Source organism: Medicago sativa, chromosome 3 (genome assembly GCF_051527215.1).
Source record: "Medicago sativa cultivar Bolivia chromosome 3, Bolivia_mono, whole genome shotgun sequence".
Classification (NCBI taxonomy): domain Eukaryota; kingdom Viridiplantae; phylum Streptophyta; class Magnoliopsida; order Fabales; family Fabaceae; genus Medicago; species Medicago sativa.
Genome location: NC_140751.1, coordinates 15,239,244 through 15,383,422, shown reverse-complemented (window position 1 = coordinate 15,383,422; position 144,179 = coordinate 15,239,244). Strand labels below are relative to the sequence as shown.

At 32.5% G+C, this 144,179-nt stretch overlaps 5 protein-coding genes, 7 long non-coding RNA genes, 1 other non-coding gene and 7 pseudogenes across 35 annotated transcripts in view; 13 read left to right on the top strand and 7 right to left on the bottom strand.

The window, feature by feature from the left end:
• The window catches only part of LOC146936048 (uncharacterized), an 11,649-nt gene extending 1,473 nt beyond the window's left edge, over positions 1-10,176 (top strand). For 5 of the 15 annotated variants that reach the window (XM_085751060.1, XM_085751059.1, XM_085751063.1 and 2 more), the window contains 2 exons: positions 434-539; positions 6,879-8,311. In XM_085751060.1, coding sequence (XP_085607186.1) covers positions 6,879-7,769 — 891 coding nt within the window. In that variant the 5' untranslated portion in view covers positions 434-539 and the 3' untranslated portion in view covers positions 7,770-8,311. Of the gene's footprint in view, positions 1-135; positions 173-433; positions 777-928; positions 1,443-6,878; positions 8,312-9,922 lie in introns of those variants that run through there. The other 10 variants (XM_085751064.1, XM_085751065.1, XM_085751068.1 and 7 more) reach the window with 6 other exon arrangements.
• A 12,046-nt stretch (positions 10,177-22,222) lies between these two features.
• On the bottom strand, positions 22,223-23,907 carry LOC146936047 (molybdate transporter 1 pseudogene; annotated as a pseudogene).
• Positions 23,908-41,874: 17,967 nt separating this feature from the next.
• LOC146936046 (molybdate transporter 1 pseudogene) lies at positions 41,875-43,691 on the bottom strand (annotated as a pseudogene).
• A 1,785-nt stretch (positions 43,692-45,476) lies between these two features.
• LOC146936045 (uncharacterized) lies at positions 45,477-50,197 on the top strand. 3 transcript variants are annotated; one of them, XR_015030435.1, is made up of 4 exons: positions 45,477-46,439; positions 46,703-48,010; positions 48,129-49,772; positions 49,860-50,197. It is a non-coding gene; the product is annotated as an uncharacterized LOC146936045 (long non-coding RNA). The 3 variants fall into 3 exon arrangements; XR_015030436.1 differs by lacking the exon at positions 45,477-46,439 and having other exon boundaries at positions 46,513-48,010; positions 48,129-49,522; positions 49,697-49,772; XR_015030434.1 differs by lacking the exon at positions 45,477-46,439 and having other exon boundaries at positions 46,513-48,010.
• Positions 50,198-51,337: 1,140 nt separating this feature from the next.
• On the bottom strand, positions 51,338-53,098 carry LOC146936044 (cation/H(+) antiporter 20-like). The gene is made up of 2 exons (XM_085749130.1): positions 52,919-53,098; positions 51,338-52,453 (listed from the first exon to the last, which is right to left on the bottom strand). The coding sequence occupies exons 1-2, from the start codon at positions 53,096-53,098 to the stop codon at positions 51,338-51,340; spliced, it is 1,296 nt and encodes a 431-aa protein (XP_085605256.1).
• Positions 53,099-55,708: 2,610 nt separating this feature from the next.
• On the top strand, positions 55,709-56,825 carry LOC146936043 (putative F-box protein At1g32420; annotated as a pseudogene).
• Positions 56,826-57,852: 1,027 nt separating this feature from the next.
• LOC146936042 (putative 12-oxophytodienoate reductase 11) lies at positions 57,853-59,857 on the bottom strand. The gene is made up of 4 exons (XM_085751057.1): positions 59,709-59,857; positions 59,368-59,639; positions 58,828-58,986; positions 57,853-58,670 (listed from the first exon to the last, which is right to left on the bottom strand). Exons 1-4 carry the CDS (start codon positions 59,783-59,785, stop codon positions 58,087-58,089), a joined length of 1,092 nt encoding a protein of 363 aa, XP_085607183.1. The 5' UTR covers positions 59,786-59,857; the 3' UTR covers positions 57,853-58,086.
• A 12,223-nt stretch (positions 59,858-72,080) lies between these two features.
• LOC146936040 (uncharacterized) lies at positions 72,081-74,997 on the bottom strand. 3 transcript variants are annotated; one of them, XR_015030433.1, is made up of 3 exons: positions 74,576-74,997; positions 74,469-74,484; positions 72,081-74,238 (listed from the first exon to the last, which is right to left on the bottom strand). It is a non-coding gene; the product is annotated as an uncharacterized LOC146936040 (long non-coding RNA). The 3 variants fall into 3 exon arrangements; XR_015030431.1 differs by having other exon boundaries at positions 74,469-74,997; XR_015030432.1 differs by having other exon boundaries at positions 72,081-74,214; positions 74,469-74,997.
• LOC146936041 (uncharacterized) lies at positions 72,289-74,329 on the top strand. Its single transcript, XR_015030430.1, has 3 exons — positions 72,289-72,632; positions 73,504-73,633; positions 74,162-74,329. It is a non-coding gene; the product is annotated as an uncharacterized LOC146936041 (long non-coding RNA).
• A 1,331-nt stretch (positions 74,998-76,328) lies between the features above and the next one.
• On the bottom strand, positions 76,329-78,512 carry LOC146936039 (uncharacterized). Of its 2 annotated transcripts, none has more exons than XR_015030429.1 (5): positions 78,361-78,512; positions 77,834-78,249; positions 77,564-77,748; positions 77,355-77,443; positions 76,329-76,820 (listed from the first exon to the last, which is right to left on the bottom strand). It is a non-coding gene; the product is annotated as an uncharacterized LOC146936039 (long non-coding RNA). The 2 variants fall into 2 exon arrangements; XR_015030428.1 differs by having other exon boundaries at positions 77,355-77,438.
• A 2,535-nt stretch (positions 78,513-81,047) lies between these two features.
• Positions 81,048-86,790, top strand: LOC146936037 (uncharacterized). 2 transcript variants are annotated; one of them, XR_015030438.1, is made up of 5 exons: positions 81,048-81,145; positions 82,278-82,383; positions 84,552-84,749; positions 86,085-86,156; positions 86,771-86,790. It is a non-coding gene; the product is annotated as an uncharacterized LOC146936037 (long non-coding RNA). The 2 variants fall into 2 exon arrangements; XR_015030439.1 differs by lacking the exon at positions 81,048-81,145 and adding an exon at positions 81,974-82,016.
• On the top strand, positions 85,723-85,796 carry TRNAD-GUC (transfer RNA aspartic acid (anticodon GUC)). Its single transcript has one exon. It is a non-coding gene; the product is annotated as a tRNA-Asp (tRNA).
• Positions 86,791-87,301: 511 nt separating the features above from the next.
• On the top strand, positions 87,302-90,796 carry LOC146936036 (uncharacterized). Its single transcript, XM_085749129.1, has 2 exons — positions 87,302-88,252; positions 90,791-90,796. Exons 1-2 carry the CDS (start codon positions 87,302-87,304, stop codon positions 90,794-90,796), a joined length of 957 nt encoding a protein of 318 aa, XP_085605255.1.
• Positions 90,797-91,132: 336 nt separating this feature from the next.
• On the top strand, positions 91,133-92,210 carry LOC146936035 (uncharacterized; annotated as a pseudogene). Its single transcript, XR_015030437.1, has 2 exons — positions 91,133-91,979; positions 92,087-92,210. The product of XR_015030437.1 is annotated as an uncharacterized LOC146936035 (transcript).
• Positions 92,211-102,698: 10,488 nt separating this feature from the next.
• On the top strand, positions 102,699-103,481 carry LOC146936034 (kunitz-type trypsin inhibitor-like 2 protein; annotated as a pseudogene).
• Positions 103,482-113,792: 10,311 nt separating this feature from the next.
• LOC146936033 (uncharacterized) lies at positions 113,793-114,859 on the top strand. Its single transcript, XR_015030427.1, has 2 exons — positions 113,793-114,056; positions 114,175-114,859. It is a non-coding gene; the product is annotated as an uncharacterized LOC146936033 (long non-coding RNA).
• Positions 114,860-115,309: 450 nt separating this feature from the next.
• LOC146936032 (glucan endo-1,3-beta-glucosidase 6 pseudogene) lies at positions 115,310-116,691 on the top strand (annotated as a pseudogene).
• Positions 116,692-119,359: 2,668 nt separating this feature from the next.
• On the bottom strand, positions 119,360-121,051 carry LOC146936031 (uncharacterized). Of its 2 annotated transcripts, none has more exons than XM_085751055.1 (5): positions 120,931-121,051; positions 120,517-120,821; positions 120,031-120,400; positions 119,882-119,953; positions 119,360-119,811 (listed from the first exon to the last, which is right to left on the bottom strand). In XM_085751055.1, the coding sequence occupies exons 3-5, from the start codon at positions 120,151-120,153 to the stop codon at positions 119,587-119,589; spliced, it is 420 nt and encodes a 139-aa protein (XP_085607181.1). In that variant the 5' UTR covers positions 120,154-120,400; positions 120,517-120,821; positions 120,931-121,051; the 3' UTR covers positions 119,360-119,586. The 2 variants fall into 2 exon arrangements, with proteins under 2 accessions (XP_085607181.1, XP_085607182.1); XM_085751056.1 differs by having other exon boundaries at positions 119,360-119,781.
• Positions 121,052-125,678: 4,627 nt separating this feature from the next.
• LOC146936030 (uncharacterized) lies at positions 125,679-128,301 on the top strand. The gene is made up of 3 exons (XR_015033125.1): positions 125,679-126,096; positions 126,470-127,851; positions 127,931-128,301. It is a non-coding gene; the product is annotated as an uncharacterized LOC146936030 (long non-coding RNA).
• A 12,158-nt stretch (positions 128,302-140,459) lies between these two features.
• LOC146936029 (F-box protein At4g22280-like) lies at positions 140,460-143,180 on the top strand (annotated as a pseudogene).
• The last annotated feature ends 999 nt before the right edge of the window (positions 143,181-144,179 follow it).

Here is a 144,179-nt window from a genome sequence, read left to right as displayed (position 1 = left end):
TCAGTTTCATAGACCTGTTATTCTGAGGTAGTGAACAAACCTCTCCTTGTATGTGCAACTGAAACTCAATGCAACTTATGATATTGGTGGATGATGCTGGTGATGGACTTATATTTTTCCTTGATTATTTTTCAGGAAAGATGTTATTTTTTGGTCTAAGTTTATCATTTTGGTATGTTTTTTGTTGTGGTTATGTTTTAGCCTTTGGAATCCTTTTTTTATGAGTTAAACAAATGCATGCATGTGGGTTCTGATATAGGTTATCATCATTGAATCTTTTGTGATAATTGATGAGACAGAAAATTGATAATTGATTGCTCAACACTAATTTCAATAACTTTCTCTGAATTTGGTTGCTTTAGTGGTTTTTGCAGTTTTTGTTTTGTTTCTATTTTCTTATGATATAAAGTGATTTTGCTATTTGTGGATTTAGTTTCTGTTAAATTGGGGAGACTATCAGTTGGAGGAGCAAAACAGGCTCGAAATGGAATTGAGGATGTGTTGTCATCTGTAGAAGGAGGAAAGCATGATTATGATTGGTATGAATGATTTATCTATACTTAATTCATCATTATCTATTATTAGTAGATTGAATTTGGCCAAAATAAGGAAGAGGGAAAGAAATAGATGTTTGTTTTTATGTGCATTATTAGCAGTTTCCCTTAGAAAAGGTATATCATTTTAGATCATTCCTAGATCTGGAATTAATTGCAGATAACTACTTATGATGTTACACATAACCAATTGAACAATTCAATTATATTTGAGTTACAATATTTTAGTTGATGGGTTACTATTTGAAATGAGGAAATGCAACTCTAAATAGTTCGAGTTATTCATTATTGTGCGCGTGCACACTCACAAATGAAAATAAAACTACTATTGGTAGATTAGTTTGTAATTATAATCACTGATTCTATGTTGCTAGGCTCCTTACTCCCCCGGGGACCCCGGTTCTTCCATCATCATAAAATGAACCACAATCAACCTTGGCGCCTAGAAGAAGAAGTTTGATTTCATCAACTTCTACTGCTAAGGCCTCAAGGGCATGTGCGGTCCTCTCATAGTTTATAAATCCATATCTTTTCTTTAAAAAAATTCATATATGTTACTGGTATCCATGCTTACATATTGGTTCTGATGAGTGATGAGAAAGAAACATGACAATTATTGAGAAAGAAAATCTAAAGTAACTTCGAGTAGAATGGAGAATTGCCAAAGCAGGGAAGGAGCGTGCGATGATAAAAGAAAAATAGAGAGCGATCGTTGGCAAAAGTTAATAATTAACGAGTGTTTAGGGTTGGGTCATGGGCCAGAACAACAGTTTAATCGATCTGGAATTTTGGAGAGAAAGGGAGGAAGAAAATGATGGGGAAGATGGAATTGGTAGTATCCAAAAAAAAAATTTAGATTAAAAATAAAATAATAATAAAAATGTTTAATTTTGACGTGGCATGCATTAAATACACAAATGCTCAATGATTGGTCATTCTAATGACTTCACCAAAAAAGTTATTCTAATGACTTCACCTTAGAATTTTCCTAAAACTAATGAAGGAAAATGCTATCTAATGTCTCTCGTAGCATTTTCCATAAATTAAATGGGTGCATTAGAGTTGACTTGCATCAATTAAAGTAGAGAGAGGAGGTTATTAAAGTTAGAGAATACTCTCTCCATCTTAAATTATAAGCAAAAATAATAATTTCACATCACAGATAAAGTAGTTTGTATCATGTTTCTTGTGTTATCCTTGAAATAAGTTTTATAGGAAGATATATAAACAATTTTGATTGGTTATTGATTATAGAGAAAATGACAAGGAGAGCAAATTAAATGTAGTTTGCATTTAATTTCTCTTTGGAAAAGATGAATTTTTGAAAAAACATAATTAAATATGATAAAATTTGGTCTTTTTTCTTATTATTTGGGACAAAGAAAATGAGTTTTATTTGCTTAAAATTTGGGTCGGAGGGAGTAGTAATTAAGGAAGGTAAAACTAAAAAGTGAACAATCATAAGACGTATCTTAGATGTGTTGGAAGCGTGTCGACGACGTATCAGAATTTTTAATTTAATTTTTTAATTAAAAAATTCTGATACTCATTCGATACGTATCGACGACGTATTAGTGCGTATCAAGTACGACTCACTGGCCATTTAGACGCATCGGTGCTTCATAGGTTTTGTTTTACAAAAATAAACAAAATCCAATAATTAAATATTGATAGAGTACATCGATACAATACAAATTCAAAGTCACAAAAAAAAAGATGAATTTGTGAGCAAATTAAAGTCTCTAGAATAACTATGTCTTCATATCTGCATGTCGACGATGCCAATGTCATTGATTGAATCAGCACTTGCTCAAAGCTAATTCCTTTCAATCGGAATCAAATAAACATCACACTAAGACGGGAAATCAACAAACACACTGCACAAAGACGGTAAATCAAAACAAACAGAGTTGTGCAAAGACAACAAAATCAAAAAACAAACGAAAGAAGACTGAAAATATATAAAATTAACTTATTTGACTAAAAAAGATGGAAAAACAATTCGGAGAGATGATTTTGGGTCAAAAATGACCGTAAATCACCCATTTTCAGTAGCTAAGAAGAAGAAAAGTAGTGATGGTTTGGGTTTGAAAAAGAGAGAAGAAAGAAGGTGCTTCATAGGTGTTAAGTAAACATAATAATAACCATGGAATATACTTCATTAAATTGAAAGAGTATAACCCCAAGAGTTATAAGTTTTAGGAAAAAATTTAGTTACAATTTCTTAGGTGTTTTTGTATGGTTTATAATTAAATTTACCATGATTTTATCAAATCCATAATTTTCTTAAAATTTACTATATCTAAAACAATGTGTATTTTTAGGTAAGAACTATACGAAAAGCATATAAACAATTGTATCTAAGTTTTGTATTAGGTAAGTTTTAACAAATCCCCAAATGTCCATTGCATATACGTCGACTAACTTACTAACAGTTTTTTTTTGACATATGTACGCATGTCATTTTTTTTTGTTGACAAAACTGTGGTATTTTATTTTCAATTATTATAATTTTTTAATCATATTATTTATGTGATTCACTTGCTTAGAAGATGATTAATATACCAAAATAGAAATGACAATGAATAGGGTCTGAGAAGGGTGTTATGGTGCATGCTTGTCATGGTGCATTACTCACATTTTAAACATAGGAAAAAATTCCTTAGCAATCCTTTATCTTATATATTATAACAATTTAGTCATTTATCTTACGCCTCATTTATGTCATTTATCTTTTACAACTCACACAAGATTTTCCTTATTTAACTTTTTGTTCAAAAGACCTTGAAGTGTCTTTTAGACCCTGATATGTCTTCTTGTGTTTTGTGTTTCAATGTGGAGGAGGAAGTAAATCATATTTTCCTGTCTTGCTCATTTTCTTATATGGCCTGGTGTGAAATTTATAAATTGTTGGGTGTTGCAATGGAGTCTTACAATGTCATCACCACTTCTTACACTTTAACTCTCTACTTATTGGAAAAAATTTCAAAGATGATGATTTATATTATTTGGCATGTTGTTATTTGGTGCTTATGGAACATGAGGAACAAAATAATCTTTAAAGGTGAAGTAGCCAACTTAATCATAACTATGTATGGGGATGGTTCATAAATAGAATGGAAGAGGTACTTAGGACTATATTATTCTGACTGATGGGGTAACCTTTTATGCTTCTTACAATTAATTTAAAATGTAATATCTTTTATGAGTTAGAGTACCCCTTATAAGAGTTGTGTGCATCTCATGTTATATAAATTGTGAGTCAGTATCGTGTTTACACGGTTGATTTTGATTTAATCTCTTCTAGTTACTATGTGTGTAATTCATGGATATGATCAAAGTTAAGAAACAGATGGCTTGATCATAAAAGTTTAGGCTTAATAGTAAAAGTGGAAAAGAAAAGAAAAAAATGTCAAGTGAAACAAAAAAAAAATCACCAAGAAGGTTGAGTGCGAGAAAAAGGAATGATTCTTAACATTAGACTTTTGCGTACCTAGAAAAACAATGATTCTTCGAAGTCTATACTACATTACATATTTTGTGACATGCACAGATGACTATCAAAATTGATTTGTTGTGAATTCATTGCACGAATTGAGTGAAACATTGTTTCTAAGGAATGTAATCATGAGTTTTTAACTTTTGATTGGAATTTTTGATCATCATACTTTGATTTAGCAATTGTTTCTGAACCGTCATTATATTTCCGAAGACCTAAAAGACCTTCAAAAGGGCATCTAGACCCTTCCAGAGGCCTCAGCGCCCTCCAAAAGGGTCATAAGACCTAAAAGCGCTTCCTCTCTAGGACGCCGCCTCTAACCGCTTCTAGAAGACTCTAGAAAGCGCCCAAATACCCAAAACATCCCCATTACTTGCTGCTTAAGTAACCACAAATCAGACCCATAGAATGCTATAAATACAACCCTTCAGAGCTTCCTCAAGACATCCAATAATCAGCATAAACCCTAGAATACGATTCTAAACCCTAGTATTCCTTATTGTGCTTTTTGCAAGTACAGTTTCAGTAGAATATTTTGATTCATTGATATCCCAAGAATGTTTTGAATTTAATTTAATTTAATTTCATGAACTATGCAGGCTTTAAAAGGATTGAAAAATTATCGTGTTGGTTTGCTTACAAATCTTGAATGTCTATTGTGTATTAATGATGTTTGAACCATGTTTTAAATTATTTTTATAAGAATTTTTTCAGGAAAAACTAAGTTTTAAGTTTAGGAGAGTTGATAAATTCCCATTATATACTTTTCTAGGCACTTATTAACTTGAACTAATAGTTAACCCTTATTAGATAATTCATTGGTCAACAAATATTTGATCTTTCTTCTAATGTGATGAAAACTTAATTTAAAGTTTTGTTTAATCAAGTTAACTTTGTTTAGGTCGATAATCATCTTAATTTAATCATTACTCTAATCAAAAGACCTATAGTAAGACTTTTCTTAATAATCATAGTTAACTATGGTTAGATAGTTCAACGGTCAACAAAATTTGACATTTTATCCAATTGGATGAAAACTCAATTCAAAGTTTTCTTTTAATCAATTTAACTTTGTTTAGGCCTATAATCATCTTAATTAATTTGACCATTACTCGCATCAATTGACTTATAGTAAGAAATTTCTTAATAACCATAGGTAACTTTGGTTAGATAATTCATTGACCAACAAAAGTTTGACCTTTCTTTTAATTGGATGAAAGCTCAATTTACACCTTTCTTTTAATCAATTTAACTTTGTTTAAGTCGATAATCATCTTAATTTGACGATTACTCTAATGAAATGACCTACAATAAGATATATTTTTTTTATGTATGTGAGTATGTACCTTTACATATTTTCTTGTTTTGATAGGTTTTGAAGAAAAAACACTAAGGGTGTGGTTGGATAGAGGGTTTATGAGGGGAAGTGAGGGAGAATTTACTTTTCATTTTTAATTTACGGACACTATAAAATGTTTTTTAAAAAGTTAACATATTAATATGATAAATAATCGTATAATATATACTTCAATCACACTTAATTTATTTTAGAAAAACATGTTATATAGTCCGTAAATTAAAAAAGAAAAGTAAATTCTCCCATCTCAATTCCTCCTAAACCCTCAATAGAAACACACCCTAAAGGATGAAAGTGTTAGATAGGAACATTGAACGCAATATTGAAGATTTAGAACTTATGCAAATTCTCTAACAAGCTACAGATGGCTTAGTGAATTGAAGGCAATGAATTAGGAAGTAAAGCGGGGAAAATTAGCTTCGAAAGTTGATAAATTCACTTAGTGTGTTATGACAATTTAGTGACCCTGAAAAAAACAATTGGATTTACTTTATGGTGAAGAAAGACCATTTCTATAAGCGACCACCGATTAGCTTAGCAAAATTTCACTTACCTTCATATATAAATAAAGCTCTGAATTCGTTTTTGAGAGAATTTTGGAGAAAGACAATTGAGATATAGCAAAGGGAGACTTAATCAACTAGGAGTTGAGGAATCATTCTTCGATGCAATTTTCATTTCAATTTCTTCTCATTTTGTGAAGGTACGTACAATGACCATGAGTAGATAAATTCTCAAACCCACTCCTTTTCTCCCTTTTTACGGTTTCATTCTTTCTTTTCTCACAAACACACACAAAAACTTCTCCTCTCACACTAACCCTAAAAATCAAACCCACTTGAAGTTAAGTCAAGCATATTCTTCATTGCATCAATCTGCATCTTGCATTTTCATTGCTTCTTACTGACTAACAGGTTTGATTCTCCATCCCTTTCTTTGTTCTTGAATTGAAAAATCCATGTTTTGGCATGTTTAGCAATGGTTAGGTTAGGGTTAGAGTTTTGCTGTGTGATTAGAGATTGTTCTTCATTGATTATAGTTTGGAAAGGAACAAGAATCACAACCCACATGCAACAAACATTCTGTTTTGAATCTAGACCCATTGGTAAATTTTTGAATAAAACAGGGGTTTGAATGATTTGTGTGTAAATGTTGTGATTTAGGTTCATTTCATGATTCTATTGTTTTTGTAGAAACATAGGGTGAAACTAGGGTTGAAATATGCTGGATTGTGCTGTGAAAATTGCAGGAACAAAGATTTTGAAAATCTGAAAAAAGCAAGAACGAAGAAATTCTCTAATAGCGAAATTTTCTAGAAAATTTCGCTAATAGCGTATGTTTCGCTAATAGCGTGTTTCTTCTGAACTTGCCCAGATTTTCAAAATTTTTTATTATTTTTAAATGACCAATTCCATTTTGCGCTAATTCTTTCTATACAATATGTTGGCATTTCCTGGTTGTTTTGCAGATGGCACCTAAGAACCCACCAAAAACTACCGGTACCAAGTGTCCTAGAGACAAATCTGCCTCAACATCAGCTGCACCTCAACCAGATAACTGTTTCCCCACACCAGCCCATTCTGACAGGTTTATTAAGATGAGACAATACAAGACCTGGCATGAAAAGATTTTTGACATACACCTAGATGGCCAACACGTAGAGATGCTCCATTTTTTTTTTGATCGCAAATGGAATAAACTCATCTATCCTGCGACCGAAATTAACACAGACATGGTGAGGGAGTTTTATTGCAATGTTGTGCCTGACAGCTCACCTACCACCTTAGCTGATGCTTTTGCCTGGACCTCCCTTGTGAGAGGGAAAGAAATCCCTTTTGATAGAGACTCAATTAATGCCTTCCTCAACAATGCCTTAGAGCTAGAACCTTCTCCTGATCCAACCGTACCTACCCTGTGTACGTATGGTAAAAGAATTGCTCAAGGAAACTGGAAGTATAAGCAGATCGAGAGGGATATTATGCTGAAGGGTAGGTACTTTGTTAGGAATGACAAGGGAGAGATCAGACATGCACTCACCAAAGAGATGAACACAAAGGTGTGTTTAGTGTTCCAGTTTCTAGTGCATAATGCTGTACCCAGAGCCCACACTTCTGATGCCCCAAAGACTGTTCTCCCACTCATTTGGTGTATCATGAAAGGAGTTCAGGTCGATATTGCTAGGATCATCGCCAATGAGATGAAGCAGGTCGCTTTAAAGTGTGCCACAGGTTCGAAGAAAGTTGCTCTGATCTTTCCGGGACTTATCATGGGCTTGCTTAAAGCCAATGGAGTAATCATTTCTGGACCTTTTGATGAAGACATTGAGAGCTCCATTAATGACACTGCTATTCATACCTAGGTGAAGAGAGAGCAGAGGGCAGCCCAATACCACTTTTCTGATGACGAGGGTGGCCCATCTGAGGGCACTTTTGATTTTGCTGGTTTTCAGACTTTCATGCAGGAACAGCAGTTGCACAACCAGTATGTGCGGGACCAGAACACCTTCATAATGGATCAGAATGAGGCTATTTACAGGAGCAACATGGGCATCCATCAGGATCTGTACAATGCTCATATGCATCCGGGGAATGCTGAGTACCCGGTCATGACACCTGACATGTACCAGACCTATGTTCACTGGCCTGAGGGCAGGCCATGTCCTTATGTGGGGGTGGGTGATGTGGATGATGAGGCCACACCTGATGATGCTGGAGATGATAATGTGGATCTGGACATGGACGATGCAGAGGATGATGATCAGTGATCATTTTATGTGTTTTTAGTGATGTTTTCAATTATGCTTTTGAACTTAATGTTTTTTAATTTGTTGTTGGTACTTATTTTAATTTCGTTGTATTTTGTACTCTTCGAGCACTGTGGTTTTTAGTGCTCGACTTGATACTTTGGTACTTTATTTTATTTTAGTTTAATAACTTAGCTTGTTGGTTTTTAACTTATGCTTTGGATGAATAATTTTTGGTTTAAATCTTGCTTGTGTCTCTCAAAAGAAAATTGCTCATGAACAATAAAGTTTAAAGTGCTCCAAGGAGCCAAGTTTGAGCAAAAGCAGGTGAGTGATAATGATATTAATTGTGAGAAAGCGTAAAGCCAAGGTATTGGTTTCCCGTTATTCTAGGTTTTTACTAAGAATTTGAAACTTGTACTTTGCACAAAATGTATCTCATCTAATTCTTGTCATAAACATAAATATTTTTGAACCACTTAGTACTTAACATAAATGTGAGGTAGCTTCAATTTGTTTACTATATGCCGGAGACCGATAATCACCGTCTAACTTGTTTTTTTTATGTTAAATCTGATAATTATTTTGAATTGTTTGAAAGCATGGAAAGGATCAAGGCACTTTTTGAATTGAGTTAACCGAATTGACCATATAAAGCCTACCAGTGAGAAGAGCGAGTATCTGATACGCCAAATGAATCAAGTCCTCAAACATGAACTGTCAATATTCATAAGCACAATGCTCATTGAATTAGCCTGAAATTTTTCAAAAATCCAGTTCATGTTTGACTCTCTAAGGACTTTGATATTTTTACTTTGTTGAACCCTTAACCTTATTGTACTTTGTCCCTTGCCTTAGGATATGGGAACATTAAATTAGAGTTTTGTTGTATTCAAGTTGGGGAGAAAAGGAGGCATTGTATGTCAAGTATCTGGTGAAATTGTTAAAATAACCTGACAACATTGAAGAAAAGAAAAAGTTGTACATATGAAAAAGAAAAAGAAGAAAAAGAAAGAAAAAAAATCAAAAACAGAATAAGTTGTCAAAGTTATTGGTTAGATTGTTTATCACCAAAGGTTGTAATGATTGGTAGGGAAGATTATGGATTTCAATTTGTGATACAAAGAATGTTCCTCTTTGATAGGCTTTCTGATCAATTGCCCCACATATGACATTTCTTCTGTAGCCCGGCCAAGTTATAACCCTTGAAAGACCTTTTGATCCATGCTTTTGTGCTTTTTGAGATTATATTTGGATGGACACCTAACTTAATCAGGATGTTAGCATGATTGTTGGATGTGTGTTCATTACCCTCGCTTTTTGTTATTATTATATTTCATCTACTTTCAAAGAAGTGTGTTAGGTGTGGTTCATAGATAGTTATGTTTATGTTTTGAATTTTATGATGTATAGTTTGTGCTTAGGACTTGTTTCACATTCTTAGTTTGCATCTAGAGTAGCAGAGGACTTCATGCTTGCCCGCGCGATCATATTTGAAACACCATTTGAAATTTTTTGTTTTGAATTGTTTGACACCGTGTTGAAAACCTTGTCCAAAGCCTTGTAAGTTTCCTTTTCGATTGATTTGTTTGAGGACAAGCAAAAAGCCAAGTTGGGGAGAGTTTGATAAGTGTTCAAAAGTGATATATTTCATATGGTAGTTTAGGCATTTTAGTGACTTGTTTTGCAAGATTATCCATGGAAAACTCCAAATATTATGCAAATATGTCATTTATGCTTTTGAGCCTTATTCTACCTTTTTTGTGCAGGAAAATACAAGCAAGGAGCAAGAAATGTCAAAGTTCAAAGACATACGCTATTAGCGTGTTCTACGCTATTAGCGTGTTCAAAGAAATGACAAAGTCCAGAGAGATACGCTATTAGCGTATCTGGGGTGTGATTCTGGAGCACATTTGAAGAATTCGCTATTAGCGAATATTACGCTATTAGCGTAATCACTCCAGACAGCTACGCTAATAGCGTACCTGGAGCGAAGCAGAAGCTGGTTGTCAAGAAATTCGCTATTAGCATAAATGCTCCAGAGAACTACGCTATTAGCGTGATTTGGGCGAAGCAGAGCAAAAGGACCAACGTGGCACAATTCCATTGGCCACCATTTAAGCCGACCTACTACGCTATTAGCGTGAATTTCGCTATTAGCGTAGGTGCAAAAACACAGCCCATTTAAATAGCATTCTTACCTCTCTTTTGGACTATTCACTGTTTTATTAGATATTTTCATACATTCTAAGAGAGAGGTTAGAGCTATTTCAAAGAGAGAAACACAAAGCAAGTGGTTTAGGAGTAGATTCAACTCAAGATCGCTTTGGACACGAAGGATCTTGACATGGAATCTTCATCTTTCCTTCATCCTTTGCATAGTTTACATGTCTATGTGTAGCTATTATCTACTCTTGTAGTATTGAGGTAAACAAACAAGCTATTATGTAATCTTTTGATCTTTTAATGTATAAGGTTCTAACTTAATGATTCAATATTGTTGTTATTCTTGTGTTTAATGCTTTCAAAGAGATTCAAGATGATTTGGACACGAACTCTTGAATCTAGAACTAGAATAACAATCTATCTTAAGTTATATCACTCTTGACAAGTTTGTAAATCTTTGATAATCGCATTTAATCAAGAACTTAATGCTTTCGGATACTTAATCAGGCTGGACACGGTCGATTAAGTTATCCGATCGACTTTGTTATCTTTTAAGGGATTTGGACACGAATGTTTAAACGATAACTTAGAAATAACGATATCACTTTGGACACGAAGGATATTGTAGAAATGATTGTGATAATATTGGTTATAAAGCTAGAGTCTGTTAATCGATCAAGAGATTGCTGCTGTTATGCTTGCTTGTTATCTTATACCGCAAGCGAAATAGTTCGATCTTCTCTCGTTTTTACTTTTATGTCGTTTAGGAACATAGTTTTACAAACAAACAATTTATAAAGGATACCTTAATGTGAACTATTGTGAAAACGCTTATGATTAACGCAACTCCTTGTGGATACGATCCTATATTATACTCACGTGTATATAGTTATATGACATGTAGAAATCCTACATCATGGTCATAGTATCATATTGATAGTTTGGAGAACTTAAAGGTTAGAATGGTGGAAACACCATATTAGAGTGGTCTTAGCACCATAATAGAATGGTAATAATACCATATTAAAGTGGTTTCAGTATTAAAGAGTTGTCTTAGTACCATATTTGAAGGTGTAATTCTCGAACGGTTTTCTACGATGCAGTAGTTAACCGCACAGTTGTAGCTGGACTTGTTTTATCCTAGAGGCGGCGTGGTTGATAGTCTACCTTGCACAATTTTGGGTAGTGCCACGAAACGTCTTAAAGAGAACGACCTGGTCGTGACTCAACCTAGTAACAACTTCGGTAGATAATAGAATTTGGAAATCCAAATACAACAGTTTGGAAATCCAAAAACAACATTTAACCATGATGAAAATGTTTTATTTTAAAAATCATTTATCAAAAGTAATTTTTAAGTGGAGTTATTCAAAACATATTCTCATTTGAACAAGATTTTATATTTTTTAAATTTTAATTATTTGAAAAAAAATAATCGTAATAAATAGATGATAACTCCTAGATGTGACTAATTTTTTTTTACAAAAAAAAACTGTAACAAAGTGACCCAAAATTAAAAATGGAAAATTTTCTTCATTGCAACAAATAACTTCATGAAAAAATTTTCGTAAAAATAGAAAACTTCATGAAAAGAAACGAGTGTGTGATTGGTTAATTTGAATTAAGCTGTGTTGCATTCCCTACATTGATGACAAGCCCATCACTGCTTCATTTTTAATACCCATTGATTCTGAGTAACCAATACACTCCCAAATGGTTTGACTATTAGGATTTGAGAGCCTGTATGGATGAATATCTCTGCTCTAAATTCGTTCTTACTCTCCCATATCTTGATGCTAAAAAATGCACTTATTTCACAATCCCAAATGCAGGCTCCATTTTTGGGCAGCAAATGTATACTCTTTAAGAGTTTACTATCAGTCCACCAGAGTAAACTCGGTTTCATTTTCGAATTTACTAAAATTATAAACGAGTTCATTTAAGTAAATTCATTTCATTTAAACAATTTTGACAAAATTTGTAGATATCACAATTCAATGATGGTAATCTCAACTTAATAGGTGTGTCCAAAACCTCTATAAACATCCATCTTATCCTATTGATCAAATACCTTTTCAAAATCAATCTCTCCATGTGAATACTTATTTCCCTCTTCAATCTCATAACCTCTTAATTAACTACTATGCTGTAAAAGCTATTATATCATAATGCACAAAATATGATTGGTTAACACTCATCAATCATCACACCCTCCATTCCACAATGGATCATACTATTGGCAATGATCAATGCAATTGTTCTATAGGAAACATTGCAAAGATTGTAAAACTATACTCCAAAAATAATGCTCCAAAAAAATAAATATCTTACATACAAAGATTGTTACATGTCAAAACAAACAATCTATTGCAATTCTTTTTGGTACAACCTAATACAAAATTTAATCCACATAAAAAAGGAAAGAATAGTGTCTTTGTTAATTATTATGAATGAAGTAAAAATGATTCTTATTACTCAATGTTAGAGAGTACAAGCATATATATACATGAAATGCTAGTGTAGAATAGCTATGGTGAACTAGCTCATATGGAATACAAACTGAAACTAGGCTTAACTAGATAACTTGCTGCGCAAGTTATCTTCTATTCTAGTATCATCCAATATCCCCCCACAAGATGGAGGTTGGTAGAGATCTAACAATCCCATCTTGGACAATAAAACACCAAAAGGCTGAGGTAAAAGTTATTTGGTGAAGAAATCTGCAAGTTGCTCTTTGGAGGAAACTGGGAGAATTTTGAAAATGCCTGCATGAAGCTTCTCTCTTACAATATGGCAGTCAATGTCCAAATGCTTGGTTCTTTCATGGAACACAGGGTTGGAAGCTATGTGAATAGCACTCTGATTGTCACAGAAGAGAACAGGAAGCTTAGGGCATTGAATGTGAAGATCTCTAAGCAAGTAAAGAAGCCATTGAAGTTCACATGTAGCTGAAGCAAGAGCCCTGTACTCTGCCTCAGAGGATGATCTGGAAACAGTTAACTGTTTCTTAGTTCTCCAAGATATCAATGAGTTTCCTAGAAAGAAACATTGGCCACTGATAGATCTTCTAGTATCATAACACCCTGCCCAATCAGCATCAGAAAAACCTTGTAACTGTAAAGATGAGCTTCTGGGAAAGTGAAGACCCTTGCCAGGACATCCCTTGAGGTACTTGAGCACCCTTAAAGCAGCTTGATGATGAATTTGAGTTGGTTTAGATAGAAACTGACTCAGCTGCTGTGTAATGAAGGTAATATCAGGCCTTGTAGTGGTAAGATAAAGTAACCTGCCAATCAACCTTCTATAAGAGGAAATGTCTTCATAAAGAGGTGAAGTATCAGCATATAGCTTGATAGAAGGGTCTGAGGGTGTGGAAACAGGTTTGGAATCAATAAAACCTGAATCTGAAAGCAAATCTAGGCAGTATTTTCTCTGGCGTAGGGAGATGCCCTTGTGGGAATGAGCCACCTCAAGACCAAGAAAATATTTGAGTTGACCTAGATTTTTAATCTTGAAGGATGTATGCAGAATGGATTTGATGTGATCAAATTCAGATAAAGAGTCACCAGCCAATATAATATCATCTACATATACAAGAAGGAGAGTGAAAGAGGAATCAGTTTGTTTGATGAATAAAGAATGGTCAGAAGCTGCTTGAATGAAATGATGTTGCATTAAGATAGAAGTCAACTTCTCATACCATTTTCTGTTGGCCTGCTTAAGACCATATAAAGATTTCATCAGCTTACAAACTTGATTTGGCTTAGGGGATGAAACACTAGGTGGAAGAGTCATATAAACATCTTCCTGCAGATCTCCATGAAGAAAAGCATTGTTCACATCTAACTGATGTAAGTGCCAATGCTTAATAGATGCCAAGGCAAGAACTAATCTAACAGTTGTCATCTTGGCCACTGGAGAGTATGTTTCAAAGAAATCAAGACCTTCAATTTGGTTGTAGCCCTTGGCTACCAATCTGACCTTATATCTTTCAATAGTTCCATCTGCATTGTGTTTCACTTTATAGATCCATCTGCATCCAATAGGTTTTACAAGATCTGGCAAATCAACTATTTTCCATGTACCAGTTGACTCAAGAGCAGAAATTTCAGCTTGCATAACTTGCCTCCAACACTCAAACTTGGTTGCCTCAGTATATGATTTTGGTTCAGGGTTGGAGTGTAAAGAGAGGATATAAGAAGAATGATGGTTAGACAGTTTATTATGAGAAACATAATCAGAAATAGGATATGCAGAAGTATAAAAACTATTACAAACATAGTCTTGGAGATAAGAAGGAGTATTAATTTGTCTGGAAGAATGTCTAACAGGAATAGGTAAAGGAGGAGATGGAGAAGGGCTAGGGTTTAATGACTCAATAGGAGGGTCATCAATGATAAGAGGGGGATGAACAAGAGGTTCATCAGTGTTGGAAGGAGATGGTGATGATGAAACAGAAGAAAAATACTCCCAATTAGAAGTAATGGATTCTGAGGTGGTTGGATATGGTAAAATATGTTCATGAAAGATGACATGTCTGGATACAAATATGTCTCTAGTGTGCATGTCTAAAAGATTGAAGCCTTTGTATCCTGATTCATATCCTAGAAAGACAGATTTTCTAGATCTGGATTGGAGCTTGGTTCTATGAGCTTGCAAGGATGAAGCATAACACAAACAACCAAACACCTTAAAAGAAGTAACATCAGGGAGTTTATTATATAAGACCTGAAAGGGTGATTGATTTTTGAGGACAGGAGTGGTAATCCTATTGATAAGAAAGACAGCATGCAAAATAGCATATGACCAATAGGAGGAAGGTAATTTGGATTGAAAAAGAAGTGCCCTGCCAACATTAAGAATATGTTGATGTTTTCTTTCTACTCTAGCATTTTGTTGGGGAGTCTCAACACATGACTTTTGGTGTATTATACCATGAGATGCATAGAAAGTAGAAAGCATGAACTCAGGACCATTATAGAAACCTACTATGATCATCAACAATGGTTAAGAAAAATTTGTGACCATGTATGGAGGAAACATATAAGGGTCCCCATATATCAAGGTGAAGAAGTTCAAAATTGCAAGATGCATGAGATATGTTTTTGTTTAGCAAAGTGACAAATGTCACAAATAGCTTTATTATCATTGGTAATCATAGGATACAAAGATGACATTTTATTCAATCTTTGATGGGATAAATGTCCCAATCTAAAGTGCCATAAGGCTTGAACAGGAATGGAAATACTTGAATTACAAGTAACAGAAGAATTTGAAGTACAAGATACATTTATTTTGCTAGAAACTGAATCAAAAGAAGCTAAATTGGAAACATGAAACTTGTATAGTCCATCTTGTTGGCTAGCCAAACCAATCATCTTCAATGATTTCATGTCCTGTATAAGACATTGGTTATCAGAGAAATGAAAAACACAAGATAAACTTTGACACACTTTAGCAACAGACATGAGATTCAGTTTGAATGTGGGAGAATAAAGTACATTGGTCAAGTAAAACTGAGGGCTGAAAACAGTAGTACCAGCTTGATTAAGAACAACAGAAGAACCATTAGGTAAATTGACATAAACAGGTGGAATGGAATGTATAGAAGTAAACAAAGATAAAGTAGTGCATATATGTTCATTTGCACCAGAGTCAAGAATCCAAAAAGAATTGGAAACTGAAGAGCATGAGTTAACAATGGTTATACCTGCAGATGAAGAAGAAGCAGAATAACCAGAAGTGATATTGGGAGAGACACTTATGTGGTTAGTAGTGGGGCCAGGGGAAGGGTTAGGAACTGAGGAAACCAAATTTGCTTGTTGAAGAAGCAAAACAAGTTGATCAATCTTCTCCTGAGCCAAACCAATACTACCAGATACATTGCTTGCATCAGAAGATTCAGCTGAAGAAGCATTAGCTTGAGAATTCATAGAAGCTTGAGAATTCACATTGACTTGTGGATTAGGTTTGTTAGGAAAACCATGCTTCAGATAGCAATACTCAATAGTATGATTATATCTATTGCAGAAACTGCAATATCTGCCAGATGATTTGTTAGAAGATCCCCTTCCACGCCCTTGAGGTCTTCTAGCATCTGAAGCATTCACAAGAATAGAACCTTCTTCTAGAGAAGGAAGAGAAGGAGTATACACATTGTTACTCTCCTCCTGAACAACAAGAGAAAATACCTTTATTCAATGAAGGTAAAGGATCAAGTAAAAGCACTTGAGTTTCCACAACTGAAAACTGATCATTGAGACCAGTTAGAAACTGAATTATTTGATCTTCAATCCTATATTCCTTGTTAACTCTCATAGCAGGACATCTGCACTGAAGAGGACAAGTACAAGTTGGAATTGGACGGTGAGAATGAAGTTCTTCCCATAGTGCATTCAATTCAGTGAAATATTCCAACACAGATTTGGAACCTTGCTTAAGATTGTTAATGGAGGAACGTAGATTTGCAATGCGAATACGATCAACCTTGGAAAATCTCTCTTTGAGATCTTGCCAAACATCAAATGCAGTGTTGTGAAAGACAACTGTTTGTGCAATTGAATCAGAGAGTGAAGCAATGAGCCAAGATTGCACTAGGTGATTACACCTTTCCCAAGCATTTTTGTTAAGATCATCATCATCAGGAACAGGAAGAGATCCATTGATGAATGGAAGTTTGTTCTTCGCGCCAAGAGCGCGTTGCATTGATCTACTCCATGCAAGGTAATTGGAACCATTGAACTTTGGAGAAATCACCACAGAATGTGGACCTTCGCTAGGGTGAACATAGAAAGGAGATTCAGTATCTTGATTGGATTGTTGAGAACGAACCATAGTGTATCAATCAGAAATGAACCAAAAACAGAGGATTGAAGAACAACGAAGAAACCAGTTCACAAAAATGGTGAAGCAAGAAAGAAGAATCTCAACAAGAAATTGAGATCAAAGAACAAGAATAATCGGTGAAACAAAGAAGATTCACGCGAAAAAGGATGAAGAATCAGAGAAAAACGAAGCTTGAGCTTCAAGCTTCCATGGCAGAAACGGTTAGAAAAGAGAAAAGGATCGTAACTAACTTCTCTCTCTTGAGAGAGTCTCGTGATACCATATTATGAATGAAGTAAAAATGATTCTTATTACTCAATGTTAGAGAGTACAAGCATATATATACATGAAATGCTAGTGTAGAATAGCTATGGTGAACACGCTCATATGGAATACAAACTAAAACTAGGCTTAACTAGATAACTTGCTGCGCAAGTTATCTTCTATTCTATTATCATCCAATATTAATCATGTATGTTTGTAAGGGGCAGCACTTTGGTGCCATTAATGGCATCGTACCATTAAATTTGGGCCATTAATGACATAAAGATAGATGTGCTGTGTGGCCCAGATGCAATGACAATGTGTTTGTATGACCCAGATTTAATGGCACGGTGTCATTAAACCAAGCGTGTAATTACACGTCATCATTTCAGATTCCACGGTGGAAAATAACCTCTGTGCTATTTGTTTCGATTTCTGCCACGTGGCGAGTGTTGGTAGCAAGCTTTGTTCGCTATAGCTTCTGAATTGGTCTTTTTGGTATATTTTGTTGAGCTCATTTATCGGAGCTTTGCCACATGTATCGGTGTTGTGTTCCTCGTCATCACATAGTAATGCGATGACGTGGATTTGGGATTTTACAAGGAACTCGACACGTCGAGTCCACTCGCGTTTGTTGATGTATGGTCTTGGATCGGATAAGACGGTTGTGATGAGACAAAAAGTGATTTCGAGAGCAGTTAAAGCTGAAGGTGAGAAAAACACAAGAAGGGGGGGTTGAATTGTGTTTTGAAAAATTCTTCGTTTCTCCTAAAAACTGAACACACTGATCAGAAGCTAAGTGAGACAGCTTCTGAAGTGATAATCAGAATCTAAATGCAGCGGAATAAAACAGAGAGAGAGAAGAAGAACGACACAAAGCAATTATACTGGTTCCTTCCACAATCCGGAAGTAGTCCAGTCCCCCTTGCACTTCCAAGGAGATTTCACTATGAGTAATATCTGATTACAAATGCTCAAGCACACAAGCAAGAGACTTCCTTTGCTCAAGCACACAAGCTAGAGACTTCCTTTGCTCAAGAACACAATCAAGAAACTTCCTGCTCAAGCACAATTGCAAGAGACTTCCTAACTAAACAAAATTACACAGAAAATTGTTTAAGGTTGAACACTTGATATACAATCAGAGGTGCTCACAATACAAATCAGATACAGACTCAATGGACTTAAGAATTTCTAAGATATGACATTAAGACACAGAAATTCTAAGTGAATGCAGAACAATTTCAGCAGAGATTTGGCACTTGTAAAAATGTTATGAGTCTTTCGTTCAGCGTTCATGCATTACCAAATCTTTAGGTCTTCACTCCTTTATATAGAGGTGTGAAAGAGACGTTGTGAAATTGCCAGCACACCAAAGAGTCGTTGTTGAAGCTTGATCTTTCACCAATGATCTTTTGCCTGATTTGGTTGTTGTCCTATGAAGAACCAATTTGAAATCCATTCCTTATCCAAAGGAACATATATGCAGGCGAGACCGTATTCTGGAGCTGTTTTCTTGTCTTGTAGCGTGGACACAAAACAGAGTAGTGGAGAACGTGGTTGTACAATTCGTACAAAGTACAATGTCAACGCTTTCATCCAAATTGCAAGCACATGCCTTTTGAAATGACCGTTGCAATGTTCCACTAATTTTCTGCTGTGTTTTCGAAACCAATAGACAGCTTTTGCAATGCAGATTCTTCAATCTTTGAATGTTTTGCAAATTCAGTTGATCTTCAGCTTCTGGTGAAATGACTTCTGATGAGGCAGCTTCTGATGATGCAGCTTCTGATGAAGTAGCTTCTGCAGCTTCTGATGGTGCAGTTTCTTCAGCTTCTGATGATGTGGCTTCTGGACCTCTTGTCTTCAGAAGCACTATTCTTCAGGAGCAGCTTTACTTCAGGAGCGCTATTTCTTCAGGAGCAGCTTGACTTCAGGAGCACTTTGCCTTCAGAATCATCTAAGCTTCATTTTCTTTTGCTCTTTATTTGCTCATTCAGAACCAAACAATGGTGTAACTTTTTAACTGTGGTCCTGTACACTTGAACAAATATTAGCTAGTCCAATTTACAATTTTTAATACCTTGTTATCATCAAAACTCTTTAAGGATCATTGTTAAACACATTTTGTTCCAACAAAAGCGGGTTTTATGATGGGCTCGTTGGCCCAATTGGGGAAAGTTGATGAGTACCAAAAGGTTTGGAGGTGAGGGAGGTGGAGATAGTTGTCATATGTTGTGCAAAGTGTGGATGAAGCTGTTGTGATATCGTTTGGTGTAAGTGGAAGAGGAAGATGGAAAGTGGGGAAGGGTAAGGAGAGTTTAGGTGATTTGGGAGATATGTTTGAGTTTGGCATCTTTGATTTCCATTCTAAATCAACCATCTTGGAAAAGGTAGAGAAAAAATAGTGTATGTAAATATTGTATAGTTTGTGAATGAAATGAAAGAATGAATTGAATTGTTGAAGTTGTGCTGGTTTGAAGAAGGCAAGGAAGAGAAAAAGGGTATTTATATAATTCTATGTGGATATGGATGTGAAAGAGAAAAAATTTAGAATTCTTTTTTTGAAGAAAAAAGACGTGTGGACTGGGAAGGGATCAGACAAAAGCACAAAATGAAGAACGAGGAATTTGAAAATTACGGCGTGTCGGATGTTGTATCATTTTTAATTTGAATTTTAAACGTAAAATATGGGTGCACTATTTTTTTTCTTAAAAGAAAAATATTGGGATATGGATCAAAAAATTAAAATACGTACGGTCAATATTGTATGAAAAAAAGTAAAATGCATCACAAATTCAAAATACGTTCACCATCAATATCATGAGTTTTATTGGATGTTGGTGTAAAATTATTTTATATCGACTAAAATTGAATCGATTCGATATTAAACTCTAAATTTATCATATATTATCGCGTTTGAAAATAACTTCAGGATTGACTCGGATCCAATATCACTTGTTCAACAAGTCTCGAATCATTGTCTATGAATGTACGTTTCATTTTAATCTTTCATTAATCTCAATCATTATATCGACTTGATAGTGTTTATAGAGTCTCTTTAACCTTGTTTGAGGGACTATAGTTTGGTACACCAAAAAGATATATATTACTCCTTCCGTTTCAAAATGAGTGTCGTTTTAGGTGTTTACACACATATTAAGAAATGCAATGATTAAAAGAAAGAGAGTGATTATTTTACCAAATTATCCTTATTAACTATTGGTTAGTTTTAAAAGTAATACTTTGGAAGTAGTGTGCAGAGTATTAATTGGAGGGTACAATTGAAAAGAAAAAAGTTATTATTGCATTAGAAACTGAAAGTGACATTCATTTTGAAACAATTTTTTTTGGCTAAAGCGACACTCATTTTGAAACGGAGGGAGTATTTGAAAATCGAGATTAAAGATAGTTTATAAATAACACTTGTACTCATCTATCAACATTTTAAAAAAAAAGGGTTAAATATGTTTTTGGTTCCCATAAATATGTCAACTTTTCGTTATAGTCCCTCTAAAATTTTCCTTCAACTTTTAGTCCCTATAAAATTTTCAATCTTCATTTTTGGTCCCTCTTTTAAAGTAAACTCTTATGTAGAATTCATATTTTTTAATAAAATTTTCCAGAAAAATTCAAAAAATTATAAGAATCACTCCCAAAAAAATTTAGAATTTTTTTATAAAACATGAATTTAATATGAATTTTTATATTTTTTACGGTTAAAAATTCATATTTAATTTGTGTTTTGTTAAAAAATTCTAATTTTTTTTAGATTTTTTTTTTGAATATTTTACACATTTCTGCACAATTTTATTAAAAAATACAAAAATTAAATTAAAAATAGGGACCAAAAGTAGTGATTGAAAATTTTATAGGGACTAAAAGTTGAAGAAAATTTTTAGAGGGACTAAAACGAAAAATTGACATATTTATAGGGAGCAAAAACATATTTAACCCAAAAAAAACTATTCCAATAAACAAGAAGTAGCTTGAAGGGGCAACAAAAGGGCATTCTTGAATATGTGTATTTATTTATAATAAAAAAATTGAATCGAAATGAATTGAATATGTTGACTGTAAAATTGAATTCAATTAATAAATGAAATGGGAAAAGTAGAGAAGATGGTGGAAAGGAAGCAGCACATGAATCTTATCCGTAAAAATACCTAACGTAAAAGGACAAGAAAGGAAGTTGAAGAAGAAGTCCGTTTTTCTTTGTTTGGAATCCAAAAAATTAGTAGTGGAGTCGTTGAGTTGAACCTTCTTATTTAGGTACACCAACGTTTTGCAAGCCCCTTTGGTGTTTCGGTTCCTACCTATCCAAAACCTTGTGGCCGGTCACTTACCAATTACTGTTCCCCAATAGCCACGTTACACATTAGTATCATATGATTTTGTTGTTTAAGGTATCGCAAACGAAAGTTAGAGACTAATTATTCGAGCTACATAGACTCAACTCCATCATCCTAAAATAAATTACATAACTACTCATTTGGATAATTTTGTTGGGAAACACATATTTGTTAATATGCTTAAAAGTAAACTGATTCGAAATTGGAAGACATGAATGACTAATGACTGCAATCAGAGTAAACAGGGTTAGCTCTTTGTTGAGGAGTCAAATCACGACTATAAACTGAAGGGTGTGCATCTTCCTAAGTCCTGACCAAAAAAAAAAAAAGATATCTTCTTAAGTTTAAAAATATTTGTACATATTTTTTAGTTTATATCATGTGATTCGTGTCTAGTGAAATCAAGTTATTGGGCCAAAGTAACATTCATTCAACAACAAAAAGATTATCGTAAAAACTTCCTTCAACTGAATGAAATTCTTTGTACTATTATTGAGTATAAACATTAGGTATGCGATAGCATACATAAGTTACATGGAGCAAGTTACTACTGCTAAATATATGGTCTACATTTTTTACAGTTACAATATACAGGAGTCCTAGAAGTAGAACCTTAGCAAGTCCTCACATGACAAGGAAAAACCAAATTCAAGAAAAACAAAACTCAAACCTCACAGAAAATCAACATATTATGAAAGCCATACATACTAACTCATTTGCACTGACAATTTTTACACATAATAAATTCTCTTTCTTCAAATTTAGTTTGGACTTTTCTTGTTCCAAATGGTAGAAAATGGTTTATCACTACTCTAATTCCTTAGCTTAAGTAACACATAAACAATCATTCCAACCAAAAATCCAAGAGCAGCACTTGATCCAACCAATGAAACAGCAGTGCAAATAAGTGCCACAAAATAATTTTCTTTACTATTCATATCCCTAGCACACATAGCTAATTCAATACCAGCAAACAAAAGCAACACACCTAAAATCCCAACAGGAAATTGTTGTAAAATGTGTGCCTAAGATGTTCCTAAACCCTGCAATCCCAATACCAGTTTTGCAAAACCAAGAAGTGCCACACACCCTCCACTTCTTTCACCAAATTTATATTGTCCTGCTAGTCCACCAACACCATGACAAGTTGGCACAGCACCAAACCAAGAACCAACTAAATTCGTTAGTCCAACTGTCACTGAAATTGATGTAAATGAAAATTCCCTTTCAGGGAAAAGATCTGTTGACAATTTACAAACAGCTATCACTGAGTTCAACATTGACAATGGAAGTTGTGGAATTGCACCTTTAATAAAACCTTTTATCCAATTTTGTTTAGTGAATTTCATTACTTCTATTGAAGATGGTCCAACTTTAATTTCATGTACAACTCCACTTCTTATATACATTTCTCATCCCTATCCTTCGACTGAATAATGTCAGCTTTATAAAATTCCATTTTATACAATTCCATTGTGTCTAAATCCATCAAAATGATCGACATCTACTTGTGCCTTGTGAATTCAAAAACAATGTGTCCTAGAAGATTATGGAATTGAACAAATAAATAGTCCAATTTAGGAAGAAAAAAACAAACACAGTCTGCTAGCATGATCCAGTACCCAAGATATATGATAAAATGAAGCATAAACTATTGAAAATAAATAAGACTCACAAGAGGATTTGTAGCTTGAAGAAGTTGATCTGTAATCTCAACCTCCCACTCAAAAACAGAAGAGGACACACCGTGGTTCTTCTCAGAAGATTGATGAAGCGAGTCGAATTCAGTTAATTTCTCATTGTGGTTGGTAAGACATCCTTCCATAGGCACAACCTCATCGGTAAAATCAACTTGAACAACAACCATAGATTTGTCCTATTCGGCCAATTTGAATAAAAAACACACACTTCATAAAACATAATATACTTCGATATCTAAATATAACTAAACCAATACAATAAGACAACCACCTAAGTTACTGAAGTTTGACAGGCACTGATGACACTCACCCTATGTCACAATGACAACTAAGGGAATACAATATGGTAGTCACCTTAGATCATATTGACAACATTACACATGAGTTACATATTGAATGCTTTGACAGCTCCACATATATTCACATGAATTCAAAAAAAATTAACAACCTTAGATTGTTGGATTAATTATTTAATTAATCAATTATGGATTGACAATAATCAATTATTATAAGTTGATGTCATAATATAAATTATGGTCTATTGTGTTAAGCACTAATTATATGATGAATTTGAGTGATTGGGCTTTTGTTACTAAATGGACCGTGATGGGTTGGACCATTTAGATAAGCCCAATGAGAGGTCCCTGCCCTCAGCCGTTTAGCTATTTAAACGTCATCCCATTAGACGGTTAATTATTCTGAAGATTGGTGAGAAAACCTAGAGCTAGACGGAATGAGGGTAGTTATCCCTCTCATAGTTGTCGGAGTTGTCTACGTTTATCCTTCATCAACCTAATTCAAAGGTACACAATTTCTTGTTCCTTCTTTGTTATTGATGATATGCTATAATTTGTATCTAGTGATCTATGGCTAAACACTAAAACTTTCATCAATTGGTATCAGAGCCAAATAGATACATTTATGGCTATCACTCTGTTAATCGTAGGCATAGATTGTTAATTTGTATGATTCATGAAAGTGGCAAAATACGTGAACGTGTACCGTATGACTTTCAACATTATCTCTTGATGCCATATGTTTGTTTCAATACAATGAATATGTTTAGTGAATATGGTACTCTTAAATCGACGAACTCTATTCTTATTAGACCAATTTAATAGTGAATCAAAGGGTCTATTTCAAGTTTGATCTAGGGTTTTATTATATATGTTGAACAAAAGTTGATTGCTGATACAATCTTTTGCCGAAACCTACATCCCATGAACCGTATATAAGAACTCAGCCTTATTTGTCCAGATTCCGCAAAACCCCAATAATCTAATTTCTCTCGATTGGATTAATAATTCGTGAAATTGAAAGAGGGAAAATCTTATTCGATCAATTCCGAGCCTAACCCATACTTGATCGTTATTTTATGAATCCTGTAGTGCTAAATTGATTGGGGTTATTTGTGGGTCGTTACGACCCGTTTCCGAGCAAATCGGGCAAAGAAGAAAATCATTCTTAAAAAAAAAAAAAAAAAAAAAAACTACTGGAACCGCCAGACTTAAGATTCCAAACTTTATTTCCTTTACATGCCAAATAAATGTTATTTACTATTCTTGTGATTTTTGGTACATTATTTTGGAATTAAATAATTTATATGTTATTATTTGGGGATAATTAAATTATATTCTGACATTTTTTGCGTGTGAAAATTACATGAATATTCCTTACTCTTGATTGACATTTATGAGAATTTTTTACCCTCTCAAACTTGAGATTGATGTGTCAATGAGGAATTTTACATCCCTAATTAACTAGTAAATATTATATTATTTTGGGATAAAATATAATTTTTTCTTCCACCCAAAATATTCGTAAGAAGATTTGATTTATTTTGTACTCAGAAAAAAATTGGGATTTAAATTAGTTTATGAGATGTCTAAATATTTGATGTATACTAATATGAGAATCATATGTTCTTTTAAATCATGCATTCTTTAGATTTGAGTCTAAAATATAACACTTATGTAAATTATTCTTTTAAAGTGTTAGTATTGTGAAGAATCTTTAGACTCAGTCTTATATTCTTGTCTCAAATATCTTGTATAAACTAATATATTTTGAGAATTGTTGATATTGTATTTTTGATGCATGAATCTCAAAATTTTGTCAAATCTTGTAAGGATTAGATATCAATTAAATTGAGAATAATTTATTTCGAATCATGTATTCTCAATATTTGAGCTTAAACTATTGTGAATTTTTAGAAGGTTCAATTTTATTAATTCTAATGCCAAATATATTGAATTTAATATATTCTTTAATTCATATTGTCTTAGCATAAAAATGTCTTAGCATAAAAATCCAAAGTTCACTAATTGATCATTCTTTTGGCGACATATTTGAACTTAGACACTTGTGCCTGATTCTTGTCACAAATTGATTTAAAGGGTCTTAATAATATTTTGTTTTCAAAAGGAGTATAGTAAGTTGTATATTATATATGTCATTTATATTAATGGAATCTAAAATTGCATATTTATCTTTAATATACATTATGTTTTCTGCTATACTCTCTAATCTAGACCCTTAATTTATTACTCTAAATTTTGTGACAAACACCATTAACTATCTAATTATGTGTCTTGTCGCAATTAAATATTTGGATCATATTTATGTTGAACTATGAATGAGGCGTGGTTGCATTTTTTTTTATGCTAAAATTCTAATGATGAATTAAAATTTGTAAGCCTCTTTGTTGTTTATCTGTTAACTATTATCAGAACAACTTATTAAGAATTGAGGCAATTTTAAAAATATTTATCATCCTTACATCTGAATTCTTATATAAATCATATTGATTTATAATTAGAGTCTCACATATGTTTATTTACAATTGCTTACTCTCCATTGATGAATATTTTGAGATGACTATATTATAAGATATTCTCGTTAAGTCATCAACAGTCATTGGCTCTAAGTATAAGGATGAATGTCACACTCTCCGAGCTATGTTGTGATTTAATTATTTTATCCTCTTGTGACTTATTGCTTATTATTGCATATATGAAGAAATTTAGTCTTTCTTCTCTTTTGTTGAGCAATTATGATATCCTATATAGAAGTGAAATCCTTTTTCAGAATATTCTAAACAGAACTCTGTTGTTATATACTATTTTCTTACTATAATGCTCCATTTTTTATTTATGTTCTTTCTAACTTATAGTGGGAGTATTGAAAATTTTATTCTAAGAGTTCTATTCTGGATAAATTAGAAAACTATTTGACACACTTCTATTCCAAATAATAACTTTTGTTATTATACTACTTCATATAAAAGAAATTCTAAAGTCATATTTATGATGTGCTAATTTAAAATATTGTTAAGCACATTTTTCTATCATTTGAATATGACCGAAGATGAGTAAATTTAAGTATAATTGTTTATGCATCTCTTAAGCATAAACATTATTTATTTGTATAATTGTAATCTCACCCATCGTGGGTACAATTATGCGAATTTTGTTAAATAGATTAGCATTATATTGGTAACAGTCATACCCTATCAGTGTGTTGTTATTAATATAATTGTTATTATTCAATGTACCTATAATGTTTATACTTATGTCAATTATAATTAGAATACTCTATCAATGTTTAAATTTTGTAAGACATAAGAATGGTACATTGTGATGATATAGTTCTTACTTATTATCGTTAAGATCCTTGAATGAGATTAATATAAGTAAGTTACTTTGTTAAAAGACATGTAGAAAATTTTATAAATTTTGCAATCCAATATTATTACATTTTGAATTAAATTTCTACCTAAATGTGATTTTTATATATATATAAATATATCGGATTGATACTATCCCTTTGTTATGTGAGTGACGGACATACCCTATCGGTGTGACGTTACTTAACATATCATTTTGTGATAGAGAAATAGTTGAATATTTTATTTAAAATATCTTTCAAACCTTTTAATTCAACTATCATTGTCTATTCTCTATCAAGTGGGAGAATCGTTGCTATGTATTGTGTAACGTGATGGACATACCCTATCGGTATGACATTACTTAACATAATCATCCTTTTGTGGGTAAGAAAAATACCTTATTAGTATCATTCTCCACCAAGTGGAGAAAATATAATTCTTCAACAAGTGAAGAAAATTCTACATGTCAACTAACTATATCTCATAAACAAATATATTTATTTGTTTCATATTTTTAGATATGAAATTTTTGTAGAGACTTATATTGAGGATATTAGTTATGCTATTGCTATTCTTTAATACTTATGGAAGCTTATGACTATTTTCTCTTATATCCTCAATAATAATAAAATATAAGTCTTGTGTATTTCCGCTGCTTGTAACCTAATGTTTTTTCTCAAATTTGTGTAAGTATAATTATAACATTTGAGTTTTGAGTGAGTTATTAAAATTGTGAATAGAGTCTCATATCCTATTTTATAATAATAGAGACTTATCTCACTCATATGATGATAAATCTTTTATATAATCATCATATTTTGGCGTATAGAGGTTACTATATTTATAAAATTCTTTGGAATTTTAATTGTGAAAAAGGAGATTTTGTGTTATAAATTTCTTAAATTGAAAATTTACATTCTCCTTAATTTTAAATGCAGAATATGTGGTTAACTACGAAACCCAATTCTTGATAATATCTGCCATTGATAAAATATGTATTTATGGGGTTTCATATTATCTTTGAGTTACCACTTGTGTTAATAATTCTGCTATGCTCATGTGCAAAATATGTGGTTGAGTTCATGAAACTCTATTGGCTAAAATTATATAACCACTTATGTTGATAATCTTGCACTGGTAATTAAGTATCCCACTTTTGAATATTACATTATTATAATATTTTTTTTTTGTATCAGTGATCACTAATGAGAATCCCACTTATTCTTGTTTATATATATATGTGGGATCAGTGGGAGTGTGTACACAACATTATATATTATGAGCTCAAATGAGAAATCTCACTCTTGTTTATATATATGTGAGATCAAGAGAAATGTGTACAAAATATTATTCTCGTTATCGCCATATACTCTTGTGCACACTATAAAATATGGCATAGCTTAAGAGACTTTAAACTTTAGTCTCATTCTATTATATTGAGATATATGTTAAAATTCTATCGATCTCAATGAGCATCATAATTGGATGCTTAAGTCAATTTTGTTGGAATATGCACAATAACTTCTTGGCATGCAAATATACATTGTGCTTCTGTTTTACCAACATTCCACATTTTTTGAGGTCATAAATAGTAAGTACAATGTATAATATCAATACTCCTATCGAGTATGATATTGTGTTCTTGTGGTACTTATAATTTGAGATAATCATAAATGTTCTTTTGTTATTGACATTCTAGTGGCCACATTAATCCACATCTTTTTCTTTAAACTAAGTGTCTATGTTAATCCAATTTTGGGATTATTGAATTTCCTATTTTGCTTTTATGGATTTTCATAGTCACATTTTTTATAAAACTTGGATTAATTGAATGTCGTAGAACATTTATTGATTTTTTGACTAAATGTAATTACACTCTCTTAATAGGCTATCCCTATAAGTAATTACTACTCTTATACCTATGTGGATATATGACTTTTATGGAATTGAAAACTCATTGGCAGAACCACTAACCACGTACTTATATATGAGTATTGTAACTCATAATGATTTGATTAAGTCTATGTTATTTTGGGTTAGTGGGAGTTTGTTATAGCATTTTTTAAAATGCTTGGGCTATTCTTTAGTGACATATTCTTTTTAATTCAAACGTGTCACTATAGATTCATCATTTGTTCGAAAAGTGAGTTTTTGATCTGTATGATTTGTTTTCCCTATCGGATTCAATTTCTGCAGCATCAAAGCTTACTTCTCTTTTGAATGATTAGTGCTTTGACCATACATGTAATTTTAAATTTTTAAATTCTTTATGACAAGTGAATTTTTATTTTTTCAGTAATTGAGTATTGTCATCCAAGTGGGAGATTGTTGGATTAATTATTTAATTAATCAATTATGGATTGACAATAATCAATTATTATAAGTTGATGTCATAATATAAATTATGGTCTATTGTGTTAAGCACTAATTATATGATGAATTTGAGTGATTGGGCTTTTGTTACTAAATGGACCGTGATGGGTTGGACCATTTAGATAAGCCCAATGAGAGGTCCCTGCCCTCAGCCGTTTAGCTATTTAAACGTCATCCCATTAGACGGTTAATTATTCTGAAGATTGGTGAGAAAACCTAGAGCTAGACGGAATGAGGGTAGTTATCCCTCTCATAGTTGTCGGAGTTGTCTACGTTTATCCTTCATCAACCTAATTCAAAGGTACACAATTTCTTGTTCCTTCTTTGTTATTGATGATATGCTATAATTTGTATCTAGTGATCTATGGCTAAACACTAAAACTTTCATCAATTGGTATCAGAGCCAAATAGATACATTTATGGCTATCACTCTGTTAATCGTAGGCATAGATTGTTAATTTGTATGATTCATGAAAGTGGCAAAATACGTGAACGTGTACCGTATGACTTTCAACATTATCTCTTGATGCCATATGTTTGTTTCAATACAATGAATATGTTTAGTGAATATGGTACTCTTAAATCGACGAACTCTATTCTTATTAGACCAATTTAATAGTGAATCAAAGGGTCTATTTCAAGTTTGATCTAGGGTTTTATTATATATGTTGAACAAAAGTTGATTGCTGATACAATCTTTTGCCGAAACCTACATCCCATGAACCGTATATAAGAACTCAGCCTTATTTGTCCAGATTCCGCAAAACCCCAATAATCTAATTTCTCTCGATTGGATTAATAATTCGTGAAATTGAAAGAGGGAAAATCTTATTCGATCAATTCCGAGCCTAACCCATACTTGATCGTTATTTTATGAATCCTGTAGTGCTAAATTGATTGGGGTTATTTGTGGGTCGTTACGACCCGTTTCCGAGCAAATCGGGCAAAGAAGAAAATCATTCTTAAAAAAAAAAAAAAAAAAAAAACTACTGGAACCGCCTGACTTAAGATTCCAAACTTTATTTCCTTTACATGCCAAATAAATGTTATTTACTATTCTTGTGATTTTTGGCACATTATTTTGGAATTAAATAATTTATATGTTATTATTTGGGGATAATTAAATTATATTCTGACATTTTTTGCGTGTGAAAATTACATGAATATTCCTTACTCTTGATTGACATTTATGAGAATTTTTTACCCTCTCAAACTTGAGATTGATGTGTCAATGAGGAATTTTACATCCCTAATTAACTAGTAAATATTATATTATTTTGGGATAAAATATAATTTTTTCTTCCACCCAAAATATTCGTAAGAAGATTTGATTTATTTTGTACTCAGAAAAAAATTGGGATTTAAATTAGTTTATGAGATGTCTAAATATTTGATGTATACTAATATGAGAATCATATGTTCTTTTAAATCATGCATTCTTTAGATTTGAGTCTAAAATATAACACTTATGTAAATTATTCTTTTAAAGTGTTAGTATTGTGAAGAATCTTTAGACTCAGTCTTATATTCTTGTCTCAAATATCTTGTATAAACTAATATATTTTGAGAATTGTTGATATTGTATTTTTGATGCATGAATCTCAAAATTTTGTCAAATCTTGTAAGGATTAGATATCAATTAAATTGAGAATAATTTATTTCGAATCATGTATTCTCAATATTTGAGCTTAAACTATTGTGAATCTTTAGACTCAGTCTTATAATAGAATTTGGAAATCCAAATACAACAGTTTGGAAATCCAAAAACAACATTTAACCATGATGAAAATGTTTTATTTTAAAAATCATTTATCAAAAGTAATTTTTAAGTGGAGTTATTCAAAACATATTCTCATTTGAACAAGATTTTATATTTTTTAAATTTTAATTATTTGAAAAAAAATAATCGTAATAAATAGATGATAACTCCTAGATGTGACTAATTTTTTTTTACAAAAAAAAACTGTAACAAAGTGACCCAAAATTAAAAATGGAAAATTTTCTTCATTGCAACAAATAACTTCATGAAAAAATTTTCGTAAAAATAGAAAACTTCATGAAAAGAAACGAGTGTGTGATTGGTTAATTTGAATTAAGCTGTGTTGCATTCCCTACATTGATGACAAGCCCATCACTGCTTCATTTTTAATACCCATTGATTCTGAGTAACCAATACACTCCCAAATGGTTTGACTATTAGGATTTGAGAGCCTGTATGGATGAATATCTCTGCTCTAAATTCGTTCTTACTCTCCCATATCTTGATGCTAAAAAATGCACTTATTTCACAATCCCAAATGCAGGCTCCATTTTTGGGCAGCAAATGTATACTCTTTAAGAGTTTACTATCAGTCCACCAGAGTAAACTCGGTTTCATTTTCGAATTTACTAAAATTATAAACGAGTTCATTTAAGTAAATTCATTTCATTTAAACAATTTTGACAAAATTTGTAGATATCACAATTCAATGATGGTAATCTCAACTTAATAGGTGTGTCCAAAACCTCTATAAACATCCATCTTATCCTATTGATCAAATACCTTTTCAAAATCAATCTCTCCATGTGAATACTTATGTCCCTCTTCAATCTCATAACCTCTTAATTAACTACTATGCTGTAAAAGCTATTATATCATAATGCACAAAATATGATTGGTTAACACCCATCAATCATCACACCCTCCATTCCACAATGGATCATACTATTGGCAATGATCAATGCAATTGTTCTATAGGAAACATTGCAAAGATTGTAAAACTATACTCCAAAAATAATGCTCCAAAAAAATAAATATCTTACATACAAAGATTGTTACATGTCAAAACAAACAATCTATTGCAATTCTTTTTGGTACAACCTAATACAAAATTTAATCCACATAAAAAAGGAAAGAATAGTGTCTTTGTTAATTATTATGAATGAAGTAAAAATGATTCTTATTACTCAATGTTAGAGAGTACAAGCATATATATACATGAAATGCTAGTGTAGAATAGCTATGGTGAACTAGCTCATATGGAATACAAACTGAAACTAGGCTTAACTAGATAACTTGCTGCGCAAGTTATCTTCTATTCTAGTATCATCCAATATCCCCCCACAAGATGGAGGTTGGTAGAGATCTAACAATCCCATCTTGGACAATAAAACACCAAAAGGCTGAGGTAAAAGTTATTTGGTGAAGAAATCTGCAAGTTGCTCTTTGGAGGAAACTGGGAGAATTTTGAAAATGCCTGCATGAAGCTTCTCTCTTACAATATGGCAGTCAATGTCCAAATGCTTGGTTCTTTCATGGAACACAGGGTTGGAAGCTATGTGAATAGCACTCTGATTGTCACAGAAGAGAACAGGAAGCTTAGGGCATTGAATGTGAAGATCTCTAAGCAAGTAAAGAAGCCATTGAAGTTCACATGTAGCTGAAGCAAGAGCCCTGTACTCTGCCTCAGAGGATGATCTGGAAACAGTTAACTGTTTCTTAGTTCTCCAAGATATCAATGAGTTTCCTAGAAAGAAACATTGGCCACTGATAGATCTTCTAGTATCATAACACCCTGCCCAATCAGCATCAGAAAAACCTTGTAACTGTAAAGATGAGCTTCTGGGAAAGTGAAGACCCTTGCCAGGACATCCCTTGAGGTACTTGAGCACCCTTAAAGCAGCTTGATGATGAATTTGAGTTGGTTTAGATAGAAACTGACTCAGCTGCTGTGTAATGAAGGTAATATCAGGCCTTGTAGTGGTAAGATAAAGTAACCTGCCAATCAACCTTCTATAAGAGGAAATGTCTTCATAAAGAGGTGAAGTATCAGCATATAGCTTGATAGAAGGGTCTGAGGGTGTGGAAACAGGTTTGGAATCAATAAAACCTGAATCTGAAAGCAAATCTAGGCAGTATTTTCTCTGGCGTAGGGAGATGCCCTTGTGGGAATGAGCCACCTCAAGACCAAGAAAATATTTGAGTTGACCTAGATTTTTAATCTTGAAGGATGTATGCAGAATGGATTTGATGTGATCAAATTCAGATAAAGAGTCACCAGCCAATATAATATCATCTACATATACAAGAAGGAGAGTGAAAGAGGAATCAGTTTGTTTGATGAATAAAGAATGGTCAGAAGCTGCTTGAATGAAATGATGTTGCATTAAGATAGAAGTCAACTTCTCATACCATTTTCTGTTGGCCTGCTTAAGACCATATAAAGATTTCATCAGCTTACAAACTTGATTTGGCTTAGGGGATGAAACACTAGGTGGAAGAGTCATATAAACATCTTCCTGCAGATCTCCATGAAGAAAAGCATTGTTCACATCTAACTGATGTAAGTGCCAATGCTTAATAGATGCCAAGGCAAGAACTAATCTAACAGTTGTCATCTTGGCCACTGGAGAGTATGTTTCAAAGAAATCAAGACCTTCAATTTGGTTGTAGCCCTTGGCTACCAATCTGACCTTATATCTTTCAATAGTTCCATCTGCATTGTGTTTCACTTTATAGATCCATCTGCATCCAATAGGTTTTACAAGATCTGGCAAATCAACTATTTTCCATGTACCAGTTGACTCAAGAGCAGAAATTTCAGCTTGCATAACTTGCCTCCAACACTCAAACTTGGTTGCCTCAGTATATGATTTTGGTTCAGGGTTGGAGTGTAAAGAGAGGATATAAGAAGAATGATGGTTAGACAGTTTATTATGAGAAACATAATCAGAAATAGGATATGCAGAAGTATAAAAACTATTACAAACATAGTCTTGGAGATAAGAAGGAGTATTAATTTGTCTGGAAGAATGTCTAACAGGAATAGGTAAAGGAGGAGATGGAGAAGGGCTAGGGTTTAATGACTCAATAGGAGGGTCATCAATGATAAGAGGGGGATGAACAAGAGGTTCATCAGTGTTGGAAGGAGATGGTGATGATGAAACAGAAGAAAAATACTCCCAATTAGAAGTAATGGATTCTGAGGTGGTTGGATATGGTAAAATATGTTCATGAAAGATGACATGTCTGGATACAAATATGTCTCTAGTGTGCATGTCTAAAAGATTGAAGCCTTTGTATCCTGATTCATATCCTAGAAAGACAGATTTTCTAGATCTGGATTGGAGCTTGGTTCTATGAGCTTGCAAGGATGAAGCATAACACAAACAACCAAACACCTTAAAAGAAGTAACATCAGGGAGTTTATTATATAAGACCTGAAAGGGTGATTGATTTTTGAGGACAGGAGTGGTAATCCTATTGATAAGAAAGACAGCATGCAAAATAGCATATGACCAATAGGAGGAAGGTAATTTGGATTGAAAAAGAAGTGCCCTGCCAACATTAAGAATATGTTGATGTTTTCTTTCTACTCTAGCATTTTGTTGGGGAGTCTCAACACATGACTTTTGGTGTATTATACCATGAGATGCATAGAAAGTAGAAAGCATGAACTCAGGACCATTATAGAAACCTACTATGATCATCAACAATGGTTAAGAAAAATTTGTGACCATGTATGGAGGAAACATATAAGGGTCCCCATATATCAAGGTGAAGAAGTTCAAAATTGCAAGATGCATGAGATATGTTTTTGTTTAGCAAAGTGACAAATGTCACAAATAGCTTTATTATCATTGGTAATCATAGGATACAAAGATGACATTTTATTCAATCTTTGATGGGATAAATGTCCCAATCTAAAGTGCCATAAGGCTTGAACAGGAATGGAAATACTTGAATTACAAGTAACAGAAGAATTTGAAGTACAAGATACATTTATTTTGCTAGAAACTGAATCAAAAGAAGCTAAATTGGAAACATGAAACTTGTATAGTCCATCTTGTTGGCTAGCCAAACCAATCATCTTCAATGATTTCATGTCCTGTATAAGACATTGGTTATCAGAGAAATGAAAAACACAAGATAAACTTTGACACACTTTAGCAACAGACATGAGATTCAGTTTGAATGTGGGAGAATAAAGTACATTGGTCAAGTAAAACTGAGGGCTGAAAACAGTAGTACCAGCTTGATTAAGAACAACAGAAGAACCATTAGGTAAATTGACATAAACAGGTGGAATGGAATGTATAGAAGTAAACAAAGATAAAGTAGTGCATATATGTTCATTTGCACCAGAGTCAAGAATCCAAAAAGAATTGGAAACTGAAGAGCATGAGTTAACAATGGTTATACCTGCAGATGAAGAAGAAGCAGAATAACCAGAAGTGATATTGGGAGAGACACTTATGTGGTTAGTAGTGGGGCCAGGGGAAGGGTTAGGAACTGAGGAAACCAAATTTGCTTGTTGAAGAAGCAAAACAAGTTGATCAATCTTCTCCTGAGCCAAACCAATACTACCAGATACATTGCTTGCATCAGAAGATTCAGCTGAAGAAGCATTAGCTTGAGAATTCATAGAAGCTTGAGAATTCACATTGACTTGTGGATTAGGTTTGTTAGGAAAACCATGCTTCAGATAGCAATACTCAATAGTATGATTATATCTATTGCAGAAACTGCAATATCTGCCAGATGATTTGTTAGAAGATCCCCTTCCACGCCCTTGAGGTCTTCTAGCATCTGAAGCATTCACAAGAATAGAACCTTCTTCTAGAGAAGGAAGAGAAGGAGTATACACATTGTTACTCTCCTCCTGAACAACAAGAGAAAATACCTTTATTCAATGAAGGTAAAGGATCAAGTAAAAGCACTTGAGTTTCCACAACTGAAAACTGATCATTGAGACCAGTTAGAAACTGAATTATTTGATCTTCAATCCTATATTCCTTGTTAACTCTCATAGCAGGACATCTGCACTGAAGAGGACAAGTACAAGTTGGAATTGGACGGTGAGAATGAAGTTCTTCCCATAGTGCATTCAATTCAGTGAAATATTCCAACACAGATTTGGAACCTTGCTTAAGATTGTTAATGGAGGAACGTAGATTTGCAATGCGAATACGATCAACCTTGGAAAATCTCTCTTTGAGATCTTGCCAAACATCAAATGCAGTGTTGTGAAAGACAACTGTTTGTGCAATTGAATCAGAGAGTGAAGCAATGAGCCAAGATTGCACTAGGTGATTACACCTTTCCTAAGCATTTTTGTTAAGATCATCATCATCAGGAACAGGAAGAGATCCATTGATGAATGGAAGTTTGTTCTTCGCGCCAAGAGCGCGTTGCATTGATCTACTCCATGCAAGGTAATTGGAACCATTGAACTTTGGAGAAATCACCACAGAATGTGGACCTTCGCTAGGGTGAACATAGAAAGGAGATTCAGTATCTTGATTGGATTGTTGAGAACGAACCATAGTGTATCAATCAGAAATGAACCAAAAACAGAGGATTGAAGAACAACGAAGAAACCAGTTCACAAAAATGGTGAAGCAAGAAAGAAGAATCTCAACAAGAAATTGAGATCAAAGAACAAGAATAATCGGTGAAACAAAGAAGATTCACGCGAAAAAGGATGAAGAATCAGAGAAAAACGAAGCTTGAGCTTCAAGCTTCCATGGCAGAAACGGTTAGAAAAGAGAAAAGGATCGTAACTAACTTCTCTCTCTTGAGAGAGTCTCGTGATACCATATTATGAATGAAGTAAAAATGATTCTTATTACTCAATGTTAGAGAGTACAAGCATATATATACATGAAATGCTAGTGTAGAATAGCTATGGTGAACACGCTCATATGGAATACAAACTAAAACTAGGCTTAACTAGATAACTTGCTGCGCAAGTTATCTTCTATTCTATTATCATCCAATATTAATCATGTATGTTTGTAAGGGGCAGCACTTTGGTGCCATTAATGGCATCGTACCATTAAATTTGGGCCATTAATGACATAAAGATAGATGTGCTGTGTGGCCCAGATGCAATGACAATGTGTTTGTATGACCCAGATTTAATGGCACGGTGTCATTAAACCAAGCGTGTAATTACACGTCATCATTTCAGATTCCACGGTGGAAAATAACCTCTGTGCTATTTGTTTCGATTTCTGCCACGTGGCGAGTGTTGGTAGCAAGCTTTGTTCGCTATAGCTTCTGAATTGGTCTTTTTGGTATATTTTGTTGAGCTCATTTATCGGAGCTTTGCCACATGTATCGGTGTTGTGTTCCTCGTCATCACATAGTAATGCGATGACGTGGATTTGGGATTTTACAAGGAACTCGACACGTCGAGTCCACTCGCGTTTGTTGATGTATGGTCTTGGATCGGATAAGACGGTTGTGATGAGACAAAAAGTGATTTCGAGAGCAGTTAAAGCTGAAGGTGAGAAAAACACAAGAAGGGGGGGTTGAATTGTGTTTTGAAAAATTCTTCGTTTCTCCTAAAAACTGAACACACTGATCAGAAGCTAAGTGAGACAGCTTCTGAAGTGATAATCAGAATCTAAATGCAGCGGAATAAAACAGAGAGAGAGAAGAAGAACGACACAAAGCAATTATACTGGTTCCTTCCACAATCCGGAAGTAGTCCAGTCCCCCTTGCACTTCCAAGGAGATTTCACTATGAGTAATATCTGATTACAAATGCTCAAGCACACAAGCAAGAGACTTCCTTTGCTCAAGCACACAAGCTAGAGACTTCCTTTGCTCAAGAACACAATCAAGAAACTTCCTGCTCAAGCACAATTGCAAGAGACTTCCTAACTAAACAAAATTACACAGAAAATTGTTTAAGGTTGAACACTTGATATACAATCAGAGGTGCTCACAATACAAATCAGATACAGACTCAATGGACTTAAGAATTTCTAAGATATGACATTAAGACACAGAAATTCTAAGTGAATGCAGAACAATTTCAGCAGAGATTTGGCACTTGTAAAAATGTTATGAGTCTTTCGTTCAGCGTTCATGCATTACCAAATCTTTAGGTCTTCACTCCTTTATATAGAGGTGTGAAAGAGACGTTGTGAAATTGCCAGCACACCAAAGAGTCGTTGTTGAAGCTTGATCTTTCACCAATGATCTTTTGCCTGATTTGGTTGTTGTCCTATGAAGAACCAATTTGAAATCCATTCCTTATCCAAAGGAACATATATGCAGGCGAGACCGTATTCTGGAGCTGTTTTCTTGTCTTGTAGCGTGGACACAAAACAGAGTAGTGGAGAACGTGGTTGTACAATTCGTACAAAGTACAATGTCAACGCTTTCATCCAAATTGCAAGCACATGCCTTTTGAAATGACCGTTGCAATGTTCCACTAATTTTCTGCTGTGTTTTCGAAACCAATAGACAGCTTTTGCAATGCAGATTCTTCAATCTTTGAATGTTTTGCAAATTCAGTTGATCTTCAGCTTCTGGTGAAATGACTTCTGATGAGGCAGCTTCTGATGATGCAGCTTCTGATGAAGTAGCTTCTGCAGCTTCTGATGGTGCAGTTTCTTCAGCTTCTGATGATGTGGCTTCTGGACCTCTTGTCTTCAGAAGCACTATTCTTCAGGAGCAGCTTTACTTCAGGAGCGCTATTTCTTCAGGAGCAGCTTGACTTCAGGAGCACTTTGCCTTCAGAATCATCTAAGCTTCATTTTCTTTTGCTCTTTATTTGCTCATTCAGAACCAAACAATGGTGTAACTTTTTAACTGTGGTCCTGTACACTTGAACAAATATTAGCTAGTCCAATTTACAATTTTTAATACCTTGTTATCATCAAAACTCTTTAAGGATCATTGTTAAACACATTTTGTTCCAACAAAAGCGGGTTTTATGATGGGCTCGTTGGCCCAATTGGGGAAAGTTGATGAGTACCAAAAGGTTTGGAGGTGAGGGAGGTGGAGATAGTTGTCATATGTTGTGCAAAGTGTGGATGAAGCTGTTGTGATATCGTTTGGTGTAAGTGGAAGAGGAAGATGGAAAGTGGGGAAGGGTAAGGAGAGTTTAGGTGATTTGGGAGATATGTTTGAGTTTGGCATCTTTGATTTCCATTCTAAATCAACCATCTTGGAAAAGGTAGAGAAAAAATAGTGTATGTAAATATTGTATAGTTTGTGAATGAAATGAAAGAATGAATTGAATTGTTGAAGTTGTGCTGGTTTGAAGAAGGCAAGGAAGAGAAAAAGGGTATTTATATAATTCTATGTGGATATGGATGTGAAAGAGAAAAAATTTAGAATTCTTTTTTTGAAGAAAAAAGACGTGTGGACTGGGAAGGGATCAGACAAAAGCACAAAATGAAGAACGAGGAATTTGAAAATTACGGCGTGTCGGATGTTGTATCATTTTTAATTTGAATTTTAAACGTAAAATATGGGTGCACTATTTTTTTTCTTAAAAGAAAAATATTGGGATATGGATCAAAAAATTAAAATACGTACGGTCAATATTGTATGAAAAAAAGTAAAATGCATCACAAATTCAAAATACGTTCACCATCAATATCATGAGTTTTATTGGATGTTGGTGTAAAATTATTTTATATCGACTAAAATTGAATCGATTCGATATTAAACTCTAAATTTATCATATATTATCGCGTTTGAAAATAACTTCAGGATTGACTCGGATCCAATATCACTTGTTCAACAAGTCTCGAATCATTGTCTATGAATGTACGTTTCATTTTAATCTTTCATTAATCTCAATCATTATATCGACTTGATAGTGTTTATAGAGTCTCTTTAACCTTGTTTGAGGGACTATAGTTTGGTACACCAAAAAGATATATATTACTCCTTCCGTTTCAAAATGAGTGTCGTTTTAGGTGTTTACACACATATTAAGAAATGCAATGATTAAAAGAAAGAGAGTGATTATTTTACCAAATTATCCTTATTAACTATTGGTTAGTTTTAAAAGTAATACTTTGGAAGTAGTGTGCAGAGTATTAATTGGAGGGTACAATTGAAAAGAAAAAAGTTATTATTGCATTAGAAACTGAAAGTGACATTCATTTTGAAACAATTTTTTTTGGCTAAAGCGACACTCATTTTGAAACGGAGGGAGTATTTGAAAATCGAGATTAAAGATAGTTTATAAATAACACTTGTACTCATCTATCAACATTTTAAAAAAAAAGGGTTAAATATGTTTTTGGTTCCCATAAATATGTCAACTTTTCGTTATAGTCCCTCTAAAATTTTCCTTCAACTTTTAGTCCCTATAAAATTTTCAATCTTCATTTTTGGTCCCTCTTTTAAAGTAAACTCTTATGTAGAATTCATATTTTTTAATAAAATTTTCCAGAAAAATTCAAAAAATTATAAGAATCACTCCCAAAAAAATTTAGAATTTTTTTATAAAACATGAATTTAATATGAATTTTTATATTTTTTACGGTTAAAAATTCATATTTAATTTGTGTTTTGTTAAAAAATTCTAATTTTTTTTAGATTTTTTTTTTGAATATTTTACACATTTCTGCACAATTTTATTAAAAAATACAAAAATTAAATTAAAAATAGGGACCAAAAGTAGTGATTGAAAATTTTATAGGGACTAAAAGTTGAAGAAAATTTTTAGAGGGACTAAAACGAAAAATTGACATATTTATAGGGAGCAAAAACATATTTAACCCAAAAAAAACTATTCCAATAAACAAGAAGTAGCTTGAAGGGGCAACAAAAGGGCATTCTTGAATATGTGTATTTATTTATAATAAAAAAATTGAATCGAAATGAATTGAATATGTTGACTGTAAAATTGAATTCAATTAATAAATGAAATGGGAAAAGTAGAGAAGATGGTGGAAAGGAAGCAGCACATGAATCTTATCCGTAAAAATACCTAACGTAAAAGGACAAGAAAGGAAGTTGAAGAAGAAGTCCGTTTTTCTTTGTTTGGAATCCAAAAAATTAGTAGTGGAGTCGTTGAGTTGAACCTTCTTATTTAGGTACACCAACGTTTTGCAAGCCCCTTTGGTGTTTCGGTTCCTACCTATCCAAAACCTTGTGGCCGGTCACTTACCAATTACTGTTCCCCAATAGCCACGTTACACATTAGTATCATATGATTTTGTTGTTTAAGGTATCGCAAACGAAAGTTAGAGACTAATTATTCGAGCTACATAGACTCAACTCCATCATCCTAAAATAAATTACATAACTACTCATTTGGATAATTTTGTTGGGAAACACATATTTGTTAATATGCTTAAAAGTAAACTGATTCGAAATTGGAAGACATGAATGACTAATGACTGCAATCAGAGTAAACAGGGTTAGCTCTTTGTTGAGGAGTCAAATCACGACTATAAACTGAAGGGTGTGCATCTTCCTAAGTCCTGACCAAAAAAAAAAAAAGATATCTTCTTAAGTTTAAAAATATTTGTACATATTTTTTAGTTTATATCATGTGATTCGTGTCTAGTGAAATCAAGTTATTGGGCCAAAGTAACATTCATTCAACAACAAAAAGATTATCGTAAAAACTTCCTTCAACTGAATGAAATTCTTTGTACTATTATTGAGTATAAACATTAGGTATGCGATAGCATACATAAGTTACATGGAGCAAGTTACTACTGCTAAATATATGGTCTACATTTTTTACAGTTACAATATACAGGAGTCCTAGAAGTAGAACCTTAGCAAGTCCTCACATGACAAGGAAAAACCAAATTCAAGAAAAACAAAACTCAAACCTCACAGAAAATCAACATATTATGAAAGCCATACATACTAACTCATTTGCACTGACAATTTTTACACATAATAAATTCTCTTTCTTCAAATTTAGTTTGGACTTTTCTTGTTCCAAATGGTAGAAAATGGTTTATCACTACTCTAATTCCTTAGCTTAAGTAACACATAAACAATCATTCCAACCAAAAATCCAAGAGCAGCACTTGATCCAACCAATGAAACAGCAGTGCAAATAAGTGCCACAAAATAATTTTCTTTACTATTCATATCCCTAGCACACATAGCTAATTCAATACCAGCAAACAAAAGCAACACACCTAAAATCCCAACAGGAAATTGTTGTAAAATGTGTGCCTAAGATGTTCCTAAACCCTGCAATCCCAATACCAGTTTTGCAAAACCAAGAAGTGCCACACACCCTCCACTTCTTTCACCAAATTTATATTGTCCTGCTAGTCCACCAACACCATGACAAGTTGGCACAGCACCAAACCAAGAACCAACTAAATTCGTTAGTCCAACTGTCACTGAAATTGATGTAAATGAAAATTCCCTTTCAGGGAAAAGATCTGTTGACAATTTACAAACAGCTATCACTGAGTTCAACATTGACAATGGAAGTTGTGGAATTGCACCTTTAATAAAACCTTTTATCCAATTTTGTTTAGTGAATTTCATTACTTCTATTGAAGATGGTCCAACTTTAATTTCATGTACAACTCCACTTCTTATATACATTTCTCATCCCTATCCTTCGACTGAATAATGTCAGCTTTATAAAATTCCATTTTATACAATTCCATTGTGTCTAAATCCATCAAAATGATCGACATCTACTTGTGCCTTGTGAATTCAAAAACAATGTGTCCTAGAAGATTATGGAATTGAACAAATAAATAGTCCAATTTAGGAAGAAAAAAACAAACACAGTCTGCTAGCATGATCCAGTACCCAAGATATATGATAAAATGAAGCATAAACTATTGAAAATAAATAAGACTCACAAGAGGATTTGTAGCTTGAAGAAGTTGATCTGTAATCTCAACCTCCCACTCAAAAACAGAAGAGGACACACCGTGGTTCTTCTCAGAAGATTGATGAAGCGAGTCGAATTCAGTTAATTTCTCATTGTGGTTGGTAAGACATCCTTCCATAGGCACAACCTCATCGGTAAAATCAACTTGAACAACAACCATAGATTTGTCCTATTCGGCCAATTTGAATAAAAAACACACACTTCATAAAACATAATATACTTCGATATCTAAATATAACTAAACCAATACAATAAGACAACCACCTAAGTTACTGAAGTTTGACAGGCACTGATGACACTCACCCTATGTCACAATGACAACTAAGGGAATACAATATGGTAGTCACCTTAGATCATATTGACAACATTACACATGAGTTACATATTGAATGCTTTGACAGCTCCACATATATTCACATGAATTCAAAAAAAATTAACAACCTTAGATATGATTAGAAACTATAATACATTCAATTTGGTATTGTCAGGTACCCCAAGAAACTTCTTATTGCCTACTTTTCTTGCAGGGCATTGCAATCATTCTTACTTAGTTCCCTCAAGTGAAATGGTAATTCAAGGAACTATTACTTGTCAAGTGTGCAAGCATCCTGACACACTTAAGCAGAAAAATGCTTCAATGATTCAGGAAATATGTTTGGTCTCTTATTTGATTTGTCAAAGTATCATGAATTAGAGTCTAATGATATTTATGTTTTGGAAAATTTATTTGGTGGTGAGGGTATTCTTAAATATTTTAGTAGATTAATGTATTACTGGATTATGAATGAGGGAATTTGAATCTTCTTTGGGTTGATGAGGTGCAGGTTTTTTCAAGATTTCTATTTAGATATTATTGAATTTGTCTTATTTTTACATGTGGGGTTTTTGATTTGATTTTTGTTGTTGTGAAATTGAACACTGACAAAGTGTTTGAGAAAATGTCTCAATAGGAAAATGAATCATATTGTTAGTTTTACATGGTCTTGAAGATTTTGTTTCTGTTTTGTTTGAGTTGAATTTAGTTTGTCCTAATTTGGGTAAAAATTTGTGACCATTTTGTTTGGATTGTTTTGTTCTAAGTAGGTTTGTTCTAATTACTATCTGTCCCAATATGCAAGGCATGCAATTTTGACTAACTAAATATATGCTGACAGGTGTTATTCAATTTTTAATCTCTGATTTTGTTTGTTGATAGGTTTTATGCATCCAGTTTGAAAGAGTTCAAATAAATGATATCGGAGAGGCAATCAAACTGAAGGTATAATCCTGGTTTTTAGTCATGGCTTGAATTTCTATGATGTATGATTTTCTATTTTCATTTTCTATTTTCATTTTCTATTTTTTTTTAAAACTCTATCTTAATTTGATCCTTTTTTTCGGGTGAAGGAGTACCTCCAATGCGGATAGGTATTAAATTAAATTTAAAGTGTTTAAGTTTAATTGATTCATGGTATATGACACTTGCTAAACTAATCTACTACTTTTACTTAGGTGGGAAACACAAACTCATGATTCCTCCATTGTTAGCGTATGGTCCTGAACCTGCAGGCTGCTTCTCAGGTTTCATTCATTATTAGTTTATGCATTATTATGTAATTTATTACTAAACATGGATAGCTACTTTAATCAAACCTAAAACTAAAAAATGTAGTAGTCACTTGGGTGAAGAAATGAATCATTAATTGTGTATTTGGTCATATGCATTGCACGTACGCCCCCAGTATATTTTCTACCAATGTAAAAAAAGCAGCTACAGTGCTATGAAATTTTAATAAATTGCTATTGGTTCGTGGTACGCTATTTAGAACAAAGTTTTGTTGAATAGTAGCTATGAAACACTTTAGCTTAGTAGAATTTGATCAAACTGCTATATTCCACGATCTACAATTGAAAACACTTTTTTCTACTTACACGGCTGAATTTGTTTTTGTGTGTGTTTGTATTTGTGTTTTTCTTAATTGAAAGGAGTATAAGACCATGAATTTTATTAGGCTAGGAAGATATTGAATGCAACATTATTATTATCAGAAGAAGAAGAGAATAATTATCATTAAATTTGTTAGATTTTGACAGTTTTGTTGCTGATTCAATAGGTGACTGCAATATACCGGGCAATGCAACTCCTCTGCATGATATAAAATTTGTTGGTCTTTATTCGGGCAATCGAATTCCATTAAGTCAAAATTGATCGGATACATATACGCATATGAACCACACATGGATTGGGTGAGTTTCCTGATCTTTTGAGAATATTTTGTTCTTAGATTAGATAGACGAATACTACCCAGCACTCAGATTGTTTTATACAGCTTACTTTCTGTTTGCTCTGCAGCTAAACATGTTTGTTTTCTTTTCACTATAAACATCTGTTGCTATGAACATGAAAAACTATACGGCAAGATATGAACTTTCTTTAACCGCTCACATTCCCTTCAGTTCATATACAAAAATACATGGATAGAATACATGGATAGAAATGTTCTCGGTTTAGGGCAGCTAAAGATGCATCTGATGCGGTATGTTGTGATGAATTTTTTTATTCTTTTGATTTTGTGATTAATTGGAGAATTTAATCTTTCGTGGTTTTTAATTAATGTGCAGCGATTTCCATTAACTGTACATAGACCAATGTTGCACATTGGTCTGATTACTTATGAGTTTATTGAAATATAGAAAACTCTGTTATTGGATATTATCCTGCTGCATTTTTATGTAGGTTTCATAGTCTTGACGTAATTGTTGTTAAATATAGGCCCTATAGTGTAGCGAAATTTTAACAAACTGCTATTGCTAGGAAAATATAGGCCCTATAGTGTAGCAAAATTTTAACGAACTGCTATTGCTAAGAAAATATAGGCACTATAGTGTAGCGAATTTTTAACAAACTGCTATTGCTCAGAAAATATAGGCACTATAGTGAAGGGAAATTTTAACTAACTGCTATTACTCAGCATTAAGCGATTCAGTACCAAGTGTTGCCAAATAGTAGTTGTAGTAGTGCTATAGTATTGTAGTATTACTAAGTGATACATGTTCAACTTTAATTTCACCGGGAAAATAATGAAATATTTTGCTAAAGCGTAAATTTGATTCACCTTTTTTGACTGGTGTTCTCTTATGTGATAGGCTATTGAAGAATCAAGGTTACGAGAGGAATTTGAGAGGGAGGGAAGAAAACTTCCTCCTAAAGAGGAATCGGCAATTTTTGATTCAAATGTCATCACACCTGGAACTGAATTCATGGCTGTTGTTCTGTAGTTGCACTACAGTACTATGTGCATCTTAGGTTGAACAATGATCTTGGTTGGAATAACATAAAGGTAAGTTCATTGTATTTGTTATCTAAATTGTATGGTTGCTGTATGTTTCTTCAAAAAAATTGTATGACTGAAGTATGTGTGTCTCAGTGGAGTGTATAATACTGTGATTTTTGTGTATATCTGAAGGTTAATCTATCTGATGCAAATGTTCCCAGTGAAGGGGATTATGAACTTTTTAATTTTGTTTAATGTTTTCTACCTTTGATTCTGTTTGATTCAATGTTTTTTGTTTACAAATGAAAACCCTATTTTATGGGTCCAAGGGAGGAAGATTCGATTTCAGACATTGGTGATGGTGGTCATGCTTTAATGGTAAAGATAACCCCAGTTTTTCTTTATATTATGCACATCCATTAAGTTTCTTTAATAATTTGCTTGGTTTGATTAATTTTTTTTATCCTTTATCTAATATTTGGTTGTGTGCCATTAAGTTGATTTAATAATTGATAGTTTATATTGAATTTAACAACTTCATCATCACTAATTTATAGTTTATATAGAAATTGGATCAAACATATATGGCAATTTCAGAAAATGACTCTAGGTTTCTATTTCATTTTTCTTATTTAAGATTACATACTATTGAGTTTGTAGATTGTTGTGATTAATTATGTGTGATTTTATTTCATAATGATTTCTGTGTGCATATGGGACTCGGACTCTGACTCGAAGACGGGCAGTCTTTTGGGATTTTTACCAGGTTGAGATCTTTACCGAGTTATTATAAGTTGCTCCTTTAATTTGGTAATTGTTTAGGTTAAATCTGAAGTCGGTGCTGAGCTCAAAATGTAACTAACCTGAACTGTTCCATCATATGTGTGCATTGTTTTTTGACTGAGTATGGAGTGTGCTTTTTGAATTGGATTTACTTGCCTAAAAAAGTTGATATTTGTCAAACAACTCTTATTCACTTACTGCAGTTGCTTTATTTTTTCACTCTGTAAAACTCGGGACAACGTTTTTGCTTATAAATATGTGTTTTTATGTTTTTTGTTCTTAAAAAGATGTGTATCCAATTCTGATGAGTATGTGTGTCTAATCACATTATTGAATATAGATAGGTACTAAAAGCTCAGGGACTGATTTCAAAAAATAGAAGTACAAATGTATTTAAATTTCTACATGGATGCATTTTATATATCTGACTTCAGTTACTTTCATCTTGATAATCTGTGTTTCAAGGATTTTTTGTGTTCGCTTTCTTCACTCTCCTGCTACACTCACATACCTTTGGATCACTTGCAAGGATATGATAGAAGCATATTTATGCATGTCATGGCTTAACTATTACATATAATATTAATATGTATGATTATAATGTAAAATAAAAAATTCTAACTTATAGAGTTCAATCTTTCATTAGTTAGCATTGATAATCGTAGGCTAAGTTACTTTTTGTGACAAAAATAGGTTGTGAAACATGAGGGTACTATTGACATTATTCTTGCTCATCCGTTCGTTTCTGTAACATGATCTAGATTATCGTTAATTTAATGTCTATTGTATAGGCTGTGGAGGAGCCATCTGAAACTCAGATGTTAGTGATGCAAGAAGGTCTTCTGACTCCTGGTGTAAGTATCTCTCCTTCCTGCATTTCATTTAAATGAACTCTGGTATGTTTTTGAGTGTAAAAGGTTGTCATAAATGGCCTTCAACTGAAGAGCTAACAGCTGAACATGCGTTTTGCAGGTGAGTCGTATTTTAAACATCATTGCTCGAAAAAAATTCAAGTGTGTGAAGGAAGTTATAGACATAAGTGAGTCTGATCATTTAATGACTCAATATATGAAAGTGTTCAAAGTTTTTTTCTTCTAATAAAGTGTATTAGAAATTAAAATCACTATTTTAAATGGTGTTTAATTATTAGAATCAATATGCATGAAATATTTGATTTTTATGTGTGCCATATAGTAGTGACATTTATGTGCAGGGTTACCTGTAAGGAGTCACCAACACTTGTGAAGAAAGAAGTATGATCAGGTGGGATTGAAACCCAAGTCCCATCTCTGAGGCAAATTTGCAGTCCTGATGCATTATTAGACCTTAGGACAAATATTATATGTGGGTCTGTATGCTCCCCAAATCCAATCAAATTTCCTCCACTCAATGCTTGAAGTTCTCCACATGCTGCATAATGATTTACCCTCAGGCAAGAAACACTTCTCTCATCTCTTACCAATTTGCTAAACACATTCCTTGGTTCAATCCCCAATCCATCTGCCATTAATTCCAATACTTCACAACACATCTCCGTCACTGCCACTATATAATCTTCAGCAGTACACCTTCAATGTAAGTTTAGTTTCATATTAGTTAATTGAAGGTGAATAACATGCTTTTGTTTTATTTTTATTGATAGGAGTATGTCATGGTATAAAAGTTTAACCATATCTTATCATTTAGATTTTTGTTGACATAATTTAAAAGGTGCAGTGACACTATAGTGGAATATAATTGAATTACGTATGCAACTTTAATTCTTATAATTCATACATTGTATCTGCATGTCAAGTCCCTCATTTTGAGGATATGCAATGTCATATTTTTCTATAGATATCAAATTTTATCATTCTCAGGGTCAAATTTAAAAAATAATAATTTAAAGAGCAATGTAGTTTTTAAATATAAATATGACACACTGTAAACTTGAGCCTATGGTTGCAAATTTTATGAAGGTTATGTGCAGCCAGGAGATCTATAAGTAAGCACAATAACTCAACACTAATTTGAATAATCCTTACCTGAATTTTCACTATTACCTTACTTTGAATTGAGGTATGCATTGATGGAGATGGGTCACTCCAGACCTTCCAATAGGAATAGTTACAAATCTTCACGTGAAAAGATGTAAGTAATAGGGAACCCTTCCATTTCATATTTATCTAAGGTCATTTAGAATGACTAACAATTGAAGTCTATCATGTGAGGAAATTCTGTTGGAATTCATTGAGAAAGTGAAAACATTGAAGGAGACAGGGCCCAAGGTTGATGCTATTTGGTCTGATTTTAGCCATAAATGGTTCACTCTGATGCACTCCATAAGGTCCTTCATTTTTAGACATTATCAAGAGATTGCAGATCATGTAAGCCTATTTAGTGATACCACTTAAAAAAACCTCTTATAAACAGGCAGTGTATTTATTTTTCGTAAGTTGCTTGGAACGATATTTAACCTACAATATAGATATATTGTCCTAATAATTCATCGTTTTCATTTCTCTTCCTTTATGTGAAACATTTACATATCTTTTTACTAGAGGAATAGACATCGAAGCAGTTAATGTTGTTATTAACTTTGATTTTCCGAAGAACTCAGAAACTTATTTGCACAGGGTATGTTTGATTTCTGCTCATTTTGAGTCCAATTTGCTTTGTACCAATTACATGTACATATTCTGATGGATGTTCTGCTTTTCATAGGTTGGTTGGTCAGGGAGGTTTGGTCACCTTGGTTTAGCGCTGAACTTGATCACGGCCAAATCTTTTATGTTATTCATACCAAGAATGAAGAGCCTGTTTACTTTGAATTGTTATTTAAAGTAAATGTACATATGCTCAATTATTTAAGTATTTATTCTCTTACAATAAATTTTGCAAATTTGTATTTTTTTAATAAGTGAGGGTAGATAAGGCATTGAATTTTGAGTCCTGAAATCATCTTAAAAGAGAATGCGCCCTTTATACAGGCAAACAAGGATCTAACATTTTCTTTGTTAGATGGTGTGAATAATTGAAACACTAATTTTATTTTATTGGCATCTCACCTTGTGTTGATCGAGTATGCATTTCGGTCAAGTGACGAACATGCGAATGAAGAATAAGTGTTTCTTGGTTAAGTTTTTTTTTTCTTTTTCCTCACTAGACTAGCATTAGACAATGAAGAACCAAAATTCTTATTATGCGACCTTCGTTCTCAAATTTACGAAGAATGACAATGTTTCATAATTTGAACATCTCTCCTTTAGAGCAATTTTTAAAAAAATACATAATTCAACCCGTGTGAAGCACGGGTTTGTAACTAGTGTTTTTTAGAAAATAATAACCCGGTTGGTTATCTTTAATAGTCTTCCTTGCCTCCTATTTTTTTATCATAAAATCTAGAACCCAATTCATGCTCAGGTCAGACCTACAACCAAAAGTTTTTTCTACAGGGCCAAAAGATATATATTCACACCATATCTATTTTTATATATAAGACTTTTTTATATTTTTTGACAGATCAGACCTAATACTCTAAAAAAAAGTGTCCCAAAATAACTGAACCATTTCAATTTTCAATACAACTTTCATCATTCCCAATACAATATATTCCACTTTCCCCTTTATTTATACATTTTTCTTAATCTGTGTGAAAAACCAAACTGGCTCAGATAAAACGGGACGGAGGGAGTAGTTTGTTTATATGTTCTTTTGGCAAGTAAAAATCAAATATTAGGACTAACAATATAAAGAGTTTATTTATATTTTATTTGTCAAAAATTATTAGTCCCTCTTTCAAAAAAAAATTATTAGTCCTAAAATATATGTCAAAACTAATATCGTTTCATTTTTCTTACGATTATACCCCCTCACTTAATTTTTATCCTTCATTATATCATTCTCTCAATCATCGGATAAAATTGATAACTTCAATTATTTTTATTAATAAAAACGAAAAGACCAACACGTTAGCGTTTGTCTTGATGCTAATAAACTTATGAAACGAAACAAATAAAATGAAGGAAAATGATATCAAATGTATTTATAGATTATTGTTTATGAAATCAAAAGAAGTAACTTTGTTCAGATGACGTTTTTTTTTTTTGAATAACGGTTCAAATAACGTTACTTACTTTGAATTGAATAATATTAACTTACATTTTCAAGACAAATTTTTATTTTATGCATTCCTTACATAGTTAGACACTTATTAGTACGATCTTAAAATGAATTAACCTTAGTTGAAAACAAAAAAGAGGGGGGAAAAGTTTCAACAAGCAGCTAACCTTTTTCTCTTTTCCAATGTTGAGTACAATGAGTTCAACGAGTCCTTTGGTGTTCATGAGTACTCCAAGTGTAATTGATTCTCTAGCTGGAATCCTCCACATCATAGCAACAACAAAAATCCCTATAATCTTCCCAGCACAAGCAACTGAAATCACTAAAACCAATAGCCCCCAAGCTTTTCCACCACTAATCTTAGTCACATCAGTTTTCAACCCACTCGAAGCAAAATAAAGTGGAAGAAGCAAACCCATTACAAAATCCTCAATTCTCTCTATCAACTTCTTAGAAAAATTACCATTTTTTGGAATTGTCAATCCGAAAACAAACGCGCCGAAAATCACATGAATCCCTATGAAATCAGTTATGAATCCTGACACCATTACACCCGCTAGGGTTAAAGAAATATAAACTTCATTTACGGCTTCATTTTCCACTGAGCATCTTTGAGCCACACGCTTCATCACTGGACTTATAAAAATCATCATGAAAGCAACGAAACCAGCGCCGGAGAGAAGTACCCAAACGGCAACAAGTGGGCTTTTACTGTCTCCGTCGTCGGATTCTTTTCCGGCTAACGCGATTGCTAAAGCGAGAAGAATCCATGCGGTTAAGTCGACGAATGCAGCTGCTGCCATTGCAGTTTCGCCTACGCGTGCTGTGAGAAGTTTGAGTTCAGCGAGGATTCGTCCTAAGACGGGGAATGCAGTTATTGAAAGTGCAACTCCCATGAAAACTAGGAATGTGCTGAATCCGGCTTTGTCTGCTCCGTCGATGGTTTTGCGGAAAACAACGGCGACGCCAATGCCGGAGACAAAAGGAAGTGAGATTCCACAAGCTGCTATACTGAATGCTCTTTTACCGGTACGGCGAATTGAGTTTAGATCTAACTCTAGTCCCACAAGAAAAAGGAAAAATAGAAGACCTATGCTTGCGACGGATTCCAGCGTTGGCATGCTCCATCGTGGGAATATACGTTGCAGGTAGTCTTTGTTTCTTCCTATAGCTGATGGTCCTAAAAGAATTCCACCCTATACATGCAATTCAAAAATAAATCACTATCCAATCATAAAAAATCACGTTATTAAAAGTGTTTATTTTCAATTGTCGTTTTAAAAGTTTAATTTCAGTAATAATTATTGTTTTGTCAGAATTATTCTTAGCAATTGTTTGATATGTATAAATAATCTTAAAATAGAGGGAGTAATGCAAGAAATACATAATTGCAAGAGGTAGGGTCTTATATCAAGGGACAAGGGGAAGTGAAAAACAAAGGGATTATGAATTAGTAGTAACTCTCCAAGCAAAATTAATTTGAGAAAATGGCACTTGTCAACATTTTGAACCGCTAGAAAATAATGTATTTACAACTTTGATTAGTGTTCAACTTGTATTTTTAAGATAAAGTTTTTGTCTATGAAATCTTAAACGATATTTTTAAGATATTTGTTAGTATGACTTTTAATTTAAATGGATGCAGATGATAGGGTACATACAACGATCTCAGCTATGACTTTAGGTTGGCGGAGGGGTTTGAAGAGGAAAGCGAGGGAGCGGCTAACGACGAGGACTAAAGTGGTTTGAATAATGAGGAGAGGGAAGGCGAAATCGAGAGGATTATCGCCTTGCCAGATTTCATCGGAGGAAGTTTTGATTGAGGTTATGTTAACCGGCATGGTTTTGGTGCGAGATGCTTAAGCTTTGCTCGGGGAAGTCGCATGCAAGAGTGCGGAAATATGATGTTGGATCGCAATTTAATGGAGCTGGGAGCTTTTGAATGAATGAACGCATGAGGCTTATTTATAGTGGAGAGAAAAAGACAAAGGCTTCGACTTGGGTGCTGCTTTTGGAATTAATAAATGAAACTTTGGCTCCGGTGATTTTTTATTTCTCCCTCCGTCCTAAATTGTACTGACGTTTTAAGCATTCCACATAAATTAAGAAATGCAATTAATATTGTTTGGTAAAAAAATATTATGAGTTGTTTTTTGTTTTACAAAATTGTCTTTAATAAATAATATGGGAAAAATATATGAAACAATTGAAAGAAGAGAGAGTAATAGATAGTTAAGGTTATAATAGGAAAACTAACATTAATGTTGCATTAGTATTGTAAAGCGACATATAATTTGGGACAAATCTTTTTCCCTAAAACGACATACAATTTGAGACGGATGGAGTATTAAGGGAAGTGCTACTTTGGGATGCATAGCACTATTGTATTAATAAATGGTTCATGTTGACATGATCCGCGCCTTTGGGCATATGATAAGATTTTCATAAAAATTAAGTATTTATTGAAAAAAAATTAAATTCCACTCTTTAATAAATTAATTTAGCACAATTTTTAATGTATAATTTTGATTTTTAGTATTTTAAGAACATATGTTAGCATTTCCCCTAATAAATTATTAAAATCTTTAATTCAAACATTTGATAATTCGAATGATTAGATTCTACAATTACGCTCAGATGGTATTAGGTTCACACCAAAAATATTTCCCCGGTGTCTCAAAACAAAATATTCTTTTTGCAAAGGAAAATTGACATAAAATAATTTATCTCTTCAAGTTTCAATATAACTTTAGTTACTCTTTTTTTTATTTTAATGTCTAATTTTTTTTGGTAACCTTGCTTATTTTTGGTAACCATTTTAATGTCTAATTAATATAACTTTTATCGCTCTCAATTCAACATTTTTTACTTAACATTTATATATGATGATGATACTCATAAATGACCAAGCAGGGTAGTTAATTTGGGACAGGGGAGTAAATAAATTAACCTAATTAAATAACTTAAAAAAACTTAATCTCCTAAATTAGTTTTGTACAAGGATTCTAATCAGATTCCAAAATGTTTTGGAAAAAAATAAAAAAAATATTCAAATTAGTTTTCAAAATTTAACAACATTTTTACTCCCCTCTCAAAAAAAAAAAATTAACAACATTTTTAGGTCGTATTTTAAACATATTAATTTTACACATTTAAATATAATTTTTTACACGTTTTATTAAAAAATATATATAATCCTCCGTAAAAGTTTAACTTTAATAAAAAATTGCAACTATGTCATGATATGGTCTGACTTTGACTTTTGAAAATCTTTTAAATGTGACACTAATATAAAAAATATAAAAAATTGCAATTACACAATAACTCTTTTCACATAAGGACTGATACAACAGTAAGTAAGTACTTATAAGGACTGATATAACAATAAATAAGTATATTGATGGACTAATATGCCAATATTAATGTAACATTTTAAAGTTAGAGACTATTTTTACAAACAAAGTGCAATGACTATTTTAAAATTTTGATATACTGACGGACTATTGTGAATGCTCGTTACACATTTAGGGACCAAAATGACTATTACTCTTAAAAGAAAAAAGAATAAGGTTATCCCAAAAGTTTGTCATAAATTGGTTATATAAATATCATATACATGTAATATGTTGATGATGTGAGGAAATTATTATATGAAAATAATGGATGTTTAAATGGTTATACACATAAATTGTTGCTCAAGTAGGTAACCCATCAGCTCCATGGATTTCAACCCATCAAAACCTGAAATTTGCACCACATTGAGCATGTTAGATGACCTTAACAACATTCAACTCAGGATTTGGTTAAGTTATTAGAGTACGTTAAGGTTATGTCATTTTTATGGTTAAAACGACTGGTGGAGGAACCCTTTATTATGTATGGGTGTTAGGGAGTAATTTCCTTTCTGGTTTTTCATCGCTGTGCTTTATGGTGACAAACTCATAACTTTGTAATCCTTTTGGTGATTCTTTTTAGCACACCTTGTGCGGGATGAGCCACTCTTGTTGAGTTGTATTTCATTTTGGTTTTTTCAAAAAAAAAAAAAAACAATTAATTAGTCCTGTTTCCGGAAAATATTATTGTACAGTGATTGAAGCATTTCTCAAATTTGGATAAATTTACCGACTTCAATAGCGTTGGAGGAGAATCCAATCAAATGAAGGGCCCTCTAACAAGTATGATGAAGGTGGAAAACGAAATTAAATAAAATAAATAAAAACTTTGGAGAAAATAAAATATAGGGCATGTAAAAATTATACTCGGCCTATGTTAAATGCTAATTAGAAGCAAGAAATCTTTTCATCATAATAAATTTAAAAAAGGGAAGAAAAAAATCAATTTCTAAAAATCAAGCATAAACTCCGCGTATTTGCTATAATAGGAGCAAAAATCTTTTAATTTTTTTATAAATTCAATCCAATTTCTACAACATGTTAACAACACCTGCAGCAGCGGCTTCTCTCAATGGTGAAATCAGTTACTGCAACAAATGGAAAGGTTAGTAATAATCATATACACGACGATCTCGCCTTTCTCGTTCTTTCAAAACTGCCTCTTAAATCATTGACTCGATTTCGTTGCGTAAGCAAATTATGGTCTCTCTTATTTCAAAACCCTTATTTCAGAACATATTTCTTATCCAAGGATCACTCATACAACAGTGATACATTGCTCCTCTTTCATCATGTTGTTCTGGACAATCATATTTATCAACCTATGTTCTCTTTTTGGCGAGAATTTTGAAAATAGAGTCAAACTTGATTGGCCAAATTCATTTCTAGAGGATGCATGTTATTTTTTTATATATGGTTGTGTCAATGGCATTCTTTGTATTTTACGTAAGTTGGATGAGAGAGTTACACTATGGAACCCATCCACTAAAGAAGTCAAAGACATTCATTCGGATCGTTTTACTTATGAATTTTTTCATTGGGATCCTGTGTTTTGTCTTCATGGATTTGGTTATGACCATGTTACAAATGACTATAAGGTGATTCGACACATAACTCTTTTACCACAAGATGGAGGGATTTGGAAAGATGTACGTCATCATCCCACCTCGTGGGAGATATATTGTCTCAAAGATGATTCTTGGAGAAAAGTTGATGCAGTAGATATTCCTACAAATTACCATACTGATGTAGGTGTTTCAGTGTGCATGGATGAAGTGTGTCACTGGTGGGGTCAAAGCGAAACACATGATGAGGTTTATTTGGTGTCATTTGACTTGAGCAATGAGCAGTGAAGTATTTGTGAAAACATATATACCCTCAATCATGAATGATGTTGACTCTGGACCCATGTTTACACATATCAATTTTGGGTGAAGTTGGAGTGAAGGAATCTTGGACCAAACTCTTCATTGTTGGATTGTTGTCTTGTGTTGAGCATCCTATTGGAGTCCGTAAGAAGGGAGATACATTCTTTAGAAAAAAAGATGATGTACTAGTTTGGTTTAATTTAAGCACTCAAAGAATTGAAGAGCTTATTATGAAAAGTGCACATTCGTATGGCCGGATAATGATTTTTAAGGAAAACCTTCTACCTATTAGAAAAATAAACAATTAGTTTATTTTTTTCCACTAGAAGTATAGTCATGCTATGAATCCCCGTGCTGTTTTATTTTGTTACTTCCTAAGCGGCAAAAATGACAATTATACACTTGAGATTCTAGCTCGGTGCAAGAGCTCGGAATTATAACCTTAAGATATTGAGTTTGAATCTCCTTGTGAACAATTGTAAAATGGTCATTAGTGTTACTTTAATTCATAAATATTTTTCATTATGCTTGTTTTTCATTGTAAACAATAAATATTTATGCAAGTTAATCTTTAGTGTTGCTACTAGGTATGATATCACATTTCTCTTTGTTTTTTCATTTGCTTTTACAGTATAATATTTCTTTGTATGATTTTTCATAAAATATAAGATGTAATTTATGGCATCGACAAGTTAAAGGGAAACATTAAATTGAAAGTAGCCAAGACCTTTATGATATTTTGGAACAGAACCATCGAATGTACAAATGTGTTCACAAATCACAGTTCTTTCAAATTTAAATGTTCTTATGATTTCTATTTGTTTTTTATTTATATTCAAATTGGACAAGAAATTCCATGAGTATTTACTCATTCATGAGACTTCATATGACTTAAGGATGGTGAAACTATAGAAAATTTGGTTTTTCAGCTCCTATTTAAATCAAGGTAGTAGTAAACGACTCTTAGTTGTAGTATTTTAACATGTACTTTTAATTTACTTCTCATTACACATTCTGCTTCAAACTGATTTTGCAAACAAGCAATTGCCCAGGTGCTAGTTGTGTGGCATTTTGCAGAGAAAATGAAGAGCTTCCATTTAGTTTTCTTTGGAACTTTGAAGAGAAAATTAAATTTGAGCTTTTACTCCTTTTTTGTCAATTCACCAAGATTGTTAGGATAAACTGCTAAGGACTCATTTCTATTCCTTTAGTTAACATACATGACTATGTACATTATCATGTTGATGGTTATGAACACAAAGCTAGAAAAATAAATGATGGCTACTATGAGTTTTTCTCCATTTTCGAATACACTTCTTCTCTTTAATTCCGGGATCCTATCAACCACAAAGCTTATATGGTATAAAATATCAGGTACATAATAGTTTACACACTGTGTCACTGTGTCCTAGCCGATAAGCTAGTATGAATAAAAATACTACTATAAGCAACAAAATTCATAATTAAGTGAACAACTTCACTAAAAAAACAAATGTGCAAGGAGAAAAAACTAATTAAATTTGAAGGTTCCACTTCCAACCTTGGATGCTACAGTACATCATTTTTTCTTCATTCAAGAAATGGATAGTCCGTATAACCTACAACCGGATCAGAAATGTAGAATGTTTCCCTATTATACTTGTTAAGAGGAGCATTAAGTGCAAACCTCTTTGGCAAATCTGGATTCGCTAAGAACAAACGACCATAAACTACAAGATCTGCCCTGTTTTCAGCTATAGCATTGATCCCGTCTTGTCTGTCATAGCCTCCCGCAACCATGAAAGTGCCATTGAAAGCCTTTCTCATTGGCACAAGGCTGTAAGGGCTTTCAATCGTTTCAGAAGCTGATTTTATTCTTGGTTCCACCATGTGACAGTAAAGAATATTGTACTTATTGAGGGCATTAACCATATAAAGTCCCAATGCATTTGGATTAGAGTCTCCGCTTTCTGCATATTCAGCAAATGGTGATAGTCTAATTCCAACTTTATCGGCTCCTATCTCATTTACAACTGCTTCAACAACTTCCAAAGGAAATCGACAACGATTCTCAAGGGATCCACCGTATTCATCTGTTCTGTCATTCACTTTATCTTTCATGAATTGTTCAAGTAGGTAGCCATGAGCTCCATGGATTTCGACACCATCAAAACCTGCAATTTGCATCAAATTGAGCATGTTAGTTGATTTTCAAAATGTCTGTGTGCCCTTTAAAGCAACAAATAGTCCTGTTTCTGAAAAATATCAGTATTGTACTATGATTGAAGCACATTTCATTTTGGATAAATTTGTAAAGATCCACAAATTTACCAGCTTCAATAGCATTTCTTGCGGCGAGTCTGAAGTCATTGACAATATCAGGAATTTCATCTGTCCCAAGCCTTCTCGGTGGCGAGAATTTTTCAAAATCATTGCTTGTGAGTGACTTGTCGGTAGAAGATATCGGTGCTTGTCCATTCGGCTGAAAACCTGTTGAGAATAAAATGGACACACAAAGTAAGTATTTTATTTTGTATATATGTGTGCATATATATTACTTACAAAATCAGAAAGCTGTCACCCCTTAGTAGTAGTAATAATACTAAAAAATAACGGATTTGGGTTGTATATTATCACAGAGTTGTGACTGCATTTAGTCAGACACATCAAAACTATCCAATCAATATTGGACGGTCCAGATTTCAAGCTCAAGAATTTAGATTTAAAAAGTCAAAATTTGCATTGAAATCTAGACAACCGATCTTGATGTGGTTGACTGCATGAACGCACACCACACCATCTAAATCCAACAATAACAACCTCGAACTAAAATAATCTTCAAATTATATGAGGAAATAAATAAATACATACCTGAATTTGAAAATCTTCCAACATGCCAAATCTGACAAAAGAATGTAGCACCTTTAGCATGAACAGCATCTACAACAGGTTTCCACGCCTCAACTTGCTCTTTAGTCCATATACCTGGGCTGTCTGGATACCCTTGAGCTGTGTCGGATACACCAGTAGCTTCGGCTATAAGAAGACCACCTTTAGAGGACCTTTGAGAGTAATAGAGGACAACATGTGGTTGAGGAACATTGCCATAGGATCTTATTCTAGTGAGTGGTGCCAAAACAACTCTGAAAATGGGAGGTTAATTAGCAAAACAAGGTAAGCATTGGTATTGAAATTGAAAGTATAATAGGTACCTATGAGAGAGATTGAATTTGCCCATCTTGTAAGGTGTAAGAAGAGGAATGGGATCAGCAGTTTTAGCAGCTTCCATTTTGATACCACCAATTAAATCAAATTAATGTGATAACTAAATAAATTTTGATGCAAATATGCAATTCAATTTGAGAGGGAGTTGTTAGGGTGCATCTATATTTATAGTATATGGTATGTGCTGGAAAGTCAAATACCCCACCAGAAACTTTTTGGTGACGTGTGCCATTGCGTTGCTGCAATTGACTATTCCATTATTTTATTTGTTTGTATTTGTACCTCTCCATTAAACCGTCCACGTTCCTTCTTTTCTCCTTAACTAGTGCTGTACCCGTGCATACGCACGGGTTGCGCCGTTGGCGCATTTTTTTTTGCCAATGTTTATATTTTAATTCTAGAGTTTTTTAAAAATGCTAATTTTTTTAAAAATAATTTTCTTTGGCAGTAATTCTATTTTGTTTTGGAATAAGTAAGATTTGGCTAACTTATAATTATCATAAATTCATATAAATGGTAGCTTGGTGAGGAAGTAATAGGAAGCAATGTTCCCATCGTAAGTTTTGACAAAGTAAATGGAAGGTATTATAAAATATATTCCCGAGTCAACATGGTACTTAGCATTAAGCAAGATTAGTAGTATTGGATAGATGATTTTAAATAGGTAGATTTATGGTAACAGAAAGCAAAATGCAACTTCATCAATGAACATATTCGAATGTGGATTACACCACTTGCGGACGCACGGGTTGTAAGGTTGGCGAATTTTTTTTCATCATTGTATAAATTAGATTAATGGAATAATAATTTGGGTAAATAAGAATGTATAAGGACTTTGGACTATCTTTTGCTCAAAAAAAAAAAGGACTTTGGACTATCTGTTTAGATTTTATTATAGATTAAGAATATAGAAGATTAACTTTTTGTAAATTGAGTATATAAATTTAGGACATGGATTCTCTAAAAAGCATGGATCCTAGCAATATCCATTGTTGAAAATTTTAAAGTGAATATCTTATTTTTGTAATAGATTTAATTTAAAATCAGTAACAACTTCTCCCGGGTATTTTAATTCTTTTTCAAATTGTAGTCAATGTCAACTTCTTTTGTGCTTTGTAGCAAAAGAGGGCTTAAGAGCAATGACTCTTTTGTGGAAAATTATTTTATCAATGACCACTCAACAAAAATTATTTTATCAGCGACAACTTGTCTCTTTTATCAAATTTAACTCCATTTGTGACAACTTATCGCGTATACTTGAGTTATTTCTAAGATTTTATAGGTGACAACTTGTTTAGCGTATTCCTAAAATAAACTTGTCTTATGTATGAAATTTAACTTTATTAATGACAACTTATCACTTTTTTCTTTGTCAAAAAAAAAAAACTTATCACTTTTTTCATGCATTTTAGTTAAAGAGAGTTTAATATCGTTGTATAATAAAAGTTATGGTATAAATAATTAGTGAAAGAAGATACTCTACATTGAATCTTATTTAATATATCGATAACAAAGAGTATTTTATTAATGACCACTCAACAAAAATTATTTTATCAGTGACAACTTGTCTCTTTTATTAGAGTTAATTCCATTTGTGACAACTTATCATATACATTTGAGTTATTTCTAAGATTTTATAAGTGACAACTTGTTTAGCGTAATCGCTCTTAAAAAAAAGTTCTAATCTTATGAAATTTAATTTTAGTACTGATAACTTATCACATTTTTCATGCTTTTTAGTTAAAGGGAGTTTAATATCGTTTGTATAGTAAAAGTTTATCAGAGCAAATTTCATTTGTGACAACTTATTCCGTACATTTGAGCTATTTCTAAGATTTTATAAGTGACAACTTGTATTTTTTATCAAAGTTTTTTTCATTTGTGACAACTTATATTATACATTTGAGTTATTTATAAGATTTTATAAATGACAACTCATTTAGTGTGTTTACTCCTAAATAAAAACTTGTCTACCGTATGAAATTTAACTTTTCCTAGTGCTGTACCCGTGCATACGCACGGGTTGCGCCGTTGGCGCATGTTTTTTTGCCAATGTTTATAATTTAATTGGGGAGTCTATAAGCAATGCAATTTTTTTAAAATAATTTTATTTGGCAGTAAATTTTGTTTGTTTTTGGAATAAGCAAGATTAGAAGAAAAAAAACTAAACTTATAAAATTTTAATTTGATTGGTAGCTTGGTGAATAAGTAATTGGCAGATTTGTTCCCATAATAAGTAAATAATTGGATTGAAAATGATGGAAAGGATTATAGTTATATTTTTCAGTCAACATGAGAGTTAATAATAGTAAGCAAAATTTCTGGGACACACAAAGGAAAGGGCAATTTCATTAATCAGCATATGTAAATTTGGAGTACACCACAGTTTATCATTGCATAAATTAGATTAATGGAATAATTGGTAAATAAGGATGTATAAGGTCTTTAGACTATCTATATAAGGACTTTAGACTATCAATTTAATTTTTATTATAAATTAAGAATAGAGAATATGACCATTTTATCAATGACCAAAATATGTTATTAATGACAGTTTATCTATTTCATCACAGCTAATTTCATTTGTGACAACTTAACAGGTGCATTTGAGTTATTTCTAAGATTTTAAAAGTGACAACTTGTTTAACGAATTTACTCCAAAAAAAAACTTGTCTTTTGTAAGAAATTTAACTTTATTAGTGACAACTTATCACTTTTTTCATGCATTTTAGTAAAAGAGAGTTTCACATCGTTATATAATAAAAATTACGGTCTAAATAACAGTAACATTGTTATAGTGACATCATGTTTTTTTTATATATTAGTGAAAGAAGATACTCTACATTGAATATTATTTAATATATCTATGAAAAATATAATTTTATCAATAACAACTTAATAAAAATTATTTATCAATGACAACTTTAGAGCTAATTTGATTTGTGACTATCTATTTAATTTTTATTATAGATTAAGAATATAGAAAATGAACATTTTGTCAATGACCACTCAATTAAAATTATGTTGTCAATGACAATTTATCTCTTTTATCAGATATAAACTTATCATGTGCATTCGAGTTATTTCTAAGATTTTAAAAGTGACAATTTGTCTAACGTATTTACTCCTCAAAAAAAAAAAATTGTCTCCTGTATGAAATTTAACTTTATTAGTGACAACTTATCACTTTTTTCGTGCATTTTAGTTAAAGAGAGTTTAACATTGTTGTATAATAAAAGTTATGGTCTAAATAATAAGAACATCGTTATATTGATATCATGTTTTTTGTATATATCAGTGAAAGAAGATACTCTACATTGAATAATATTTAATATATACATAAATATGAAAATATCATTTTATCAATTACCACTCAATAAAAGTTATTTATCAATGACAACTTCAGAGTTAATTTAATTTGTGACTATCTATTTAATTTGTATTATAGATTAAGAATATCGAAAATGAACATTTTATCAATGATCACTCAACAAAAATTATGTTATCAATGACAACTTATCTCTTTTATCAGAGTTAAACTTATCATGTGCATTCGAGTTATTTCTAAGATTTTAAAAGTGACAACTTGTCTAACGTATTTACTCCTCAATAAAAACTTGTCTTCTGTATGAAATTTAACTTTATTACTGACAACTTATCACTTTTTTCGCGCATTTTACTTAAAGAGAGTTTAACATTGTTGTATAATAAAAGTTATGGTCTAAATAGAATGAACATCGTTATAGTGATATACTTTTTTTTGTTATATATCAGTGAAAGAAGATACTCTACATTGAATATTATTTAATATATCTATGAAAAATATGATTTTATCAATGACCACTTAATAAAAATTATTTATCAATGACAACTTTAGAGCTAATTTGATTTGTGACTATCTATTTAATTTTAATTATAAATTAAGAATATAGAAAATTAACATTTTATCAATGGCCACTTAACAAAAATTAAGCTATCAATGACAACTTATCTTTTTTATCAGAGTTAAACTTATCATGTGCATATCAGTTATTTCTAAGATTTTAAAAGTGACAGCTTGTCTAACGTATTTACTCCACAAAAAAAACTTGTCTTCAATATGAAATTTAACTTTATTAGTGACAACTTATCACTTTTTCCGTGCATTTTAGTTAAAGAGAGTTTAACATCGTTGTATACTAAAAGTTATGGTCTAAATAATAGGAACATCGTTATAGTGATATCATGTAACTTTTATATATCAATGAAAGAAGATACTCTACATTGAATATTATTTAATATATATATATATATATATATGAAAAATACCATTTTATCAATGATCAAGCAATAAAAACTATTTATCAATGACAACTTCAGAGTTAATTTTTTTTTTTTGAAGTAAACTTCAGAGTTAATTTGATTTGTGACTATCTATTTAATTTGTATTATATTAAGAATATAGAAAATGAACATTTTATCAATGATCACTCAACAAAAATTAAGCTATCAATGACAAATTATCTTTTTTATCAGAGTTAAACATATCATGTGCATTTGAGTTATTTCTAAGATTTTAAAAGTGACAACTTGTATAACGTATTTTCTCCTCAAAATAAAAACTTTTCTACATATGAAATTTAACTTTATTAGTGACAACTTATCACTTTTTTCGTGCATTTTAGTTAAAGAGAGTTTAATATTATTGTATAATAAAAGTTATGGTCTAAATAGTATGAACATCGTTATAGTGATATAATATTTTTTTTTTTATATATGAGTGAAAAGAGATACTCTACATTGAATATTATTTAATATATCTTTGAAAAATATCATTTTATCAATGACCACTTAATAAAAATTATTTATCAATGACAACTTTATAGCTAATTTTATTTGTGTCTATCTATTTAATTTTTATTATAGATTAAGAATATATAAAATTAACATTTTATCAATGACAACTTATCTCTTTTATCACAGTTAAACTTATCATGTGCATACAGTTGATTATATATACATGAAAGAAGATACTCTACGTTTAATATTATTTAATATATCGATGAAATATATCATTTTATCAATGACAAATAGTCTCTTTTATCGGAGTTAATTTTATTTGTGACAACTTACCCCGTGCATTTGAGTTATTTTTAAAATATTATAAGTGACAACTTATCTAGCGTATTTGCTCCTAACTTATCACTTTTTTCATGCATTTTAGTTAAAGAGAGTTTAATATCGCCGTACAATAAAAGTTATGGTATAAATAATCGCAACATCTTTATAGTGATATCATGTTTTTTTTATATATCAATGAAAGTAGATACTCTACGTTGAATATTATTTAATATATCGATGAAATATATCATTTTATCAATCACCAGTGAACAAAAATTATTTTATGAATGACAACTTGTCTCTTTTATCATTGTTAATTTCATTTGTGACAACTCATCCCATGAATTTGAGTTATTTAATTTCATTTCTCACAACTTACCCCATGCATTTGAGTTATTTTTAAAATATTATAAGCGACAACTTATCTAGCGTATTTGCTCCTAACTTATCACTTTTTCATGCATTTTAGTTAAAGAGAGTTTAATATCGTTGTATAATGAAAGTTATCGTTGTATAATGAAAGTTATAGTATAAATAATCGGAACATCTTTATAGTGATATCATTTTTTTATATATATATCAATGAAAGAAGATACTTTTCATTGAATATTATTTAATATATTGACGAAATATATCATTTTATCAATCACTACTCAACAAAAATTATTTTATCAATGACAATTTGTCTCTTTTATCATAGTTAATTTCATTTGTGACAACTTATTCCATGAATTTGAATTATTTCTAAGATTTTATAAGTGACACCTTATCTAGTTTATTTGTTCGTAAAAAAAAAAACTTGTCATCTGTATAAAATTTAACTTTATTACTGACAACTTATGACTATTTTCATGCATTTTAGTTAAAGATAGTCCAATATCGTTGTGTAATAAAAGTTATGGTCTGAATAATAAGAACATCATTATATGGATATCAAGTTGTTTTTTTATATATCAATGAAAAAAGGGACTCTACATTGAATATTATTTAATATATCGATGAAATATATCATTTTATAAATGACCACTCAACAAAAATTATTTTATAAATGACAACTTGTCTCATTTATCAGAGTTAATTTCATTTGTGACAACTTATCCCGTGCATTTGAGTTATTTCTAAAATTTTATAAGTGAAAACTTGCTTATTTGTTCTTAACTTATAACTTTTTTCATGCATTTTAGTCAAAGAGAGTTTAATATCGTTGTATAATAAAAGTTACGGTATAAAAAATCGGAACGTCATTATGATATCGTGTTTTTTTTAAAATATCTCAATGAAAGAAGATGCTCTACTTAGAATATTAATGACCACTCAACAAAAATCATTTTATCAATGACAACTTGTCTATTTTATCAGAGATAATTTCATTTGTGACAACTTATCATGTGCATTTGAGTTATTTTTAAAATATTATAAGTGATAAACTTATCACTTTTTTCATGCATTTTAGTTAAAGAGAGTTTAATATCACTGTGTTAATTCGTTATAGTGATATCATGTTTTTATATCTATCAGTGCAAAAAGATACTCTACATTAAATATTATTTAATATATCCATGAAATATATCATTTTATCAATGACCACTCAACAAAAATCATTTTATCAGCGACACCTTGTCTCTTTTATCAGAGTTAATTTTATTTGTGACAAATTATCCCGTGCATTTGAGTTATTTTTAAAATATTATAAGTGACAACTTATCGAGCGTATTTGATCTTAACTTATCACTTTTTTTCATGCATTTTTGTCAAAGAGAGTTTAATATCGCTGTATAATAAAAGTTATGGTCTAAATAATAAGAACATCGTTATAGTGATATCATGTTTTTTTTTTATATATCAATGAAATAAGATACTCTACATTGAATATTATTTAACATATCGATGAAAAATATCATTTTATCAATGATCACCCAACAAAAAATATTTTATCGATGACAACTTGTCTCATGTACCAGAGTTAATTTCATTTGTGACAACTTATCCTCAGCATTTGAGTTATTTCTAAAATTTTATAAGTGAAAACTTATCTAGCTTATTTGTTCCTAACTTATCACTTTTTTCATGCATTTTAGTTAAAGAGAGTTTAATATCTTTGTATAATAAAAGTTACGGTATAAAAAATCGGAACGTCTTTATGATATCGTGTTTTTTTTTTAAAAAATATATCAATGAAAGAAGATACACTACTTAGAATATTATTAAATATATCGTTGAAATATATCATTTTATCAATGACCACTCAACAAAAATCATCTTATCAATGACAACTTGTCTATTTTATCAGAGATAATTTCATTTGTGACAACTTATCTCGTGCATTTGAGTTATTTTTAAAATATTATAAGTGATAACTTATCTAACGTATTTGCTCCTAACTTATCACTTTTTTCATGCATTTTAGTTAAAGAGAGTTTAATATCATTGTGTACTAAAAGTTATGGTATAAATAATCATAACATCGTTGATTCGTTATAGTGATATCATGTTTTTATATCTATCAGTGAAAAAAGATATTCTACATTAAATATTATTTAATATATCCATGAAATATATCATTTTATCAATGACCACTCAACAAAAATCATTTTATCAGCGACACCTTGTCTCTTTTATCAGAGTTAATTTTATTTGTGACAACTTATCCCGTGCATTTGAGTTATTTTTAAAATATTATAAGTGACAACTTATCGAGCGTATTTGCTCTTAACTTATCACTTTTTTCATGCATTTTAGTCAAAGAGAGTTTAATATCGTTGTATAATAAAAGTTATGGTCTAAATAATAAGAACATTGTTATAGTGATATCGTGTTTTTTTTTATATATCAATGAAAGAAGATACTCTACATTGAATATTATTTAACATATCGATGAAAAATATCATTTTATCAATGACCACCCAACAAAAATTATTTTATCAATGACAACTTGTCTCATGTACCAGAGTTAATTTCATTTGTGACAACTTATCCTCTGCATTTGAGTTATTTCTAAAATTTTATAAGTGAAAACTTATCTAGCTTATTTGTTCCTAACTTATCAGTTTTTTCATGCATTTTAGTTAAAGAGATTTTAATATCGTTGAATAATAAAAGTTACAGTATAAAAAATCGGAACGAATTTATGATATCGTGTTTTTTTTTTTAAAATATATCAATGAAAGAAGATACTCTACTTAGAATATTGTTAAATATATCGTTGAAATATATCATTTTATCAATGACCACTCAACAAAAATCATCTTATCAATGACAACTTGTCTATTTTATCAGAGATAATTTCATTTGTGACAACTTATCTCGTGCATTTGAGTTATTTTTAAAATATTATAAGTGATAACTTATCTAACGTATTTGCTCCTAACTTATCACTTTTTTCATGCATTTTAGTTAAAGAGAGTTTAATATCATTGTGTACTAAAAGTTATGGTATAAATAATCATAACATCGTTGATTCGTTATAGTGATAACATGTTTTTATATCTATCAGTGAAAAAAGATACTCTACATTAAATATTATTTAATATATCCATGAAATATATCATTTTATCAATGACCACTCAACAAAAATCATTTTATCAGCGACACCTTGTCTCTTTTATCAGAGTTAATTATATTTGTGACAACTTATCCCGTGCATTTGAGTTATTTTTAAAATATTATAAGTGACAACTTATCGAGCGTATTTGCACTTAACTTATCACTTTTTTCATGCATTTTAGTCAAAGAGAGTTTAATATCGTTGTATAATAAAAGTTATGGTCTAAATAATAAGAACATCGTGATAGTGATATTGTGTTTTTTTTATATATCAATGAAAGAAGATGCTCTACATTGAATATTATTTAACATAAAGATGAAAAATATCATTTTATCAATGATCACCCAACAAAAATTATTTTATCAATGACAACTTGTCTCATGTACCACAGTTAATTTCATTTGTGACAACTTATCCTCAGCATTTGAGTTATTTCTAAAATTTTATAAGTGAAAACTTATCTAGCTTATTTGTTTCTAACTTATCACTTTTTTCATGCATTTTAGTTAAAGAGAGTTTAATATCATTGTGTACTAAAAGTTATGGTATAAATAATCATAACATCGTTAATTCGTTATAGTGATATCATGTTTTTATATCTATCAGTGAAAAAAGATACTCTACATTAAATATTATTTAATATATCCATGAAATATATCATTTTATCAATGACCACTCAACAAAAATCATTTTATCAGCGACACCTTGTCTCTTTTATCAGAGTTAATTATATTTGTGACAACTTATCCCGTGCATTTGAGTTATTTTTAAAATATTATAAGTGACAACTTATCGAGCGTATTTGCACTTAACTTATCACTTTTTTCATGCATTTTAGTCAAAGAGAGTTTAATATCGTTGTATAATAAAAGTTATGGTCTAAATAATAAGAACATCGTGATAGTGATATTGTGTTTTTTTTATATATCAATGAAAGAAGATGCTCTACATTGAATATTATTTAACATAAAGATGAAAAATATCATTTTATCAATGATCACCCAACAAAAATTATTTTATCAATGACAACTTGTCTCATGTACCAGAGTTAATTTCATTTGTGACAACTTATCCTCAGCATTTGAGTTATTTCTAAAATTTTATAAGTGAAAACTTATCTAGCTTATTTGTTCCTAACTTATCACTTTTTTCATGCATTTTAGTTAAAGAGAGTTTAATATCGTTGTATAATAAAAGTTACGGTATAAAAAATCGGAACGTCTTTATGATATCGTGTTTTTTTTTAAAATATATCAATGAAAGAAGATACTCTACTTAGAATATTATTAAATATATCGTTGAAATATATCATTTTATCAATGACCACTCAACAAAAATCATCTTATCAATGACAACTTGTCTATTTTATCAGAGATAATTTCATTTGTGACAACTTATCCCGTGCATTTGAGTTATTTTTAAAATATTATATGTGACAACTTATCTAGCGTTTTTGCTCCTAACTTATCACTTTTTTCATCCATTTTAGTTAAAGAGAGTTTAATATCATTGTGTACTAAAAGTTATGGTATAAATAATCATAACATCGTTAATTCGTTATAGTGATATCATGTTTTTATATCTATCAATGAAAAAACATACTCTACATTAAATATTATTTAATATATCCATGAAATATATCATTTTATCAATGACCACTCAACAAAAATCATTTTATCAGCGACACCTTGTCTCTTTTATCAGAGTTAATTATATTTGTGACAACTTATCCCGTGCATTTGAGTTATTTTTAAAATATTATAAGTGACAACTTATCGAGCGTATTTGCTCTTAACTTATCACTTTTTTCATGCATTTTAGTCAAAGAGAGTTTAATATCGTTGTATAATAAAAGTTATGGTCTAAATAATAAGAACATCGTTATAGTGATATCGTGTTTTTTTTTATATATCAATGAAAGAAGATGCTCTACATTGAATATTATTTAACATACAGATGAAAAATATCATTTTATCAATGATCACCCAACAAAAATTATTTTATCAATGACAACTTGTCTCATGTACCAGAGTTAATTTCATTTGTGACAACTTATCCTCAGCATTTGAGTTATTTCTAAAATTTTATAAGTGAAAACTTATCTAGCTTATTTGTTCCTAACTTATCACTTTTTTCATGCATTTTAGTTAAAGAGAGTTTAATATCGTTGTATAATAAAAGTTACGGTATAAAAAATCGGAACGTCTTTATGATATCGTGTTTTTTTTTAAAAATATATCAATGAAAGAAGATACTCTACTTAGAATATTATTAAATATATCGTTGAAATATATCATTTTATCAATGACCACTCAACAAAAATCATCTTATCAATGACAACTTGTCTATTTTATCAGAGATAATTTCATTTGTGACAACTTATCCCGTGCATTTGAGTTATTTTTAAAATATTATATGTGACAACTTATCTAGCGTTTTTGCTCCTAAAACAAACTTGTCTTGTGTATTAAATTTAACTTTATTAGTGATAGCTTATAACTTTTTTCATGCATTTTAGTTATAGTGAGTTTAATATCGTTGTATAATAAAAGTTAAGGTATAAATAATAGGAACATTTTATAGTGATGTCATGTTTTTTTTATATATCAATTAATGAAGATACTCTACTTTGAATATTATTTAATATATCGATGAAAAATGTCATTTTATCGATCACCATTCAACAAAAATAATTTTATTAATGACTGCTTGTCTCTTTTGCCAGAGTTAATTTCATTTGTGACAACTTATCCCGTGCATTTGAGTTATTTATAAAATTTTATAAGTGACAACTTATCTAGTGTTTTTGCTCCTAAAACAAATTTGTCTTGTGTATTAAATTTAACTTTATTAGTGACTATATATAACTTTTTTCATGCATTTTAGTTAAATTGAGTTTAATATCGTTGTATAATAGAACCTACGGTATAAATAATAGGAATATCTTTATAGTGATAACATGTTTTTTTTTAATATATCGGTGAAAGAAGATACTCTACATTGAATATTATTTTATCAGAGATAATTTCATTTGTGACAACTTATCCCGTGCATTTGAGTTATTTTTAAAATATTATATGTGACAACTTATCTAGCGTTTTTGCTCCTAAAACAAACTTGTCTTGTGTATTAAATTTAACTTAATTAGTGAAAGAACATACTCTACAGTGAATCTTATTTATTATATCGATAAAAAATATATCTTATCAATGACAACTCAACAAAAATTATTTTATTAGCGACAACATATGTTTTTTATCAGAGTTAATATCATTTGTGACAACTTATCTCATGCATTTGAGTTATTTCTAAATTTTTATAAGTAACAAATTATCTAGCGAATTTGTTCGTCAGAGAAAACATGTCTTACATATCCAATTTAACTTTATTAGTGACAACATCTTTCTTGCATAATAGTTGAATTAATCAATATAAACTTATGAAAAACATTTTGGGCTATACATGATACACACATTTTGGTTTCCACTTTAAAACCAAAATAAAAAAACCATTTTTATGATTTTGAATATATTTAAAACCATTTTTTCGTATGCTTATTTGTACATACATATAACTTTATTTCTTTGTTGAATTAGTAGTATAACTTATATGACTTTGTTGTAGGATAACGATGCTAGTTAGCAATCCAGATTATTTTTTATGTAAATAAAAAAACTATATTTTTTCCTTAAATTTTTATGTTCTTATATAATGCTTTTATTTTAAATAAGTTCTTATATAATGTATATTTTTGAAAGAACCCACACATAAAAAGGCCAACCCAGTAACCCATTAAAGCCCAACCCAAGAACCCACACATAAAAACCTATCAGCAACACACAATCTCTAACCCTAGCCGCCGCTCTCTCCCAGTCTTGCATGTATGTGGTTTCTTCCTCCTCTCCGACAACCATCATCTTCTCTCTAAATTTCAACAAAATCCAACCATTAAAACCAGCATTCTACTCCTCTCATTGTCCTCAAGAAAACCCATAAATTTATTTTATGTTTTGAGGAGTTAAAATTTTGAGTATCCATCTTCTCTTATATTTTCCGGCCACCGCGAGCCACCGATGCAAAAACCAAACTCCAAACTGACAATCTGCTTATGCTGAGCATCAACAACAGAAACCCACAAAAAATGACCGTTGGAGTAACTTCGCCTGACACAGCAACACCGATGATATCCTCTGTCATGCCAGCATACATGCAACAACAACAATCAAAACATGAAATTAGATTTGCTTCTGTTGTATTTTTAAGAGATGTAAGATTCTTTTTTCTTTCTTTCAAAGATGTAAGAATTTTTGTGTTGATCGTTATGTTTTTCTTTCTTTCAAAGATGTAAGCTTGTTTAGAGATCTGGTACGAATGGTAGTCTGTTGGTGATCCATCTATTAGATCTGGATAAAAAACGTTTTTTTTTTTTTTTTTTTTACTTTTGTTCAGCAAGAATCAGTAAAAAAGATTAAAAATGAGGACTTTTCTAATCAGGAAATAAGAAGATTTTTTTAATGGATGAATAATATTTTTTAACAAAAATTATTATACTTTACTTTAAAAATTAAGCTAAAAATGACACTATTAGGAAATCGAATGACGAAAAGAATGTAATAAGGGGAAGATTACTTTTCAGTCATACTTTTTTTATTTTTTTTTTATTTTCGCATAAATAAAGAATAGAATCGGAGATGAGAATTATGATTTTTTTTAAAATAGTAACGGGCTGTAAAAACAAATTAATGGTAGTGAAAATTGTAGACACACATTTTATATCATGCAAAGTTGCTGTATCTTTTTGATGTTGTACTCATCTTCATTTTCTTATGTTTTTTTCCTCTTCTTAATCCTTCACGGTAGTTTTCATTTTAATTTATACTCTATTTTTTATTTATAAAAAATAGTATCATCTTTATTTTTACTCTATTTCTTTCTTCAAAACTTTTAATAATCTAAAGGAAGATTGTGCAAGTTTAGAAGTATTTGAAAAAGTTTGTACATAACATTATAACACAATTTTACTTTTTTGAAAAAGCTTTTTTTCTCTTGAAAAATTATGTCTGACCATATTTCAAGTGGTATTTATTTTGTTGCCTATGAAACATAATAATTTTAAAAAATTGATTTTTATTTTGCAGAACATCGGCTTCTACTGTTGACTGGAGAATGAGCAACTTGTAGATCTCCTGCAACATTAAGAAGAACATAATATGAAGTTTAGGAAAATGTATAAGAGGATAAAGTGAACAAAAGCTCTTAATGAGAGAAGTAAGATTTTATTCCTGAAAATATTCTTGAAAATATAATTTTGAATAAAGGGATATTATTCTTGAAAATATTCTTGAAAACAATCACAGATCTGAATATTCCTTCAAAAAAAATCACAGATCTGAGTATTATAATTTTTTTTATAAATGTTATTATAAATTTTTATGACAATTATCCCATTCAACTCACCTTTTTTTTATAGAAAATATTGGTATAGCATAAAATATAATATTTTTTGTACAACATAGAATATATTTTGATTGAATGTATACTTTTTTCCCTCAAATGAAAAAAAATTAATTGTGTTGTTAAACTTTCAGATTACCTCTTTGTATAAAAAAAAAACTTCAGAATGAAATAAAAAAACTGTGGTTACTTCCCCATGTGAACTCTCACACACATATGTATATGTTGGCTCTTCCTCTCGGTCTTCTTGTATCTTCAATAATTCTTCAATAAAATCACAACAGAAATATTGATATTTCTTTTGATCCTTGTATTCATCTTCCCTTTCTCGCTCATTTTCAGGTTCTTACTATTTCATACCGGTATTCATCATCTTCATTTGTTGTTTATTTTTTCTGTCCAACAAAACAAAGGAAAAACTGTGCAAGAAAATAAGTATTTGAAGAAGATTGACTATGGTGTAAAACTTTATTAGATATTTGAAGTAATCTATTTATTATAATTTGAATATGAATGTTGTTTGATACTTTGAAGTACAACTTGTTATGTTATACAGTTGGAACAAAGTAAACTCAGTTTAATATGATGATACTTTGGACATAAAGAAACAAAGAAGACAATTTTACAAAGGAAAAAGAGTTCTTATTACCTTACCATTGTTCTTCCTGCAACAGTAAAATGAAGACAAAAAAAATAAAATAAGTAGTTTAGTGATAATTTTGATAGCTTTGTTAAGAAGAAAATGAATTCGTGTACCTGCTGTGTTCTTCTTTTTAAAATAAACAATGTTCCTGCAATTTGAGAAAAGAAAATGGAGTTCAAAGAATGAGGCAAAGACAGAAGAGAAAAAGGAAAATGAGAGAAGAGAGACATTTGAGAGAATGAGAGTATTTTTATTTTTTGAAAGAGAGAGAATGAGAGAGTATTAAATTATCAAAGAGTATTGAATGAAGAGTATTTGAAATTTGAAATTGTAAATTTGGCTCCATTGTATTTGAAATTTGAAATTGAAACTTTGCCTCCATTGATATTTCAAAACTCTTTATCTACCTTTCTTTGCCACGTGTCACATAATGAAGCTACCCACTTGTCAAGCAAAGCTGCAGCCAATTGGCACATATACACGCTGCCAGATGTCGCCTTGTGGATGAGCGTGCACTACTTTCTTATATTATAGTAGATTTGTCGGTGTCCCTGCTGTCTTTAAAAGGAAATGGTTGTTGTGTTCATAACATAGTAAACACAAGTATGAGATACGGGGATTCTTGGCTTCAAATCTTAAATTAATGAGACTAAGAGAATTCTTTGTTTCAAATTTTGTTATGTGGTTGATTTTTATTAAATAAACCTTTTTTAAAAATAATAATCACTTTGAAAGTTTGAAAACATTTGTTGCAATTTAGAAAAATGTGAATTTGAAAAGAAGAAAAAATACTGAAAAATGCGTCAAATTTGAAACTGTTTTCAGTAGATTCTTTTGATTTTTGTTGTATAAATATTTTCATTATGATAAACAAACACAAAATAATTTTAATTTTCCTAAATTCTTTTAAAAATAATATATAATTAAGACCTCCATAAAAACAATCAATCTTAGGCATGTTTATTTAAGATTTTTTTATAAAAAATTTTTTTTTTTATAGTTAGCTTAGCTGCTTAGGTTTGTGTCTAATCTTTTTTCAAAAATCTATTTTGATTAGTTTTGGAAGAAAACCACTTTTAATTTAATATAAAAGAGAGAATAACATATGTTATCATGTCATGTTTTTTGCAACTATATCAATGAAAAACTATTTTAACTTACATAATTTTTCAACTTGAACAAGTTACAAACCCGTGCTTCGCACGGGTTCAATAACATATTCGATAAAAATATTCTTCGAAAGAAGAGATGTTAAAACGACGGAACATTGTGATTCATCATAAAATATGTATGGGCTGGTTAAGAGAGCATATAATCAGTTTATGAGATTAGGAATTGACATAATATTTAGGATGAAAACAATTGAACCAATAAAGGAACCAATGATGTTTGAATTATGATTACATATTATCCAAAATTATAAAAAAGAGTGTTGTTGTTATAGAGTTAAGGTGATCTGTTAAAAGTGTGGATCATGAACACCAAATCTTTATTTGGGAACGACTTGAACGTGCATATTTTTAGGTTGGCTTCTCTAGATCAAAAATTAGCTTATCACCTACCTCTAACATATGTTCTCAGCAAAAGTTGAACCATTGGCCGCCTAAGTATTTTTCGCAACTTGCTCTCTTTGTCGTTATCAAGCGACACTTATACCTTTTTTGAGCTTGTTTGTCGATGAGTGTGATTGTTTTGCGTGTTCCTTTTACAAATGTCCTTGATATCTCATTTGGGAAGTGCTAGGTACAAAACAAAGTGCAGTGTTAATTAGATGTTATATATAAGTACATTTCTAAAATATTTACCAAAGCATTATAAAGATTTGCTGTAGAAAAAGAGCATGTTCTATTTTGTTCAAGAGATTATGAAAACAACATTATAATTAACATGATACTAATTGGAACCAATGAAGGAACCAGCAATGTGCAGATTAACTTTACATAATAGTTAGGTTTATAAAAGAGACTGCAAGTGTCAAAGACTAACCAAAAAGGGATTTTTGTCATTATTTACATCAGACAAAATGAAAAGAACAAATGACATCCCAAAGTCAAGATAGTTTACAATTACAGTCCAAAGCGATGCGTCAAAATAGTAGAAGTTCAAATAGTTCAGCGGCAAAGATCTACTTTGGAACAACTTGAACGTGCAAGTTCTTCGGCGACTTTTCGAGACAAAAGATGAGCTTACCACCTTCTTCCATCACACGTTCTCTGCAGAAATTGAACCACTGCCCACCCAAGTATTTTTCATAGCTTGCCCTTTCGGCGGTAATGAGGCGACACTTATACTTTCTCTGTGTCTAGTCATCAATGAGAGTGATTGTTTTGCGCTTCCTTTCATAATTGTTCTGGACACCTCGTTTGGGAAATACAAACAGGGAAATAACAACAATATTAGTCTAATGCATATTAACACGGATAACATGTATGCGAATATAGTTACATATAATTTATAAAATAAAGGTAGCTTAACTGATTTTAAGCTAAAGAAAATGTATCACGACTTCTAATTTATCTTCCTATTATTTTCCTATAAAGTCTAGATAAATGCATGTATGTGCATTATATAAACCCCGTTGACCAATTAACATTGTTGAAACAAATGGAAATTAAGCATCACTCCTGCATGTGAATCTATAGCTAGCACCATTTGACATTGATGTCTTCAAACATTTGGTGCAACTCTCATAATACCATTCAAACTGGTTAGGATTGAATTTAGTTGTTTTCCAAATAGTGATGCAATATGTATACTAACACAAATTATGCACATGAAATAAAGAATAATGCAATATGTATTTTTAATTTGTGCGTAAAAAAACTCAAAGCATGTTCGTGCATAAAAAAAGTTGACCATGACTAAGTTTATAAATTCAGCAATTGGCCTAACCTGAGACAGATTGGAAAAATCGTTGTACGAAGTACGTTGAGAAGAAGCCGAACTCTAACTTAAGTTCTGACTGATACTTTGACTCTGAGCTTGAGAAGTGTTAAGGTCACGACAACAATTCAAGAAACATGGTCAAAAAACAATCAAATCAGACTGTGAAATAATAAGTTACTCTAACACTGTATTATGAAATCATAATGCAAACTTACTAAGTCTTAAACTTCTCAACAACCGGATAATGTAGGTTGATAAGCATCCTCGAACCTAACCAATTGTTACATATATTTGTGTTGTCATTGACTACAAAGTGGAAGCAAAGAACTCAAGGTAAATAGATGGTAAATGATCAAGCTTCGGAGTATTTTCCCATAGTGTTACATCAACTATATTCTCACTGCATAAGAAAAGACATCATTCGGGTCATTATCAAACTTATACAAAATTCTATCATCTGATGTTGACAAATTAGAAAATAATACCTTTTATCTTTCAACACAATGTTCGTACACAGTTTCTTTCCAGTCTCAATTGGTGTTGTCTTGACAATCTCACAAAGAAGCCCGATGATTTCTTAAAAAAATATTACATCTATAAGAACATTATAATCGGTGAAAACAAAGAAATAAATTAAAGCACATAACTATATCATATAAAACGTCAGTTTTGAATTTTCCATCTTGAATTTCCTTAAATGACTTAAAGTGAAATTCATGAGTAAGAACGTTACATACTTCTGCACCTTTGTACCAGAACCAAAAACAACCTTAAAGAGATTAAATGCAATGCCATTATCAAACACATGACAATTATACAAAGTATAAGTCTTGTTTTCCTCGATCAAAGCCTTCCAATGCTCCAATTCTCTATATCGAGTTATTACATGAACTCGATCACCCTAAATCCGAGAAATAAACCAAAAAATATAAATAAATCAAAATGTACACTAATAAGTAACATTGATAAATCATAAAGGAAATTACAACAAATCTTAACTAACTCATCTAACCTTTGCATCACAAATAATGAGCTTCATATGTTGATTCTCATTACTACCATTCACAATCTAAGAATCCAGCACTCCAAATCCTATTTTCCAAATGTCCAAATCATTTTTGAGATCCTTGATGTAGTCATAATCCCTTGACATTGAAAGTCCTACATAGAAATACAATAATACATCATTTAATTTTATTCTCTTTGTTCATTCTGATATCGAAAGAAGCTAACATATTTCTATGTGTCCTACATAAATCAAAATGCAGAATCGTGAAAAAAGGAAGAAAACCACCTATGATGAAGCAACAACTAAAACAGTGTTGAAAAATGAACCCCTCAAGCCATAAAAATCAATCAACTCAAGTTATGTATGATCTCAGAACCATGAAAAAAGGAAGAAAATGACCTCTTATGAAGAAGAAAGTGAAACAGTGTTCCTAGCTGAACTTAGATACCGTTTGGCCAAGGTTTTTTACGGTCTAAAAGTTACTTCAAAACAAAGTTAAAAAAAGGCTTTTAAGAAAGAAGCTAAAGTTTTTGATTTCTTTGTTTTTTTAGTTTTAAAGCTATTTTTAAGTTAAATGTTGTTTGACAAAATATGTATAAACTTTGATTTTTTTTATGGTGTCCGGCGTTCGAACCTCAGACTTGGCATATATTTATGCATTGTTCCAATCATCTGAGCTAAACTCATGAGGACAAAACTTTGAATTTATTATGAATTAACATAATAAATAAAAAATGTTCAAAATATTTTCTGAAGGCAAAAAATGTTAAAAAATAAAAGTTTTTTTTTTTTACAAATATTATATTTACTCAATAACGTTTATTTTGTGTAACATGAATACAAATATGTATCATCATATAAATGACTTGTTAAATTTTTGATTAGGAGAAACAATTTAAGGAGCCTGAAATAATAACATAAATAATATCAAAATAGCTGGTTTTTTCTATTTCAATTATACTCTATAACAAATTTCATTATAAGAATACCATATTTTTGGTGTCTTTCAAAAAGATAAAAATTTATATTATATGATATTATATTTGTTACATTGTTGGTGTCATGGAAACATATATGTTTAGTTTTTTTGAATAATAAAAACATATGCATATATAGTTTGTTACAATATAAAGGTGCAATATATATATATATATATATATATATATATATATATATAAGTATAATTTTTCTAGTCATCTAGACCTTTTTTGAAGAAAAGACATCTATAATTTTACTTTTAATTAAAATCAAAATTTTATAAAAATAATCATACGCATTATGCAACGCCAAAAAAAATTATACGCAATAGTGTAACAAAAAAACAAACACACATAAAGTATTACTCTAAGCGCTAATATGTGTGTGTGTGTGTGTATTTGCGAGGTTGAACAAAGAAAATAAAAATATTTGGTATCATTAAATGACAACGTGAATAAAAATATTTGTGAGGTTGTGATGATTAAACGATATTGAAATTAAATATATAAGTGATAAAAAAGATAATAAAATTCCTTTGAGAAAAAGGTAATAAAATTAAATGGAACCTCCTTAAAAAAAATTAAATGGAACGATTCCAAAAAAAATAAATGGAAGAAAAAACATATTGAAATATAATATTAAAAAATAAAAGAAAAGGTTCCCAACGTGAATTGAACAGAGATTCTTGTGAAATAAATTATCAAGAAGTAGATTTTTGAAGTAGCATTCAACAACTTTTGGTCAAAACTCATTCAATTCAATTTTATGCATTGAAAAAAAGTACATTTTTTAGTAAGTACTTAATTGATATTGTATTTAGCCAACTTCTCCTTAAAAATGTAGAGAAATTGAAAGAAAAAAACTAGGTCAAACGGTATATTAATCTCCCACAACGGCAGTGTAGAAACAACTGAATTTGGGAGAAAAAATTGGAAAATAGTTAAAAATAAAAAAATTCGAAAATAGTTAAAAGTTTTTAAAAATATAAAAATTGGAAAATAGTTAAAAAAAAATCGATGAGGTAGCACTCAACCAAGCAACACTAAAAAAAATTATATGCATTAGCCTAACAAAAAAACAGACAGAGAAACATAAACTATTACTCTAAACGTTAATATGTGTGTGTATATATTCGCGATGTTGAAGAAAGGAAATAAAAATATTTTGTATCATTAAATGACAGCGTGAATAAAAATATTTGTGAGGTTGTGATGATTAAACGATATTGAAATTAAATATACAAGTGATAAAAAGATAATAAAATTTCTTTGAAAAAAAGATAATAAAATTAAATGGAACCTCCTTAAAAAATTAAATGGAACGGTTCAAAAAAAAAGTTAAATGGAAAAAAAAATATTGAAATATAATATTAAAAAATAAAAAGAAAATGTTCCCAGCGTGAGTTGAAAAGAGGTGCTTGTGAAATAAATTGTTGAGAAGTAGTTTTTTAAAGTAACATTCAACAACTTTTGGCCAAAGCTCATTCCATTCAATTTTATGCATTCAAAAAAATTACTTTTTTTTAGTAAGTACTTAATTGATACTGTGTTTGACCTAACTTCTCCTTAAAAATGTAGAGAAGTTGGAAAAAAAAACCGGGTCAAGCGATATCTTAATCTCCTACAACGGCAATGTAGAAGCAACTGAATTTGGGAGAAAAAATTGTAAAATAGTTAAAAGTTATTAAAAATATAAAAATTATAAAATAATTTTAAAAAATTGTGTAATTTTCTTCACATGTGAAACTGATTTGCAATGGTTTTGCTTTATGTCACAAGGTTTTTGGTATCAGAAGAAGATACTTAAAAAGGTTAGTTTATTAAGCATTGTCATTGAGAACTGTGATTTTCCTGTTGTGGCTTTAACATATTTGAAATGAGTTTTCTTTGTGTAGACCTGAAAATTTTCTCGAATTTTGATGACTTTGGTTGATGAATCCAAAAAATTTAGATGAGATGTAAATTTGAGATTCTTTATGAGTGTTGATGTTTTTATAGCAAGAAATTTTCAAGTGTTTGTTGGATACTTGCCGAAAATTTGATCGATTTTTAATGACTTTGGTTGATCATTCTTAAAATTTTAGATGAGGTGAAAAATATGTTACTTGGGATATGCTATTTAATTTGTTGTTGTTTGATCTTTCATGAGGTTTCGCTTTCGGACTATTGATGGTTGTGCATTTCATCTCAGTCGATCATTTGTAGAGAATAATTTGAGTTTCTTTGCATAATGTGTTGTTTTGATAAAAAGGAAGCAATTAGATATTTTGAAAATGTGATCATAATCGTGGATTTAGAAGAGTGTAAATCAATGTGATTGCTGAGCTTAAATAAGGATTTGTCATTGTCAATCTTTGCAATTCTCAGTTATTATTTCTCCTATGAACCTTCCTACACAAAATCCTAATTTGAATGTTGTTACTATTGGAGTCATGTAATTGAATAAAAAGAGAATGCTCAGTACATATCTCTTTACATATCTCCATTTTTGCCGGCCAAGTTTTTATGAATCAGTTTCATAGACCTGTTATTCTGAGGTAGTGAACAAACCTCTCCTTGTATGTGCAACTGAAACTCAATGCAGCTTATGATATTGGTGGATGATGCTGGTGATGGACTTATATTTTTCCTTGATTATTTTTCAGGAAAGATGTTATTTTTTGGTCTAAGTTTATCATTTTGGTATGTTTTTTGTTGTGGTTATGTTTTAGCCTTTGGAATCCTTTTTTTATGAGTTAAACAAATGCATGCATGTGGGTTCTGATATAGGTTATCATCATTGAATCTTCTGTGATAATTGATGAGACAGAAAATTGATAATTGATTGCTCAACACTAATTTCAATAACTTTCTCTGAATTTGGTTGCTTTAGTGGTTTTTGCAGTTTTTGTTTTGTTTCTATTTTCTTATGATATAAAGTGATTTTGCTATTTGTGGATTTAGTTTCTGTTAAATTGGGGAGACTATCAATTGGAGGAGCAAAACAGGCTCGAAATGGAATTGAGGATGTGTTGTCATCTGTAGAAGGAGGAAAGCATGATTATGATTGGTATGAATGATTTATCTATACTTAATTCATCATTATCTATTATTAGTAGATTGAATTTGGCCAAAATAAGGAAGAGGGAAAGAAATAGATGTTTGTTTTTATGTGCATTATTAGCAGTTTCCCTTAGAAAAGGTTATGTCATTTTAGATCATTCCTAGATCTAGAATTAATTGCAGATAACTACTTATGATGTTACACATAACCAATTGAACAATTCAATTATATTTGAGTTACAATATTTTAGTTGATGGGTTACTATTTGAAATGAGGAAATGCAACTCTAAATAGTTCGAGTTATTAATTATTGTGCGCGTGCACACTCACAAATGAAAATAAAACTACTATTGGTAGATTAGTTTGTAATTATAATCACTGATTCTATGTTGCTAGGCTCCTTACTCCCCCGGGGAGCCCGGTTCTTCCATCATCATAAAATGAACCACAATCAACCTTGGCGCCTAGAAGAAGAAGTTTGAGTTCATCAACTTCTACTGCTAAGGCCTCAAGGGTATGTGCGGTCCTCTCATAGTTTATAAATCCATATCCTTTCTTTAAAAAAAATCCATATATGTTACTGGTATCCATGCTTACATATTGGTTCTGATGAGTGATGAGAGAAAAGGCCATGAAAATGTATATATGTTTGTAATTCACCAGTTAGTACCTTTGAGCTTTGGAGGAACTAATTCATAATATATTCATTGACATGTTGAAAATGATGTGCTAGGTGCCGTGAGTTTAACTTCTTAATCATGTTTGTTTTGTTGGAACAAAATGTGTTTAACAATGAACCTTAAAAAGTTTTGATGATAACAAGGTATTAAAAATTGTAAATTGGACTAGCTAATATTTGTTCAAGTGTACAGGACCACAATTAAAAAGTTACATCATTTATTGGTTCTGAATGAGAAAATAAAGAGCAAAAGGAATCAACAAAATTGAAGCTTAGTGCTCCTGAAGGCAACTCGCTCTTGAAGAGAAAAAGCGCTCCTGAAGTAAAGCTGCTCCTGAAGTTAGTAAAGTGCTTCTGAAGACAAGAGGTCCAGAAGCCACATCATCAGAAGTTGCGTTATCAGAAGCTGTATCATCAGAAGCTGCCTCATCAGAAGTCATTTCACCAGAAGCTGAAGTTTAACTGAATTTGAGAAATTCAAGGATTCAAGAGTTGTGTCATGGATCGAAATTCATCAAAGGACAACAAAAGATCAGTGGAATTTTGCAACGGTCATTTCAAAGGTGTTTGAAGGCATGTGCTTGCAATTTTGGACGAAAGCGTTGACATTGTACTGTGTACGAACTGTACAACCACCTTCTCCACTACTCTATTTTGTGTCCACGCTACAAGACAAGAAAACAGCTCCAGAATACGGCTTCGCCTGCATAGATGTTCCTTTGGATAAGGAATGGATTTCAAATTGGTTCTTCATAGGACAACAACCAAATCAGGCAGAAGATCATTGGTGAAACATCAAGCTTCAACAACGACTCTTTGATGTCCTGGCAATTTCACAACGTCTCTTTCACACCTCTATATAAAGGAGTGAAGACTTAGAGTTTTGGTAATGCTAGAACGTTAATGCTGAAAGCTAGACTCACAACATTACAAGTGCCAAACCTCTGCTGAAATTGTTCTGCATTCACTTAGAATTTCTGTGTCTCAAAGTCATATCTTAGAAATTCTTAAGTCATTGAGTCTGTATCTGATTTGTATTGTGAGCACCTCTGATTGTATATCAAGTGTTCAACCTTAAACAATTTTCTGTGTAATTTTGTTTAGTTAGAAGTCTCTTGCAGTTGTGCTTGAGCAGAGAAGTCTCTTGATTGTGTTCTTGAGCAAAGGAAGACTCTTGCAAAGTGTGCTTGGGCAAAGGATGCCTCTTGCAGGTGTGCTTGAGCAATTGTAATCAGATATTACTCTTAGTGAAATCTCCTTGGAAGTGCAAGTGGGACTGGACTACTTCCGGTTTGTGGAAGGAACCAGTATAATAGCTTTGTGTCGTTCTTCTTCTCTCTCTGTTTTATTCCGCTGCATTTAGATTCTGATTACCACTTCAGAAGCTATTTCACTTAGCTTCTGACCAGTGTGTTCAGTTTTTAGGAGAAACGAAGAATTTTCCAAAACACAATTCAACCCCCCTTCTTGTGTTTTTCTCACCTTCATGTTTCAGCTTTCGGTGTCACAATATGAGAGCAACAATCACTCTAATTAACCAGGAAGAAGCAGTTCAGTGACTCTCTTTTATCTCCACGTCACACTCTCAGTATAACAACACAACAACAACTATTCTTCAAACAGATCCTCCTCTACATATATTCTTAACACAAGCTCAGCCTCAGTTTCATCTTGCATTAGGCCATCTTCCCCGGTAACTTCTTTTCTACAAGTGCTTATTTTCCAAATATCTTTGCTCATTTATAAATTTTATATGGGATATCCTCCCCTTCCAACTAAAATATAAAATTTATATATGACTTTTTTGATCCTGTGAAATCCGACCCGAAGGTCCCTCCATACCAACGTGGAATTGGCAAATGAAAGAGATTTTTTCTTTGGAGAGAGAGATTAGCTCGATTGAATTTTTAAGTTTTGATTATCTATTCTTATTGTATGACAATGAGGCATCTGGTAACATTATATGATAACTTGAGGCTCTGCTGAGACTTCACTTATCATATTAGTTTGCTGAACTGAGATATGATATGATGAATTTACATGTTCCTTGCAAGCAAATATTGAGACCATACTCTATTGGCACATATCATGTGATATCCTAAGATTTATTTGCCTCATCTGTTACCATCATATGATAACTTGAGGCTCTACTGAGACCTTATCATATTAGTTTGCTGAACTGAGATATGATATGATGAATTTACAAGTTACTTGCAAGTAAATATTGATACCATACTTTATTGGCACATATCATGTAATATCCTCAGATTTATTTACCTTTGGAAGTAACCAAATGTCCATAATTACTATGTTAAGATTTTAATGATTTTTTTTATACATGATCATCATGGTTAGCATTCAATGAAGGCAGTTTGTTTAATTAGTAATCTAGCTTATTCTTTTAACTGTTATTCATTGTGTTCATGATTCGCTTTATACTGTAAAGGAGTGAAGATTTTTGCTACTCACAGTTTATGAATGCATTGTGACTGTTAATCCTGGTGAAGAATACAGAAGCTCAAGTTATTGAGCATGATCATAATCACATTAATCAACAAATATCAGTTCTTTTTCTGATAAAGACTTCTTTCCTAATGAATAATGAAGAGAAATTAAAGATAATATCTAATCTAAGAATTTTTAGGATGTACACTTAATTTATTCTTGGGATTGTAGTTCAATCGGTCAGAGCACTGCCCTGTCAAGGCAGAAGCTGCGGGTTCGAGCCCCGTCAGTCCCGACTTAGGATCCGATGAAGTTCTGTCTGTTATTATACCTCTTGACTGTATTTTTCACTGTGGAGGAAACTTGTCTCTAATTTGTTTTTTATCACTTCATAGGAAAATTGAAGGATGGACCTTTCAATATAAGATATGGGTGGTTCCATTTCTGTCTGGGTTCTTAAAGCCGTAATTACTGTACACTATTAACCATGTATTAATCAAGAAAATAACGCAGTCTTCTTTTCACCTTTGCTTATATTTCTGAAGTTATTTACTGCTATTTCATTTTATAATTTTTTTTGCAGAATATGCAGAGGGGTAGTCAGCCCATACCCTGCAGTACATTCAATAACGACGGTTTCATATATGCTTACGCGGTATGCTTCATATTAATGTTTTAAAAACCGTAGTTATTTACTTTCTATGCAGTTTTTTGTTATATTTTGTTTCTTCGTTTACTATAAACAAATAACCAAGTAAAGAGAAATCATATGTATTGTTGGGTTCACAGTTTCTTACAGTTGGATCATCGAAGTAATTTCAAACCCTTCATACTTATCGATGGATCTCATTTCGCAGAAACATCATGTTTAGACAGTTATTTATAATTGAGTTGCCTAAATCCATTTGTCACTTGGATTAGATATTTGAGCCTTGAGGGTTAAACTGTTAATTTTATGCATATGAAATAGATGTTTTAAAAACAAAATAATAATTTGCTTGCTATTTTATGGACCTGCTGATATGTGCCTTCAATTCAGTTACCATAATTTGACTCTGAAACAACTTTTACATTGTCTACAAGTTTGTTATGATTGGAGCAAAGGTGCAGAAAATCACAATCCAACTACTGCAAAGAACTACATTTATTTGCACATACCACAGGACACACACACACACACACATGTGCATACTTGAGTTTAAATTGTTGATGGATCTTCCAATACACAAAAATCCATATACCAAAAATATCCACTGATATTTTTTGAAGCATTTGCTATTGAGAGGCATCATTGTGGATAAGGAGTGGAAGAAAGATATTGTGGATGTTAAAAGGATAGGAGATCGGATTATAGCCTTAAAGTGTGTAGTGGAACAAGACACCTTTAACGTAATTAGCGGTTATGCACCTCAGGTAGGATTAGAAGAACACCTTAAAGTAAAGTTTTGGGAGGAGCTAGAAGGATTAATTCAGGATATTCCATTAGGAGAAAAGATTTTTCTAGGAGGGGATTTGAATGGGCATGTAGGGAGGGTTTCGAGAGGTTTCGAGGGCGTGCATGGGGGGTATGGTCTTGGGGGGGTAAATGCGGAGGGAAATTCCATCTTAGATTTTTCATCGGATTTTGATCTTACAATAGCAAATACGTGTTTTAGGAAAAGAGAGGAGCATCTCATCACTTACAAGAGTGGGGCCTCTTGTTCTCAGATCAATTTCTTTCTCATTAGGAAAACAGACAGGAAGATCTATTTAGACTGTAAAGTCATACATGGAGAGGGCTTAACTACCCAACATAGAGTAATGGTGATGGATGTAAGGGTTAAGAGGAGGGCAAAGAGAAGAGACCGTAGCGGGGCTCCGCGAATCAAGTGGTGGCATTTAAAGGGTGACAAACAAAGGATATTCCAACACAAGATATTAGAGGGAGGTTTCAGGCAACCACATGGAAGCGCTAATGATATGTGGGAGAGGATGGCTCATGAGATTAAGAAGATGGCAAAAGAGACGTTGGGAGAATCTAGAGGTTTTGGACCTAGGGGTAAAGAATCTTGGTGGTGGAATGACAGTGTTCAGAGTAAAGTTAGGATCAAGAGAGATTGTTTTAGAGATTGGTCTAAGTGTAAAAATGCCGAAACTTGGGATAAATATAAGATAGCTAGGAAAGAGGCTATGAAGGCGGTGAGCAAAGCGAGAACTCAAGCATTTGAAGGATTATACCAATCTTTAGGTACCAAGGAGGGGGAGAAATCTATATACAAGCTTGCGAAGGGACGAGAACGAAAGACAAGAGACCTGGACCAAGTGAAGTGTATTAAGGATGAAGAGGGTAGAGTTTTGGTGCAAGAGAGAGATATTAAGGATAGATGGAAGAAGTATTTCAACAACTTATTTAATGAAGGATATGAGATCTTACCAGACTCTAACAGGTTAGACATCAGAGAGGAGGACCGGAACTATACTTATTATCGTCGGATTCAGGAGCACGAGGTGAAAGAAGCGTTGAAAAGGATGACTAATGGCAAGGCAGTTGGGCCGGACAACATACCTATCGAAGTGTGGAAAAGTCTTGGCGATAGAGGAATTGGGTGGCTCACAAAACTTTTCAACGAGATTATGAGGACGAACAAAATGCCAGATGAGTGGAGAAGAAACATCTTAATTCCAATCTATAAGAACAAGGGGGATATACAAGATTGCGCGAATTATAGGGGAATTAAGCTAATGAGTCATACCATGAAGTTATGGGAAAGGGTAATTGAGCGAAGACTAAGAAAAGAGACTCACATTACGGATAACCAATTTGGTTTTATGCCTGGGAGGTCGACTATGGAAGCGATCTACTTACTTCGACGCGTGATGGAGCGATATCGGAGGGATAAAAAAGACTTGCACTTAGTTTTCATTGATTTGGAGAAGGCGTATGATAGAGTACCTAAAGAGATTTTGTGGAAAGCCCTGGAGAAGAAAGGGGTGAGGATTGCCTATATTAGAGCTATCCAGGATATGTATGAGGGGGCTTCGACTAGTGTGAGGACGCAAGATGGGGATACCGGAGATTTTCCCATAACAATAGGATTGCACCAAGGGTCAACCCTAAATCCTTATCTTTTTACTTTAGTTTTGGATGTACTGACGGAACACATCCAAGATTTAGCACCGAGATGTATGCTTTTGCAGATGATGTAGTCTTGCTTGGTGAGTCGAGGGAGGAGTTAAACGGGAGGCTAGAGACTTGGAGGCAAGCCTTAGAAGCGTCTGGTTTCCGCCTGAGTAGAAAAAAGACGGAGTATATGGAATGTAACTTCAGTAAAAGGAGAAATGGGTCTACCTTAGAGGTGAAAGTTGGAGATCATATCATACCCTAAGTTACACGGTTTAGATATCTTGGGTCCATAGTACAAAATGACGGAGAAATAGAAGCTGATGTACATCATCGTATTCAAGCTGGGTGGTTGAAATGAAGAAGAGCCTCAGGTGTTTTGTGCGATAAGAAAGTACCACTTAAGATGAAAGGAAAGTTCTATCGGACAGCAGTCAGACCGGCAATGTTGTATGGTACGGAGTGTTGGGCGGTTAAGAGCCAACACAAGAGTAATGTAAGCGTAGCGGAGATGAGGATGTTGCGTTGGATGAGTGGTAAGACTATACATGATAGGATTAGGAATGACATCATTAGAGAGAGTGGGGGTAGCACCTATAGTAGAAAAGTTGGTAGAAAATAGGCTTAGATGGTTTGGACATGTAGAGAGAAGACCCATAGAAAGTCATGTTAAAAGAGGTAGAGGAAGACCTAAGAAAACCATTAGAGAAACCATTAGAAAAAATTTAGAGGTCAATGAGTTGGATCCAAATATGGTCTTTGATAGAACATTATGGCATCATTTGATCCATGTAGCCGACCCCACTTAGTGGGATAAGGCTTGGTTGTTGTTGTTGTTGTATTTGCTATTGAGAGGCGGGTGAAAGAGAAAAGTAAGTGGTTTATATCACTGAGATGTTGGATTTTATGGATAACTTTAATTACGTTGATATATAAAATATAATATCAATTATTATATTTGTTAATGCACTTGGTTAAATAAATATAATGAATATTTGTATTGGGCTTAATTGTGAATGACCCGTGATGGGTTGGACCATTCTTTAAGTTAGCCTGTTGAGAGGTCTCTACCCTCGTCTGGTGGATATATATAACCTGACTATCCCATTAGGTCAGTTATCATCTGAGCCGTTATTCCATCAGCAAGAGGGCAGTTACAACTTCTCTATCAACCGTTCAAGAAGAATCAATGGATCCAACAATGACAGGTACATGTTTATATGCTTTATCGATAATTTTCTATTCATTCAATATGCCATGTTTTGTGTTTAAAACAACGTAAATTTCATCAATTGGTATCAGAGCCAATTAGACACATCGTACGGTTATTGTTTTGAATGGAACGATTTCATATATTATTAATTTTCATTGTACCTACTCTGTTGATATATGTGGATGCATGTGATTCCAATTTATCATTATTCATATGCTGTACGACTTCTGTTCCTTATACAGTACGATTATTTTTTATTTTGTTTAGATATATGATTCAAGAAAGCATGTTTTCACATATATTAATTTTCGATGGATAAACTCTCCTGTTTGCGATTGAATGTATCTGTTTTCCATGTAAATTGATCTGTTCATCGTTCAATAATTTGCTTTTTCAAATTCAATGAAAACCTAATTTTTATTTGTATTTTGGTTCGATGTTTTCATGAAATTGATTTTGAAAAATTGTTTGTTATTGTCTCACGATTAAAACCCTATAAAAATCGTTGATTTTCGATGGCTAAAACGGTAGATTCAACCGGGTACGATTACGGGTCGTTTTGACCCGTTTAAGTGAAATCCGGGTGAAAAAGATGATTCAAAAAAAAAAAAAGGGACAATTTTTAGCACGTGATTTTCTTCTGTATTACTTGCTGACTGCACACGTGTGTGACACACACACTTACTTAGAAGTAGGTCCCATATTTTTTTTTATATGGCCTGTCGTGGTCAATTTTAGACTGTCCTATATTATATCAAATACTTAATTTTTTTTTATTGCTTAAGCTAATTTGGGACATTTAACTTCATAATTGATAATTATTCTATAACAACTAATTTATTCATAGTAATAGTAATTACATCCTATCGATGTATTATTGTTAATATGAATTTGGTATAACTTTAAGTTACATGTGTAGTTGTATTCTCACCCATCGTGAGACCAACTATGTGAATTTTGTTGTTTTTGATTGTAGAATTAATTTATTAACGAAGTTAATTATTTACGTTAGTAGTAATTACATCCTATCGGTGTGTTATTATTGATGTAAATTTTGTTTATTAGTAGTTATGATCTATATTATATTAATAATAATTACATCCTATCGATGTATTATTATTAGTGTAATTATTGTGGCACAATATCTTGTTTATTTTATGCTTATTATATTCAAATATCCTATCGATATTGAAATATTTTGTGCTATAAGCTTTGGTTATTATTGTACTTTGTGATATAAGATCATAATGATGTAGAGTTTTTCACTAAGATAATTTTGACTGCATATATGTGGAATCATTTTTTGTATAATTTTTTTATGATTCCTTATTGTTCAATGACAGTCTCTTTTCCTAGCTCTGTGAAAACTCTTAATGGGACAAACTATGAGGACTGGAAAGATTCTCTGGATCTTTACTTAGTTATTAATAACTTTGACTTATCTTTAAGAACTGATAAGCCTGCTGCCCTTACCAATGCATCTACTGATACCCAGAAAGCCTTTTATGAAAAGTGGGAAACCTCCAATAGGGTGTGTCTTAAGGTCATAACTTATACCATGGAGAAGTCCATTAGGCAAAGCATTCCAGAAAGTGACAATGCTAAAGATTATCTGAAGTCAATAAGTGAAAAGTTCACCCGCTTTGACAAAGCCAAGAAAAGTGAGTATTTATCATTGTTTGACAAGACAAAGTATGATGGTACAAGCGGTGTGCGAGAGCATATTATGAAACTGATGCACTACTACAATAAGCTGAAGGATCTCAAGGTCGAGATTGGTGAAACTACTTTGATCTGGAGGGTCCTTGAATCTTTGCCTCCACAGTTTGACGTTATGAGGACCTCTTATAATACCCAGAAAGCTGAATAGACTATAGATGAGATGATTGCTATAGTAGTTCAAGAGGAGGATTCTCTCAAGAAAAGTAAATCTCATAGTGTTAACCTTGCTGCTTCCACCTCTAGCACAAAGGATGTCAAGAAAAATCACCACAAAGGAAAGTATCATCATGATGACAAGAAAAAGGGGAAAGCAATGCATCACTTGGAGCCTAATAAGAAACCTTTTAAGTCAACCTTCTTTAAAGGAGAATGCAAGTATTGCAAGAAGTTTGGTCATAAGATGGTTGATTGTCTTATTTTGAAAAAGAAAAATGAGAAGCAAGGTACACCCCTAATTCTAGCTTGCCTTGAATCTAATGTTGTAGATGTCCCTTCCAATACTTGGTGGTTAGATTCAGGTGCAACTATTCATGTTGTGAATTCTTTGCAGGGGTTCACAAGGCTGAGGAAACCAAGTGATGCTGAGGCAAAGGTCATAGTGGGAGATGGAGCTGGAGTACCCGTAGTAGAAATAGGAGTTGTTTCTTTACTTTTACCTTCTGGACACAATTTAATTTTGAAATATGATGTTTATGTACCTTCTATGAGAAGGAATTTAATTTCTGTTTCGGCATTGGATAAATGTGGTTACACTTTTGCTTTTGGTAATGGAAAACTTGATGTTCGTTTTAATTCCAATATTGTTGGTTCTGGAATTTTATGTGATGGATTATATTTGCTAAATGTCGATGAAATGTGTGCTAATTCCGTTGTTGGGACTAAGCGTAATAGGAGGGATGAGAGTTCTTCGATGTTGTGGCATAGACGTTTAGGACACATTTCTAGGCCTCGTATTGAAAGACTAATTAAGGATGGGATTCTCCCTAATCTTGACTTCTCTGATTTTGAAACTTGTGTTGATTGCCTAAAAGGGAAATTCACCGCCAAGACTAAGAATAAGAAAGCAAATAGATGTGATGATGTGTTGCAGTTGATTCACACGGACATGTGTGGTCCCATTACACCTACTGCTATGGGTGGATACAAGTATTTTATCACTTTCATAGACGACTTCTCTAGATTTGGGTGGATAGATCTTTTGCAAGATAAGTCTAGTTCTTTGAGTGCATTCAAATCTTTCAAAGCTGTTGTCGAATTGAAAACTGGAAAAAGAGTTAAATGTGTGAAGTCTGACAGAGGAGGAGAATATTATGGTAGATATGACGAGACTGGAAGAAATCCAGGACCATTTGCTAGATTTTTAGATGAATGTGGGATTGAAGCTCAATACACTATGCCAGGCACTCCTCAACAAAATGGAGTTGCAGAGAGACGTAACCGCACACTTATGGACATGGTGAGGTGCATGCTTAGCCATTCTTCATTGCCTGATTTTCTTTGGGGAGATGCCTTAAGGACTGCTGTCTATATTCTTAATCAAGTTCCTAGCAAGTCTGTGCTGAAAACTCCTTATGAGCTTTTGATGGGTAAGAAGCCAAGTTTAAAACATTTTCATATGTGGGGTTGTAAAGCAGAAGTTAGACCTTATAATCCTGAACAAAAGAAACTTGATCTGAAGACTATTAGTGGTTTCTTTATTGGTTATAGTGTGGGTTCCAGAGGTTGCAGATTTTATTGTCCTTCTCATTCTACACGAGTTATGAATCTGACCGAGCATTTTTCTTTGAGGATAACTTAGATAGTGGGGTCTCTACGCCACGACCAGTTACTCTTGAAGAAGACCGTTCTTTTCTTCCCACACCAGTATTTTCTCTTCCCATAGATAACGTGGTTCCAGTTACTCAAGGAGATGATATACCACCACTGCAGGTTGAAAACCATAATGATATTCCAGAGCCTATTGATGTTGATGAACCGGGTGATTTAGCTGAAGTAGTTCCATTGAGACGATCTCAGAGAGTACGTAAGTCTCCAATATCAGATGATTTTGTTGTATATCTTCAAGAGCACGAGTTTGATCTTCATGATGATGATGATGATCCTACTACTTTTAATGAAGCAATCTCTTGCTCTCATGCCTCTGATTGGTTAAAGGCCATGCATGATGAATTATCTTCTATGTCTCATAATGATGTCTGGGATCTCACAGAGTTACCAGTTGGTTGCAAGGCTGTTGGATGCAAATGGGTCTTCAAAACCAAACGTCATCCAGATGGTAAAATTGAAAGATACAAAGCCAGATTAGTAGCAAAAGGCTACAGTCAAAGAGAAGGGATTGATTATAAAGAGACTTTCTCACCTGTCTCCACCAAGGATGCTTTTCGAGTTATTATGGCTTTGGTTGCACATTTTAATTTGAAACTTCACCAGATGGACGTGAAGACTGCCTTCTTAAATGGAGATCTTGTTGAAGATGTTTACATGGTTCAACCTGAAGGTTTTGTTGAAGCAGGAAAAGAAAACTTAGTGTGTAAGCTGAAGAAATCCATTTATGGATTAAAGCAGGCTTCTAGGCAATGGTATTTGAAGTTTGACCAAGTTGTCACTTCTTTTGGTTTTAATGAAAACGCCTCAGATCAGTGCATTTATTTGAAGACTAGTGGGAGCAATTTTATTATTCTTGTGCTATACGTCGACGATATTCTTCTTGCTAGCAGTTGCATTAACCTTTTGAATGAGACAAGATTAATGTTGAGTAGCCACTTTGATATGAAGGACCTTGGTGATGCTTCAGTTGTTTTAGGCATCCAGATTTTTCGTGATAGGTCACGTGGTATTCTTGGATTGTCTCAGAAAGGATACATTGAAAAAATCCTTAAGCGGTTTAATATGCATTCTTGCTCCCCATGCACTACGCCTGTTCAAAAAGGTGATAAGCTCTCTAAATCTCTATGTCCTCAAAATGATAAAGAAACAATTGAAATGGAAAAAGTCCCATATGCTTCCGCTGTTGGTAGCTTAATGTATGCTCAAGTTTGTACTCGTCCCGATATTGCTTTTGCAGTTAATGCTTTAGGGAGATACTTGAGCAACCCAGGTTTGGGTCATTGGAAAGCCGTTAAGAAGGTCTTGCGATATTTGCAGGGAACCAAAGATTATATGTTGACCTATAAGAAGTCTGATCAACTCGAGGTCATTGGTTATTCTGATTCTGATTTTGCAGGTTGCCCTGACGACCGAAAGTCTACTTCCGGCTTAATTTTTATGATGGCTGGAGGAGCCATTTCTTGCAAGAGTGTTAAACAGACTCTTACAGCTACCTCTACCATGGAGGCAGAGTATGTCGCTTGCTATGAAGCTACTTGTCAAGCTATGTGGTTAAAGAATTTGATATCCTGTTTCAAAGTTGTTGAAAGCATATCTAGGCCACTTGTGATATATTGCGATAATACTGCTGCTGTGCATTTCTCTCAAAACACTAAGAGCTCTTCTCGGTCAAAGCATTTTGACATTAAATATTTATTTGTGAGAGAGAAAATTCTTGAATTTCAGACTCAAATTGAACATCTTGCTACGGAGAACATGTTAGCAGATCCACTAACCAAGGGCTTAACTGTTGGAGCTTTTCAAAGGCATGTGACTCATATGGGTTTAGTTAAGTCTTTTGATATTCTGGATTAGTGGGAGTCTGATTGTTATATTTTGATATAACTTTGATGAGATATTTCTGAAATGACGTCACTTAATAAACATATCTCTTTTGTAGCATTATTTTTTTATGCTTGGACCATTAAGGATTACATATTTCTCATTGTTGTGTTAATCCATATTCATTATTGTTATGTGGAATGTAGGTATTTAGCATGTATGATTTGTTTTCCCTATCGGATTCAATTTCTGCATTGTGAAATCTTGCATTCTTAAGTTGTTTTGTGACTAGTGCTAATATAAAATAGTTGATATACTCGTTTTATAATTTTATATATTGATGATTAATTAAAGTCATCCAAGTGGGAGAATTGTTGGATTTTATGGATAACTTTAATTACGTTGATATATAAAATATAATATCAATTATTATATTTGTTAATGCACTTGGTTAAATAAATATAATGAATATTTGTATTGGGCTTAATTGTGAATGACCCGTGATGGGTTGGGCCATTCTTTACGTTAGCCTGTTGAGAGGTCTCTACCCTCGTCTGGTGGATATATATAACCTGACTATCCCATTAGGTCAGTTATCATCTGAGCCGTTATTCCATCAGCAAGAGGGCAGTTACAACTTCTCTATCAACCGTTCAAGAAGAATCAATGGATCCAACAATGACAGGTACATGTTTATATGCTTTATCGATAATTTTCTATTCATTCAATATGCCATGTTTTGTGTCTATAACTGTTTAAAACACCGTAAATTTCATCATGAGAGACTTGATCAGGAGATTGAAGGTACTGATATCCTAACAAAAGTTGAGTGAATGATATGAAATTTTTTAAAAGGTAGAGTTATGTTTATAATGTGTTTGTCAATTTTATTGGATAGATTATGAAAATGGAACACATGAAGCTGTTAGAGGAAGCAAAAGCATAGAAGAAATATGAAGCAGATATAAGTGAAATGGGATTCATGATCAAATCTAAAAGTAAAGTAGACAATGCATTAGAATCTCTATCTTGTGCGTGTTAATGTTATTAGTTTTCCCTTTCGCATGTGTACAGTGTACTTAACACTTTATTTTATTTCGTTTTTTTTATAGTGAATGAACAAATAGAGTTGCATGAAGATCTAAAGTCCAAATATATTGAAGGTGCCAAGGTTCAAAAAGAGCTTTATAATAAGGTATTGGAGTTTCTTTCAAAAAAATAAAAAATAAGGTATTGGAGTTGAGAGGAAACATAAGGGACTTTTGCCGTTGTAGGCCTCTCAATACTGAAGAGATGAAAGAAGGAGCCACAATGGCCTTAGATTTTGATTCTGCTTGAGATGGTGAGCTTACTGGACTGTCAAATGGGTCTCCAAAAAGTACTTTTAAATTTGATGTTATCTTTGGCCCTCAAGTTGAACAAGGTACTTAAGCATTAATGCCATAGGGTCTTTTTAACTTCGGTTCTGAATTGAAGATAGCTGCTTATTTTGACAATTTTTTTATTGTTTTTCTTTATAGCTGATATCTTTGAGGACACTGTACCATTTGCAACCTTAGTTTTAGATGGATAGAATGTATGCATTTTTGCATATGGACAGACTGGGACTGGAAAAACCTTCACAATGGAAGGCACTGAAGAGGCTCGAGGAGTAAATTTCAGGACTCTTAAGAAAATGTTTGATACAGTATTATATGGTTTTAATCTGTGAATTAATTTCTCAATGATTGACTAACTCTAATTTCAATGTGGTTATTCTTTTTTGGGGAATTATAGATCTTGGTTCCTCTTCCCATTGATTTTGATGTGTTCTTGGTCCACTTGGAGCTGCCATTATCTTTACCAGGGACTTTGCTTGGGATGACCATGTACGTTTTCTATCACCTTATTTTTATGAACAAATTTAGACTCTAATTTTTGTTCTTTAAATTAAATAATTATTTAATATTGTATTATTGATGATATTTTGCAGTGGATATTCTGGGTTGGACCATTTATTGGAGCTGCTCTTGCTCCTGTGTACCACCAGATTGTCATCCGAGCCATCTTGCTGCTGTTGTGTTTGTTTACTTCTATTTGCTTAAGTTGTTATTGTTTTTCTTGCTCAACTGTTATGAATGAAACATTGAATGAAACAACCTCTTGGTATGAGCAAGATCTAGCTCACAGGTTTAAAGGGTTTCTATGATCTCATTTATTCATTGAATGAAACAGTCGACAATTGCATTTTGAAAGAAAAAGGGTTAATACGTTTTTACCCTCTGTAATATAGGCGAGTTCCGGTTTTACCCCCTGTAAAAAATATTCTTTCGATTCCAATCCTGTAATATAAAGATTCCGTCGAAAACCCCCTGGTCGAATATTGGACCCCCAGCTAATGATGTGGCGTGACATGGCGCGCTGAGTAACCCTTTTCAGCTGACGTGGCATGCTGACTGTATAATTAATTTTATTTTTTATTTTTTTTATAGGGTACACGTGGCATTTGTCATTTTTTTATGTTTTTACCCCCCTGTAATTTAGGCGAGTTCCAGTTTTCCCCCCTGTAAAAATTTTAAAAATAAAAAATAAAATCTGGAAAATTTAAAAAAATAATTATTTTTTAAAAAAATGCTGGAAAATTAATAAAAATTGAAAATAATGAAAAAAATACTGAAAAATTTAAAAAAATTAAAAATCTAGAAAAAAAATTTCGCATTACATGTGTGTATATACATACCACATCATTAAATCTTTTTAATAATAAAAATTAAAAACTGAAAATCTTTTAAAAATAACAAAAAATCAGATTATTTTTTAAAAAAATAAAAGATTGATTTTTTTAAAATTTTAAAAATAACAAAAAATCAGATTATTTTTTTCGAAAAATAAAATAAAAAAGCAGAAAAGACATTTAGATTTTTTTCAAAATTAAAAAAATTGGAAAAAAGTTCGGATTTTTTTTTAAATTTAGAAGATATTTAAAAATACTGGAATTTAATTTTCAAAATAAAAAAGTTTAGATTTTTTTGCGAAATAAAAAAAACTGGAAAATATTTAAAATTTTAAAAATCTATATATCCAGATTTTTAAAATTTTAAATATTTTCCAGTTTTTTTATTTCGAAAAAAATCTAAACTTTTTTTATTTTGAAAATTAAATTCCAGTATTTTTAAATATCTTCTAAATTTCGAAAAAAAATCCGAACTTTTTTCTAATTTTTTAAATTTAAAAAAAAAATCTATTTTTCCATTTTTATTTATTTTTCCAGAATTTTTTTTAAAAAACTATTATTATTTTAAAATTTTCCAGATTTTTGTTTTCATTTTTATTAATTTTTTTAATTTTTTTCCGATTTTTTTCATAATTTTCAATTTTTGTTTATTTTTCCAGAATTTAAATTATTATTTTTAAAATTTCCCAGATTTTATTTTTTATTTTTAAAATTTTCCAGATTTTTTTTCATTTTTATTAATTTTTCCAATTTTTAAAAAAAAATTCAGAATTTTTTTATTTTTTCTGAATTATTTTCGTTTTTTAGATTTTTTTTAAGAAAATTATTTTTTAATTAAAAAAATGACAAATGCCACGTGTCCCTATAAAAAAATAAAAAATAAATTAATTATACAGTCAGCGCGCCACGTCATGCCACGTCATCTGTTGGGGGTGTCTCAAATGTGCTCAGGGGGTTTTCGATGGAATCTTTATATTACAGGGTTGGAATCGAAAGAATCTTTTTTACAGGGGGGAAAACTGGAACTCGCCTATATTACAGGGGGTAAAAACATATTAACCCAAAGAAAAAAATGACGAGCTTTCTTTGTTACAGAATAATTTTGGTTTAATGGCTTTTATTTTCACATTTATGAAGGACAATAATTTACCATAATTTGCACATTTCTCCTTCATAGCCAAATTTTTGAAAAATACATTATTCAATCCGTGCAAAGCACGTGACCTTCGTTCTCAAATTTACGAGAAATAACAATGTTCCATAATTTAAACATCTCTCCTTTAGAGCAAATTTCTTATAAAATACGTAATTCAACCCGTGCGAAGCACGCGTTTGTAACTAGTGTATTAAAAAAACAGTATCATTAAAAGTAAAGAATATATGTAGAAACGTGTTAAGATAAAAAATAATAATATAGCATTATCCTTCCACATCAGTATATGTACTACGAATATAATTTTTAAACATTCAAACTTCTTCTTGCACTAAAGAAAGTAAAAAACAAAGAGTATTATGATAGATGTGATAAATCGAACATTTAATAAAAAAATAAGTGATCAAAACAGATTTTTAGTAAAAGATAAAAGATGAAAAAATATATTTAACCTAATATAAAAAGTGTACAAATATAAATGCGCAATGTACTAGCAATATCCATATAATATGTGAGTAGAATCAAAGAGAGTTCATAAAATTTATGGGGGTAGAATATTTTGAGCAATATTTTCCTGACCAAGCCATTATGAAATTTAAAGTTCTCTTCTCCACAAGAGGTGTATGGGAAGAAGTAGAACTCCGAGTACAAATAGCTAGTAAGGATTAAAGGATTTCAAATAATATCATGGAATTCTCTCGATTACTCGGCTCCACTTCTGTGATGACAAACACTACTAACTGTGTAGACTTTCTCGGACGTGAGTTCCCCTTTGTCTTCCACACCAATCTATAAAAAAAAGTTAGATAAAAGCCAATTACACTCTCCCAACATCTCCTCCTCCAAAACAAATAATTGATGTCGCCATTTCGAAGCATATAACCCTATCCGCCAATTTAAGCAATGTTGTTATATTAACAAAGCTTATTTTGTTTTTGTTTTTGCTTTTATATATATCTTCGTAGGACATGAATAGCTTGTGATGCTTCTGTTCACTTTCATCGAATTGAATTAAGAAAATTGTTAAAAAAGAAATCAATTAACAAAGCTTCCCTTCATGTCGCATATAGAAAGCAGAGAAAAAAAACACCCAGGCGGAAAATTTGAAAGAACGCCATGTGGGAGACCTTGAAACGAGACATAAATTATTTTTTTCTTTATCAAATATTTCCTTGCATGTGCAATATAGTACATATTTATATAACTCCTACCCTACTCTTTGTACATTGCCATCTTAATGATATGATCATATTCATATTCATATGATAATAATTTTTTTTTGTTTGAGGAATATGATAATAAATTTTTAAAAGTTCAGATATTGATATGAACTTTAGTTTTTATACTTTGATTATATCTATAGTTGAGATATATAATTAATCACTTTATAGAAAAATCAATTTATTTTCCATTCATTGATTTCATTCACAATCATACATAAATAATTCATTCAAAATCAAAATCTTGATCAAAAGCCTCAACATGTTAACTCAGTTCCTTTGCACGGTTACCTTTGATTCGATACATACGATCATGTACACGATCAACAACCATGCTTCTAAATATTTTAACTTAGTTCCGGATTTGTGGTCCATACTGCTGCAACATGTTAACATAGAGTTCTAAAACCGTCGTGAAACGCCTCACCAATGGTTAGATCCACAACAATGATATATTTGCACTTTGTAGTAGTTAGCCGGTCTCAAGTTAACAAATGTACTAGGAATATAAAGTGATATTGCAAAGTTAAAAAAAATAAAAAAATTGAACATTCCGGTACTTTAAAAGATAGCTTGGATAGATACCCATCAGTTATGGATGGCAATCCATGCATACCACCGCATTTTAATCTGCCCCGCTCTCAACTCGCATAAAACAGGATTGAGTGGGGCTGACCAAATTGAGCTAGTGGCTCAAACAAACCTGTCCACCCCGTCAAGAGGCGGAGTAGGCGTTGGTAGGATATCTGGTCTAACAAAATCTTTATTTAAATGCTCTTTTTTAACAAATTATTTTTTCTTTCTCTTTAAATCTTGAATGAATTTTTGTACAAGTACTTCTATACAAACAAACTATTCTGAGGTATCTAAGAATTTTGTAAAGAAAAAAAATAAAAAATGCATTGACTAATCAAAAACTTTGCTAAATTTGGAGGTACAAAATGTATAAATAAACCAAAGGTACGTAATCTAAGTACACCAAGAAAGATTCTCCAAGACGCGGGCTGTATTGCAAAACGATCAACAAAGGGAAGCAATTAAAAAACACACAGTATTATAAAAAATAAAAAATATGAAGAAACGTGTCTAAAAAAAATAGCATTATCTTTCCACATCGGTATATGTACTAGGAAAATAATTTTAAAGATTCAAAATCAATCTATCATTAGAGAGAAATAAATAAAGAGAGTGCTGTGATAGATGGTGATAAATTGATGACTTGATAAGAAGAGAGAAAATTAAATGTTGAATAATTGTACATAAGTACAAAGAGTGTCCAAATTAAAAATGCTCAATATACTATACCCTTTAGTTCGTGGAAAACAGTATCTATATAGACAGATGATATTTGTACAATTTTTTTTCCGACAAATTTTAGGATATTTGTACATTCATTTATTCTTACTCTATCTTTTGTCCAATAAAAAGAGAGAAAATGAAGGTAGTTTCAAAATTGTCAATATATATCATTACTTATCTATATATTATTATGCATGTGAAGTGAGTTGGGTCAAAAAAAAAGAAATGCATGTGATGTGAGAGTAATGAAAGAATGCAAAGAGAGTCAACAAATTTCAGGGAGTAAAAGATTTTGAGAAATGTGGTCATATTTTATATCTTAGTAGGACACAAACGTGGCCTTGAGTATCGGCGCAGGGGCGGGAGCACATGACATTATTTTTATAGAGATACTAAAATTATTTTTTTTACTAAAATTGATATATATTGATATTTGTTTTGATTCGCTTTCATTAATTATATTGAAAATATATATATTGAGAGATTTTTTTTATTATGATTGAATCTTTAATAATAAAAAATGTAAGGAGAAAGACATTCAAATAATGAGACGGATAACACTTTACTGATTCCTCAAGGACATAAAATCTTAAGACCTATCTAGTAGGACATGAATATTTTTCGAAGGCAGGACATAAACCAACTTGTGATGCTTCCCTTCACTTTCATCAAAATGAATTAACAAAACTGTCAAAAAAACAACGCCATGTGGGAGGCCATGAAACAACACATAAATTACTATTTTCTTTATTAGTAAATATTTTGTTGCATGTGCAATATATAGTACGTATTTATATAACAAAATTTGGATAAACGTGAATGATTTGTTGCATATTATTTAACCATCAAAACTCTTTAATGAACCTTAATTAATATTTTGTTGCATGCAAATTATTTAACTCCTACCCTACTCTTTGAATAAGTCTATAAATAGATGTTTAACTCATGCAACAATTGCAAAACAAACACACATCTCTCGTTAAACCTTGAAAACCATGAAGCCAACATTACTTACCCTTTCTTTTCTCGGGCAGCACTTTGGTGCCATTAATGGCACCATGCCATTAAATCTGGGCCATTAATGGCACCAAAATAGATGTGTTGTGCGGCCCAGATGCAATGGCAGTGTGTTTGTATGACCCAGATTTAATGGCACGGTGCCATTAATGGCACCAAAGTGCTACCCTTCTTTTCTCCTCTTTTCCTTTACCTACTTTCCATTAGCTTTTACTGAACTAGTGAAAGACACAGAAGGAAACGCCCTTTTTCCTGGTGGAAAATACTATATTTTACCAGCAATCTCTAAAGGTGCAGGTGGTGGAGTGAAGCTTGCTGAGAGATCATACTGTCCAGTGCCAGTACTTTAAGAATTTTCTGAGGTTGACAATGGCTTGCCAGTCCATTTTAGCGTAATAGGACAGACTATAGGTTATATCTCTACTGACAACTTACTAGAAATTGCATTTCATCATAAAAAGCCAGATTGTGCTGAATCCCCCAAGTGGGTGCTAGCCGTAGATGGTTTCCCCTCACCATCGATAGGTATTGGTTATATTGATCCATTTCAAGGTAATTTTAAAATTGCGAAAAATGGTAACTTTGGATACAAACTTCAGTATTGTCCATTGTTTAGTATCCCACCTGGTCGTTGTACTGATATTGGGAGGCGTAATAACGATGAGGATGGACGGCGTCTGGTCCCAACTGATGAAAATATTGAACCCTTTGGTGTTGTATTCGTTCATGCAACTGCGAATATAAAATCAGTTGTTTGAATTTATTCTCCAAGTTAGTACTTTTGAATAAGTTTTATGTAATAATAGCTATGTAAAGGTTGTGCATGTTATAAGCCGCCTAAAGAGCTTGTGTATTATTAAATTGGAGTTTAAGCATGTCTTTTCTTGATTTTTCATTCTGTTTTCTTATTTCTTGTCGAATACTCAAAAACTGAAATAAGTTAGTCGGCATTCAACTTATTTAATATGAGATGAACTCATACGAGTTTATGAGTTGCTTGATCAATTGAGATTGAAAAGTTGTTGTAAAAGCTCCAGTTTGGCAACGTACCGACCGATAAGTTACTCAAGACAAATTTAATTAACTCAAACCTGCCAGCCCATGTGAGAACTTTGGACTTAATTTTTAGTAACTTAATTAGACTGTAGTAACTTAATTAATTTGTAGCCTAGGAGCTAGAAATGATAAGTTCTAAGGGAACTAGGAGGCAAAAAGGAAGACGTTGACCTATCCACACTGAGAATTATTCTCAAAACAGTTTCTCCAAGTTTTAAATCATTATTTTGATACCTGACTTCACCATTTCAAATCGCTATTAACAATTTCTACCTTGTGTTGAAACATTTTCTTGCAACTTTATTTAGCCGAGCAATGAAAACACAACAACAACCAAGTCTTATCTCACTAAGTGGGGTCGGCTACATGGACCAAATTACGTCATAATGTTTTATAATAAACAAATTTTATTAATCAAAGAAGTGGAAAAGCTAGTATTTTCATATGAAGAAATCTGAAAGATGTCAAAACCTATTTATAATTTTCACATGCATTTTTCTCGAAGATTTGTTAGTTGTTTAGTTAGTAGTGATAGTTAAGAGTGTAGTTGGATAGTGAAGAAGACTTTAGTTGATAGTTGAAATATAGTAGTAAGTAGTGTGAGGACTTGGAGCAAGAATATATTGTATTGCTCTCCAAATTGGATTCATTGGATTGATTACAAATGAGTACATGCTTGCCTATTTATAGGTGTGAATGTCATGTTCTAGATAGTTCTTTCTAGACTCTTCATGACATTTCATACTACATGTGTAGTATTAATTAATTCTAAAACATACTAAACTATTCTAGAGAAATCTAGGCATGTACATCATTCTATAACATTCTATAGGTTACTAATGCATTCTAGAGAATTCTAGAAATATGCATCACATTTTAACACTCCTCCTTGATGCATACTTCGGTAACTCCAAGTATAGTTCGTAGTAGCTCAAATCTTGATCTTGGTAAAGCCTTTGTGAATATGTCTGCAATTTGGTCTTCTGTAGTGCAATACTCGAGCTGGATCTGTTTAGTCGCTTCTGCTTTTCTGATAAAGTGATATTTGATTGCTATGTGTTTTGTTCTACTGTGATGCACTGGATTCTTTGTGATTGCAATTGTAGATTTGTTATCACAGTAGATTATGGAAGACTCATCTTGTATTTCACCCATTTCTTCAAGTATTCTTCAAAGCCATATAGCTTGACTTGTAGCTTCAGCTGCTGCAATGTACTCAGCCTCTGCTGTGGATTGTGCAACTGTAGCTTGCTTCTTTGACGCCCATGAGAAAAAACCTGATCCTAGTGAGAAGGCATAACCTGACGTGCTCTTCATGTCATCTACTGATCCTGCCCAATCACTGTCAGTGTAGCCAAGCAACTTTGAATTGCACTTGGGTTTATACCATATGCCATACTCCTTTGTGCCTTGCAAGTATCTTAGAACTCTTTTACCAACTCCAAAGTGAATTTGACTTGGTTTCTGCATGAACCTTGATAGGAGACTTGTAGCGAACATGATGTCTGGTCTTGTGGCAGTAAGATATAGTAAACTCCCGATCAAACTTCTATAGTGTGATGCATCAGCTTCTGGGGATCCATCATCCTTTTGTAGCTTTTCATTTGTTACTAGTGGAGTAGCGACTGGCTTGCAATCATTCATCTTGAACTTCTTCAACAGTCCTTCAGTGTATTTCTTTTTGCAGATAAATATACCTTCTTCTTGTTGTTTTACCTCTATGCCGAGGAAATAATTCATTAATCCAAGGTCGGTCATCTCAAATGTGTTCATCATGTCTTCTTTGAATCCAGCTATCATCTTCATATTGTTTCCAGTGAAGATAAGATCATCAACATATAAGGAGACAATGAGAGTATCATGCTGGCCTTGAGTCTTGATGTATAATGTTGGCTCACTCTTGCTCCTCCTGAATCCTCGATCCATAAAATACTGATCAATTCTACTATACCATGCTCGAGCGGCTTGCTTTAGGCCATATAAAGCTTTTCTTAGTCTCAAAACTTTGCCTTCATTTCCTTTGACTACAAATCCTTGTAGATGCTCCACATAAATCTCTTCCTCAAGTACGCCATTTAGAAAAGCTGATTTCACATCTAGTTGGTATATGCTCCACCGTTTTTGTGCAGCAAGAGCTATTAAGGCTCTAATAGTGTCTAGGCGAGCAACCGGGGCAAATGTCTCATTGTAGTCGACTCCAGGTTGTTGCGAGTAACCTTTTGCGACTAATATAGCCTTGTGTTTCTGTATTGAGCCATCGGGATTAAGCTTTGTCTTATAAACCCATTTAACTCCAATTATGTCCTTTCCATGTGGACAATCAACAAGCTCCCAAGTATTATTCTTCTCTATCATTTTAATCTCATCTTGCATTGCCTTGACCCATACTTCTTGTTTTGACGCCACATCATAGTTTTCAGGCTCAAGCATGGCCAAGTTGCAAGTTTCATATTATTAAGATTGTATAATGGTTGTGTGTCTTACATGACCACACTGAATGTTTATTTATATTCATATGCTTGTGTATACAATTGGTAACGTATTAAATATGATTAATTACAATATTAAAAACTAATAAACACTAGTAAATACACAGTTGACTAATGTTGATTCTTAACACTCCCCCTCAAGCCGGATCATATATATCATATGAGCCGAGCTTGTTACAAATATAATCCACTCGAGAGCCCTTGAGAGACTTAGTAAACATATCAGCCAATTGGTCTTCAGACTTGACAAAATCTGTGGTGATTTCACCAGAAAGAACTTTGTCTCTTACATAGTGACAGTCTATCTCTATGTGCTTGGTTCGTTCATGGAAATCCGGATTGGATGCAATATGGAGTGCAGCCTGATTGTCGCATATGAGTTTTGTGTTTTGGAGGTCTCCCAATCTAAGCTCTAAGAGTAGATTCTTAAGCCATGCAAGCTCCTTTGAGGCTGCTGCCATAGCACGATATTCAGCTTCTGCACTAGATAATGCAACTGTGTTCTGTTTCTTGCTTCTCCATGAGATCATATTTCCTCCAATAAGAACACAATATCCAGAAGTGGATCTCCTATCTGATGGTGATCCGGCCCAGTCAGCATCTGAATAACAAGTGATTTTAGCATCGCCATTGTCTTCATATAATAATCCTCTTCCTGGTGAATTCTTTATATATCTGAGAATGCGAATAACTGCGTCCCAATGACTATCACAAGGAGCGTTCAGAAATTGACTCGCAATGCTGACAGCAAAGGTAATATCAGGTCTGGTGACTGTAAGATAATTGAGTTTGCCTACAAGACGTCGATATCTTCCCGGGTCTTTCAATGGCTCCCCCTGACCCGGAAGAAGCTTGACGTTTGGATCCATAGGAGTATCAATAGGACGGCAATCAAGCATACCAGTTTCAGTCAAAATATCTAGAGCATATTTGCGTTGGTTAATTGCAATGCCTGATGAGGACTGTGCGACTTCAATGCCTAAGAAGTATCTGAGAGGACCTAAGTCTTTTGTCTGAAAGTTTTTGAAAAGATGGGCTTTGAGTTGCTGGATACCTTCTGAGTCATCTCCTGTAATGACAATGTCATCAACATAGACAACAAGAAATATGCACCGACCGGTGGAGGAATGAAGGAAGAAAACAGAGTGATCCGCTTCACATCTAGTCATACCAAACTGTATTAAGGCAGAGCTGAAGCGACCAAACCACGCACGTGGGGACTGTTTCAGTCCATAAAGAGAACGGCGAAGCCGACATACGAGTTTAGAATTACCAGGAACAGTAAAACCTGGAGGCTGATCCATATAAACTTCCTCCTGCAATTCACCGTGTAAAAAGGCATTTTTAATGTCCAACTGATGAAGGGGCCAATGATGAATGGCAGCCATCGCAAGAAAGAGGCGAACAGAACTGATTTTGGCCACTGGTGAAAATGTGTCACCATAATCGAGACCAAATATTTGTGTGTAACCTTTAGCTACCAAACGAGCTTTGAAACGATCAATTTGACCATCTGGCCCTACTTTCACTGTATAAACCCATCGACAACCCACTGTGGTTTTGTCTGGAGGCAATGGAACAATGTCCCAAGTATTATTTGAATGTAATGCAGCCATTTCTTCCACCATTGCTTGGCGCCAATTAGCATCAGTCATAGCTTCTCCTGTAGACTTAGGAATAGACACAGAATCCAAAGCAGACACAAAAGAAACATAGGAAGTGGATAGACGATCATAGTTTAAAACACAAGCATATATAGGATTAGGATTACGGGACCGAGTACCTTTCCGTAATGCTATTGGAAGTTCATGTGCAAGTGACGTAACGAAAGGAGCAGTTGGAGCAGGAGATGATGCCGGAGGATCAATATCATCTCTGATTGTTGGTGGAGGAGGTTTTCGTCGCTGGTAGACACGCAAGGGAGGTGCGGTAGGGGCTACAATGGGTGCCGGGACAATAGAAGGGATATCTTGAACATCTGTAGTAAAGTTGTCATCAGGTGACACAGAAGCAGAGAAGAATGGACAAGTTTCAAAGAACGTGACATCAGCGGAAACAATGTATCGTTGAAGTTGAGGACAAAAACAACGATAACCTTTTTGTATACGTGAGTAGCCTAGAAAAATACATTTGAGAGATTTGGCTGAAAGTTTGTCTTTTCCTGGAGTGAGGTCATGAGCAAAGCATGTGCAACCAAAGACACGAAGAGGGATTGGGTAGAGTTCATGATGTGGGTTCAAGATAGAGTATGGAATCTGATCTTGAAGGACAGATGAGGGCATTCGGTTAATTAGGTGACAGGCTGTGAGAAGGGCATCACCCCAAAAACGGAAAGGAACATTGTGGTGAAGTAAAAGGGTTCTTGCGGTTTCAACTAAATGACGATTTTTACGTTCAGCGACACCGTTTTGTTGCGGTGTGTGAGCACATGATGATTGATGAATAATCCCCTCTGAAGTTAAAAAGGTTTGAAATTGGGATGACAAATATTCACGAGCATTATCAGTGCGTAAAACTTTAATGGAAGTATCAAATTGATTTTTCACTTCTGCATAAAATTCTTTGAATATATGGAAAACTTCTGAACGATTTTTCATTAAAAATAACCAAGTACATCGTGAAAAATCATCAATAAAAGTTACAAAGTAAGAGTAACCTAAAGTTGACTTGACACGACTAGGACCCCAAACATCGGAATGAACTAAAGCAAAAGGTGACGCAGCACTTTTATTTACTCGTTGACTGTAGGTGTGACGAGTATGTTTACCTAACTGACATGATTGACACTCAAATGACGAAAGCTTGGAAAAACTAGGAACTAAAAGACGCATTTTATTAAGGCTAGGATGACCCAAACGCTGATGTGTAAGGCTTTGAGAGGCAACAGAAGCACATGCCACCGGCGGTGAGAGATAATATAATCCTCCAGATTCATGCCCTGCTCCAATCGTCCGTCCTGTACGTCGATCCTGGACATAAACAGAATTATCAACAAAATGAAACGAATAATTACGAGTACGAGTGAGTTTGTTAACAGATATTAAGTTGAAAGGACAACCGGGAGCATATAGAACAGAATCTAAGGACAAGTTTGGAAGTGGGTGAGCCTGACCAAGGCCTTGAACTTTGACTTTGGAACCATTCGCCACAGTGACAGGAGGCAAAGAATCAAAGTAAGACAAATGAGATAAAAGAGATTTATTACCGGTCATATGATTAGAGGCAGCAGAGTCAAGTACCCAAGGACCAAGGGAGGACGATGTGGAGATAAAGGCTGCAGGATTACTAGACTGTGCAACAACGGTAGAAGATGATGGCTGATGGGCTGCTTTGAACTGAAGGAACTCATTGTAATCAGCGGCCGGAATAGTAACATCTCCGACGGTAGTAGGTTGAGCAACGGCAGCAACTGTAGGCTGTTGTTGTTGTTCTCTTACTTTTGTACGACAATCAGCTTCAATATGGCCGTAGCGGTTGCAATAGTTGCAACGAACACTATTACGACTACCGCGTCCACTGCGTCCTCCATTCCGTCCACCACGGCCATTGTAGTGCGAGGCAAGAGCAGATGAATCATTAGGAGATGGAGTGGAGACATGACCAAAAGCATGAGGTGTGGCCAATCGCAGCAATTGTTCACTAACTGTCTCATAATCGGGAACAGTAGATCCGGATAAAATTTGGTTGCGCACAGAATCAAGTTCTGGTGGCAGTCCAACAAGAGCCATGACCATGAAAAACTTACTGCGTTGTTCAGCATGAGTTGTTGCATCACTAGTGAAAGGCATTAAAGTTTGAAAATTAGCCTTTAAAGAATCAAGCTTACTTAGATAAGCTTGAACATCCATATTCTCCAATTTCAAAGAATTGAGGCTGTGAACAACGCTGTAGAGACGGTGAACATCATTGGAGAAGACTTTCTTAGCCTTTTCCCACACTTCATAGCAAGTAGTGAAAGCTTGGTACTGTGCTTGGAGATGGGGTGCTATTGAAAACCATAGAACGGTGCATAGGGATGCATCGACTTGCTTCCATTTTGTGCGATGAACAGTGGCAATATCTTTGCCTTGTTTGGTCAAGTGATCTTCAAGACCTTGACCGTGAAACCAGAGTCTGACGGCACCAGCCCATATGTTGTAGTTGGCTGTTCCGGTTAGCTTCTCACATGGAATGAGCGGAACTTTGGTGAAAGTAAAAGAATCGGCACCTCCGGTATCACCCATGAGTGTTGGCTGGGCTGTAGAGGTCGTCGGAGTGAGACAAACCTATTGGTAGTGGCACACCGGAGGGAAGATGCGCGGTGGCAGAGATGAGGATTGCTCAGTAGCCGTTTGTAATGGTAGGGTTACTGAGGCATATAAGAACAGATCCTGAAACCTAAAACTACTGATACCATATTAAGATTGTATAATGGTTGTGTGTCTTACATGACCACACTGAATGTTTATTTATATTCATATGCTTGTGTATACAATTGGTAACGTATTAAATATGATTAATTACAATATTAAAAACTAATAAACACTAGTAAATACACAGTTGACTAATGTTGATTCTTAACACATATATATCCACCAATGATCTTACTCTTGTTGGAGTAGATTCTTGTGAAGAAGTTTCCTGTTGAGGAGGTAAAGGTGGCGTACCTGGTTCTTCAGTTGTTCCTGTTATGTCTTCTATGTCTGATTGTGGTATTGGAATGGTGATGTTGCTTCTCTCAACTTGTTCTTCATTCCAATTCCAGCTAGCATTTTCATCAACATTGACATCTCGGCTGACAATGAGCTTCTTTGTTTGTAAGTTATAGACTCTATAACCTTTTGATTGTGTGCTATATCCCAAGAATATTCCACGTATGCTCTTGTCTTCTAACTTATGTCTCTTTTGAGCAGGAACATGTATGTAGCAGATAGATCCAAAAACTCTTAGATGCTTAGCTGATGGTTTTTTGCCACACCAAGCCTCAATTGGAGTTTTGTCATTAACTGCCTTGGTTGGGCATCTGTTGAGTATGTAGACGGCAGTGTAAACTGCTTCAGCCCAAAATTTATTAGGCAATCCTTTATCTTTTATCATCGATCGAGCCATCTCCATGACTGTGCGATTTTTCCTCTCCGACACACCATTTTGTTGTGGAGAATATGCAACTGTTAGTTGTCTCTCGATGCCTTCATCTTCACAGAACTTATCAAACTCATGGGAGTTGTACTCTTTGCCACGATCACTTCTGAGAACTTTAATACATTTTCCGCTTTGTTTTTCGACAAAGGTCTTAAACTTTTTGAATATTCCAAAAACTTCTGATTTTTCTTTCATAAAGTAGACCCAAGTCATTCTAGAAAAATCATCAATGAAGAGGATGAAATACCTGTTGTTGTGGAGTGAGGGTGTCCTCATCGGTCCACAAACATCTGTGTGTATCAACTCCAACAACTCCTTAGCTCTCCAAGTTTCTCCTGTTGGAAATGTCAATCGATGTTGCTTTCCAAGAAGACATCCTTCACAAGCTTCATTATTTTCCTTCAAGCGTGGGAGATGTCTCATCATATTCTTCTGATATAACATCTTCAATGCTTGAGTGTTGAAGTGACCAAATCTTCGATGCCATAGCCATGAATCATCAACTTGAACTTTGAAGGCAATGTTAGTAGTATATTTGAAGCTTATTGGAAAGCTTCTATTTCTTTTTTCCATTTTTATTTTGGCTATCTCTTGCCTTTTGTGATTGTTGTCATATATTGAGCATGTGTCTCCTTCAAAGTGTATAATATATCCTTTCTCTAACATTTGACCAATACTCAAAAGATTTTCTTTAAGATTGGGAACTAGTAAGACGTCTTTGATAAACCTCGTACCTTTATTAGTCTCCACCATCACAGTGCCTTTGCCTTTAGATTCCACAACTGAGCCATTTCCCAGTCGAACCTTTACTTTGACAGAGTCATCAATATCCTTGAAGATGCTCTCATCTTTGGCCATGTGATTGCTGCAACCACTATCCAAGTACCAATTTCTACTCAATTCTTCATTGGAATCTTGTGTGGCATAAAAAAGATGTTGGTCATAGTCACGTTGGTCCTTCTCACACTCATGCTCTTCAACAAAGTTTGCTTGATGCTTATTTTTGCTATAGCAGTCCTTCTCCACATGTCCAAATTTCTTGCAGTATCCACATTGTGGTTTTTCGGGCCATCGACAATATTTCTCGGCATGATTGGTCCTCTTGCATATGCCACATGGAGGATAATCATCTTGATTTTTCTTTGAGAAATTTCTAGAAATATCTTTGTTTCTAGAATTTTCTCCATTTTTCTTGTTTCCTCCAAATCCTTTACTTTGAGACCGTAATTTAAGCTTTGATTGAAAGGCATTTTCAATTGTATCATCATCATGCCTATTCAATCTTTGCTCATAAGCTTCTAATGAGCCTATTAATTCTGTCACTGACAAAGTAGACAGATCTTTGGTTTGCTCAATCGTAGTAACAATTGCATCATACTTACGAGGAATAGATATTAGAATTTTCTCAACAATTCTTTTGTCGAGAATATTATCCTCGTAAGTTTTCATTTGACTCACTAGTTCTTTTATCTTGGTATAATATTCTTTTACGGTCTCGGACTCTTTCATTTTTAATAACTCAAACTCACGTCTTAGAGTTTGAAGTTTAATGGCACGTACCTTGTCACTTCCTTCAAACTCCTCCTTTAGTGTACCCCAAGCATCTTTGGCACTTGTAGCTCCCATTATTCTTGGAAAGATACTGTCTGCTACCGCTTGTTGCAGAAAGAACAATGCCTTTGCATCTTTCTGTTTATTTTCCTTCAACTCTTTTTTCTGAGCTGCATTGAGAGTTGAAATGTCTGTGGGAATAGTAAATCCTTCATCTACAATCTCCCATAAATCTTGAGAGCAAAAAAATGTCTTCATTTTAATGCTCCAAAAATCATAGTTTTCACCATTGAAGGTAGGGATAATCATAGATGATGGTTGAATGTTATTAGCCATGGCTTAGGGAAAAGTTTAGAAATTGTGTAGAATATAAGGAGGGTTTGATTGAAATTTAGGTGGATAAATTGTCTACGCCCAATATATGATCGAACGTAGCTCTGATGCCACTGTTAGTTGTTTAGTTAGTAGTGATAGTTAAGAGTGTAGTTGGATAGTGAAGAAGACTTTAGTTGATAGTTGAAATATAGTAGTAAGTAGTGTGAGGACTTGGAGCAAGAATATATTGTATTGCTCTCCAAATTGGATTCATTGGATTGATTACAAATGAGTACATGCTTGCCTATTTATAGGTGTGAATGTCATGTTCTAGATAGTTCTTTCTAGACTCTTCATGACATTTCATACTACATGTGTAGTATTAATTAATTCTAAAACATACTAAACTATTCTAGAGAAATCTAGGCATGTACATCATTCTATAACATTCTATAGGTTACTAATGCATTCTAGAGAATTCTAGAAATATGCATCACATTTTAACAAGATCCATTCAGAGTCCTGATAGGTATACCACCATAGGTGGCAATACCACTCCTACACCCACATAAAAAAATGACATGTGGCAATGTGGGCCCCACACTCCACTAATTGTCACTCTTTTCTTTTTTCCTTCATCCCTCTCTTCTCTTTTCCTCTTTTCCTTCTTCCTTTGTCTCTTTTCTCAACCACCAACAAATACCAACAAAACGCGTTTCCAACAAAACGCCGTTGAAATTCGTTGGAAAGGTCCTAAACTTGCTCTTAGTTCGCTTCGCCGGAACGCGGTTGTGAGAAATTTTACTGGCGAGGCTCATCCTAAGGGAGATGAAAACAATGTCGTTTTGTGGGATGAAGAGTTTTGTAGCTTTGTTAATCTTTCTGCTAATAAAGAGAATGGTTTTCATCCTTGGGAGATCGCTTTCACCATTTTCAACGTATTTTTCTTATACCCTTTTTGTTCAATTTCATTGTACTATGTTCTAATTCCATAAAAATTGAATTTTTAAAATTTGGGATTTTTCTTATATCCTTGGATTTGAATTTTTGTTGCAGGGTTTGAATCAGAGGCCAAAGAACAAGATTCCCGTGGTTGGAACAGGTTCATTGAATCTAGCTGAGTATGCATCTGTTGTTGATCAGAAGGATTTTGATTTGAGCATTCCACTTACAATTCCTGGTGGTTCTGCTGTTGACCCTTCTCTTTCACTCACTGTATGTTCAACAATCTCTATCCACAATTTCATTTTGACTTATTTTAAGCTTTTTATTTCATTAATTTTTACTAGAATGGTTTTTATTTTGCTGACTCAAAATTGACACTTTCAATTGCAATTTGTTGTTGGATAAACCATCAATTTTCTCTTGAATTTAATACCTAAAGTATATAAAAATTATAAGTATTGTATGTGAAATTGGTTAATTTAGTCCCTGAAGTATATGAAAATTCATTATGTTATGTTAGTCCCAAACATCTTAATAGAATAGACTAATTATATTGAAAGTGATGTTAAAGGATAGCTATTGAAATCTTCTATTGAATTGTGAGTTTGAAGTTGTCCTTCTTCCCATGAACTAGTTCCATAATCGTCAGATTTTATAGCATTTACTTGGAACTGAAACAAAGGGTCCAATTTGTTCTCTGATCCATCCCAACAAAACCCTGCATTATTATTTTCCATCACAGTACTTCTCATTTGAGATGGATAAATAGTACTCATATTTGAGCTATTGCTTGAAATTGCTTTCTTTCCCTTGATCATTAATGAACAATGAGCTGAATTGTTGTCTGAAAACTCTGTCATGGACACATTTGTGTGATCCGAATTTGTTAGACTCGGCATTGAAGTGAATCCATAGCTTGAATTAAGTCCGAATTGACTCTGATCACATGGTTTAAGGCTTGTGTTAAACCTTTGTAAAATTCTCGTTATTTGCTTCACCTATTATTGCTTTCACATCTCTCTATTTGTCAATTCAAGCAGCTCAATCTTCACTATAGTGCAGCCAATTTTTTTTCATCGTAAGCTTGTGTTCTGGTTCAGTTCCTGGTGTTGTATTGTGGGACTGTTATGCAGGTGTTAGTGTTGAAATGATGGCCTCTAATGTTGTCATATTGAGCTTGGGAGAGAGTTAATTGGCTAGTGTATATGGTTGGTGTTGTGATTCATCTATTTTTGGCCAGAGTACGATGGCCTTTTATGGCTGGATTTTTAACAGGCTAACATGCCAAAGAAAATTGATGATAACTTGAACAAGATGGGTGCAAGAATACCAAATGTGAAGCTTGGGAATTCTACAATAAGTTACCATGTCTTTTGTTACCATGTCTTTTGTTTTTTCTTGGTCTAATTCTTGATCATATGTCATAGTTTAATTTTCATGCAAGACATTGTTAATTACCAGTTTGTAGCAATGGTTTTTTGTACTTTTTCTTCTCATATTTTTAAAGGCTGGAAGAGTTGATAATGTACTCTTTCCAATGCCATATTCTGTTTATAATCTTCTGCATCTATTTAGCTTCTTGACCTAATATGACAAAATTAGTGTTTCAATTAGGAATTTGAATAGCACTTTTAATTTACTTGTTTTTTCTAAGAGTTTGATTTTGATATACTATTGGTTTTGTTTTTAATGATCATTACATTGACAAGGTTTTGTTGATTATATCTTAACTCTACATTTATGATACAAATTTTGCAGATACATTGCAGTTGGCAATGAACCTTTCCTTAAGGAATATAATGGAACATATCTAATGTACACTCTACCAGCTCTTAAGAATATACAAACATCTCTCAACAATGCAGGACTTGGTTCAAGCATCAAAGCCACAGTTCCATTCAATGCTGATGTATATTATTCACCATACACAAATCTAGTTCCATCAGCCGGCGATTTCAGACCAGAAGTCCGCGACTTAACCGTTGAACTAATTAATTACCTATACACGAATAACGCGCCTTTCACTGTCAACATCTATCCCTTCCTAAATCTATATGGAAATGGTCATTTCCCTTTTGATTTCGCATTTTTCGACGGAAATAACAAGCCTCTTGTGGATGGTAATTTACTTTACACTAATGTTTTTGATGCAAATTTTGATACACTTTTATATGCTTTAGAGAAAGCAGGGTATCCAGATATGCATGTTATAATTGGAGAAGTTGGTTGGCCAACAGATGGTGATAAAAATGCAAATATTCAAAATGCAAAAAGGTTCAACAATGGTTTACTCAAACATTGTTTAAGTGGAAATGGTACACCAAAAAGGAAGGGTATAATTGACATCTATTTATTCAGTTTAATTGATGAAAATGCTAAAAGTATTGCTCCTGGCAACTTTGAGAGACATTGGGGAATTTTTGAGTTTGATGGAAAACCAAAATATGAATTGGATTTAAAAGGATTTGAAGGTGATCAAGGACTTGTAGCTGTCGAAGGTGTTAAGTATATGGAAAAACATATGTTAAGTATATGCAAGAATACCACTATTTTTTCAGAAATTAGAACTTGTCCGTCTTTAGGTGTGATAAACTCGCAGATTGTAAAATAAGTTATTTATTGTTGGAATTGCTTTTAGTGTAGTGATCAAATTTAGATTGAGTGTTTGATTCTCCTAAAACAAGATTATTTATACCTGGTAAATATAAACTAGCCAAATATATGGTATGTGTGACCACATTTTTTAATATGCGTGACCACTATTTTTTCAGAAATTAGAATTTGTCCGTCTTTAGGCGTGATAAACTCGTAAATTGTAAAATAAGTTATTTATTGTTAGAATTGCTTTTAGTGTAGTGATCAAATTAGATTATGTGTTTGATTCGCATAAAACAAGATTATTTATACATGGGAAATATAAACTAGTCAAATATATGGTCTGTATGACCACATTTTTACAAATACGTGACCATTATTTTATCATAAATTAGAACTTGTCCGTCTTTAGGGGTCATAAACTCGCCGATTGTAAATCAGGTTATTTATGGTTGGAAAGGCTGTTAGTGCAGTGATGAAATGAGATCATGCGTTCGATTCGCCTAAAACGATATTATTTACACCTGGGAAAGAAAAACTAGCCAAATATATGGTCTGTATGACCACATTTTTACAAATACGTGACCACTATTTTTTTCATAAATTAGAACTTGTCTGTCTTTAGGCGTGATAAACTGGCCGATTGTAAAACATATTATTTATGGTTGGAAATGCTTTTAGTGTAGTGATCAAATTAGATTATGTGTTTGATTCGCATAAAACAAGATTATTTATACATGGGAAATATAAACTAGTCAAATATATGGTCTGTATGACCACATTTTTACAAATACGTGACCACTATTTTATCATAAATTAGAACTTGTCCGTCTTTAGGCGTCATAAACTTGCCGATTGTAAATCAGGTTATTTATGGTTGGAAAGGCTGTTAGTGCAGTGATGAAATGAGATCATGCGTTCGATTCGCCTAAAACGATATTATTTACACCTGGGAAAGAAAAACTAGCCAAATATATAGTCTGTATGACCACATTTTTACAAATTCGTGACCACTATTTTATCATAAATTAGAACTTGTCCGTCTTTAGGCGTGATAAACTTGCCGATTGTAAAACAGGTTATTTATGGTTGGAAATGCTTTTAGTGCAGTGATCAAATGAGATTATGCGTTTGATTCGCCTAAAACGAAATTATTTACATCTGGAAAATATAAACTAGCCAAATATATGGCATGTATGACCACACTTTTACAAATACGTGACCACTATTTTTTCATAAATTAGAACTTGTCCGTCTTTAGGCGTGATAAACTCGCCGATTGTAAAATAAGTTATTTATTGTTGGAATTGTGTTTAGTGCAGTGATCAAATTAGATTGTGTGTTTGATTCGCATAAAACAAGATTATTTATACATGGGAAATACAAACTAGCCAAATATATGTTTTGTGTGACCACATATTTTAAGGTGTGTGACCACTATTTTTTCAGAAATTAGAATTTGTCCGTCTTTAGGCGTGATAAACTTGCAGATTGTAAAAGAAGTTATTTATCGTTTGAAAGGCTTTTAATGCAGTGATCAAATGAGATCATGCGTTCGATTCAACTAAAACGAAATTATTTACATCTGGGAAATATAAACTAGCCAAATATATGGTCTGTATGACCACAATTTTACAAATACGTGACAACTATTTTTTCATAAATTAGAATGTCTCACTGACAATTGGCTTGAATTGATTTTTTTTTTTTTTGCACATGTAAGTTACAGATAACCATATAAACGAACAATATAACCATAATTTTAGAATGTCTTTCATTAGTTTTCAATTGTGAGGCATGCAAACTTAGAGACGACTAGTTTTAACCATAATTTTAGAATGTCTTTCATTAGTGATAAAATGTAGTGAAAACAATATCATTTTAAGGCATTTTAAGGCGATATATGTATTCAAGTTTAAACTATTTACTTATATCATTTACATGGTGGAATAAGTGCTTCAAACAATAAAACTAAATAAGTTAGCCATATCATATACATGGCCTAATTAGTACATCACATGATAAAATAAAATTCAAAAAATTGAACGTAGTTGCTTGAAGTTGATTCTTCTGATAAATGGGAAATGGATGCCTGTGAATCAGCCTCATTTTGGTTGACACCCTCATTTTGATCAGCCTCATTTTGCTCATTAGAAATCTAAACAAAAATGTGAAAGGTTAATCAATTCAAGCTCATAAACTTTATAATTTAGTATTTATATTCATTTACTACGCACAAAATAACAACCTCAATTCAAGCTCATAAACTTTATAATTCAGTATTTATATAAACTTGAGAAAGATTACAAAATTATAAGACAGAGTCATCTTAGTAGTAAAACCACTACGGCAAAACATGATAATTGGGCACAAATGAATCAGCTTGCAAAACATAGTTCATCAATTAAGTAAGGTTCAAGAAAATTGCATTATTACTTGCATAAACTTCCTAGAGCATTGCATCGGTACTACATGAAACATCATAAATTTCCACATGTTTAATTGATTCAACTAAGTAACATACATTAAAATCTATCGTCTTGAGAAACATTTTGAAAATTTTTTGACAAAGAGTCATCTCAGTAAAAAAACATTATATATTGTTCCTGTTGTAAAAATTGCAAAATGAGACATAATTTTAATGGAAAGAAATATTAGAAACAACCAACCAATATTTAAAGCTAAACTAATGAGGATAAAATTCTGCAAGTTTCAATAACAGCTTAATCAAAATGATACGGTTCAAAAAGTAACAGTGATGTCCTTGGAAGGTACATCAATAATACATAAAAGCAACTGAATGAAATGCATAACATATCCGGCAAAAAGATGATAACAGTAAAACAACAAAACACTTATAAATATAGCATATGTCTTCGGCCAAGAAGTCAGCAGAATGTTTTCAAAAGTTCTCTCAATCACATGGTTCTATCTTGGCTGCTTTGAGCTTGACAGGCTTCGTGACAGACACGTCCCAGCTCCAGAAGCATCCTTCGGACCATTTGCATCCTCAGCAGACCTTTTTCCCACTATTTTTCTGGAAGGAGTGACTTCTCCATCAGTTGCACTGATTGTGTTTGGGGTGCAAATCAACAGATCGTCATCATGAAGTGTGAATGCAGTCTTTGACGAACCACCGTCCTCAATTAGTCGCTTTTGTTTGATTATAAAGATATAAGTGCATTGATAGATATAAAAACATGTCTTGTTAAATAAGTTATACCTCAGGTGTCACATTCTCCCCAATAGCCAACATCACATCATGGCGGTCTGCTTCCTCCTCTTCTTCATATATCTAACAAAGATGAAACCCCCAATTTATGCTTCTGAACCACTTAGAATAATATGCTGGAAATGTTTGAAGAAAATTACCTTTATGTTATGAAGGATCTTAAAGCGCTTGATAATGTCAGCATCATCTGTTGTGCGCTTGACGACATAGTTGCGCCAGTTATGGAGAAGGTTAGCATCTGTGACTTCAACTTTAAATAACATTTGTTTTCCAATGAATAAGTCAAGTTCAGAAGGGTAGTCCTTAGCATTGTTTGGCAGTTATAAAAACAATAAGTTTAGAATCATATCTTTATACATACACTTTTTTTACAAAACCAAACTATCAAATGACACTGTATTGATTATCAAATGACCTGTGCATCAATTAAATCTTGCACACTTCTGCCGACAAAAGCGGATACATTACGATCAAACAAAATGAAGCTGGTTGAGCCAGTGTTATCCATTACTTGAACATGCAATTTGTACATACAACATAATAGAAATCAATATCAAGATTTTGACGATTCTAAAAAGTTTAAAAATCCCGACACAACATAATCAAATGAAGATATTGCCACGTACCTAGGTACCGCGTTCCTGCCAGTGTTACATTTTGGACAGAACAACCTCCTTGCCACGGACTTGACCCTACCAGCACATTTAGTGAAAGCTTGTCACGTCTTGTAACCAACTACATGGGGCAAGTCACCATCAAGAATGAGATTAGTTCCATAGAATGCATTTGAACTCCCATAGCACCGCAATATCTTTTCAGCTTGCATAGTTGTAGCACAACAACGACAGGGGAGCTCGAGTCATGCGTGGCTAGGTAAGAGCTCATTCTTTCTGCATAGTTAGCCCACAATGTACAATGTATCCTCCGAGACCTGCAGCAGACAATTAATCTATCATATTAATACCGTAAATGCAATGTCTCCTTTACATTCATGCCCCATTAACTAAAAAATATTAAAAATAAAATTCATCACCACATACTCTGAATCCTGCAAAGTAATGTCTATCAGCTTACTCCTTCTACCATTGACATCCTTCTCCTGCATCACATCCTTTTCGACAACGTGGCCAATCACATATGTTTATAAAATCCCATTCTTAAGTGATCAATCATAACTATTTTATAAAATCATTTTACCTGGAAAGAAATTGTTGGGTTAAAATTTAACTAAATATTCAAATGGACAAAACAGTTTATAAGCCATAATTGTAAAATAGAGAGAAGGCCACACTACTGAGAGTTCTTAAAAACAGGAAATCATACAGAATTGTTGGAACCTACAACAACAGTAGATCTAAGTACCTTGATAATTTAAAATCAAATAATGAATAAAACTCACACCAAGTGTTTTTGGTCCTATACATTGATCAATCAAGAATTAGCAAGCCATAACCGAGAGTTGAAATTGATAAAAGAAGCGTGAAAAACATCCCATAAGAATATATAACATGGCAGGTTATACCTTCATCGTTAGTCACTGACAACTGACTATAACCACCGCATAAACCACAATCGAGAGCCTTCTGCCAACAACCACCACCGCAAAAACATCATTGCTGAGATCAGAAATAAAAATTACCATTGCTGGACAAAAAATCGAAACCCATAAATAAAAATCGTCAATGATGAACTTTGATGATCAGAGTTAGCAATGTAACTTGCAATGCAAATGCAATTCACAAATCGAATCACTCGCATGTGAAATCAGAGTTAGCATTAACTTAAGCCCTTTAAACTCCAATTGAATCTTTGAAATGCTCAATTTTTCACATCAAGTTTATGACCATAAATCAACAAATCACACACACAAGCTCTTCACTCTCCATCTCAATTCATCTTTGTGAGCAGTTCACAAATTGAATCACTCGCATGTGAAATCAGAACTACCCTCAATTTTCCAATAATCAAAACTGAAACAATCAAAAACTCCAGCATCAAATAATTTCCTTTCACTTACTAATGCATGCAAGCCAGAAAAATCAGCAACCAAAATTAAACATTTTTCTCAGTTCATCCTCATACCCACATGATCAAAGATAACCATTTTACCTAATTATCAATAACACTTCTAAATCTAAATTAAAAATCGAGATCCATCACAGATTTCTTGTCTATATCAACATCAAATCAGAATCTAACAGCATAAACAAAAGCATACAAACATATACAAAATTGAATAAAATCCACAAAAGCCTAATTCAAGCAAAATCAGATACAGAAATGAATAATCAAAACATGCATGCAGATGAGAAAATTGGGATCTGAAATTGAAAAATTGAAAAGAAAAAAGAATAAAGGGTTATAGATCGGAGCATACGAGGTTCCTTGGTTGTAGATATCGATGGTGACAGAGACTCTTTCAGCGCCAGTTTTGAGCCTGTTGAGAGAGGCTTTCTTGTGAGCGACGATGAAAGGAACGTCGGAGGAAGCGTGCGAGCATAGCAAGAAGGAAGCTATGAGGAGAAATGCGATCAGAGGTTTGGAGATTGGATCCGCCATTGATACTCGCATAGAGAGAAAAAGAGAAATGAAGAATCAATGAGGGAGAAAGAGAGAGAGGAGATCTCGTGGGAGGGAGTGATACATAAACAGGGTGAGAAAGAGAAAGTTGTGTGAAATTTCAAAAATACCCATGCCACATAAGAGGTGTATGGAAGAGTGGTATGGAGAAGGGTGTTCACCAATCTTTTTCCATTCATAAATGGGCAAAAAAAAACCAAGTTTTCTGCTCATTTCTTACTTCCACAATCACCCATAAAATTTATTTACATTTCTCCCATTTAACTTGCTTTAGTTATGCATTACTCATTAAGGAAACAAAGAAGGATCCGAAAGGTGTTTAAACTGATATAACACATAACCCACAGTTTTGTAATTAAATAGTTGAATTGAATATACGATGAGACTCTATTCCACATCACATCATGCTCTCAAAATTAAACAAAGAATCAAACACATATCCCAAAAATTACTAAATATATAAATTACTATAAGTAGAAGATGTGAATCAAATTAGGAACAATAGTATGTCAAATCAAGAAAATAAATATATCTTGATTTGCTCGAATGTTAGGGCATCTATGCTTTGCACTACACCATTTGTTGTCTCTGGCAACACTTTTTTAGACAACATGTAAGAATTGTTGCCTAAAACGTCGTTTAGGCAACGTTTTGGACTGTTGCCAAAAATATTTCTGCAACCCGTGAAAAACGTCCCCTAAAATACTTTTGGGTACGTTTTTGAAGCGTTACTAAGTTTTATCTTTGGCAACAATCACTAATTGACCCCTTAGATAGTTTTGGGGACGCTTTTCAAGTGTCACTATATTATATTTTTTTTGGCAATATTTGGCAATTGTCCCCTTAAATTCTTTAGGGACACAATTTTAGATTGTCGCACTAGTTTTAACCTATGAAGCCCGGATACGTAGTACGGGTAGATATGCGAAAATTTTAAAATTAGGATACGATACGGGCTAAGATACGTTAACAAAATATTTATACTAAAATTTATATGCATGTAAAATATTTAAAAAAAACATTGATTACTCATTAATGCTATATAATCATAAAAGTCACAATTTACAAAAAATAATACATGTGATCAAAATAAAAAATGTAAAATTTTCGTATAAATCATATTCTATTTTCATTCATATGTTAGGTTATCTCCTCTCTCTCTCGTTACTTTCATCCACCAAAAACATAATTTTTAATTGGTTATCGAAAAACAATTATAGTGATTCATAACTTAAATTGAATCATATACATGTCCATTGAATTTTCACAATACAGTCTCATTTTTTTTACACTTCATTTTTTTTAGGATACGTCTCTGTGGAGTATCTTACAAATATCTGTGTGTATCTTATAAGTATCCGATAAAATATGTATTTTAAATCAAAATAAGTAATTCCAATATGCCGTGGGTACGTATCCAAGAGTATCCACGGAGTATCGGTATCCGATACGGGTACGTCTCCATTTTTGAGTATATGGGCTTTATAGCTTTTACTAAAAGATTACATTTTTTCAATGTTGCATAAAAAATTCAACAACAATATTAAAGGGAATGCACCTTTTTGGGTTGTAATTTTTTCTTCCAATTTTACCCTTCATTTAAATTATGGATAATAGTCATTTTTGTCCCTGTATGTGTAAGGAGTAGGCACAATAGTCACTCAATGTATCAAAATTTCAAAATAGTCCCTGATTGTGCACTATATTATTCAAAATAGTCATTTATTTTAAATTGTTTCGTTAATATTGTCATATTAGTCTCTCAATATACTTATTTATTATCATATCAATTCTTATAATTATTTTCTTACTGTCATATCAGTCCTTATATGAAATGAGTTAATGTCAATGTTGAGAGATTATTTTGACATTAGCGACTATTTCGACTAACGATGTGCACAATTAAAGACTACTTTGTAATTTTGATATATTAAGGGACTGTTGAGACTACTCCTTGCACATTCAGGGACTAAAATGACTATTATCCCTTTAAATTATTTTATCATTTTTATAATATTATTTAAATTATATATTAGGAGGAATAATCCAGAACAAAAGGAACCATATTGAATACAATAAAAAAAAACTTTATTTTAACCTTACATAGAAAAATATTGACATAGAAAAATATTGTGCTTTCGTGTAACATTTTTTCTTTTAATTTTACCCTTTATTTTTTTAGTTTTTTTACCATTCTATCATTCCATGTAAATAAAAGCCAGAAAACTAAAAGATGGACAAATTAGTTCTCATCTTGACACTAGTTATTTAATTTAATAATAGTTATTTAATTTAATAATAATCGAGTTTTTTTTTTGTGAAGAAGCTGTGAAGAAGCTAATTCGAGTTTTTTTTTTTGTGAAGAAGCTAAATTAGCCCACTTGAGTTTTTTTTTTTTGTGAAGAAAAGAAGCTAAATTAGCCCACTTAAATTTTTTGTGAAGAAAAGAAGCTAAATTAGCCCACTTAAATTGGCATCAGAGAGAATCGAACATGAGACCTCAAGGAGGAGCACACTCTCAGATCTCAAGTCAATACCACTAGGCCAACCCAAGTGGGTTTAATAATAATAATAATAATAATCGAGTTATTAATGGTAGTAAAATAAATAAATGTAAAATAAGTTCGAACTCCGATCATACGTATTACAATAGTCCTCTCAACGTCTTAAGTTCGATTCTATCCGGTGTCAATTTTGATGGAATAATTTAGCTTCTTAAAGAAAAGAATAATAATAAACTATATTATATATCAAGAAAATACATGAATTTGGACTGCATTTTTTCTTTTCCAATTTTACCCCTTCATATAAAAAATTATTCAATATTTTATTCTTTTTATATTATTAAGGGGAATGATCGATTTTGGTCTATATTTTTCATTATTAGAATTATATCTTTAATGCATAGCTCAGTTGGTAGGACAATGCATTATTATATGCAGGGACCGGGGTTCGAACTCCGGACACCCTACTTATTCACCTTATAAGGTGAATTCTAGCCACTAGGCTACCTGACAAAAAAAAAAGAATTATATCTTTAATTTTTTATTTTATAATTATGATATATAGTTAATATACATTAAGTGGAAAGCTATCCACACCACCTAAGAACATGGACGGAGGGAAGGTATTAACCTTCCATAGATATTAAATTGATTAAACCCACTTATAAATATTTTATATATTAAAATAAAAATATAAATAAATTAATCAAAAACTAATACAATGCCTCGTGAAGCTTTTCTTTGTCATTCAGCCTTGTGTGAACCTTTCTTAGCCATTGAAATTTTAGATCCAAAACCTTCTCGGTGAACCTTTCTCACAGCCACCACGAACCTATCTCAGCCATCTTGAACTTTTCTCACCGTGAACATTTCGTGAATACCCAAATCCTTTCATCACCACGAAACCCAAACCCTCTCGTCACCGAAACCTTCATATTTGCCATTCTCTCACCCTCACCTTCATTCTGTCCGCCGTGAGATCCCTATCTTGCCGTCGCCGTGAAATCCTTTCTCGCTGCCAACTCTTACCGTCGCCGTGAAATTGACAGTCGAACCCTTCGTTGTTGATGTCGCCGTGAGATCCCTTCGTTGTTGCTGTCGCCATGCCACAACGAATCTCAGGTTCACTCTTTCTCCTTCCCTTTAAATCTCTTTATGCATGCGTTTAGAAGCTTGGATTTGATTTATTTGGTGATGGAACTGTACAAATTTTGAATTAATAAGTGTTAGTTAATTGCTTGTAAATCCAGTTGAATTGTGTTTTTAGCAATCCTTGATTGAATGATTTTTGCTGCATCTTGTTGCTATAACAAGCTACTTAGCAAACCTTTATTTTATCAGTAGCTAAAATAGTAATTCATTTCATTTTTCTTAATTAATTTCGAATCATATGTTCAAACGATTAGAAGAGTATTTTTGCAGTGAAAGGATGTTATAATCATTATTGTTTTATTGACGGGATTTGTTGTTGTTGTTGTTGTTGTTGTTGTTGTAGTGAAGGATGTTGTCTTGAAATTGAGGCAGTTTCTTACTCATAACAAGCATTTGGTTTTTGTTGCTGCTGGAATCAAGTTGAAAGATCTTCAGGTATCGGAATCCAACCAATTTTTTTCATTTATGTATCGGAAAGAGAACTATCAGACATGTTTATTGTCCTGTTTCTATGTGATAAACTAGACCTTGTGAAAATGTGGAAAAGTGATTAAATAACTATGTTTATTGTCCTGTTTCTATCATTTGGTTTGCAAAAATTAGTTGATTTTATTTTATCTTGCTTGGACAATTATTAGCAATCAATACATGAAAAATGACTCAGGCCTTGTGAAAATGTGGAGAAGTGACTAAATAAATCATATGCAGTCAAATAAAAGTCCTTAGGCTTAGATAGCAATTGTTAGTTAGAGGTCAATATGTTAAGATTTATTTTTCAACTAGTTGAAAAGTATAATAACCATGTCTTGCTTTCAAATATTCAAATATGATAGTTCATAGACATTTGACAATTATCATTTTAACATTTATACACACTATTTCAATAGTGACTCTTATTAGAAGTTAAGACGTATGAAATTTAAAAGGGGATCTCCAACTGTATATGACATGTGAAATCTTACTTTGATGCTTCAGTAAGAAAGGAGGTTATTTCTTTGCAAATTCTAAGATATTGCATGCTTCATTTTATGTTTATCACTCTTAGTTTTTGTTGCAGCTCTTGTTGGTTTTATAGTTACATCTTCTGAATTGTTTGAGATACTCTACAAGCTAGCGGTTCTCCTTGGTTTTTTCCCTGGCAAATTTGCCAGGGGTTTCAAACCCTTGTCAAAATCCCTGGGTAATGGTCATGTTTCTTGTAGTGCTTATTGACTATGTTTTTTTTTTGTTTGGATGACTTAATAGAACCATGTCAATCCCTTAAAATTCTATTTCAGATCATTCTCGACCAATGTATCATGTATATAAAATAAAAAAGAATTGAATCTATACTACTAATATTTAATTCGAACTTATGTGTCTGATAAGTCACCATTAAGATGAAGTAATTGAATCATGCCCTCTTATTTATCTTAGAATATCGTTTTCTTTGAATATCATCTTTCTTAGGACTTTAATTGAATCATTTTTACTACCATTGTTCTTTTAAAATATCAATATTAAGTTATACTATTATTTCATGATTTATTACTATTATCTCTTGCGATTTGATTATTTATCAATCGGTTAATGCCTTCAATTTGGGTAAATGTTATGTATCTTGTTCTGTTAACTCTTTCAGTCAAACAAGTGTAGTTAAATTTAAAGAGTGTTCTTACTGCACCATATTGGTCGAGAATCAAGAGTTGTTATAGCACCGACGCTTGTTTAGAGACACCCTTTCAAGTTAAGTTTCAGAACTTTCATTTTAAGTGATTTTGCTCCTTCTATTGACCACTAATTTTACTCTTTAAAATATGTGCAGTTACCAATGTCAAGTCTCAGCTGCATTAGTTTTTGGTGGGGTTTGCATGAGTGGCAGGGTTTCCTGTAATCCAACCTGAGATTCAAGTGTGCAACCCAGCATTTTTAACTTATCTCCAAGTATCCATTCGTGTAAACTTGGGAGCAATTATCCCTCTTTTTTAGCATACCTTAGTGTTATATTTCATCCATGTTGACTTAGAATTTGCGGTAACAAGTTTTAGGAGACATAAAGTAGCCATGATTATTGGCCGAGCTTATGATTATTGGAATGATTAATAATGTAATTGTTATTTGATATAATTCCTTGTGCAATTGTTTATACATAAATTTAATAGAATATTTTTTTTTCTGAAAGAAAATTTAATAGAATATTTATTGCTGCTAATTCTGAAACTGATTATTTTTTTTTTAAATCAATCACCTATTGCTACGTTTTAGAACTGTTGCAAGTAATCTATGGGGACGTTTTTTTAGTGCTCATACCTGCACAGTAAGGCAACACTTGAAAGCGTCGCCTTTGATGCTAAGGAAAAAACGTCCCCTATTCCTTAAACTTTAGACGACGATTATAAATAGTGTGCCCAAAAGGTGAGAAAAACGTCGCCTTAGACAATAGGCAACGCTCGAACAGGAGTCGCCTGGAAAATGTCCCCTATTCTTTTAGGCAACGATTTTCAGGGTTTTGGCAACACTTTTCAACTGTTGTTAGATAGTATAAATGGTGTAGTGTTGAGGACTCTCTCCTGATTCCAATCTCTTATCAAAACTTCTGTATCACAAATTCTTCCAACTTTTGTATCCACCATCACGCCTTTTTTGCAAAACTCAACATGTATAACTTCTACGATTGTGTGAACTTGGTTCGGGTTTCAACTGAAAAAGCGACACCATTAAGAGTATGAACTTGCACTAACATTCGAGCAAATTCAAATTACGAGCCTGACATGAACTTGGAAAAGTAGATCATTTTCATTTTACAAACAACTACATGATCAGAAAATAGAGAAAATAAGAAGCAAATACTATTGCAAGCACAGTTCACCTTTTGAATCTAATTAACGATAAGAACTTCAGCTGAAGGTGAGTTTTGAAGCAAAATGTCGACTATTCCATCAGGTATGGACGAAAAACCCTTTTTAACCTAGAAACTTCTTTCGGTAACCTGGTAGGCCGCTGCTCTAAGTTGGCATCTATCAGTGCCTTGCATAATGAATATGAAATTCGTTTTATTACTCTCAGTGACTTCAAGTTACACAAGGAAGGTAGCTTAACCTTCAATAAATCAGGAACTAAGGATAGAACCTAAGCAATGAAGAATGACAGTGAATCATGATTAATTTAAGGCTTATTAGATTGTTTGGTCCCTTAACTTATTTCATGTTTTCATTTTGGTCCCATAAGTAATAAAAAGTACCTTTGAGTCCCTCAACTTTTCCTCCGTTTGCCAAATAAATCCTGACAGTTAATTTTAACCACAATGATTTCTATGGTGGACCAACCTTAAGAGTGGTCCACCATGGATCTTATTAATTATTTTAATTTCAACCATTTGATTTTTTTTTAAAAAGAGAACCATTGGATTATGCAGGTCTATTTTATCTTACGATGTACCACCAACACCTAATTTTTTTTTCTTTTTCTTCATCTTCTATGTTTTCATCTTCATCAATCATATTCATACATTCAACCAAGAACAACAATATCATCATCACCATCGATTCCTCACATCACTACCATAAATTTTTACATATCTAATTTTTTCCAGCAAACATATTTTTTATTTTTTTGAAACAGACTATTTCATCAAGGCATGGCACAAGAACAGAAACAAACAAATCAAAACAAACCCAGCAAACATATTTTTTGAAACCATATGTTTGCTCCACCATAAAATTGAAAAATAAAAACAGCTCCACCATATGATGTGAGGAATCAATAACGAAATCAATGGTTTCAGAATGGCTTCAATTTTCGTTCATTCATTGCTGTGACTGAAAAAAAAATCGAACCCACCTTCTTTCAGATCTAGGTAGCTTTTTATGGAAAATCAATGGAGGAATTGTTTTTTTCAATTCTATGTGGCTGTCCCATTATACACGATTTGTGGTGTATTGTTGTTTTATGGTGTGTTGTTGAATTTATATATTCTGAAATTGGGGAAAGGTTAGGTTTTTTTCAATTTTATGGCAATTGTTTATGGAAAGGAAAAAATTATACAGAGATTAGGAAAAAATTGGAAAAAAAAATTAAGGGTTAGCACCCAAAATGTCCAGGAAGATGAATGAGACGGAAGAAGAACAAGGAGAGTGAAGAGAGTTCAGTTGGATGAAGGGAGTGAAGAGAGAAAGACGGATGAAGGGGAGAGACATGAGAGAGTCATGTACAAGGGTGAGGAGAGCGCAGGACGAGAGTGAAGAGAGAGAGGACAAGAATTATCTTTTCTGGGATTTTTAACAGGAAAAGGAAGAAGATGCGTTGTTGGAGAAGACGAGGAGAAAAGAAATTAATTTGGTAATAGGGGTATTTTAGGTATTTCATATCCTTAGCATTATTTTATGAAGATCATGAAGATCTAACGGTTCCTTTTGTGTTAAATAGATCGAATGGTTAAAATTAGCAAAATTAATAAGGTTTACGATGGACCACTTTTAAGGTTGGTCTACCATAGACATTTGGAGTTAAAGTTAACTGTCGGGATTTATTTGGCAAACGGAGGAAAAGTTGAGGGACTCAAAGGTACTTTTTATTACTTATGGGACCAAAATGAAAACATGAAATAAGTTACAGGACCAAGTGATCTAATAAGCCTTAATTTAATGAAGTCATATATTTATTAGAAAATATAGAAATAAGTAGAAATATAAATTAATCAATCAACTTGAGAAGAAAAGAAAAAACTAAGCCTCAAATAGGTCAAACAATAACATGGATAAAAGAATTTTCAGAAGCACAGGTACTAAAACAAAAAACTAACGAGCCAAACTATAACACTTTGAAGGACACTTAACGAATATCATCTATGTCGATACTCTATTAAGGTTATACCTGAAGATTAGTTGAAGATATTGCCAATGATTCGATATCAGTAAGCTCCATCAGCCAACTAGTATAACCGGGGAATCCATTTCAAGATTCATACACATATCTGCGTAAATATCAATGTATAAACGCTTGATACAACAAAGATGGCTCCCACGTGGTAGTAGTTTGTTATGAAAAGGAGTACCCCTAAAAGCAAAAGTATTTAGACTTGGAGTAGATAGCTCAATTCTGTTGTAGGTATCAAGAGGATCAATCATTTTTATTTCTAATTTGTCCAGGGTGGTACTTGATATGAATGGATTTTGTTCACCAAGAATTTTAAAATCAGAAAGCATCAAACTATTCAACTTGGTAACCCTGAAAAAGGATCATCTCCACCACGAAAGGAGACAAACCATAGATACAAGCTGGTCAATGATGGCAAATTGAGAGAATTCGGAAATAATATTCTCTTGCTAAAAATGTTAGGGGAAACTTTAAAGCGAAGAGATTTAATGTGTGACATGAAAAGAAACAAGATGGGAAGTGTTGAATATCACAAGTGCCTTTGAGCTGTAATTCGTTGACATTATGTGAAACAGCATAATTTAAAATCTTTTCAAAGAGGTGAGGATCATGGTCCCGTTGTAGATAAATTTGAGAGTGTGCAGTGAGGTCGGGACATTGCGAAGAGACAAAATACGAGTAATGAATTTTACGAAAGCCTTGAGAGTCTTAAAGTGTGAAGAAGTTAGTGTAAGGGTGGGAAGAATAAGGCCATCGTAAATCACTAATCCTGTCTTCTTCTTTATCATCGTTATAATTTCGTCTTCATCGTCTCACAACTTGCGAGTAAGAAAACAAGAAATAAAAACGAACCTTAGTTTTGATCTTGTAATTGGCCTCTTCGAAACTTGAGAAACTCGATTAGGACAATTTTTATGATGATGAGATAATATAGGAAACGAAAACCTAGCTAGGTTTATTTTGGGAGTGAATCTCTCATTCGTTATTTGTGTGGTGAGATGATCGGAAGAAAAAAAAAAGGAACAAAAATATCTCAACCTTTATTTTACTTTTTTTATTGAAAAGTAATTATGATTTTTTTTACAAACAAAATAAATGATATTCATTCATTCAAATAAAAGTACATTCATACAATATGAATTCAAAATCTCTAATAAAAAAATATGAATATGTGAACAAACTCACAACACTCATGTTAATAGCATAAAACGGGAGAGTATATATGCCTCTTAGGTGGACACAATGATTTGGACACTCCATTTGTTCACACACACAAAAAAGAAAGTAATAAAAAATTAATAATTAAATCATCATTAATTTATAAATGATTATAGCATGTAAAATTAAAAAAATTATGATTATAGCATGTGCACATTTGTAAAGAAAAAATACTTTTTTTTATGAGGAGTGTTCAAATACTTATGTGCACCTAGGGATGACAAAATGGTTTGGACCAGTTGGAGTTCGCCCGTTTAACCCGCCACTTTTAGTGGGATCGGTTGAGATTTTGAACCCACCACAAGTATGGTGCCCGCTCCGCCTATCCCGCTAAAAAGCGGGGTGGTGACAGGGTGGGACGAGTTGGCTTGTTGGGTTGATATGTTAAAAAGAAACTCTCTTTTTCACTTCTTTTTATTTATAAGTTACAATCAATTTTCCAAGTTTCGCCTCCATATATTGGGAAAATATTCAATTAATTTTATCACTTTTGTTTTATGATTTTAGCCTTATATTTTTAACAATTAGTTAATTTATAACTCATGGAGTTTTTATTTTTAATGTCTTATTTATTATAGAATTTTAGAAGATGTAATTTATATGTTTGAATAATTATTTTTATATTTTTAGTGGAGTCATTAGTTATATATTTAGATTTATTTAAATTGACTTTAAATTTATTTATTCATTAGTTATATTTTTAGAAGATGTTATATTATTTTTTTATTATTATTATTATTATTATTATTTTTCTTTCAAAAAAAATTATTTATTTTTGCATTGTTTATGTGAAGATTTTAATTAATAATTAAAAAAATACATTGACGGATAAACCCACCAACCCGTCCGTCCGCCATAAAACGGGGGGTGAGGTTTTCAACCCTATTTTTTTAGTTAAACCGTCCGTCCGCCCCTTTTTAGACGGGCGGGTTGCCCGTTTTTTTCCATTCCATTGCACCCATGAATTATTCCATAACAAATAGTGATTAATTGGAGGGTCATTATCTTATTCTCAGGTGCGTTATTTTTTTTTTTTTTAGGGATTCTCTGTGCGTTATTATTTTGCTAAATAAAACTAGCCGCACAATCAAACTAGGGTTTTTCAGTTTGCGCCGCACAATTGCTTTTGACTCGAAATGAAAGACAGACTCAGTGATTTGCCGAACTGTGTTCTTCTTCTCATACTCTCCTCTTTGGATACCAAACAAGCCGTTCAAACATGTGTTTTGTCTACAAGATACAACAATCTCTGGAAGCATGTTCCTGTTCTTTCACTAGGTCCTTGTCTCTTTAAGACGCGCAAACGATTCACAAAATTTGTGTCTAGGTTTTTATCTTTACGTGATGCATCAACCGCGTTGCACCTTCTCAATCTTTGTCGTGACGGTATCATGGTCCCTCCTCTACTTGAACGGGTTTTAAATTATGCTGTTTCACATAATGTCGAGAGATTAGAAATCCATGTCAGATCTGATATTCCACACTTTCCGTCTTGCTTGTTTTCATGTCGCACTTTAACATCTCTTAGTTTTCATGTTTCCACTGAAATTTATAACAAAGGGAAAATAATATTTCCAAATTCTCTTAATTTGCCATCTCTGACCCGCTTGCATATAAGGTCTGTCTCCTTTCTTGGTGGAGCTGATCCTTTTTCTGGGTTTCCCATGTTGAAAAGTTTGAGGATTTCTTGTTTTAAAATTTTGGGTGAACAAAATCTATGCATATCAAGTACCACGCTTGTAAAATTAAAAATAAACCCAACTTATTATAAACTCCCTAAGAACAATCGAAAATTTGAGTTATCTACGCCAAGTCTTTGTACCTTTGTTTTTGTCGGTGCTCCTTCTCAGATACTATATTGGAGCCAGCTTCGTTCTATTAAACACATACGAATTTATGCAAATATGTTGCAAAATTATGCACAGGCTCCTTCAAATCTACTTAGTTGGTTGCTAGAGCTTACTGATATCAAATCATTGAAAATCTCTTCTGATACTCTTCAGGTATACCTTAATACAGTATATATGCAAGTATGTTAGATGATATTAGTTAAATGTGCTTAAAAATGTTAGTTTGGCTGGTTTGTATCAGGTGTCCTTTTAAAATTCTTTATCGATGTAATTCTTTTGTACCTTTAATTGGTATGTCTTGAGACTTTATTTTTTGTCCTTTTCTTTAAAATTGTTTGCTTTATTTATATCAAAATATAATAAAGAATATATGATACGACTTCATTAAACTGATCATGTTTCAACATCGTACTTCATTTCTTAGGTCCTCTCCTTAGTTCCGGATTTGTTGAAGGTTAAATTCCATTCCTTGCGTAAGTTGAAGTCATTGACAGTCAAAATGATGCAACTTTCATATCCCTTTTCCAATGCACTCATAGATGCCAAATTAGCGCAACATCCTGCCATGTCACAGAAAGAAGTTGCCACGTTACGAGAAGCCTTCAAAGAAGGATCTTCATCCATACCTGAGGGAATAATTGAGTTTTTGCTTCAAAACTCACCTTCAGCAAAAGTTCATATCATCAATTAGATTCAAAAGGTGAAAGCTACATTCTAATTTTGAAAGATAAATTGTTTACTTTGATTTTTGCTTCTTCTGTTTGTCTTTCCCTTGGACTCTAATTATAACTTATTGCCATTTGGAACTATTGATCCCTTAGGTGGAGAAACAAATTGTACTTCGACACTAAAATGTAAGACTGGTATGAATTAACTTTTAGTTCATAAAAGATTCTTAGCTGAAATAAACTGGAGCTCCTAAGTTGTGAAAAATGTTTAATTGTGAATCTTGAATCAGATGTTGGCTGAACTTGAATTTGCATTTAGGCATTAAGTCATAGGAACCATTGTTATCAAAAACGCGACTTAAGTCCTAAAATCCTGGTTTTTGCGACTTTGCGTAGCTTCAACGACTCAAATCCATAGCAAAGTCCCAAAAACAGGCAAAATCCTATCAAAATCGCACAAAGTCGCACAAAATCGTGAAATCCATTCAAAATCGCAGGATTTTGATGGATTTTGAAGGATTTTGTTCATTTGTTGATAAGGGTCAATTTTTGACCCGGTTAGTAAATTGACCCGATTTGAATCCATGACCCGGTTCTATAAATACCCAAAAGGCCAAAAATTTTCATTCTTTCACTTCCTCAATTGTTACACGCGATTATTTAGCATTGTTAGGTTATTTGACATTATTATGACTACTAAAGAATATTTGCATCTAGGCTTTGAGTCATTTATGTATATGTATTTTGTGGACTTTGAACTTTAGTCATTTATGACTATATGCAATTTATAACATATATTTAACATTATTTTTGTTTTGGTAGAATCCTCGATTTTGATTGCGATTTTACGAGTCCCGACTTTGCTATCCTATATCGATTCTACAAAAGTCCTTGAGTAAAATCCTTCGATTTTAATTGCGATTTTACGAGTCCCGATTTTGCTACTCCCTTTCGACTTGAAGTAAAGTCCCGATTTTGATAACCTTGATAGGAACTAAACATTTGATATTAGTATATGTTATACGTTTGAATGGATAAGTTGAGAGAGATTTTAAAGAAAAGTTGAGGTGCAGGAGTTTATTTCAACTTATGTGTGACAATATGAAAACATGCCTTAAAGTAAATCCAAAGTATAGATCATGTCTAATATAACCAATCCTTGAAGAGCAATGCTGTTAATAAATAACGAGAAGCAAAATTATCAGCAATGAGGCCAAAGTTTTTAGTGGCCAAAGTTTTTATGTGTTGCTTCACTTATTATAAGTTATATTTTGTTTGATGATGTTGCTGATACTAATGAATTAAAGAGCTCAAAATTGAATTTTAATATGAATATATGACCTGAAAACATTGACAAATAGGTTCCTCCTCAATAGTAAAAATACCTAGTTGTTTAAGTTCATGTAACTACCATAATTTGAATTTATATGGAATTGTAATCACTAATAAGTTTTGGGATACAATTATCTAATTTTAATGTTTGGTGGCTTTGTGTATTTCAGGCAGAGAATGGTGATTAAAAGCAAAAACACAAGGAGAAGAGGTTTGGATTTTGTTGAAAAGGCTGGGTGAACATATAGTGCATGGATGCACCATACCAAGAACATTTTTGCTAAGAGAAATCTTTTCTTCCATTGTTTGATTAAATTATCATTTCTATAGTTCTTTTTTCTACTTCAAGAAATTTACATATTTAAATATTTTGAAGTGTCATGTGGTTGATCAAGAAATTTACATATTTAAATATTTTGAAGTGTCATGTGGTTGATCAATCGTTCTTTGATTTGAGGATCATGATACTATTTGGAATAGAGGGTCTTATATATCCAACTGTTTTTTTTTTTTTTTTTGAGAGAATCCAACTGTTTTTTTTTATCACATGTATCTATTTTTTATTGGTCTTTTTGCAGTGTAGTGAAATTAACAGACAACTAATGCTCTCTTATTTTGAATGAGTGTAATATTGTGCGATTCCCATTTGCTGCAATGAGGCTGTGTTGTTTTGCGATAGAAAGCTTCCAAATGTTTTCGTATTATTTTGAATCAGTGTAATAGTATGTCTATGAAACGACATTTGTATATGAGCAATGATAGATAGACATTCTTAATGTGTACACCCTTTGTAACACTCTAAAAAAAATCATTAACTAAATATATGGTTTGTGTGACCATATTTTTTTAGTTCGTGGCAGAGAGTGCGTATTTTTCGTAAAAAAAAAAAAAAATTTAACTTCTTCTAACGTATCAAATACTTGTCCAATCTTAGGCTTTAATTCATCGTCACAATTTGGCACACATTCATATTCCTAAAATTAACAAAATAAATATCTTCAATAAAATAATAGAAAGGAAATTGCAGCCCAACGTGAAAAGAAAAAAACTGAAAAGTGGCATCAATAATGGATCCAGGTTTGCCTGTATCAGAATATCGTAACATATTAATAAATAAAAGTGGCCTCAAAAAAGAACAAAAACGAAAAGAAAGAAAGAAAAAAGAAAATAGAACCAACAATGTAGTCACACAGCCCCTATATAAAATATAAAAATTCAATAATCAATAGACATCTTGTAATAATAGTTTCGTGGTAAAATAGAATGCATTTGAGTTTTTGGTCTTTAGGTTCGATTTTCGTTCTCTCTATGAATATGTTTAATGTTTTTTCATCCATCTACCACATGATTGAATATCATCTTTAAACTTTCATGGAAATGAGCGAATGTGTACCGATAAAATCAGGTCCGGCCCTTAGCAAGTGCAAGGTGAGCTACAATGTCAGGCCTAGCAATCTTACGAGCCTTAAATTTTGTTTTTTATAATATAACATAAAAAAAAATGTTAGGTATATAATAAAATATAAAAATTCAATAGACATCTTGTAATAATAGCTTCGTGGTAAAATAGAATGCATTTGAGTCTTTGGTCTTTAGGTTCGATCTCAAGCATTTGTGTGAATATGAACCAAATATAAAAGTCTCAATTACATACACAACTATTTGGTGATTACAGTTAAATATACAATTCAGAGTAATCTATGAATGTAAAAAACTACTATTTATCTTGAATTTTTTGTCATCTATTTCCATTGACAATGCAAATTAAATCCGTTAAATTATTAGTATTTTTTCTATTGTTTTTAAGTTTAATCATGCATACTAGTACTAATTTGCTACTACTTTTTTTCGATATTAGTAGTAGTTTGTCATTTTTAGAAAGTAAAGACACTTTTTTTAAGCAACGACAACAAATATACTTAGGACTCATTTTGCACTAAACAAAGTGATGATTCTTTTTAAGTTTTTGACTTTTCTTTTTATGATGAACACAATTTTTAATATTAAAACAAATAGTGGTTAGTGAAATTCAACACAAGTTAGTTAGTTCCTCTCATACAAACTTGATTTTACTTAATAAGAACGACTATTTTTTATGTTAATTACAAGTTGGTTACTATTGCGAAAAAATCTTATTTTTCCAAAGAGACCCATTTTTAATCTTTCAACATGGCCTTCGGTGTTATAGGAACAGTCCTGGATAGAATCTCAACAGAATATCTTTATTATTGATGTAAATATTATTAGTCTTTATTTGATAGCACTAGTCAATGGTTAGCCTTTACGATTACGGTTAGTTTTTATTTCTTCTTTTATTTTTTTTTGACGAAGGTTAGTTATTATTTCTTAACTTACCAATACTTGTATATAATCACTTGATCATATTAATAATAATCATCATCCCCGTGAGCTTAGCTCAATTGGTAGGGATATCGCATTTTATATGCAGGGGCCGGAGTTCGAACTCCGGACACTCCACTTCTCCACAATTAAATTGTGTGAGCTCTAGCCACTAGGCTACTTGACAAAAAAAAAATAATCATCGACTATATTTCTTTCTTTCAAAAAAAAAAAATCGACTATATTTCTTGTACGGTATCCACAAGGGTTTCAATCCAAAATGGCCCTCTAAAGCATAAATATCTCTAATAATCCTCAACGAATCTTCCAAACACTACAACAATTTAGTATAATGATTGGTAACAATTATCAAACCATTGGTAACATAATTAACAGCCAAATGGTAGAAATCAAAACATAATATGATGGTAGAAATCAAAACATAATATGATCGAATATCGGGTTAAAAGATGTTTACTCCATGCTTATCAAGAGAGTTTTGGTTTACACCCTTATTAGAAAAACCTTAACTCGAAGATTTTTTGGTTTTGGATTTTCATTACATTAAATTTCAAAATTTAAGATACTTTCAATATTGACACTGTCATATCATCTATTTTGTACAATCAAAATTCATGTACAGTAGAAACTCTTTAATTTAATACTCGGTAAATTAATAAACTCTCTAAAATAATAAATTTGTCTGGTCCCGAGTTGGGCCAATGTAAAAAATTGAAAAACTCGATAAAATAATAAGATAATAATTTTTCGAGAGATCCCTTTATAATTTTCGGTCCCAAGAAAATCATAAATTAATAATTCATAGAAACTGAAAAATATATATTAAGAATACATCGAACACATTTGTTCCTCTTGTTTACATTTACTGTACTTCAAAAGTCATTATTGATTTCCAATGCATATGAACACATTAGTTACTTATTTACGTTGAGTCTCAAGGTTCGCTGCAACATAATTCTAAGAGGCATAGACTAATTTGCCTTTTTGTTTGGTATGTACAGTATAATTACTTAAAAACTCTTTAAATTAATAATTATTAATTTATCGATAAATTAATAACTCTCTAAATTAAAAAATTTCTCCGGTCCTGACAAAATCAAAATATCTTTAACTGTAGGTTCAAAATCAAAATATCTCTAAATTAACTGTAGGTTCAAAATCAAAATATCTTTAAATTATAAGGTTATTGTTCAAGGTTTTTTCACAGGAGTAAACCATAACTCGCTCAAATGACAAGGACAAGCACCATTTAACCAAAAAGACTCATTGTGTTCTGAAAACACAATTCAATTGGTAGCTGCAAGGACAATTATTGGGGTTGGAGTTGGAAACCTGAACACCTACTTCTTCATGTTTAAAATGTGTGAACCTTGTTCATAGACTATAACAAAAAAATCATTGTTTTTTAGGGGAAATTTATTATTGGTTTTTTTTTTTAGAAGCAAAGTCAATTTTATTAAAAAAGAACAGACCACAGGGTATAAGGTATACTTTATGGGGTGCAGAAATGTACAAGAATTGAAACAAGCATTTTAAATCTGAAACTAAAAACATGTCATTTGCTTTCAAGGATAATAGGAAATACTCAAAAGTATGCCAAGAAAACCATTCAGAAAATTATTGTTGTAGCTCAGTTGTGCTGAAAAGGAAATAGAAAAAAAAATGTTTTCCATTACGTTTTGATTTTACCCAAAGCAACAAAAAATCTCGAATTGGATAGGAAATAGGATCTAAGCAGTGTTGCATAACAAAATGACATGTGGCATTTAAAATAATCAACGGTTGAGATGCACCTATATATTCATAATTCCTTGTCACGAATGTAAGCATCTCTCATTTCTTTGCGGCCGTGGAATCGCTTTTGTTCAATGTAAGCATATCCCTTCCTCATTTTTTATTTACTGCCAAGGTCCATAAAAAGGGACAATGGAGTATATAATTAAATGACATTCTCTTTTATTTAGGTATTCTATCATGAAAATTCTAACATTCATGTACTTTATCACTTTGTTGCAGAATCGCTTTTGTAATTTTCTGTGAGGTAATCATAATGAAGAGAGGAACGCATAATCATAACCAAGAGAAGAATGAAGACAGGCTCAGTGTCTTACCCGAGTGTATTCTACTTCACATTCTCTCCTTTTTGGACCTAGAAGAGGCGGTCCAAACTTGTATTCTCTCCAAAACATGGAAGAATCTCTGGAAATATCTTCCCATCCTTAAATTAACTTCTAGACACTTTAAGAAGAATATCAAGGGTTTCACCAAATTTTTGTCTCAGATCTTGTCTCTTCGCAATGACTCAACAGCACTGCACACACTTGATTTTCACTGTCGGGGTAGACTGGAGCTTCACACACTTGAAAGAATTTTGAAGTATTCTTTTTCACATAATGTCCAGCGATTAGGAGTTGATCTCTCTTGTAATATTCCCCAATTTCCCCTTTCCTTATTTTCGTGTCACACATTAACGTCTCTTGACCTTCGTATTCACTTTTTCACTCTTACAAATTTATTTCCTGATTCTCTGGATTTACCAGCATTAACCAAACTGTCTCTACAAAGCTTTCTCTTTTGTGTCAGCGATGATGGCCGTACCAATCCCTTTTCGACATTAAACAAGTTGAATAGTTTGATCATTAAAAGATGTGCAGTTCATGATAAACAAAACCTCTACATATCGAGTGCCACACTTGCCAATTTAACATTAATAAATGATTTTTCTTCATCTAGGATCAAATTTCAGTTATCAACTCCAAGTCTTTGTAACTTTGCTTATCGGGGGCATGTTGGTTTTCAGAAACTCTTCACGAGCAATAGCAATCTCTCTTCAATCAAACATGTAAATCTTGATGTAAGTATTGGTTTTAAAATGCGGTCAAATTCTGCAGATAATCCTTTGCTTCTACTCGACTTGCTGGTCGAACTTGCTAATGTTGAATCATTGACAGTTTCTTCATTCACTCTTGAGGTAATTTAAGGAATCTTTGATCTTGAGAAAATTTAGCCGTTTCACTTTCAGTTTTCACACTTTTTATTACAACATATTTTCTTCCATTCTTGTTGATTTAGAGTCTTCCGTCATTGATTAGGTTCTCTCCTTAGTTCATGATTTATCAAAGGTTGAGTTCAATTCTTTGCATAACTTGAAGTCACTTAGGGTGTGTTTGGTTGCGAGAAGAAATTGAAAAGAGAGAAATAGGTGAGAGAGAGTATGGAAAGAGAGAAATAGATGAGAAATAGAGTAGATTTGATGTAGTGATTGGTATAAGAGAAAGATAGAAGAAATAGAGAAGAGAGAAGTATTGATTGATTTTAAAATTACTACAATACCCTTTGATTATAAAATTCAATTTAATTTATATTTGAATTCATTAATTAGTTTATTTAATTGCTTAATATATTGACCACGTTAATTTAATTTCTAATTTCATTTTATAAATTAAAACCACCATTTTTAATTTACATATGAATTGTAAAACATGTACCATTTCTAATCGTTTAGCTCCTAGTTCTTTATCCAAAAAAAAATAGCTTTTTGTGTCCTTTTCATGAAAATGCAGCTTATCATTTTTTCTAAAAGAAATTAAATATTGACAAATTGCACCACCTTCATCGCAATACCCATTCTCTATATACACATACAAATCAAAGCATCAATGATATTTAAGATGGCAATCAACTTGAGCATGATGGTGTGATAGAAACTAGGTAGAAGACAAGGGTAAGGTGGGAATAACACACAAAGATTGCTTCTCTCGCCTCTTTCTTCTCAGATCAGCGAAGAAACAAAAAGAGGTGGGGCCCATGGCTTTTTAATCTGTCGCCCCTATTTCTCTGTTGCACCATGCAAGAGAAAGACCAAACTTCTCCCCTTATTCTCTCTACTCTATTTCTCTCTCGCCTATTTCTCACCAACCAAACACACCATTAAAGTAAATACTTACCAACAGTCAATACCTAATGGAATATTGGACTTTTTGCTTCAAAATGCAACATCAGCAAAGGTTGACATACATCGATTAAGGTAAATGTGCATTCAACTTTTTAAACACAATTTTTGTGGTTTGTTTATTGTCTTCGTTTTTGTATTTTGTTTCCCTCAGCCCCTATTTACATGCATGATTATATTGTCTAAGTCACTCAAATTTTTTTCCTTATACATGTTTAATGAAATGTTAAGTTGATAAGTTTTGGAATAGTCTCACTAATTTCTTGGTTCTTATTTTCCTTTTTATTGGTATTTGTTTTGGTTTTCCACTTTTGCAACATAGATGCTGGCATAAGGATTAACTTCCTACTTTCTTGACTTCTTGATGCTTTATTGTCAGATAAAATGAAAATGACCTACTTGTGTACATGTATGGCTTGTAATATATGAATCCTTGTGACATTTTCCCTTTTTCTTTTATTTTGTGTATCAAGTATTCAAATCCCTATAGTAACTCCTAACCGCAACGCATCTATTCATTTTCTTGATTTCCATAGAAGAATATTTCCTATGTGTGATGTGCTTTGGAAAAAATCAAATTAAGTTGAATTCCGCTGTCAAGAAATCAGTAACATTCGATCTAATGGTTCACCTTTTGACTTTAGTATGAATTGTTTGATTGACATCAGAATGCTCTGTAACTGTGTTGGTATGACTAATGAGCTCTTTGTTGTCATTCTGTTTTCGCAGCTGCCATCAAATATTGCTATGAAGATCTAAACATATTGGATGTGTTTCATACATATGTTTGCTCAAATCCTTGGAGTTACTTGTGTTTGACATGTTGTTTATCTTCACTCACTTGGGGAGCTCATTTATATTTCGCTTTCGAGCCTTGGTTTTATGTATTTTACATTGTTATGAATTCTGCTTCAAACACTATCACTATCTCTTTAACTTAGTAATATAGAAACTTATATATTTCTATAGCCTTTGTAGTCAATAGCTTCTATCGCTATGTTTTGGAAGTTAAGGAGCCTAATACAGAGGTAACTGGTAACCATGTTTTTTGTGAAACAAGATTTGAGGTGTAGATACTCTTCGCCTGGTTCAACAATCAATCAATTAAATTATAATCAGACAGTGCCAAAGAAAGAACAGTCTCTTTGGGAAAATAAACACATAATTGTATGGTCTACTTGATTGAGTAAGTAAAAAGATTGTATAGTGTTGCCTAGTTGCATTGAGGCAGAATCACTTTGGTTATTTATATGATTATTTATCTAATGTACATTTGAGAGTGCTTGATAATAATGTTGTACTTTATTCTCAAAGTTTACATACCAACCCTGATATTGCCTAGTGGACTAAAGTTATTAAGCACTTATGCTACTAGAAATTATGAAACTTGGTTAAAATACATTTTTTTTCTTTTTTATACTTTATTTAATCTTGGGATGCGACTTTTTATTTTAAAAGTCGGTATTTGACCCAAGGAGTGACTAATCCGAGTTGTCCACTTACGGGTCTCATTTAAAGCCAAATCAAAGTTCTGTATGGATTAACCCATCGAAATTGACACAGAGAGGAATCAACCTTGAGAGAAACACACTCCTAGATCCTAGCAAAACCACCAACTCAATTCAAATGGATTGATTTCTAGATATCTACTTGTGTTTTGATTTCTTTTGAGATTTGACATTGTAAAAGTAAAGTACGAGTCTTTACTTTGTGAAATTTCACTTTAGCAACTTGTATCTTTTGGTTTGAACCATAGTCAAGTATTCTCTTGACATGTTGTGAATCACGAATTTATAGTGTATATCGTGGTATTTTTAC

Coding starts and splice junctions, on each gene's coding strand:
- LOC146936044 (XM_085749130.1), bottom strand. CDS start 53,098: ATGCCGGTTAACATAACCTCAATCAAAACTTCCTCCGATGAAATCTGG. Junction 52,454..52,918: donor AAGTCATAGCTGAGATCGTT/GTATGTACCCTA, acceptor TTGCATGTATAG/GGTGGAATTCTTTTAGGACC.
- LOC146936042 (XM_085751057.1), bottom strand. CDS start 59,785: ATGGAAGCTGCTAAAACTGCTGATCCCATTCCTCTTCTTACACCTTAC. Junction 58,987..59,367: donor TGGAAGATTTTCAAATTCAG/GTATGTATTTAT, acceptor TATTCTCAACAG/GTTTTCAGCCGAATGGACAA. Junction 58,671..58,827: donor AAGAAATGCTATTGAAGCTG/GTAAATTTGTGG, acceptor TGCAAATTGCAG/GTTTTGATGGTGTCGAAATC.
- LOC146936036 (XM_085749129.1), top strand. CDS start 87,302: ATGGTGATGGATGTAAGGGTTAAGAGGAGGGCAAAGAGAAGAGACCGT.
- LOC146936031 (XM_085751055.1), bottom strand. CDS start 120,153: ATGTTATTTAAAGTTGAAGTCACAGATGCTAACCTTCTCCATAACTGG. Junction 119,954..120,030: donor AGATCCTTCATAACATAAAG/GTAATTTTCTTC, acceptor CATCTTTGTTAG/ATATATGAAGAAGAGGAGGA. Junction 119,812..119,881: donor GGGAGAATGTGACACCTGAG/GTATAACTTATT, acceptor ATCAAACAAAAG/CGACTAATTGAGGACGGTGG.